The 144,179-nt window shown below is 46.3% G+C and overlaps 2 protein-coding genes across 4 annotated transcripts in view; both read left to right on the forward strand.

The window, feature by feature from the left end:
• Positions 1–29,157: 29,157 nt before the first annotated feature.
• LOC119182184 (uncharacterized) lies at positions 29,158–85,424 on the forward strand. Of its 3 annotated transcripts, none has more exons than XM_075866636.1 (5): positions 29,158–29,205; positions 61,667–61,757; positions 72,933–73,089; positions 74,629–74,678; positions 80,829–85,424. In XM_075866636.1, exons 1-5 carry the CDS (start codon positions 29,168–29,170, stop codon positions 80,925–80,927), a joined length of 435 nt encoding a protein of 144 aa, XP_075722751.1. In that variant the 5' UTR covers positions 29,158–29,167; the 3' UTR covers positions 80,928–85,424. The 3 variants fall into 3 exon arrangements, with proteins under 3 accessions (XP_075722751.1, XP_075722752.1, XP_075722750.1); XM_075866637.1 differs by lacking the exon at positions 29,158–29,205 and adding an exon at positions 38,031–38,072; XM_075866635.1 differs by lacking the exon at positions 29,158–29,205 and adding an exon at positions 50,503–50,720.
• Positions 85,425–104,285: 18,861 nt separating this feature from the next.
• The window catches only part of LOC119182179 (uncharacterized), a 52,690-nt gene continuing 12,796 nt past the window's right edge, over positions 104,286–144,179 (forward strand). The window contains exons 1-6 of the mRNA XM_037433265.2: positions 104,286–104,744; positions 106,219–106,604; positions 108,690–108,794; positions 129,091–129,263; positions 131,679–131,777; positions 133,953–134,048. Of these exons, the coding sequence (XP_037289162.2) occupies positions 104,542–104,744; positions 106,219–106,604; positions 108,690–108,794; positions 129,091–129,263; positions 131,679–131,777; positions 133,953–134,048 (1,062 nt within the window). The 5' untranslated portion in view covers positions 104,286–104,541. The remainder of the gene's footprint in view (positions 104,745–106,218; positions 106,605–108,689; positions 108,795–129,090; positions 129,264–131,678; positions 131,778–133,952; positions 134,049–144,179) is intronic.

Genomic DNA, 144,179 nt, shown 5'->3' on the forward strand with positions numbered 1-144,179 from the left:
ATCGGAAGTGCAGCCGCCTTAGCTGGGATTCGATCCCGCGACCTGCGGGTCAGCAGCTGAGTACCTTAGCCACTAAACCACCACGGCGGGGCTTCCCGTCATACAGCGGCACATACCACCGGATGGGTACAGGCCGCCGGTGTGCGGGTGTGTGTCACAGGTGATTGACATTTAATATATATATATATATATATATATATATATATATATATATATATATATATATATATATATATATATATATATATATATATATATATATATATATATTCAGGAACGATGACAACACACATGGTCAGTTCTGACGCGTGCGCGTGATGAAATACCCGACATCGGTAGTGCCAACCCGACGAATGCAAAGCACAAATGTCTGGGTCCCAGCTGGAATCGAATCCAAGCATTCTGCGTGGCAATGAAGCATACTACCATCAAGATCTCGGAGCTACTTTTCAAGTAGACGCTAATCTTCGTGAACCGTCAATAGCTGTTGCAGTGCTGCCTACCCAATTTTATAAACATTGCATATGTAACCCTTCGATACAGCCGCCACGTCGGACTAACGTCAATTGTGGTTAGCTGCCATGCGCTGAAGTTGATTTATGTAGTACCGTGTGTTCAGATTTGGGTGCACGTTAAAGAACACCAGGTGGTCGAAATTTCCGGAGCCCTCCACTACGGCGTCTCTCATAATCAAATGGTGGTTTTGGGACGTTAAACCCCACATATCAATCAATTGATTTATGTAGTAGTGTCTAGGGCCTGTATCTTTGCGAGCATCAGCGCTTCGTATCAGCTTCTGGTGTTGCTAATACTCATGTGTTAGTTGGCATGGTTACGCAAGTGAAAACAACTGGGTATATAAACATCTGCAACTCTTCAACATATGTCTGTGTGTACAAAGTTTGTACACATGTTTACCGTCATTTGATGACGTGTCGCTCAACGAAAAAATTGCAACATGGTCAGCTTCCCACCGCATGCTTGGCATAACATCGATTCCAGGTACCTGGAATCTGGCGAATTTTCATATTTACTTTCTTTTATTTTAGTCACTCTGGCACTTACATTAGAGTGATATATATATATATATATATATATATATATATATATGTGTGTGTGTGTGTGTGTGTGTGTGTGTGTGTGTGTGTGTGTGTGTGTGTGTGTGTGTGTGTGTGTGTGGTGTTGGTAAATTTCATTTTATGTTCTATATAGTATTAGTGCACCGACAGATAAGTGCATTTGCTCACGGGCAGAGAATTGGTGGGCGTAGTGGTGGTCAATAGATAGATAGATAGATAGATAGATAGATAGATAGATAGATAGATAGATAGATAGATAGATAGATAGATAGATAGATAGATAGATAGATAGATAGATAGATAGATAGACGGACGGACAGACGGACGGACGGACGGACGGACAGACAGACAGACAGACAGACAGACAGACAGACAGACAGACAGACAGACAGACAGACAGACAGACGGACGGACGGACGGACGGACGGACGGACGGACGGACGGACAGACAGACAGACAGACAGACAGACAGACAGACAGACAGACAGACAGACAGACAGACAGACAGACAGACAGACAGATAGATAGATAGATAGATAGATAGATAGATAGATAGATAGATAGATAGATAGATAGATAGATAGATATATAGATAGATAGATAGATAGATAGATAGATAGATAGATAGATAGATAGATAGATAGATAGATAGATAGATAGATAGATAGATAGATAGATAGATAGATAGATAAATAGATAGATAGATAGATAGATAGATAGATAGATAGATAGATAGATAGATAGATAGATAGATAGATAGATAGATAGATAGATAGATAGAACAGCAACTTCATACTACATAGTATCTTGAATAGATAATTGATGAAGGAAAGAGTAATACCAACTATAGAAAAGAAAGAATAATGCAGCGGAAGAGAAAAAAAAGCGGACAAATGTAGATTGTCTGTGAGAAACCCAGTAAGTTCCATATTCGTTTAGTTTCGTGCGCACCAAATCGAAACGTAGCTCTCGTCTTCCAATTTAGTGCTGACTCGGATGCAGTTACGCCCGTATACTCCGGAGACGACGCGCAATGCGAAAACTCGAACCACGTACCGCGTGCTCTGAATGCGAGCGCCTCAAACGAACGACAGGGAACTCGACGGAGACCGTAGAGGCCGGTGGGTTTGGTTCGAAAACCTCGTAAGAATGTTCTCCTTGGATTGCGGTGGCAGCGCTACTCACGTAATCCGAGCATGCGCATCGGAACGTGGAAAAATCTCCCGACGCTTGCAGGAAAAAAAGGGGAGGAGTTTGGTGCAACTGCTCGACGTATTTCTGTGCGGGGACAGAGGTTTTTCGGAGGAGCCGCAGTGCTGCTAGCGTCGCCTTTCCCAGTTTTTTGTTCTTTTTTTTTCCCCCCACTCCTGAGCGCACTCCCTCGGGAGCTCGCGTTTGCTGGTTGAGCGCGCGAGCGAGCGCGGCTGATGAGATTCCTCGTCTTAGGAGTGGGTCTTCGCCAAGGTGCGTGCATGCCCTCAAGGTGGGGCTCGGTAGTTTCGTATGCCGGTTCGTGTAATAGCATTATTTTTCGACGGGCCTAAGCGCACTGCGCAGCGGAACGCAAGTATTGCTACAGTGGGGGTGGCACATCGCCGCGTTGCACTGACATGGAGGATAGCTAGCTTGCATGCATAGAGTTCCCTAAGTGTACACTAGAGGGAACTCTGGCGCCATTGTCTATGCGAGCGTGGAAATTCTTGGTAGTATACACGGATTTGCCTAATCTTCGTACTTTAGGTTCCTTCTGGCTTCGCATGGTTTGGAGCTGCCTTGTCACGAAACAACAATCGGCAAATGCTCGCCAGTTACGCTTCACCAGATTCACCGTTTAGGGTGACCAATTCAAAGCAGCTCACCAAGTTCAAAGCGGTTAGTTCTTTTATTCGAAACTAAACCAGAACATATGAATAAACGAAGCCGCAGGTGCGATTCGCCGCCCGCAAGCACGAAGACTAGGCAAATCCATGTATTAGCCATTTGTTGCTGAACGATCCCAGCCCCAGAGTCCTTTCTAGTGAGTTTTAGAAAACTGTATGCTCGTATGTTCCCGTGGAAGAAGAGAAAAAGCTAAAAGAGAGTGTCGCGTTACATGGAAGACGCACTATTGGTCCACTCGCTTCGATTGAATCCCCGGACGGTGCTGGCACCTAGTCCTTCTCAGGAGGAGCCGCGCTCTTCCAAAGAGGATGTGTCGGAAGAGGTTGGCCCTCCAAAGCTACGAGAATGTTATGACCACTTAGTTTTCTTTTTTTTATATTGTTTCTCCACACACGTGATCAAGTGGTAGCAATAAATTACATCGGATACGTCACGCCTCCAGCAATTGCGAGCGCAATTCCAGGTATGGCTACCCTGTTCACCTTTTTTTGCCGACTCGCGATTTCTGACACGCTGCTTGTTGGCAGAAAGCATTGGTTCGTCCGCAACGTCCTCTCCTTGTCCGCACCAAACACACCGCTCTGAAGTACCGATCAGATGTTGGGACTAGATTCTTTCTTTGTGCTTGTCGCATGATGCTGCCTCCAATTTCTCCGTCCCTTGTGTTCTTTATGGCGGCCTGAAATGGCGTCACTGCGGCCGCCTTTTTGGAATGACCTACCGCGTCTTGATTATTCGTGAATGAGAAATGTGGCAGCGCAAATGGTGGTTATCTTTACACCAGACGACTATTATTTATGTGGTAGTAACCGGAAGATCAGTGGAAAAAGTAGGATTCGCAGAGGTACCTTTTCCACACTGGTGTTTCGGTGCCCGAATGAACGAACGACCCAAAAGTACCACCACGATCATCTCGAGCGAATACGAGGAGAAGATGCTGGCATCAAAGGAATGATTTGAATATCAGAAAGGGGCTACCCTGCTGGTGACGCAGGACCCCAAAAACCAGCTCAGGAGGTGGCAGCGAGGCATGGCTACCTGGACTGAGGAGGCCACGCACCTCAGGGCTTGAAGGAGCCCTGCAACACTTTTTTAAGTAGTCATAAAATGGATTCAGTAAATGAGCCTTTTGCCTCACGAATCGATCGCCGCAAATATTTTTACAAACCATCAAATACGAAAGGAGTTACAAGAGTTTGTCGCACGCTGCAATTGCTTCATCTCTTCTTTCGTCCCAACGAAATCGCTGGAAGCTAAGCAGAGATGGATGGCATGGGGGTAGAAGGTACGTGATGCGCGCCTCGTGACAATGAAGTCTTTTTCTTTTTAGCAGCTCGCTCGGCAAGCTTCTTATGCTCGTGCCTTGTCGGGTGGCGGCGGCCGGAGTCCGGCGTATTCACCAGTGTTGCCAGTTTACACTTTTCCCATCACCGCTCAAGGCGTCACTTTCGGTGAGTTCAACAATACTCCCTAGATGGCGTGCCGCCACCCAGGGCGTGGGTTTTCGTCGGCCCGCGCGCTCGCCTCGTCGCCACTACGTCCTCGTTCTCGTCGTTCTCGTCGCATCGTTGGCTTCGTAAGCATGATAGCAAGGGACAACATCTTACAATGAGCGTGACGCTTGGGCATACGCCGATATCCTCCCAAGCATCCTCCCAAGCACCCTCACCCCGTTGAAGGACGCCTGATAGCTCCACGTCTGCAATTTATAAGCGTTATGGCTAATTCCACTCGTCGAGCGGGAGCAAGTTTTCTTGCTCCAAAGCTGACAATCTGCGGTTCCCTGGTAGATTCGGTGTAAGTTCGCATTTTCCACTGGCTGCTTCGGAGCAGTCCGCTCCGCTAAGGAGCGTTCCACGTGCTCCGTCTTGCAGAGACTGATTTCGCCGGAACTCCGCGAATGTGTTGCCGCCATTTCCGGTGCAGTCGGGCAGCTGGGTTGCTCTCAACGTTTTTTGAGATGGTCTAGTAACCATGTACTCTTGTTTACATTCCTAAAATTGGAAAGCGGTAGCGCTGCTTTCCGCGAGACTCTGTGGTCGAAATGCGTGCTTAGCAGTGGCGACACAGTTGTCATTGAAACGTCGAGAGCAGAAAAGAAAATAGTTTCCGGTACCGGTTTAGTGACGTATGCGTAAAAAACTTCCAGAGAGACCTCACGCGGGGAATTCGCGTGTTTCACTCGCAAATCTCGTTTTGCACACTCCGAGCGCTCGCTCCAAGATTTCGGCGGCCGCTCCGGATCTACCAGTGGAATTCACCATTAGACATTTACTCTCGCCAGCGGCCAGTATGAAATGAAGGGGGAGGTGCAGCGTGCCAATCGATGTGGCCAACACGGTGCATTGCTGCGGCTGCAGAACGCTGCCTTCGACGTACGCATCATCATGCGTCAGCTCGTTAACAAGCCTTCCTACAGAAAGGGTCTCCCCAAGAAAGCCCCCATGCACCTCTGAGCAAGCTCCTCTAACATCATTTACATCGTGGCTATGGCGATGATCTTTTCTCTCCGAGACCGCGGCTTGTCAGTGCGATCATTCGTGCACGCGCGGACACGTCGTGGCCTCTTGTGGCGGCCCCAGAACTCCCGTGCGCGCCATACTCAAAGCAGCCAATGGCTTCATACTTTGGACTGCGACGCAATGATTTTTTAGTACATATCAACATTTACCGAAGAGAAAATGATTTTTAGGTTACTTTGATATTTTATAGTGAATTCCGGGCCGCATTCTGCCCTATATTATTTGGCTCGTAAGTTCTCGGAAGCCTGGACTACCTGTAGGCAGTGTTTTCTGACCGTGCTCAAAAAGTGTTGCTGGGCCTTTTCAGGCGCAAAGAACCTGCAGCCAAATAATCGAGTTCACTAAGTCTCTCCCTATCCTGTGAAAGGTTGTTGATCGAGTACGCAGGTAGTGCTATTTCAGAGTAATTAACAACGCTGATTGTTTCTATATTTGTCAGCACCGTGACGTACGGGAAGTAAGAGGAGCTTATTTTGTTACGAAAACGTCGTGACGACATGGGACAACGTCAAGAGAGATACACGAGAACTCATTCAAGAGGCTTTGGGACTTGCGAGTCCCCGCGATGACAGCGAGATGTGCACAATGCCACCAGTGCTTCACACGACGTCGTTACGGCAACCGCAGTTTGATGAACTATGAGAACGGTGACTGCCCTTTCACCTACGTCAGGATTGCAATGCCTGCTCCGCGGGAAAATTTAGGCAAACTGCGCATTCCACGTTGAGTGCACTGTAATCTAAATTACACCCATATAGGTGTAATATAGTGTCTATAACTCACACCCCATAACACAACGAAAAGGTGTGGATACAACGGGTGGATTTTCTCATTTCCACCCTATGGTACAAACATTTTTGGGGGGTGTAAAAGCAAATGTACACCTAAGTGGCCTTAAGGGAGTGAGGGTGTAAAAACGAATGTATGCCCAGCGTTATGGTCGCGTAGATATCGCTTGTGACACTAGACTTAGGGACGGTGTTATACCCGCATCACACATTTTCATTAGATACCTTGACGATTTAACATCCAGCCCTAGTGCTCTTCGAGTTTACGTAAACGTGACGTAGACGCTTTAGAATACGGTTTGTTCTCCGTAAACTCAAACACAAGTTATTGATATTGACGACAAGGAGGTTTTATGCTGATTTGAATATATCCGCTCTTTTCGAGGTATGGTGGCAGAAGCGCTGTGGACACAAACTAAGGTTACCACGACCGCGAACCTCCAGGTTTCCTAATCATAAAGAGTCTGTTAACGAGGCCATGAAACTAGCATCTTTTGGGTGGTCTCATGTAGAGAGTTTACTCGCGTAGCCAGTCCTAGATGCTAGTCTGTACGCTGTCAAATTACTTCTTGTTAGCGAATTCCGTCACCTCTGATTGGCCTAAATGCCTCCATTACGAAATTTGACTAGGTGGTGGAGCTCGACAACATTGACAATATATAGCACCTACGAGAGCGTACGCAGTACCCGGCGCTCACAATATACCAAGGGTGGCCTTGTTTTTAGGCCGCGTTCTCATTAGTGAATCCGGCGCCTGGAATCATTGGAGTCTTCGTGCCAGCAAACTTCTACGTCCTTTACACCAACGTTTGATTCTACCCACAACGTCAGTGATGAAGATGATGTGTATATATAGCAGCGCTATTTGTAGCAGGTGAATACATATGATGCTTTATATAGCCAAGTTGTATGAATTTAAAAAAGCTCTCTCTCTTTCTAAATATATATATATATATATATATATATATATATATATATATATATATATATATATATATATATATATATATATATATATATATATATATATATATATATATATATATATATATATATATATCTTATTCAGTCGGAAAGTTCAGGTGGTCTTGTACGTATAAGAAAAGAAGCTGGTACACGTATGAGAAAGCAAGCAGTTAGTTCCTTTATTGATTTACGTTTCGGCCGTGGCACGGCCTTCGTCAGAGAAATGGACACAAACTAAGGTGACCGACATTGAAAGTGAGTCGGAGAAACTGAAAGATAAGTTTCGTCGTCGGAACGGAATCAACAGGAAGTAGCGAACCGAGGAGACTATGGAAGAACGAGCCACACACGTCGAGAAGCAGAACCGTACAGAGTAGCCAGATAAACAATAAACTTAACCGCAACTGTCGCCACGCACAATTAGGCATAGCCGAGCTAAACGACAGCCAATTTTTATGCCGTTTTCCAGAAGCTCTAAAAATCTATCTGCAAGTAGCCTGGGCTGGAAAAGTTATTCCCCCGTATCTATAGGCACCACCGATTTAGATTCCGTACCTGCAAACACCTCCACAAGGAACGCGCGATCGGATCTATTCTAGAAAGCCAAAGGCGTAGTTGTACGCGTTCAGTAACACCATAAAAGATCAACATACTTGATGAACAATGCTTTTTTTTTCTCTGGGTGGATTCGAGTGGCTGCTAATAACATTTGAACTTGCTATATTCGTGCTGTTAACCCTGCACACTGAACTTGTGATCTATGGAGTGCCCGAGTTTGATATCCTATCGAATATAGTTTTATTCTCTGTTCTTTGCGAATATTCACCCTTAGCCTACATGAACTATTGATGCATTTGTTCTTATTCGGGAGGAATAACCATACATTTAGCCAAATATAACGATAAATGAAAATCTTAGTCAAATGGCACGTCATTACTATTTTTATATGTATAAAGGAGCTTTCTGACTCAGCCAGAAAGAAAGGTGAATAACGTGTTTGAACTATGAACATTCAATTTGTGCGTTTCTGGGACACATTTACTGTGTTCTGGAATACCATGGAGTCATCGCAACTGGTTAATACCATTTTGGAGTCGAAAACTTTGAATTTTATTATACTTCAATTAAGATCGCCTGGAGATTAATTCAGCCCGTAAAATTCGGTTAGTGACAACAGTTCATTGGTTAGCTATGTGAGCCTCCCTCGACAATAGGCACCCGGCAATGCATTCAAGAGGTCTGATGGTAGCGCCAGAACACACAGCCTAGCGAGTAGACACAGCGTAACCGAAATTGCACGTGCGTATCATTTTCTTTTTTAGTTGTGAGCAAAGCTGTCACGGCTGATTATGTAAGCGCCCAGGAAACGTTCTTTCAAATCGTGCCAAAAAGGACACTGACACTTCAGCGTGTCACTGTGTTCAGCGAGCGTTCCGTTTTCTTAGTATCCCTGGCGGTCGGTACCAAAAATTCTGAGGTGGCCTAAAGAGCTTCGTCGTGCCCTCTGGTCCACTGTCGGGTGCCTATCCTGGTCCTTGGACTCCCAAAGCAGTGCTGCGCCACCTGGAAGCACTGTCTCTTTTCTCGCGTGTTCCTTGTCGTTTCAGCAAGTTGACGTCACTAGACACACGTCTGAATGGGTTCGAGCGCACCCGCACCTGAAGCATGGCGGCAAATAGTGCAGACGATTCTAATTCCGCTGAGTGTCAAGAACCCGTGCAGCTGTTTGCTTAAAATAATGTAGCTCTATCTTCCCTAAGGCCTGAGCACTGAAGGCGACAGCTGAAGCAGTGTGATACTGCAAGCAAGTTTGCAGCTTTATCAGCTACGGGAACTTCGTTAGACGTTGGCTTATTCAATATTGCTAGCACTGGATAGCCAGAAAAGGCACATCGGGCCCATTTCCCCACCCCCCGCAGCTTTTTGCCATACCGTAGCCACTGGACCGCAACTCTGTGCATTTCCACCGCATCAGATCAAGGGTTGCCCCCCCCCCTCCCCCTAGAATATTTCAGCCTACGCCTCTGGATACTGGGATGTCACGCGTACTTCCTCGCCTTTAGTTCCAGCGCCTCACCAATCGTGTAGTTTAGCTTATTGCATGCAGTGTAAAACCACAAATAAATAAATGAAAGAAAAAAGTCATAGCCCTTCTACTACTCTGGAGCTATAGAAGCCAGCGGCTGCGGCTGCACGTCTGCACCAGTGGCTTCACGTCATATTCTCGCCAATTCGCACTCCCGTGCGCGTTGGCACTTCTCGAATCGCCGCTCTTCTTTCGACTCAGCAACACGCGTCCATCTCTCATGGCGTCATCGATTGGCAGACTTGGAGTGGCCGAAGAACTCTGCGCCAGAGCACTGCACTCTGGCGAAGAGACAAGAAGGAAATATACCAATGGAAGACACACGCTTCCCTTGGAGTAAATAGCAAGGTCAAAATACTACGCTCTGCGCGCGTCTCTTTTCTTGCATGAGAGGTCATGCTGGGCACAGCAAGTTTACTGGCGCAAGGACCATGTGATGGTGAAAGAGCATGAGACAAAAGATGTGAGCCATGGGTTCTATTGACAGTTGGCCTTTAAACTCACTGATGACGTCATTCATTGACATATCCGGAGCACTTCTGTTAATACTTTCTTTGCTCCAAGCGGAGCAAAGCAAAACGCAAGCTCCGACGTGAGGCGCAACTGACGCGATCGGTGTCCGTTGGCGTACCCAAAGTTGCCACCGTTTCAAGGCACGGAGCGCTTGCGACTTCCTGTCGAATCCACTGATTTTCGCGGAGTAGGAGAAGTTGCTTCATGGAGTGGATTTCATGACGAAGGTACTCCAGATCTGCCAATGGAACATACAGGGAGCCCTCTCAATCTGCGAATGGAATAGACTTGCTCCGCTTGGAGCAAAGAAAGTATTAACGGAAGTGCTCCGAATATGCCAATGAATGATGTCATCAGTGAGTTTAAAGGCCAACTGTCAATAGAATTCATGGCCCACATCTTTTGTCTCATGCTCTTTGGCCATCACATGGTCCTTGCGCCAGTAAACTCCATTTATCATATTCATCAACTGTCGAAGCAGAGCTGAGTATCGCGTAACCTGTGAAAAAACATCCATGGTGGCGAGGGGCCCTCATTCTCGAGAGGGTGAGAGGGACCCCAAATTGTTGTTCTACGCGTCGCCTTGTGCGCGGACGTGAGCAAGCAGAACCTAGCCAGGTGCAGCTTCGCTGTGAAATGAGATAACGTGGCTGCTTGGTGTTTCACGCGGTAAAGCAAACAAGAACGCAATCATCATCAGGACAACGCTTTTTTTAAGTGTGAATACACTTTATAAGCGACCCCAAACGATCCACTACCGTCGGCGGCGTCCGCAGTCTTCTCTCTATCAGAAAGAGGACTTGGCGGGCCGCAGCGCGACGCTCTACCGAATAAGCCACGGACGCGACGCTGATAGTCCCCCTCCCCCTTCGTTCGGTCCTCCGCTCTCCTCGCTCGCTGCAGCTGCGCGCGCACCCCTCTCTCTCGCGCGCTCGCCTTCTCTCTCAGTCTCCCGTCGAGAGTGGGTCGTGCGATGGATGTCCCGGAGGCAACGCTACCATCTGGATATAAGGCGCGTTACTGCCAGCGGATTTTAACTTTACTCCCCCTGATAGCATCACCCCGTGCATTCGCACTTAACCATGTTCACCCTCGGGGAAATGCTTGGGAGTTTTTTACTTCTTCCTATGCTAGGGCAGACGCCTGCTCTCTAACGGGACCCGTCAGTGCGCCTTAGTTTAGGGAGGGGTCATGACGCGACGCCACATTTAAGGTAGCGCTGGTTACGTCACACCTGCATCCTAGCGCTTTCCCATGGAGATGCGATAGACGGGTTGCCCTATCGTACGTCTAAGAGATTTGTTTCTTGGTGCTCCTTCTCTGGGGCTCGAGGCAATGCCACCGCTGCCTCACAGTGTCAGCGCATGCAGCAGCGTCGCAGCGACACTTCCCTATTGACTGCCCGCATATCTCCACGAAAGCGACACGCTTTTTCAAGACACCGCATCTTTTAAAGCGCCAGATTGACAACCAATATTGTTAACATGAGGAATGCAAAATGCCGCCCCATAGATCTGTGAACAACTCAACAGAAAATTGCTGTCTCCCGTTGTAAGGCACCACGTGATGGGTTCTCTCCATGACCACAAAACACACGTGATGGCTAGGCGACGAAGGAGAGCAAGAAAGGGCTGGAGAAGAGCGCTGTGGACGGTTGGAGGGAGTACATCTAGGTGGCATTAAAAAAATAGGAGCTTATCACAACTTTGTGTCACAACACCAGTGTAAGAAACCTCATAGGCAGACGCGGACAAGCGCTTACCACATCATTCGCATCATTGTGACTCTGATGATCGAGATGATGCAGTCGTCAGCGTTATATGCGCTTGAGGTTAGCGCACTGGAGACCCACCTACTGTTTCTGATTGTCCTGTGTCATGGCGGAGGGGGGAAGAAACCCCGAAGGGGTGTCTCGTCAGAATATTGAAAACTAGGCATAGAAATTTCAGGAACCAATATGTCATAGATATGTATAATCAACGCTTCCAAGAAAAAAATTACAGCATATTCATGGGGTAAATGATGGAGAGTGGAGCGAAGCCTAGTCCGCACACCGCTGCCACGCCGCCTGGGCCTCCCGTTCTCGTACAACGGGATCTTGTCGGCACCGCCGCGCAGTTTCACGGCACGTTTTCTGCCTCGCGCGCTCGCACATCGGGGTTCCATCGGGGTTCCGGATGGACGCGCTCGCCGCTCTGCAGCACTGTCCATCCGCAGGTGTAACGCGCGCGCACGCCCACACGGTTTTTATTTTACTACACCGTGCCTCCTAGCGCACAGCGCCGCCGAAGAACACGTGATCGCCAGCGTCTTCGCGTGACGTCATTACTATTTTCTCGCGCGCTCGCACATCGGGGTTTCGTCTTCGAGCGTGATCCGCCGCCGCCTTGCGCATATACTTTTTATCGGCATACCGTGAATCATCCGCAGGCCATGTCCGCTCGTCGTCTGCCTATCTTTTTGTTTGACGCACGGGTGGGCGGACGCATGGACGGACAGATGGATGCATGGATGAACGCAGTGATGGACGGACGGGATAAACGCACAGATGGACGCACGGATGGACGCACGAGAGGACGGAGAGGTGGACGCATGAACGCATGCACGAAAGGACGGATGCATGGGTGGACGAATGGACGCATGGGCGGACGGACGAATGTACGCATGGATGGACGCACGAATGGATAGACGCACGGATGGATGAAGGGATGGACGCATGGATGAACGGAAGCAAGAACGAACGGACGGCTGGAAGCACAGATGGTATGGCGCTCGCTTCGCCCCACTCATCATTGACTCCATGCATGCTTTAATTTTTATTATTTATCATACTACAAGTAGCGTCCTCTAGTATCGTACCATTTGCATTCTTCAGCGTACATTTATTTCGTTATATGTGCAAGTACCACCATCTACGGCCGGTTCAAGAACTAACGAAAAGTGGCTACATACGACTACGATGGAACGCTCATCCCATGCCTCAAGAAGCTTTGCTCCTCAAAGTATTTTTTTTATTATTTTTTATTTCATTTCAAATACCCTCAGGGTACAAACGTACATTGAAGAGGGGAGGGGCAAAGAAGGAAGTTAACACGTAATAATAACTTAAATAAAAACTTGGTTATAGTTTTAAAAATACAGAAATGAATTATCACGATGACGCTTTAAACAAATATCAGTTACAAGAACAAAGGCCAATGAACCAAAATGAATAACACAGCAATCAAAACACTGGACTGTCCTGGAAGAATTACAAGATTTTATCATTGGATGCACTGCCAAAAGAGATATAATGAAAAAAAAAAAAAAAATAAAAAAATAATAATAATGTACAAAAAGTAGCCACTCGCAAAACTAGAATACGAGAAAAAAAAAAAAGTATGAAAACAAACACTGAACGAAGTATGCCCGGAACGTCGCTCTCTTTTCAATTGGGAGCCTCCTGCCAGCACGCGGTGTCGGAGGCCATGCCTCCTGCTTTGTTTCGACCGCCCGCCGCGTGAGACCGCTCGCCTCCATGCCCCTTATTCTCGTGACAGTACCGTACCGCTCTGTCACGTGACATCACGGCTGCTCGGAGCATGGAGGTAGAAAAAGAAAGGAGGGAGCATTATGTCACACGAGTGAAGCCCACCTTGTCGGCCCAACACGTGATCAAAATTGGGGGACCCTTAAGCTTCGTCTTGAAGAGTTGAACGCGATAGCGATATCCGGCCTCTAGTGCACCCTTCAACCGCTAATTGCATACTTATTCGTATGTTTTGTTACATACGCACGCACGCACACAAACACGCACACAGTAGATTGTACCAGTGCGCGCCACTATCGCCGAATGGGTGCGTTTTCGTCGTGACACCTGTCGAACAAAATGCGTTAAAGGGGCCCCTAAATACTTTTTCAAGTAACCATGAAATTAATTCACTAGAAGAGCTTATTGCCTCACGAATTCAACGCCGCAAAAATTTAAGAATCTGTCCAGTGCGAGTGGAGTTTTAAAGGTTTGTCGCATGCTGCAATTGCATTATCTCTTCTCTCGTCCCTACGAAAGCGCTGGAAGCTAAGCAGGAAGGGTTGGCAGGGCAAAGAAACTACCGCGCCTCGTGACTTTGAGCACTATTTTTTTCCTTCGAATGCCCGGCTTTCTCAGTGTGATCGCGTGCGTGGGCGCGCACAAGTAGCGGCCTCCCGCGGCTGTCTTGGTAACTTGATTTTTTTCGGTCACAGACGCACTTCGCTCACAACCGATGGGGCCGACGCCGGCGGTGGGTTTTCGGCGACACGAGCTCTTTGACGCTATCGCCTTAAAATGTCAGAGCTTGCGGTAGCTTTTAGCACTCTCTGTCCTGTTCCGTCTTTGAAATACCTGCGTGAGCCGGCCAGTCTGCGCCGCACCAGCGCATTTCGATTAAAAGCTACCGGGCGCCGCAGTCCGAGATATCGGCAAGTCTTGTTTATTGCGGGGTCTCATGGGGAAAGGTAGCGTGTTGGGTCGACTTCGATGGCTTCAAAATGGGTCGGCTTGCCAAGGCTAGGTGCGTGACGTCATGCTCATTTCCGTGTTTTTTTTTTCCTTCCTCCATGGCTCGGAGGCAACTGTGAGAGGATTGCTGTGTTCGCAGGAGACGGCCGTCAGTGATGCTCGCCTTCGTACCAAAGGAGAAGGCTAAAGTCAGAGGGTAGGCCAGCGCATTCGCGGCTCACGTTCCAGGTGTAATTTTTTTAGGAGGCGTTGGTATAATACGATCGATTGCAACAATAACGAATGTAATCTGTATGGTAGAGCTTTACCCCGAAACGGTGACGTCACCAGTGTCGATGCTCACACTTGTGCCCCAATTATCCCCCTATTCGTCTTACGGTAATCGCTTATGCGTACCATCTAATAATAATAAAGAGCGTAAGCGTTTTTACGGACTTGCTATCGTAAGACGCCAAAAAGAGAACTTTCGGAAGTTCTAGATAGACTTGACAATCGTCAGTTACAGGTGGAAAACGTTTTGAGAGCATTATTGCGCTTCGTCTGGCCAACCGGCCTCATAGACAGAGTGTAAGCAGTATCGTCTATTGTACTGTTGTTCTTTTTTTTGGATGTCTCTTTTTTGTCACCTTTTATTCCCCTTACCCTTTCCCTCAGCACATGGTAGCCAGCCGGTCTGAGAACTGGCTAACATCCCTGTCCTCACTTGCCTCCTCCTTCCTGTCGTACGCGAATTACCTGATTACTGCCGCTACGGACAGCAGCGGCAGTACTGGCGGGGACTGTGAGTAACGCCTTTCTAGCTATTTAGGCGCTGTGCCGTGTTCCCAACTGGGCTGCAGATATCATGCGCATTTTTGTTCTTCTGACCACTACCACTACCACCACCACCACCATTTATAGCTACAGTTGGTTTCAAAACTCCCTTGCAAGTGTTATCGCCGCCTTTAACCTCCGTTGCAAAAAAAAAAAAAAAAAAAACTTTTCTGATATGTCGACGGTTCAGCCGAAACCGAATGACTTCTATCCTAAAGTAGCCCCGCCGTGGTGATCTAGTGGCTAAAGTACTCGTGTGCTGACCCGCAGGACGCGGGTTCGAATCCCGGCTGCGGCGGCTGCATTTCCGATGGAGGCGGAAATGTTGTAAGCCCATGCTCAGATTTCGGTGCACGTTAAAGAACCCCAGGTGGTCGAAATTTCCGGAGCCCTCCACTACGGCGTCTCTCATAATCATATGGCGGTTTTGGGACGTTAAACCCCACATATCAATCTATCCTAAAGTACAGATGCCTATAGCATATACACTCCCGCGCATCGTCCTCGAGCAGTGCTCTTGAGGGCTTTACACGCAACGGTCTTCGAGAAAGGAAGAAGCTGACATGGTTTGCAGGCTCGAAGCAGGTCGATACGCATATTTTCTGAAATCGCCGTGCATGCAGACGTGCGAGTGTTCGGTCGTATCTCTGACGTCATTCCGCACCTTATAGAGCATGCGCGAGAAAAAAAAAACCCTTAGAAGTGGCCAAACAAAGTGAAGCTCTTATCCTTACACATAGACTACCTTACGGGGGGGGGGGGGGGGGTTCAGTGCCGCCATATTGGGCTGTTAACCTTTGTGTTCCGCATCTTTGAGAACTAAACGGACAGCGTCGCAGTAAACTATAGTGAACTATAAATGCACGAACATGAAAATAGTTGAGTTCATGCATGCGGCGTTTCATGACCTCATTATTTCGCATCCCTGTATAAAAAAAACTTTGACTTAACATCCCTGGATGGCGGTGCCAATATGTCTTTAGAAAAAAAGTATATGCTGCGTTCAGCAAAACGCTGCAACTTGAGCCTGCCGCTTGCGCAACCTCGCTCAGGCGCGGCGGGAGACGCTGTGGGTCGCTCCTATCGCTAACGACATTTGGGCCACCTCGCCGGGTTCTTTATCAATGGCTCCCTCGTGGCGGTGCCACTGATTCTCTAAATCTCGAGGCTGTTCGCTCTCTATATCTCGGCCTTACGAAACTGCTCGGCCCGGCCTTTGTGTGCTTACCGTTTTCTTTTATCGCGGCCCAGCGTTATGCCGCCGAGTTCCGCTCCTCTTTGCAAACAAACGCTCCCCCTGTGCCCCGCGAACATCGATGCCATGGAAATTTCAAACGCGTTTTTGGGGGGCTCTGGAAAATACCGATAACGCGACCGCCGACGTACGTGACGGATCACGCGAACACTCCGTGCCACTAAAGACGAAGAGATACCGCTGGCAACGGGAGCGCCATCGTCGAGGGGCGGTGCCACGCAATGTTCCCGTATTTTGAACTCCGAACTCGGCGTATCTGTACGTCGTTTGTAAGAGAGTTCCATGAATGCCATCTTTGACTAGTCGTTTTGGCCCCGCCGCGGTAGTCTAGTGGCTAAGGTACTCGGCTACTGACCCGCAGGTCGCGGGTTCGAATCCCGGCTGTGGCGGCTGCATTTTCGATGGAGGCGGAAATGTTGTAGGCCCGTGTACTCAGATTCGGGTGCACGTTAAAGAACCCCAGGTGGTCGAAATTTCCGGAGCCCTCCACTACGGCGTCTCTCATAATCATCAGTGGTCTTGGGACGTTAAACCCCACATATCAATCAACTAGTCGTTTTGGAGTGCTGTAGAGCGCTCTACTGAAATAGAGAGAGAGAGGCTGATGAAAGTAAAAAGACACAACCGCGCTCTCTCACGAGAACGCTCGGAAAGGACCAGTCAAAGATGGCATAAGGCGATAACCGTAGGTGCCTGATCGTCCGTCGTAATAGAGCAGCACTTACGGTGCTCTGCTGTTGAATCGAAGGTCGCGGGCACGATCCCGGCAATTAAGGTCGCATATCGGTGGAAGATAAGCAGTAGAGGCCCGCGTATTGTGTGGTGTCAGTGCACGTGAAAGAATACCAGATGTTCGACATTTCCGGTAGCCTCCACTACGACGTCTATTCCTATCGTGGTTTTAGGACGTAAAAACCCAGATATCAATATGTAAAACAAGGTGACTTAAAGAGAGCTTGTAATGGCTCGTAGTCAGAAGGCACCGGTGAACCACGCTAGGAGCAGAAACATCAGAAAACTTGTTTTCAGCAACACTGCTATTCGGTTTAGCTGGAATTGGTTCTTTCCCGAGAAGCACGTGAGAATAAGGGGACGAAGCACGAAGTGCAGTTGCCCTATCAGACAAAGCAATATTGCTGCTTTTCGATTTTCTATTTGTGAATGTCTCTTCACGTCTTTACGCTGGGAGCGCAGACGTGCACCAGAAGGGCCTCGTATGTAAGAAGTCTGAATTTCCCGAGAACAAAATCAGTTGCTTGCGTTTTTCCTCTGTCCGTTTTCTCTGCTTCGTCGCCATGCTTCTGAGCCCTTCTTAGGATAAGTTTTTATATATATATATATATATTGAGGGAGGGGGGGCTAGCAGATTAATGCAAGGACGGAGAACAAATGAAATGGACACCATCTATTCATTGTCTAACGAGAGCAAGACGTATCGGCTCCCGCGTGGGAGCCTTGTTAACAATGCAAAATTAATGCGCGAACAATTCGGTTATGCATGTTTTAGGATATTACGTAGGCCATGCGCACGTACTCGTGTGGAAAATTACCATCAGTACGATAAGGCGTCTGTGGCGTTGTCTGGATTGCCAAAGCGTCGAGATAAAACTGATATGTCCCGGAAAACGAAAACATTTTTTTGTTTTCTTTTTTTGTGAACGAAAACTAAGTACGAAGGCCGTCGCCTTCGTCTTCTTTCTGTCTTGTTTTTGTATTTTTCACTGCGTGACATCTGCAACTATGGTATACCATGGTCGCAGTCATTTGCCAATCACCCGCTGCTTTGTTGAGAAGCACGCATCGATCTAGGTATACAATTATTCGCTCAATTTGGCAAACCATAAAACGGCGCTTTGGTGATAGCTATCCCTAAAGTGGTTAACGGCGAAGATGTAACAGGGAATTATGAGCGCTTAACAGCTGGCAAATACAGAAACTTGTTCAATGTGATAGGGGGTACAGATTTATAGGCTGTACAGTGGCGCCGCTTAATGGAAGAAAGTTAAGTGAGGGGGTCGAAAGTGTATCGTAATGTAAGATGGCATCAAGGCCATGCATAGTAATAGAAGACCGTAGTAGCAGCTATTTGGGAGAAGTTCTAACGCTTCAATGTTCGTGAGTTACTGTTGCATGCATGTACACTGGCGCTCAGTATGACCTGCTGCACAGTGGCCCTCGTCGAAGGGGATCCTATAGCACCAGCAATTGTGAAAATTCATTTGGATATGCAAATAGCCGAAACAGTGCTTACGCCTGTTACGGTTTCTATGTCGGTGTTACTGCGCACTTTTGACACCGCTTTGACAACGGTCAGCATGTTGCAAAACTCGTATTGGGTGCGACTGCACAGCCGACACAATGTTTAACGATTTCGAGTACTTCGTACTCAACTATGGAAGAGCACTCAGCCATCCCGCTAATCCTCCGCCGACCATTTAGTGTTTAAAAAGAAAATCTTTAACGATTTTGAGTACTTGGTGCGCAACTATGGGAGAGCAGTAAGCCGTCCCTGTTTAGAAAAAGTTTATTTACAGCATGTACAGAACACAAAGGCTTCATACCATTCCAGTAACAGGGCACATACACATCGGCACATCTATATTTCACGACTAACATCACTACGTTACAGTGAAGACTTGCTGGATATTCTAGAAAATATTTCGCGGTTCCGTTCGGCGTTAACGCTAACGTAAACGTCTTCCGATATACTTAAACTCTTTTTTTAGTTCTGGTTTTACAACGAATGAGTGGCCTGGATAACGTAACCGCCTGCGGCTTGCATCGCTTCAAAGTGAATGTTTGCGACAAACTTTGACGCCAGCTCTTTCTTTTAATTGGCTTTCAGGAACTAGATAGCCAACAGTGTTAATACGCACTGATAGGCCAGTTAATCAGTCATGATTTTCGAAGAAGCAACCCGCAAAAGGACACAAAGTACGCACACATAACAACACACCAACACAAGCAATACTCGTAAAAAAGCATTAAAAAAAGAAACAGTTCTTGTGCATGCTGTGTGTGGTTTCGGGCGCCGCTTATTTCAAAACCTACGGTGCTACCTCTAACCGGAGCAGTCGCATTGAGGTCACCCGCGCTCGTCGCCGGCAGCGATCGCTCATGTTCGTGAAGCTCTTACGCCTTCAGCACGTGTGACAAATACGGTCGCGCCTTTGCATTCGTCTCGTCACGCTGTGCGGCACGTCTGAAATTTGCATTGCACATGGTCGCTCGTATGAGAAAAAAGCATATGAATATATAAAAAGAAGTGAGTGAGTGAGTGAAACAACTTTATTTGGTCCACAATAGACGCGAGTAAACTCAGCGTCACCTGGCTAGGCCCACTCGGGGACCATCAGGTTAAACCTGACGGCCCTCGCGCGGGCCCTCTGGACGGCCAGGATTTGAGAGGTCTGGTCCTGGGCCTTGATGAGTCGCTTCATTTCCTCTTGGGTGAAAGGGGGAACGGCAGAGGCGCAGCCCCACAGTACATGTTCGAAGTCCGCATAACCACCACACAGGGGGCAGTCCGGGCTTGGAAACCGTTCAGGGTACATTGTGTGCAGTGCCGCAGGGCTCGGGTAAGTGTTAGTTTGTAGCAGTCGGAGAGTAACAGCTTGGGCCCTGCATAGCGAGGAGTGTGGTAGAGGCAGCAGTCTTCTTGACAGATAGTGGTGCTTGCATATCTCGTTGTACGAGCAGAGAGGCTCAGGTCGCCCAGGAGATGACGCGTTACCCGGCACACGGTCAGTCAAACCTCGTGCAGCCGAGTGCGCCTCCTCGTTGGGATTGAGCGAGGCACCCTCAATGGTTCCAAGATGCGCAGGAAACCAGACCAATGAGTGATTTTTGAGGTCTTTGACTTTTTGAATAATCTGTAGGACCTGGGGAGCCACCATGCCCATCTGGAAGGCCTTGATAGCGGCCTTGGAGTCTGAATAAATTGTGTCATGTACACCGTCCGTCAATGCAAGAGCAATGGCAACCTGCTCTGCAACGCTGGAACTAGAAGTGCGGATGGTAGCGCAGCTGATGACTCTGCAATCACAGTCGACGACCACTGAGGAGAAGGCTTCTTCTTGAATGTACGAAGCAGCATCGACGAAGCAGGCTCGATCTTTGTCCAAGCGGGCACTGGCGAGCAGAGATTTACCCCTGGCTCGTCTTCGTGCTTCGTTGTAGGTTGGATGCATATTGCGCGGCATCCGCGCAATCTGGATCTTGGATCTTACGTCGCTGGGCAGCTTCACAGCGTCAGGACCGACAACCGTGGGGTTTCGTCCCAGCATGCCGAGTATGGCTCTACCCGCTGGGGTGCCAGACAGTCTGACAAACTGTGCAAACTCTTGGGCTTCGACAATTTCTTCGAACGTTGTTCGCCATTTCGCTAGTTAAACATAGAACGCGTCTGGCGTACAACAGTTCATTACGCCTAACGTGCATCTTGCGCGCTTTCGTCCACTCTCTGCGCAATCTTTACATTTGCTGTAAAACGGGTATTTCATCTTGAGACATGTCGCACGACTTGACAGTATGCTCGTTTTGCGAATTAACTTCATATTATTATTATTATTATTATTATTATTATTATTATTATTATTATTATTATTACACTTGAAAACAAGAGAAAGAAAGGGGGCACACTGACAACAACCATCTCGAAGGGCACAACAACCTGTGTTCTCTTCCGGGGGGAAGGAAAACATATACTATGAATGAAAAAGAGCGAAGAAAGAGGAAGCTAGATATGAAATAACGAGAAAAACGTGACGATGATTTGTATTACCAATAAATAGTCAGGTCAGTTTTCCTTTTCTTTTTATTGTGGAATAATCTAACAAATGACTTTAAGACAATCTATTACTGGTCTTAAATTATGTTAATCTATTACTGGTCTTAAATTATTACTTAAATTATGAACAAATTCGTTTAATTCGTTTACGTAGCAAGGCACCGCCAACCCCCCTTGGTGGGTGGCGTCAGAATAAAGAGGCAGTCAGTCGATCAATCAATCAATCAATCAATCCGTCTCGCCTATAAATGTCAGCAGAGCTCTATAATTAAAGAGCAAACCTCGGGCGCTCCTCAGGTGAAACTATCTGGGTGCCACGGGGTATCGCCTGCGTGTTTTCTAGACCAGAATAAACCTAATTGAACAGCAACAGAAAACCGCGCAAACTTCGAGACAGACAGTGGCCAAAACATTAGGAACGTAAAGAAAAACAAAACTTTGAAAACGCTTACAAGCAACATGGAAACATTTGAAAAATAAATGCCGTGGTTGAATGCCGTAATACCGAGCTTGTCAAGCAATAGATAAGCAATATACTGAAATCCCTACATTGCCCCCTTCCCTCCCCTCCCCCCCCCCCCCCCAAAAAAAAATCTAGCGACTTTAGGCGTGACCCACGACACCGATGGTCCGATTTTCCCACTTCGTAAGGAATCTGAAGCTTTTGCTTTATTCAGTTTTTCTTATAGCAGCGAAAGTGCATTATGTTCCCGCTTTCGCACTGACTCAATCGAACATGGCGTTTTGAATAATTGCGCACTCAGCAAAGTCTTTTGCCGCAGGTATCCTAACACAATCGCATTCCGTTTAAAAATCATTACTCTTGGAAACAACTACATCCGTTTCGTTATGCACCGCGCTCATTAGAGTCAACACAGGAGAGGGGGGTCAGAAGGTTTCGCAAACACAAAAAGATGCTCATTACGACAAGCGTCAATCGTAAGCTGCTCGCACGTCAACAGGGCTAATTAACATCGACGTGCTCTAATTCAATGCGAAATCGGTTAGTTGCAGGTTGGCTATCCGGGGCCGCCGTCGTCGCGCCGCGTTACTCGGCCTATAACGACACTTATATATGTCTTGCGTGACTGTCATAGTTCGCAGCGGGACAAATTAAATGAAGTGAATTTAAGAAAAATTGCTCAGCTTGCGCCACGTCGATCAAAGCTGAGTCGCAGCAGAAGTACTATAGGCACCTAGCGAGTCCCGGCTTGACTGGCCTTTTATGCACTCACCTCTTTCTTCCCCACTTCTTCCTGCACTATGCTACGCTTAACCGCGATTGCTCTTTTAAAGACGATAGTCTTTCTAGGGGACCTTCGAAGCAAATATTTTGGTCTACCTGTTTGCACATTCGTCTGTTTGTCCGCGCTTAACGGTATTCTAAACGGCACCAAAGTGGCCAAACGATACTCCAAACGGCCGACCCCATTCGCAGCGCCCACTAATATTGCTCAAAATTCAGCGTTCATACTATGGCGATTGTCAATTAAAAAGCAATTATTGCGCGTATTTGAGGCACCATAACAACACATCAATATTCTGTATGTGCGTATCTTACTATAAAAGGCATGCATCAGTAATTACAGCGACCGTAATGTTTATCACGCTGCGCTGACCAGGCAACGCTTGCACGAAAAGGCAAGCGTTTCAAACGCTTCGCTAAGACGACGCGGTGGCGACACCTACTCGTCGCCTTGCGTTCTACACCTTATCACCTCTGAGACGGGTGCGCAAGGTGCGCGCCTTTCGTTTTTCTAGATAACTGCCAGATAACGCCCATGTCTCACGTGTGGCGTGACTTGATGAGCTCGAGGCACTCTAACGCAGCGCCTCCGGTATACCGCTCACCGATTTTCTCGCGTATAACATAAATAAACAATTTATTCATTCCCTCCAGACGCAATACTATCGTCTTTCGACGACATTTGCAGTGTAACACGCAAATTCATACTTCTTTCTTTTCGTACTTATTTCTTTAGCCTGTGTATTTTGATCTTTTTCTACATAAATTCAATTGGTTATCTCTCTCTATCACTTCCTGTCTTTTTTTTTTCTTGCTCTTTCTCTCCGTGAAGTCGTCGGCTCGCCTTCTATCTTTTTCACTCTTTCATCCCGTTCACTCTATTTCTCTCCCCTTTCCTTCTATCTTTATCTACGTTACATGCAAACCACGACCGCTGTAAAACTCCTTTAGCGTGTATGTGCCAAGCAACTTGAGGAAGCTCCTCAACTCACCATTTTATCTTTCATAAATTGCTGCGCAATATGCTAGGTGAAGTACTAGACGCCTTTGTACTGCGTGATTTCACTGCACGCTAAAGAACGTGCGAATGTGCGCAGCCCTCCACTATATACGGCGTCTGTCGTAATCATATAGCGTGGTTTCTGGACGTAAATTCCTAGTTATCATTATTATATAATTAGAAAGAGAGGAGATGCGAGTGATATAAGGTGCACTTGTGAAGCTTCACGCTTAAGCACCGCTCAGGGCAGTGAGTTGAAAGCGCCCGACATGTACTTTCGTGAACACGGAGGTCGTGGGTTTGACGTACAGGTCATCCAAATCAATTGAACTTTTTCTTGTGTTTTTTTTCTGCTCTGTTCGTGTGCGTTTTATGGACGTCACATCCGTAACGGAAATGATGTCGGTGTATCCTCTAGAGGGGACCCCGGCATAAAAGGCACTTTCTCGGTCGTGCGTCCATATTTCAAAGCTCCCGAAATGGGGAACGAAGTGGCTGTTAGGAATGATATAGTCACGGCTTGGCCGCCGGCAGAAGTGAAAAAAAAAAAAGAAGCTTTTCAGGTACATAAAAACAACGTTGCTCAAGGATATTAGTGACGACATAAATTAGAAACGAACGTATAATAAAAGCATACACAAAGAGAGAAAGGAAAATTTCAGCACTGAAACAGAGTGCGCTATTAGGTCGACACGGCAAACTTCAAAAAGTACAGTAAGAACAACACCGTCCCAAGCAATTGCCTGTTCGTTCTTGGGCCGAGCGATAACCGCACTCACTCGCTATCGTTGCGTTGTAAACACGTCTCTGCTCGCGTGAACTTAAACGGAGTGCGCGATAACGCCGACGCGGGAAACTTTAAAAAGTACAGTGAGAACAACATAGTGCCATGCAATTGCCTGCTCGTTTGTGGGCCGAGCGATAACCGCCGTGATTGTTTTGACTCGCTGCCGGACAGGAAAAAAAAAAGTCCTCGCGAAAAGACCTGATAAGTCGCGCAAGCGAAGTGCTTTTTGTTTCCGCAACGCCAAAGTTCTTGCAGGCGCGTGCGCGCTGTGTTCTGTTTGTACGATTATATACTGGCCCGACGCAATTAACCGTCCGTCCGTTTGTGTCTGCCTTAGTGTTTTGCGGAGAAGCGGTGCCCTCAGGGGAGCGACACGGCAATTCGTGCGTCGAACCCGATAAGGGCGCTCTTAGCCGAACGCTTTACTTTGCGACAACGTCGGCAACAAAAAAAAAAAAACAAACAAACCGGTGAGCGCTGCTGTATTTCGCAAAAAAAAAAAAAAACCTTGCCGAGCTGCGTTAACATCGGCGTAAGAGGGTAGCAGCCTCAAGGTCAACTACCTGCGAACTAACGTAGCATAGCTAACCATCATCTCGCGTGCTCCCCGCTGTCTGGGATCGTTGGCCCGTTACGTTCGTAGTACGGGCTAATGTATTTTTATTTACTTTTCTTTTACTTCGGAATAAGCAATGCCTGACATCCTCGTTGCGCGTTATGAAGTGGTGGCTTTTTAAATCTGTTGCGAATGCCGGCGAGGTTAGGGGCGGAACCGCGGAGGAAGTGAAAAAATGTGCGGATGGGAAACCGGGGCTCGCGGTAACCTAAGTGCACGAGTTGCCAATCGTGAATAGCTCATATTGTTTTGTCTCTTTCGTTAAGATAAAAGTGCTAGGAGCGGAAAGGAAAAGCGTTCTATGCAAAGACACTTCGTCGTCGTCAACCCACATGACGCAAGCACAGCGCGTAGGACGTGAGAAGCTTTTCATCTTTGTGATTCAGTGTCTGCCTTGCAGATTGTATCTCAGAGAGTTCGAGATACATGCCTGACTTTCACCGTCTTTCCTTGATATTCCTGTTTATCTGGTGAATGGTGCGATCAGTCGTAGATGCATGCAAGCCCAGTTCCTGGGACGCCACTTTTATCTTTACACAGCACCTTACAGGGTTGGCACCTTTGCAATAGAAATAAACCGGCTCTTGAATGAGGCAGGGGCCAGTGAGATATTTATACAAGCGGTTCAACTTATCACGCACGCACGCACGCACGCACGCACGCACGCACGCACGCACACACACACACACACACACACACACACACACACACACACACACACACACACACACACACACGCACACACACGCACACACACACACACACACACGCACACACACACTCGCACACACACACAAACACACACACACACAGATGCCATGTTGAGGTTTTAACACGCAATGTCATGTGTATTAACATGCTTTTCTTAGTCAGAAATCAGCATAATGTACATGCACAAAAAAAGCAAACAGAAGCACCTGCTGTTCAGCTTGCAATAATATAGAGTTTTATTACTGCGGAATGGTGCTACGTACGCATCACGCAAGCGCCTTGCGTTACGTGGCGTCGTTTGCCACTAATCGGCTTGTAGTACGCCGTAGTACCCGCGTACGTAACGAGCGTGAGGCGTGTTGCGTCATCTGGTAGATCAAAATAGAAGCACGTGTTGTTGACAGCCAGTGTGAGCCAATCCAAGTGTTATAGCCAGATTATGGCCATATTTTAAGCCACAGTACAGTGTCTAGAAATATACTGGCTAGTGTGCTGAGCGCGGGCTAGGAGATGGCCCCGCAGCTGATGACTGCCGGCAGCGCCCGCATGGTGCGCTGCTGTGCGAGTGGGTGCATTTGCGTTCAATTGCGCTCCGCAAGCGCCGCGAAGCGTGCAGGAGGCCGAGCCGCGCGAGGCCAACCATTATTTTGCTGCATTTTCGGAGTGTTTTTTTTTTACATAATGCTTTATTGTATAAGAACTACTCTATTGCTTTCACTGTACTGGCGTTTTGCAATACCAAAATGAAGATCATTTCGTGGCATACATTTCGCCATCTGCTACTTGCCCGCAAAAAAAAAAAAAAGATAGAGACGCAGATCCCACGTAACTTGGGAACCAATGCCACGCAAGGTGACTCTGTTGTAATTTTATATTAGGTGAAACATTATGAAGTGGCGCTAAATATATGCAAGAAATTGGATAGTGAATACTGGAACCAGCATTGGCGTTTCACGAACATTCGGCTCTTCTTGCAAAGTATTTCGAAGACCCTATGTTAAGGGGGTGATCGTGAGGGCACCCGGACGTAGGCGATTCGATAGATAGATAGATAGATAGATAGATAGATAGATAGATAGATAGATAGATAGATAGATAGATAGATAGATAGATAGATAGATAGATAGATAGATAGATAGATAGATAGATAGATAGATAGATAGATAGATAGATAGATAGATAGATAGATAGATAGATAGATAGATAGATAGATAGATAGATAGATAGATAGATAGATAGATAGATAGATAGATAGATAGATAGATAGATAGATAGATAGATAGATAGATAGATAGATAGATAGATAGATAGATAGATAGATAGATAGATAGATAGATAGATAGATAGATAGATAGATGCTCAAAGTGGTTGCAGTACGCAAAGAAATTTATTTTAAAACCCATTGACAGTATAACCACCAGAGTTATTTTTTAAAATGTGCTTTGTTCTTGAGAGCAAGAATTATCACAGAAGACTCTCAGAATGCTTTTCTCACACGACAGCCTTCGGATTCAGCCTTTTGTCTGCCCAGGAACTTCCAGGAACTTTTTATCTGGATTACCAGGCTTCAAAGCTGTTTTTTTTTTTCGTGCTGCTCCTCAGGTAAATAGCAGAACCTATAAAAACATATTTTGTGCATTAGTCAAGTATGAAATGATGCGAGAACAAGAATGTAGGCTTCACTTACAGAATTTCAATTGAGTGTAATAGAGCAGCACATTTTAGAAATATTAATCACGGTAGCAGGAGTGCAGGACCTCTAACTTTAAGCTTTTGAATATATTGGCGAGAAATCTGAATATACGCAATTCTCTGTTATGAATTTGTTTCCACCTATAATTTATACACATTTTAAGAGCTTCTAATTACAGCTTCTAATTACACAATAGATGAAGAGAGCTTCTTAGATGACTACATGAAAATTTCAAGTAGCTAAAACATTGCTTTCCAGATGTCCATTATGCCTACACACAGGCCGACAATGCTAAGTGAGTGAAATTAATAATTTGCTCACCATGTATGCCAAAGATCCGCCACATGCTGCGATTCCAGCTGGCCCCGTCACAGGTCACGGAGTCAACATACAAGCCCGCTCGTTCAGCCAGGACCGTGCACTCTACTGTGATTTTTGCAAGCGTAGCTGCTTGAACATTGCCTTTCGAGGCAAAAACGCCAAGTGTTTGTGTCCAACTCCCTAAAAAATGGGCAAGAACAATGATGGTGCAAGATTACCATGTTACTTATGTCATGTGTTTGACTGTAGTCTCTTTTTAAAACAACTTACCGGTGTAGGGTTGAAACAGCACAACCATCCCGTGGTCAAATGTTTCTCACCTTTCGTTTCACCGCCTTTTTAGGTTTAAGATGTGTCGGATAATCTTCGAAGACCGTAGGGACAGCATCGGGCTTCAGACGTGGCTTGTCTCGGGCGATTTCGTTGACGACACCGTTCACCGTAGTCTGAAAATATCTTTGACACTTGACACTACAACAGGTCGAACACTGACAGCTGTCAAACGCTGAGCAAAGCATGGGACGACAGGAGCTTGGCGGCTCTCATGCACCCACTCGTCCGGCAGCGCCACTTGCGGCCACTGCGCGCAGTCATCACGTGCGGGGCCACCCTCTCTCGTACGGAATGCGCGCGCTCCGCACACTAGCCAGTATATTTTAGGCACTATAGCCACAGAGCCGGTCAGTGCTTGCCTTCGATGCCGCCATTTTGCAAAACGAAGTCTCGCGCTGTCGCGAACTTGTTCGAGAGCGGCGCGATCAGCTCATACGTACGCACGCACGCATCTCATGCGTGCGTACGTAGCGGCTGCGTACGTAACGCGATACGTGCGCGTTGCGGTCTGCGCATGCGCACTACGCAGAACGTGGCGTCCTTACGTACGCAACGCCGCCACGTACGCAGCGTACGCAGTACTAAAGCTGTCGAATAAAATCTCGTCAACATATATGCCACCCATTTGTGAGGTAAAGAGCAAGTAATTATTATCAATACGCGTTGTCTACAGCCAGAATCTCCGATATTTCTCAACATGCATTGACGTAGTTTTCGCAGTTTTGAATAATTTACGTCCTTGATGCAAGCACTGAACCGCTAATGTTCGTTTTTTTCCTAGTTCAATGATCGGTTTAACTGCAGTGACGGATTGCTTTGAGCTTTTAAGTTTTTGGCAAAACGGTCTACTAACTGAGAAACCGGCTGGGAGCCGGTCCAAAACTGGGCACGTGATAATTTGCTTATGAAGTAGCTGTCCTGAACGTTGACGCCATTCAGCTCGTCTATTTGTTGCACTGCTTTGCGCTTTATTTTTGGTTTTAGGGTTAATTTGATCTCAATTCGTTAGTTTGCACTAATTAACAAAGTCCGCTTCATGGGCATTCAAAGCGCCAGTGGGCATTTTGTGGCAGGAACGTCAACTCTCCGCTTTGACCCGACCGCCTGTCTGCGCCAAATGAACAGCTAATTAGTTTGGTTTCATCAGGGGTTGGCCTGATTGATGTCGCCAGTGATCTTAAAATGTCTGCCGCTACGGAAGAAGTGATTACTATCGAAAGAGACAAAATGTTTGTTTTTCTACTTCTTGTTTTTTTCCAGCATTTCAGGGCCTACTTTTCGAAACACCATGAATACCCAAGCTTCGGTGCCGAAATTCCATCAAGGGTAAAGAACATCAAACGTCATTCACTTCGCGGAATGGTTTCAGTAATAATGGCGATTCTGTAGGAATGTCAGGTTACAAAGGCTTGATTTATCATCAGTGGAGGCCTCCGTAAGTTTCGACCAATCGGGACTTTCTAACGTGCCCCTGAACCTAATGACACGGGCCTCTGTTGCTGGGCTGACATCAAAAGGCGACCGCCGTGGCCAGGATTCTACCCGCAACCTTCGCGTTGTAGTCAATTCAATTCCATTTTATTTTCCAGCATGCACAGTTGGGTCCACCGTTAAAGGAAACACTTTCTTGAGCACCATGTTCCCATTCCGCTCTCTTATGAAAACAGATCTCCATAAGAGTGCTAGCTGTTGGCGTTCCTTATTTTTTTTCTTTTGATAAACTCATCATCATCAGCAGCAGCAGCGGCAGCCTGACTACGCCCACTTTGGGAGAAAGGTCTCTCCCGTGTTCAGTCAGTCAACTTGGTCCTGTTCTTGCTGCTGCTGCTTTATACCCGCAAACTTCCTAATCTCGTTTACCTTCCATTCTGGCTCTACTTAACCAGCTTGCGTTCTCTTGGAAGCCAGTCAGTTGCCCTTAATGGCCAGCGGTTATCGTGAATAATGTCCATTTCTTAATCTTGATTTCACCTTTGATATCCTTAACTCTGATTTGTTCCCTGACCTACTCTCCTCTCTTCTTGTCTCTTAAAGTTACACCTATCATTTTTTTTTTACATCGCTCGCTGCGTCGATCTTGAGTTGAACCCTGTTTTTAATAATCTTGGTTTATGCTCCGTAAGCAAGTAGTGGTAAGATGCTGTGGTATGTACTTTCCTCTTGAGGTTTAGGGGTCGATTATCATGCATGATTTGAGAATTTTTGCCGAATGTTCACCACCCCATTCTCATTCTTCGAGTTGCTTCAATCTCGTGGTTCGGCTCTACGGTTGCTACCTGTCCTAAGTAGATGTACTCTTTCACATCTTCAAATGCACTGCTACCGATCTCGAAGCGCTGTTCTATTCTGACGTTGTTGTACGTCCCGCCGCGGTGGTCTAGTGGCTAAGGTACTCGGCTGCTGACCCGCAGGTCGCGGGTTCAAATCCCGGCTGCGGCGGCTGCATTTCCGATGGAGGCGGAAATGTCGAGGCCCGTGTGCTCAGCTTTGGGTGCACGGTAAAGAACCCCAGGGGGTCAAAATTTCCGGAGCCCTCCACTACGGCGTCTCTCATAATCATATGGTGGTTTTGGGACGTTAAACCCCACAAATCAATCAATCAATCAACGTTGTTGTACATTACTTTTGTTTTGTGCAGTGTAAATTTAGGATCTACCTTTGGGCTCTCCTTGTCTAATTCACTGATTGTGATTTGCGATTCTTCCCCTGAGTTACTCATAAATAAAATGTCATCGGCGAAGCGCGACTTACTAAGGTACTCTCTATAATCCGTATCCCTAACTTTTCCCATTCTGGGCCTCTGAAAACCTCCTGCAAGCACGTGGCCAATAGAATCGGGGAAATGGTATCCCCTCGTCTTTCACCCTTCTTTATTGGTATTCTGTTGCTTTCTTTACGCAGCACTATATAATGGCAGTTGATCCGTTTTAGCTTTCTTCCAAGATGTTTATATAGGCCTCGTCGACGCCTTGATTCTCAGTGTCTGCATGACTGCTGATATCTCTACTCAATCAAATGCCTTCTCGTATTCTATCAATGCATTGTATAGTGGTTGGCGGTGTTCTGAGCATTTTCCATCACCTGATTCACGGTATGAATGTGGTAGACTGTTGAGTAGCCTGTACGGAATGCTGCTTGATTCTTTCGTTGTTTTCGTTGAACGTTGTCTCAATTTGATAGACTAGTACCGTGCAGAAGCGATGTTTCTACGTCCACTTGCAGGTATGGGGCCTGCAATATTACAGGTGCTCATTAGAGTGTTCCCTTTAGCAATGAACCGTACTGTAGATGCTGAATGGTTAAGTTGAGTTAGAAGCCACTTAGGTGGCTTGACGAGACCTTACGAACAAAAAGTATTATGGTACAATGATCACCGTAACCTACCGCGGCGGTCGTCATTGGCTTCAGGCATGCGCACGATCGGTAGGGGGGGCGAGGGGGCTTGTCACCTTAAGAGGGGAGGGGTGAAATATGCCCCGCACTTTGACTTAATAAGGGAGGAGGGGCGGTGCGATTGACGTTCGTCCCCTTCGGTGAGGAGCGCTGAGCCCGTCTATGCTGTCGACGTCAAGTAAAGCTTGAACAGTGGCAAGCAATAACAATGATATATATAGCAAGTGGTCCCGTCGTCATCACGGACATGCGCAAAGCAGCCAAACTGGAGTGCTGTGAGCTTGTCAATGGTGATGACTGGATGGCGCGCACTGAACCGTTTCTATTGCCTCCTGCCGTTCTCGTTTTGTTTGACACCGATAACACACGAACAACCAGATGTACAGTTACTCCACAGACCTGCAAGCGGCGACCGCTGTGTACAGTGATGACTCATAGTTCCTACAAAAAAAAAAAAGAAAAAGCATAAATCTGCGGGAGACGTCAAGAAGAACTTCTTCAGCCGAAAGAAGACATCGCGACCACGAATAGTTAACTCGAGTTCTGTATAGTTTTTTGTGCGGTTAAATGCCGGCGCATGACGTTCACACTTGTCGCGAGTGTTCGCAGCTATATAGCTCGCTCGAAAAGTTATCCGCAGAAACGTTGTTGCAGTCGATGCACCTATGGCCAAAGGTTCCCATATGGCACAGTACGGCGGGATGCGCGCGGAAAATTTCGCGGTAAGCCCAATTCACCCGTCGCGATGTGCGTTTGCGCACGAGTATGAATCATCGCCGCGGAGAATCGCGCGTCAAGGGTCGCGTGCGTCAGATCTGTAGCGTCTGATTGACTGAGTCATCGCGACATGCCGACGATGCGCTTTACTTTAAAGGCCAACTCCTGCGATTTTTTAACCATGTCAGGTTCATGGTGATTTTATGTTCCTTGGGCACTCTTCTCACGAGCCCGATAACTGAAATACTTAAAAATTTTCAAAATAGTTTTTAATTACCAGAAAACCGCAATACCGAAACCGAAACCCAACCAGGTGCGCTTCTACGTGTTACGTAAAGATTTGCCTGACGCTGCAGGAACCTGCCTGATTGCACATGATGCCCGCCAGATCGCACTACGTGTCCATGCCGTCCGCGGCTATTGGCTATAACGCTTACGCTGCTATGCTGAATATATGGCGAATCGTGTGTGGCTCACAAGGCAACACCACTTGGCACCTATCGAACGCCCACCAACACGAAAAAGGAAATCGCACGCTCAACCAAGGAAGCGCCGGCCAAACCCACACAATTCGTCGCAGACAAGTAGACGCTGCAGTTGCAAATCAGTTCGTCACTTCCGCCAGGCATAACTTGACGTCACACACACAGTGTTGCCATTGTTTCTGGCAAGTGAAGTGAGCGTTTCGAGGCAAGCTGTGAAATTCATTTTAAAAGAATCTGTGAAACTCTGAAGCCTGCAATTGGGCATGAATGTCGCCAACGTGCAAATGAACGTACCCAGTGAATTTCATTGAGATCTGTTGACCTCAAAAAATCGCCGGAGCTGGCCTTTAAACGCCGACCTCGGGCTTCGCCCAAGACTCACTAAGATACTGGCGCTACTGGTCAATCACTTAGTGACGCCCACTGTGCGAGTTGTTTTTTTTTTTCTTTATCGGTGTGGTCACGCTAAGCAACTTTTACTCCCATGTCCTGTAGGTAAGTGGCAACCTCTAATTAATAATGTGGTGTGAGGTCTGTGTCCGGGGCCTACTGTTCTCGTCGAACTCTTGTTTTTGTGTCTATTTTATTCGCTGTCCTTACGCGTGTCGACGAGGAAGTCGTTGTTTACATTCTTTTTTTCTTTTACTATGTCCCTCCTCATGAATCAAGCGCGGCTGAGCATTCAATCATCAAACCTTGACGTCGACGGGTCACAGTAATGGCAACCGTGCTTTAAAAAAAAAAGGTGGAACAAAAACAACATTACCAAAAAATTCTCGTCACAGGCAAGTGCTTTCTGGACATTCCCTTCCGCAATGGTCGATGTCTAGACGGAAAGAAGGGAGCAGACGACGTGTCCGTGGCGTTCTCTCATTGGTCCTATATCAGCCAGCTACTAACGCGTTTTCGGTTATTCCTAGTTATACGACTCTTAACTCAAGCGTTTACACCCACTCATGGGCCTTTCTCGTTTGTTGTTGGTGGTAGCTTTCATTCATTTTTTTATTTCTATTCACTTTTGTAGTTATAACATACGTCAGTTTTTTACTACCCCTTCCAGCTGGGAACCTAAAAAAAGGTCCGCTTCCTTGTACACGAATAAACGTGACTACTTTTTGTGTTCGAAAGACTTTATTATTATTATTATTATTATTATTATTATTATTATTATTATTATTATTATTATTATTATTATTATTATTATTATTATTATTATTATTATTATATTATTATTATTATTATTATTATTATTCCTTTATACTTGTCGAAGTCTACGTAATTTTTTTTCTCTCTTCCTCATCTTCTTTCCCCTTTCTCCCATCTAATCTTTGTTTCCTCTGTTTCTCTCCTCCTCCCGATAGAGTGAGCAGGCGTTGTGCCCCTCAAGGTGGCAGTTGCCAGCATGCTCTCTCCCTCTTTCCTCTGTGTCCTTGTGTATCTGTTTATGCAAATCAAATAAGACTATAGGGAAGATAAATATGGCTGACTAAACAAGACACAAAAATCGCGTCCTTCAGATCAATCGCTTATAGCTATTTCTTTCGTTATTTCAGTGAAACAATGCGGGGCAGTTTTAGAGTTTTCTGTTGCGGAATATTGAATATGATTGCACGGAGTAGAAGTGGGTACTCCAGATCGAAATTAAGCGCGTGGGGTACTTTCAGTTGTACTCACGAGCCGAACGTAATCGCAGACGAATCAATCACGGCATATGTGACGTTGTTTCCAATCGCCGCGCCACCAGCAATCATGACACGACAGGTAGGCTTCAAACTACCCCGTCACGAAATCCGCGCTTCTTCTCTCCTACAGTGGGGCGGGGAAGAATTTTGGCATTTTCGTCTCAGAATCTAGTGGGGATATTGGTCATCGTCATTACTCGAATCATTTGACGTGGTCCGAAGTGGCACCACGGAAACAAGTGACATATTAACACATAATACGCTATCCGCGAGTTCTCATCGTGATTTGGTCGAGATGGGAATGCGGTAATACCTAGGATCAAAGTATATCGGTGTTTCTTGCTACCTAGGTTTATGAATGGATGAGGGATTGAATAAATACTGGCGTTTCCCTGTTAACATTTTCTCCTTCGCTCGTCGGTAGCTATGTGGCAGGTCCGAATCTAGCGGAATGATGATGTCGCTGGATGACTTCCTATAGTATCTACACACATGAGCTGATCCATGTAAGCTTCTCGCTTCGTCGGCTGTGGTCGTGCGGCTCCAATGGGATATAGATTGAAACACTTCACCGCGCTGGAAACTCGGCCGCCGTTGCCGGAAAATCAAACGCCGGGGCCGCGCGATTCCAGCAACTCAGCCGCGAAGATAGCTTGCTGGTGTACATACTCGCTTGAAGAGGTGGCACTCCAGAGCACGATTTGCCTTTTCGCTTCCCGCGAAGAGGCCTGCCGCCCTCTTCGAGCGGCGAGTGCTCGAGGTTAGGCTTGACGTCATCGGTCGTCCGATGACGTCTTGGTAAGGGTCAATATTGCCACGCATTTATCACGCGTCTCATTGTTCTGCTATCTCTCAACTTCCAGTTCGCCCGCACTTGCCCCGTGTATACTCTCTCAGTGCGTGAACGTGGTGGTCACCCTGGCATTTGTATCACAGCCACAGAGTTTTCTAAAATTAACTATAGAAGCTCTGGCTGTGCGATTGTTGATGCACCGTGGCAGTTTTGTGTATTACTCCAATTTGCCCAGTGTTCGTGCTTGCGTATTTCTTTTTATTGATCTGTTTCGGTTTTGTTTTTTCTTTCCAATAAAAGAACGCACCATTGCGAACTTTGTGACCCGATTTGCATTCACAAGCCTAGAAGGTTCGGGTGGTGAAGTGCAACTGCTGAGCATTTGCTCGTTGTCATCTGCTGATAATTTGCTAATTGTAGTCTCGTCACAAAACGCCTCCAAACCACGCGAAGCCAAACGGAGCTGAAAGAACGAAGACCAGACAAGTAGGTCTACTACCCTATGGTGGCTAGAAGTGGAGGTGGGAGCAATGGAGACAGCAGGGCACGGCGGAGGGTGCAGCAGGTATTCACGTCAACGACAGGTGGCGCGCGCGTAAGCTTCTTAGATCGTTCTCTCCGGCCACAAGCGCCGTAGCGCGTAGATGGCACGCGTACCTTGAACGCCTCCGTTGCTACGTTTGCACTGTCGTTCGTGAAGTTTTAAAGCGTTGTCATGGCGTGTATAACGGTAAGCTAGCCTACGAAGCCTCTGCGAGGAACAATCCTGCAAAGATGGAAGACTCGTTCACGTGCACACTGCTTCGGCCTTAACAAAACGAGAGCAAATAGCGTAAGGGACTTTATTTCAGCGCTTAATAAAAAACAAACTTACTTGTGTTGGCTGCGAACAATATTCTGCAGATTTAACTAACGGGCTCATCAAGTTTTATGTAATGACAAGGCTGAATTTCATAGTTCATAGTGTATGGTTCATCGTTAGATAATTACCTGCTGAATTCTCGCGGATTGTACTTGCCATACATGAATTACTGCTCCTTCTTTACTATATTTAACAGTATTACCTGTACCTCAAGAAAGATTCGTGATTTTCGTTGGAGATGGATTCTGCAGTTTAACACAACACTATTCTCAAAGTAAAAGTCGTAGCTGAAGAAATAAACGTAATAATATTTGTTGGGCCCTCACGTACCAGAACCACAATATGATTGTGAGCCGCGTTATTGGGTAAGGTTCCGGAATAATTTCTACCACATGGGGTTATTTAAAGCGCTGCCTAATTAAAGCGTGCAGGCGTCACCTTCCTATTTGGCACCAGTCGAAACGCACCGACCATGGTCGAGAATCTAGCCCGCCTCTTCGAGCTTCTCGGCATGTGTAATGAATAGGAGAAATAAACGAAAAATGGCACAGACGTAATATTATAATTTCCAAGGTGGACGTGCACGAAATGTAGACGTTCTAAGCAAGTCGCCAATGTGTGCCCGATTGAGCAGCGAACGTACAGCAGAACAGTAATAACAAATTTAAATAAATACGTGCCGACAACAACAACGCAAAAAGAAGAGAACAGAATATCTCCATCTGTAAAAATGACGAGTGCCAAGAGCGTAAAGCGCACAAAACATGATCAATTTATTGCATAGCAGTATAACGCATTGTAAAATGAATTTTCAGAATTCTTTTAAATATTGCTGAAATCCGCTTGCAGTGCTTCGGGGTACTTTGCTTGGGACGACACAATGAGCGTGATGCGTTTACTTGTAAATGTAGTCGACGCTCCATTCCTGTAGGATCATCAGCTGGCACGTCTGCTGTGAGACTGCGAGCTATGCAGCAACATATTGCAATACACTAGCTTCACTAATGTAGGGTGGGCGCTCAGAGATAGATAGATAGATAGGTAGGTAGGTAGGTAGGTAGGTAGGTAGGTAGGTAGGTAGGTAGGTAGGTAGGTAGGTAGGTAGGTAGGTAGGTAGGTAGGTAGGTAGGTAGATAGATAGATAGATAGATAGATAGATAGATAGATAGATAGATAGATAGATAGATAGATAGATAGATAGATAGATAGATAGATAGATAGATAGATAGATAGATAGATAGATAGATAGATAGATAGATAGATAGATAGATAGATAGATAGATAGATAGATAGATAGATAGATAGATAGATAGATAGATAGATAGATAGATAGATAGATAGATAGATAGATAGATAGATAGATAGATAGATAGATAGATAGATAGATAGATAGATAGATAGATAGATAGATAGATAGATAGATAAAAAGCAGACAGAGAGGCAGACGGACGGACAGATGGATGGACGGATAGATGGATGGGTTGGTGGGTGGGTGAATGGATAGAAGGATGGATAAATTATTGGATGCGGATGGACGGACGAACGAATGGATAACTGCGAACCATGACTTAATGAGCGCGGTCGATGTGCACTGTGTTGACGAAAATCAGCAGAAGGCTCTAACCTTTCACGTGCGTGGGGCGATTTTCACTTCGTTCACTGGAGCGGTCGTTTTCTCTTATACGTCAGCTACTTGTAGAGTAGTTACGCATAGTGGATCCTAAACGACTGAACGGTCGTCAGTATAATGTTCCTGCCGTTTGCTATTGGATTCATTGCTTTCCCGTTGCATGCGATATTGTCACATCTTTTGTATATTCAACCTTCAGATGGCATAGCCTCTGCGTGCAACAGTGCGGATCTACGTCTAACCGGTGTCGTTATTGGTAAGTGCGGCACAGAAGGTGGATTGTTCAGCTATATTTAGTTATACAGTTCGGCAACGACGCCTGCTCCACTGAGAGGGGAGTTCTTGGTTATTATTAAACCTTTTTGTGTATCTCGCTGCCCTTTAAACACTCGATGCGAGAGGATTTATTCCATAGCCCATTATATGCGGTGCGCCTTATGATTATACGCTGCTCGTGACGTAGCTTACGTGTGACGCAAGCGGGCGCTCTCTATTTTGTTAAGCGGCGTTACCGAACCAGCTACAAAAGGCCGCATTTCGCAGAACGCCTCCGCTTCCAGTTCACGCTGATAGATGTCGTGTGGCCGTTCTACCAGTTTCATACGACATATATGAATCCACGTACGCACTTGTAAGTTCTTTTGCGTGGACATTAGGAACAGTGTGCCTTTCTTTTGTTTACTTTCCGAGAAATAGCGAAAGAAGTTTTAACTAGGTTATTCTGTTGTTGTTTCGAATGCATGATCTCATTTTCAAGAGAGGGCGAAAGAGATGAAAAGGAAAGAAGGTTTTTTTTCCGAACGTATCCTCAGATGGCTTTCTTGCCTGTGTGAAGGAAGTGTTGAAGAATAAAGGAGTAGCATACCTCATTACTACACTTGGAGGTAAATAAGACTAAGGCTATGTTCAGCTCGATACGGGGCCCCTAAACAAACGCACTATCGGTTTTTTAAGGTGACTCCCGCTGGCTTCTGCGTGGGTAAGTGCGGCAGAACATCGCTGGCTGTACATTGGTTGTTGCCTTTGCAGTCGATGCGTTCGCATTAAGAAATAGTTCGTCGCTGTTGCTTCCCAACATATTTCATTTTTAGGCTCAGTACTAAATTAGCATGTTTCGTATGCCTTACATGTAAAGTAACGTTGTAAACGCTCGGCTTGCGCGAGCGTTTACAACGACGAAAAGCTGACCGCGAGACGCGCGGAGTGATACGCTTTGCGGGCCGAGCTACTTCTATAGCTTACACAACGTCGCACATGATGTTTCAAACTTAGTATAGTGCCTCTGGGAGAGCTGCGCTTTGGTGGTTCAACCGAGGCTCTTCGCAGAGTGGGTGCGCCCACAGAGGTTCTCTAAATCAACTAGAGGGTACCCAGGCGCTACGATCGTTCAGTTGCCACGGCAATGAAGGATAATACACAAATTTGCCTACTCTTCGTGCTTGTGGGTCTCCAGCATACTCGTGGCTTTCTTTATTGTTGTGTCTTGAATATAAAAAAACAGACCGTTGGGAACTCCGCGACCAGACTCTAATTGGGAAGCCTAAACGTTAAGGCGGTGAAGTGCAGCTACTGATTATTTGCTGATTGTCATCTCGGGACGAAGCGGATTTAGGGAACGCGAAACCAAACAGAGCTGAAAGAATGAAGATTAGACAAATTCGTGCACTTCCCATCATTTCCATGCTGATCGAAGCGCCGTGTGGTGCAGCTCCCATAGACACTAGCGCGAGAGTCCCCTCTGGTTCATTTGTAGTCAACTCTATGGATGTGCCATTGTTTGGCCGTCAAAGTATGCCCAGCGAAAGACATCTCTATAGATGAAGTGTCTTGCATATCAAACCGTTTTGTTCAAGTAAATCACATCATTCAAGAAATGGTTAAACTGAACTTCAACAAAATAAAACTCACAATTTTTTCTTGGTCTTGTATAGACGTAGATGCGTTTTTATTTTGTTGCTACATAGAGTTGGCGTTAAAGCATCAATGATTATTTAACGCGAAAAAAAAAAACTTCCTAAGGCTGAAACATGGTAGTCATGCTTTACTTCGCCTTTCCTCTTTAAAAAGTAAATAAACAAATAAATTACTTAGGTATACGCTCTCAATCCGACACCGCAACGTTGCCCGCCAAAGGTTTTTGTGATGCATGTTTCCTCTCGGGATTGTCCATAATCCCTGCTTTCCGTGACATTTGCAAGGGTAGTAGCAAAAACGTTTCGTTTCAGTTTAGACGATCAGTTCTTCACGCATTATCAAACCTTTACAGTGAATATGAGTGACGTTATTAAGTATCAGAAGTTTTAGTATGTCGCTGTGTCTGCAAGAACTATAACCACGGCGACGCTATCCATTATGTGTAAAAGTATATGAGAGGCTGCAGTTGAAGAGAATTTCATTTATCACGTCAACGTTTTGGTCAGAGCCTGACCTTTATCAAGATAAAAGGTCAGGTTCTGGCCGAGACGTCGACGTAATAAACGAAGTTCTCTTGAAGTGCCACCTCTCATAATTTCATTACAGATTGGTGTGAGCAGACAAACGTACAAAAGCTTTTATCAGTACCTAATAAAAAAACTAACGAAAAGCTAAGAACAGGTCTCTTACGTTCGTCCGCTCAAGGCATCTTTTTGTTAGCTCTACAGCCACGGCAGACATCCGCCTAATATATATATATATATATATATATATATATATATATATATATATATATATATATATATATATATATATATATATATATAGATAGATAGATAGATAGATAGATAGATAGATAGATAGATAGATAGATAGATAGATAGATAGATAGATAGATAGATAGATAGATAGATAGAGAGAGAGAGAGAGAGAGAGAGAGAGAGAGATTTGACTAGGTAACAATATTTTCCTCTAAAAAGGCCTAAATGGAGAAATTAAGGCAAAGTTTGGACATTCGCTGAAGTTAGTCATCACATTCAATGCCAATACTGCATTTTTCAGAGGATTATCAGGACCGCTTTTTTCAGTTCATTTTCTACGCCAGAAAGAGGCCAGCCTCATGTGGTGCTGCCGGCAGCAAGCAGGCTTCCGGAAGTGCATTTCCGCAACGGCACAGAAAACCTGAGGTGTGCCGTAAAAGGCACTGACACTATAAACGTAACCCGTCTGCAATCACGGTCTTCGGTTACTATTGTAAGAAGGTAAATCATACGGCTTCCTCTCTCGCTCTTGCACTTTTTTTATTCTTTTTTATCACGAAGCGTCCGTGTCAGGTTAATAGAGGTGATAACGTTATCGTAGCGCCGCATTGTGCGATCGACGAAACGCGACGATGAATAGCGCAGGAATACAATCGCTGCACGCGCAAATATCAAATGCTTTCATGGGTTGTACGCCGAGAGAACTGATTGTGGATTCGGAATAGCATCATCGGCGCCATTACAATGACCCCGTGTTATCCGTCGTCTTTGACCGGGATAATTATCCTAGTTTTGCGTCTCAAAGCACGATATCATTGAGGGATCGAACATTTCAACGACCTGAGCTGAGCACGTGAGTATCCGACCACTCCCAGACTTTGCTGGGCTGAGCGAACTCCCTAACGGCGTTCCATGACACAATGGAGTGCGTCGCGAAGTTGTCGCCGCCCCTCCTTGGCATCCTGTGCCTTTTTTCGCACTACACTGTCGGACGATGCCCTCTGCGACGGACTTTCCGAAGTCCGCGAGGCCTTGGTTCAACGGGTCCGTCTGGTCGGCGAGATTATATTATGAACGACTTGCTAAGATTCTTGCCCACAGGCTTAATATTGTGATTTCACCCTATGGAATGTTTTCGCCCTCTCTATTTTGCGTTTTGTATGTGTGGAAATGCGGCCGCCGCGCCGAAAATTTTATCTCGCGACTTTCAAGTCCGCAGTCGAGCACTGTCGCCACTAAACGACCGCGGCAGGTTATCCTTAGCAGTCAACAGCATCGTTCATGCATCAGCTTTACCACTAAATATGACCTCGAGTATTTCAGAGTGTCTCTGAACACACAATGATTTCCCGGTATCTCTTGTAGTGATAGTACAACTGTGCTTGGTCTAAATATAGTTAGACAGACACTGGTTGTCTTTTTTTTTTTTGCAGCTACAGACCATCTATACATTGTGCTTGGTCTAAATATAGTTAGACAGACACAATGTATGGATGGTCTGGAGCTGCAAAAAAAGAGACAACCAGTAATTTGTCGCCACTGCTACTCATACTTATATGACTTATAACTGCCAGTAAAAAAAAAAGTCCGTGCAGTCTTAAAAAAAGAAAATGCAGTGATAAAAATATAGCAGTGGCTGAAACGAGAGAGTCAATCTTTTTCGCTCTTTCTCTGGTGACGCTAGTTGCTCAATCAAGGCTGCTCGACGCACTTCACCCCGCGCGTTATTGTGTATACGAGCATGGTATTCGTGCGATGGACGGCGGCGCCTTCTGCTCTCCTCTTCGGCCCTCCGAGCTTTCTTTGCCATGTTGCTTATGATCGACGGCCTCCACGTCACTTGCAATCAGGTCGTGACGTCATTCGACCGCACCGGTGCTGAAGCCTTACCCCACACGCTCGAGACCCGCTCCCTTCTCTCCGAGTCGAAAGAATGACGTCATTTCGGGCTTTCGTTTGCCACGCCGGGGCCTTTCTCGCCGTCTCTATGAACGAAAGACTGATCCAGCCTACCGTGTATTTGGCGCGCTTGAGTCAGCGGCGTGTCTGTATTTTGCATGTGTTTGTGAGCAAATGCCAAGCAGCGGCTGGGACCACTAACTGACGCGTCATTGTGTGAGGCCTTTGTGCGAAATGTCGAAATGCGACGCCACGACGCGCACGCTTGCTCGAGCAAAGAGTACGCGCGCAAACATGTTTGAACGCCCGAAAAAAACAAGAAAAAGTTCATCGGGGGAGACTATTATTGTGATAATAAGCTGGTTCCTTAACGCGACGCAGGTTCATTGACTTCGACTGTGGAGTGGGCTGTACTGGGCTGAAGGTGGTAGTGGGAAAAAGAGAGGAGAAGGCTAGACTATACGAGCGGAGCAGTTGGAGATTGCGGCACGAAAGCATTTTTCGTTCTAGTGCAATCCGATTTGGTTTTCCTGCCGACTCAAGCGAAGCAGGGTGAGAGAGTGGGAGCACGTCCAGTAAGCTTGTCTGAACTGAGCTTTGCTGCCGAGCTAATACGAGTTTGTCGATGACATTTCAGTTGTATCAGAATTCCAAGTATAGATTTTGTCTTCTTGCAGTGAAATGAATTTGCATCATGAGAAGATTATCCATTAATAACTTGGAGGGTTATTATTGCGTATTTTAACAATAAAGGGCCACTAAAAGACCTCCCGTGCCGCAAAGATCGGGCTTGTTATTCTCTACCGTAGTTTCCCGCCTGTTCGGTGCAGTTTGTGACGTCAACAATTTCTTCGCGAAACGTTGTGGAAAAATATTCTCAATATTGTTCCGTATTCACCGAATATCGGTTGAAGACAGTCTTTCGCCCTGCTTCTCGGTTCAATCACATGCTCGTTCTGCCCTGTCCCACCTGTCTATAGTGTGCCATCAACTGTCTACCTTGTTTTTTTATGTGTTTTACTACTACACAAGTGATGCTACAAGAGTGTAGGGGAAAAGCGGGAAGTCCTGATAGGCTTCAACGCTCAGTGCTAATATTACCAACGTTTTTTCACGAAGCAAAAACTTATATGGTTCCTTAGGGGCGTAGCCAAAAATTTTGTCGGGGGTAGGTGTTCAGTTATTCTCGATGTATGTCCATCTCCATGCGTGCGTTTTTCTGTGCACGTGTACGTACAAGCAAGCAAGGCTGAAAATTTTGGTTGGGTTTGAATCCCCCAAAGGCCTCCTAGGCTACGCCAATGGGGTCCCCTATGCATTGACTACTCGAAGGCCAAAGCCATCTTCTCTTTCTCAATCATTGCATCGATGCTGCCTCGCCACCCTCCGAAGTCTTTCAGCTCCTAATGTTGCATCGCTTGGCCTCCGGGATCTGAGACACGTCACCTGGTTTTGCAATGCCTCTATAATCGGCACAGCATTGGCGAAGTTACGATCTCATGTGATGACGTCACAGTGAAACGTTACGCAACGTGGCAGCTACTGTTACGTCACGAATTTTGGTGATCTGTAACGTCACAATGAATTCACGTCGTGACGCCATGAGCTGTGCATTTTTTGCCTCCCTCTATTTGACGCTGCCCACGCAGGACACCGGTCGATTTTCGCTTTTGATCAGCCGCTTAAGTATTTTGCCTTAAAGGAGCCCTGCAATACTTTTTTAATAGCCAATGGATTCACTAAAAGACCTTATTGCCTCGTGAAGTGTCTGCCGCAAATGTTTTTGAAATCCGTCTAGTGCGAGCGGAATTACAGAGATTCGTCGCATGCTATGATCGCTTTTTTCTCTTCCCTGTTCTAGACGAGAAAGTGCAGGAAGCTAAGCAGGGAGTGATGGCACGGGAAAGAAACTACGTCACGCGCCCCTCGTGACCTTGACCTTTAGCACTTTACTTTTTTTTCAATTGCACGGCTTTTACGTGCGATTGAGTGCGCGCGCGGGGACAAGTCGCGGCCTCTCGCGGCGGCCCCAGTAACGGCCGGGCGCGCTGCGCTGAAATCAGCCAATGACTGATACGTGGCCTGTGACGCAATGATTTTTCAGTATACAGCATCATTTGTCGAGAGGAGAGAAAAAAATTTTTAGCTGCCTTTGGGAATTTATGTTACGTTCCAGGCCACGTGCTGCGCTATAATATTTGGCTCGCGGGTTCTAGGGAGCCTCGACTACCGATCGGCAGCGTTTTCTAGAAAGACCATGATCAAACAGCGTTGCGGGACGAATAAGTGACGAGGAAGTGATAGCGCGTGAGGGAACGGCAGTAAAGGTGAAGAAGAAACCACTACCTGATTTCTCAACTTTATGTCATTTGGGAGCCCCCAAAGAGGTGAACTGCCGGCATGTTGCGCAAGCATGTAAAAAAGAAAGGGAACACGGGACAGAGCTCAGGCTACCGAACGATTAGCTAGTGCTGAATGTTCAGAGCTTAGGAGTGAGGGCGAAAAAGACGAATTTAGAAAGGGTGATATCTGTACTTGCCTATTTCCTGCAATAATTTTTATACTTAGTGTCCTCGGCACTAAAATTTTAGGCCGGGAAAAACGCCTGGACCAGATATGTAATCTGTGGCAACAAAAGATCAACTTGGAGCAATACACCAGATATAATAAAAAAAGAAAATTTTGACCTTACTAACAATGTGCGTCATTAAATTTTCTAGCGGCAAAGTGGCAAGGTGGTGGGCTGCAAGCTCGAATATATAGAATCGTCATATTCACTTCTGCGTTTATTGCCAAGTGATCGTAGGCATCATTTTTATTGCAAACAAAGCGAACACAAATAAACTAAAACAGCTGGTAATTCATAAGTAGTTTGCACTTGAATGGAAGCTTCGATCTGTCGAAATAAAAAAAAACGCGCGCCGGAGTGCTTTCTTCTGGTTGTTTTTCTTTCTTGTGTTTTCATATATATAGATAGATACGTATACATATGCGGTGCATGACATTGACGCCACTGTTGACGCCGATGCCGGCGGCGAAATCCAGCGGAGAGTGTCCATATGATTGCTATCGCAATAATAAAAAAAGCAAAGCTTATCGCGAGAAACCAAGGGATTATGAAACTAAATTAGGTTTCCCGCGTTTTGTTTGAGTACAATAGGGAAGCCTAAGCTACAAGAAAAGAAAGAAAGAAGGAAGGGGGCAGTTCTTAGTTACATTTTGCGTTAATTTAGTCGTGACTTGACAAGTGTATGACTCTCTTTAAGGAAACAAGTGAACACGTTTTGTAGATATACTCCCGTAGCAGAGTTGTAGAACCCGAAATAAAGTTAATGCGTCTCCACAAAGATAGTCATGTTCGTGGAGAGTGAGCAATCTTCTTCTTCTTCTCCTCTTCTCATGCCCTTGAATAGTAACGCATACTCTTCCTTTTTCCTTCTTAGAGTATATTACAATCTTTGCATTATTCTCTCCTCTTCTCCTTTTTTTTTCTAGTTTTGCTAACACAGCCGAATATCAAGCCGGAAATCATTCAGACACTTCTGAAACTAAACAAACACGCTTACGTCAGTGAGGGCTCGACCTCCATGCATGGCATTAGAACTGTTGCAAAGATCTGTCTAGACGCACGACTGCCCAAAAATATCCCCTGCGAAGGCGCGGACATTTTTGCGGTGCATGGTTCGTGCTGGCGCACAGTGTGACTTAGTGTTTACTCGTCTGCGTTCTTTAAATATAGGTCGCCCATGTGGTTGACGATTCAATGTCAACGAGTGATCTTTACCTCGTGCCGTACATCTCGCCCGTTTCTGATCCTTCTCTTCGTGTACGTGTTTGATTCATCTTCTTGTTGTGATCATGTCTGTTGTCGTTTCTCTTTCGTGTCGTTCGAAGGCGTAAACAAAGAGTAATTACAGGGCCAAAAAGCTAAGAAAATCATATATTATTGCAATGTGCAGAACCGTGTACAATTGCTTGAACAGGTAAAGGCTAACATGCCTGTGACATCTCTGCCTGTTTGTTACGTTAAATCGGAAATTTTATTGGCTCTTGTAAAGCAGCCATCTTGGACGCCAGTTCAAGGTGGCTGTAGGCTGCAGCACAGATAAAAATTGGGGGGCCCTAAGCTGCAACTTTAAGAGTTGAACGCGACAGTGATATTCGGTTCTTGGTGCATACTTTAAGCTCTAGCTATGCACCTACTACGTCGCCAGGGTGCAATAGCGTGTGTGCCTTTTGTAGTGAGCCACTGTTTTTAAACTATATTCATCATGATCATCCGACGTTCTGACACCCGGTGGCAATGTACGCTTGTACCACGCATTATTACGACAATACGACAATATTTCATACTGTATTGTGAAGCATGCCATCCAGGACGCGCGTATTTGTAAAACGTGAAGTTGATTTGGCTGCATTTTCAAGCATAGAAAATTATTTTGACTGTATTCACAAGCAGAGGCGTAGCTGTGCGGTATAGAACAATCGCTTTTCACCTAAACTACTCGGGTTAGATCCGCGCTGAAACCCAGAGGTTTTATTGTTTATCTTATTTGTTTCTTTCTCGATTATTAGGTTGCGCAAAGATCATTATTTTTCACTCACAACTAACGACGCCGACGCTGGAATTTCGGCGAAACGAGCCTCTTTAACGATATCGCGTTAAAAGGAACTTCAGCGATTACGTCCGGCCCGTAGTTATCACACGCTCGCCGCCACTGATAGCTCGCCATCAGCTAAAACGTCACCGAACACCTAGTTTCTGTGCTTACTGTTATGACAGCTGTAAAGTAAGCTCAAGATTATCTACAAATGCTTTATATGAGATTGCCGCGGTGGGTGAATCTCCTAGCTCTTTACCACGCTTCGAATTGATTGGAATCAGTCATGTAAACAGATTTTCTCAGCACAGCGCGCATTGATAGAAAACGATGCCTTATTTTCAATGAAATAATTTCTAAAAAAAGGTTTTGTGAAAGTATCGAGATCCGTAGCTGATATGTCTAGTTAAGGATCCGTTAGAGACAAGGCATCTTGTGGTTTATAAGCGAGTACAATCTCTACACAGAGAAATCTATCACAAATCAGATATCTATCTATCTATCTATCTATCTATCTATCTATCCATCTACCTATCTATCTATCTATCTATCTATCTATCTATCTATCTATCTATCTGTGTCTGTCTGTCTGTCCGTCTACCTATTTATCTATCTATCTATCTATCTATCTATCTATCCATCTATCTGTCTATGTGTCTATCTATCCATCTATCTATCTATCTATCTATCTATGTATCTATCTATATGTCTATCTAGATATCTATCTATCTATCTGTCTGTCTGTATGTATGTCTGTCTCTCTATCTATGTAGTCTGTCTGTGTATGTCTGTCTATCTATCTGTGTATCTATCCATCTATCTATCTATCTATCTGTCTATCTATGAAAACAGACTAGATAGATAGATAGATAGATAGATAGATAGATAGATAGATAGATAGATAGATAGATAGATAGATAGATAGATAGATAGATAGATAGATAGATAGATAGATAGATAGATAGATAGATAGATAGATAGGTAGGTAGGTAGGTAGGTAGGTAGGTAGGTAGGTAGGTAGGTAGGTAGGTAGGTAGGTAGGTAGGTAGGTAGGTAGGTAGGTAGGTAGGTAGGTAGGTAGGTAGGTAGGTAGGTAGGTAGGTAGGTAGGTAGGTAGGTAGGCAGGTAGGTAGGTGTTGGTATGTACAGACTTCCCGACTCTTTCCCCCTGCATGAGGAACACTCCTCTCTCCTGTACGTGATCTGCCTTGTTTCTTGCAAGCGCCGCCCCCTCGGGACCTCAAGTGCCCGTCAAAGAAAAGGAAGGCCGAACAAAGTTCACCCACTAAAAATGCTTCCGAATGCGCGCACCGCGGGCGTACTGGGGAGCGTGCCATAAAAAACATGGGTTGGTCGACTAAAAGGTGTGCGCGTGCGTCTTTTGCGTTTATCATCTCTTGACTTCGCGTACTTGAAAGGAAAATTTTCACCTGCGCGTTTGTGGCAGACGCTCGCGATTGACTCATACGCGCCCCTTGACATTATGCAGAGCTACGTGAAGTAACAGCTCGTCTTCTTTATTGTATGTGTGTGTCAAATGTTCACGAGTGCGATCATCGCACGTCAATCGTGGTATTATCTCGTGTTTCTCAAAGTGCGCATCAATTTGCAAAAACGTGCTCTTGACAGCGAGGAAACCAATGGTAAAAATTAGCCGCTGCGTAGCCACATCAAGCGGCGAGGTCAGAACAAAAGCGTCGACGCGTTGACGTATAACTAGTGATGTATAGCTTATTTTGACGCTTGCGCTGTTAAGGGCATGTCGACACGCAGATAGCAGACGGGACCCGTTGAGTTTAGCTTCTATCAATACACAATGCCATTTCGTTATGTGCTTTATTTAGTTCGTGGCTACTTCGACAAATTTTACAGGCGTGCACCAGGAGAGCGCCGTTCCATTCAATCACAGCAGCGGTGGGGCGCTCCGGTACATATCAAGGCAATTTTTCAAATGCGGGACATGTTTCGACAGATTATTTGGCCGCCCTGTCGTCTAGTTTGCCTTACCGGCGTGGAAGTGAATACATTGTAATAATTACACCAAAGTAATCGCTTAAACTTCGTCCTCTTATCGATTACTTATTTTTCCATTCATTACAGGCTTATTCGATGGAGATCAATTAAAACCAATTAAAGTCGCACAGAACTCGTGAAATCTGGAAGGGTCTCGCGCAGATGAACGTCGTGCTGCAAACGATCACCTCTGCGACTAAAGAAATAGTCCCGCCCGTGCAGTCGTCGGCGTTCTCCGATGACGGAGACGTCGGCAGTCCGGCTCGTTACGTCATTACGGAGTGCACGCCCATTGGTGCGAGCTTGTGTGTCTCCGCCTTTGAGAAGGAGATGCCGCGGCCGTCTGAAGTTTTATCCGATTAGAGTATCTAAGAGGGCAGCCAGTGCACTTGCAAGTTGCGACGAAGTCACTCGCGCCAACCGACGGCGACCTTTTCGAGAGTCGATCCGTCGCCAGCCGGTCAACTGTGCGCATGCGTCGTCGTTCTGGCAGTTCACAACGATAACACTGTGACGCTGTATCTGAAGCACTCTTACACTGCTACAACACGCACAAAGAGGTACGTGGTGCTATGCTCTTGTAGTTGCTTCACGTAGCTTCATTTCTGTACTGAGGCTCTGGATAGACTAGATGATCGGCCTTTGTCGGAACAAAGGAGTCTGGGTCATTGGCCCAGTCCATCCTCAACCCAGAATGCTTTGAAAGCTTTGTTACGCTTTTTGCAGACAACTGGCCTCAGAGACAGACTTTAATGTTATATTCTTATTTGTTTTTCCTCTATCGCTACTTTTGTATTTTCTCTCTCTCACTTTTTGCAACATTTCTCTTCTATCATCTTTTATTCCCCTTACTCCTTTTCTCAGCACAGGATAGCCAGCCAGTCTAAGAACTGGCTAACTATCCTGTCATTCCGCTTAATCTTTAAACATTTCTGTAAATGACACGCCCACTGCAGCATTTTTGCTTATCTGCCGAGCGTGTCCAGTCGAGCAGTTACTTCCGGTTTCAAAGGTATTCAGAAAAAGCCTTTCGTGGAACACGGTTCGACGGCTCTGGTTCGCGTTAAGTGTTAATGTAGTAATATCTGTTGTTTCACGGCTGAAAACCACTGTACGATTACACGAGAGGCGCCTCAGCGGAGGGCTCCGGGAATTTCCACCACCTGGGGTTCTTTGACGTGCAGCTAAATTTGAGTTCACGGGCGCCAAGCATGTTCGTCTCCACCGAAAAATGCGGCCGGAATCCCATCGCGTGACTTTCGGGCCAACAGTAAATAGACCACCATAGTTAGTTATATATATATATATATATATATATATATATATATATATATATATATATATATATATATATATATATATATATAGTGCTATATTGTAATGAATCTGAATGACGGACGCTCCGCTGTTACTGAAGAAGACGATGATGATCGGTGGGTGTGGCAGTAGCTCGCGCACTTTCTCGCCGCTAGCCAGATCTGCCTCATAAAGCACCTTTCGCCAAGATGCGTATATTCGCCGACACCACTATGGTAGCTTTCGCTTTTGTTTCTCTAATCAGCGAGGCGCGTTTTCCTCTTATCGCAGACACACCTCCGCTATAGTGATAAGCTATCTATCGCACCAAGCTCGGCGATTCTGCGTGTATGTGTGTTCGGAGTATGAGGGGGGTTAGACTATGCACGGGATTACACACAGCCGTCACCCGCCTCCATGTGTGCGGCACGTGCAATACGCAGTGTTCGCTTGCTGCGGTGGGCGTGCCAACGCGTCATCATGCGACCACGTTCAAAGGGTGGTATTCGCTTCAGCACGTTACGTCACGTGACGCAAGGTTTTGCATGGACCCGATTGGTTCCTCGAAAGCTTGCCAGCTGTTCGTGTACTTGCATTCCGCACTGGTTCTTCTACACGCATACGGCACCAGGTCTCGTCTGCCCGTATCTCGTTGCAACAGTCGCGTTAGGTTGCTTTGCACACTAGCGTGGACTGATCCCGAGTCTTTCTCGTGTACACGAGAAGTGCCAGCGCCACCATGTCAACAAGCGGCTGCCTAGCATTCCCCGTCGAGGCTACTATGACAACCAACGCGTGAGTTGAACTGGAATGCACACCACGCCTCTAGTAAGGGCGTTGTTTATGGGGAAGTCTCAAAGTCACCTCAGCTAGCTTGCGTCACGGAAGGAGATTGGTTTTCCGATGCTCCAGGATGTTGTAAAATGATGGGAGCAAGTGTGTGTGTGTGCGTGTGTTTTGGGGGCAGCCTGTCTAAAATGTCTGCAACAGCTGTAATTTTCAAAGGTCTTTTTTATTTGTGCCTCGGTAATGCAGTGGGTCGAGCGACATGTTTCGAAAAACGCGCAGATATTTATTTCCGGATTGTCTCAAACCTAGACGCCGATTCCGAAAGTTTCTATTATCCTCGGTCGTTCAGTTGCTATGGTCTGCTGACTCGAAGGTCGTGGGTTCGACCTCGGCTGCCTTTCGGTGGAGGCGGAGGGGTAGAGGCCTGTGTACGTAATTTGCGATGAGAGTGCACGTTAAAGAACGCCAGATGCTTGAAATTCACTGAACTATAACGGCGTTCATCACAAGCTATAAATTATGCCCCGCCGGGGTGGTCTAGTGGCTAAGGTACTCGGCTGCTGACCCGCAGGTCGCGGGCTCGAATCCCGGCTGCGGCGGCTGTATTTCCGATGGAGGCGGAAATGTTGTAGGCCCGTGTGCTCAGATTTGGGTGCACGTGAAAGAACCCCAGGTGGTCGAAATTTCCGGAGCCCTCCACTACGGCGTCTCTCTAATCATATGATGGTTTTGGGACGTTAAACCCCACATAACAATCAATCAATCAATCAACAAGCTACAAATTGTGAAGTGGTTTCTGTTCCAAAACAATTCAACACTCCTTCACCAGATCGGATGTCTTACGAAAAGGTCGTCTGAGACCAGGCACGCCTGCGTTCATGAGCATATATTACGGAGAATAAACAAATATATATTACATTAAGACTATCAAATGTGGGCCTCGCGTTTCAGACCCCTGATACGTGTAATTCGCGTGCCTATACTTTTTTTGAAGTAGGCGAAAATGGCTTGGTGGGGCATTCCTGAAACATTAACGTGAACTATAGACGGTTAAGAAGGAAGAAAACAGTGTTATCTCCTCTGTTTTCTTCCGTCGTGTCAGTCTTTGTGTACGCAGCAACGCTTACAGACTCTTGGTACACTACGGTGACGCCCCCCTCCAGGCCTAACCACTCTCAGTTCACGTATGCGGGTGTAGCTATATGCGCTCTTTCAATGTGGGACACAAGCAAACTGGCCCAACTCGCCCTTTTGCCGTAGCATGTACTCTTGCAGTTAACTGTACGGTAAGTGGTCATCCCGCTTTGCCGGATTTTTGCTCAATCAGGCGCGTGAAGTACGATTTGAGAAGGTATTCACACTGTGAATTTTGCTTGCTGCTCATTACACTTCATCGCTGTGCTGTTTTGATTTACATCTAGATGACCGCGTAGTTGTCACGGTTTCGATAAGTGACACCGGCTGAAGCCCTTTTTCGATGCTCGTATGTTAATGTGAAAGCGCCCACTTACTGGGCTGGGTTCGTCATGGTATCTCGTGTTAACAGTAATCTATGGGCAGGTCTTAAATGAGCCGTCTAGCACTTTATCTGCAGCTGATAAAACCTCGGCAATCGAGCGTGTTTGATAATGTCCACCGGGCGTGTTCTGACAGCTAACACTGTTCTGATAATTGTTTATCTCCTCAACAAAAAGAGAACTTGCTGCTTGGGACCTATAGCGTGCAATAGTTGCCCCATTTCGTGTGTTTTTAACTTGACTATAAATTGCGACGTATTGTACGGCTTTCGATCACCACCAAACGTCCCGCTTCAAGAAGGCGTGCACAGCATTTTTTTAGGCAGGTAGAGGTTTTATCACAGCCCACACCCCCTCCCATCAATGGCAGATGATATACTAAATGAATCAGGAGTTCACAAATGACGCGGAAAAAAAAATCACCGACTGTTACACACTGCCTGGTGCGAAATAAGTACTGGCGGAGACTGTATTGTGTGTGTGTGCGTGTACTCACACAAGCCTTCGTCGCCTTCATTCCAAGATAATTTCTCAGTTCGTAATATATATATATATATATATACGTCACCTTCATATACACACGTCACCTTCATTTTAAAAATTACCATGTAAGAGAGAAAGCGAAGCACAGGCATGACTCTGTATATTGGGCTGGCATTGCAGGGAGCGGATTCCGGATCGAACACCGTTCCATCTTGGTCATTTACTATTCTTTTTGTTGTTTGTTTTCTTTCGTGCGTTAGTTGTAACAAACACTGGAGGTGGTAGAGGCGCGGACAATATCTTTCGCTGTGAAACCACTATTGGGCGGCAACATTAGGAACCCTCCGTCGCCATTATTTTTGAAAAATCCCAGCGCTGCACTTCGGGGAATCACGGGCGAGCTCCGAATGCGCAAAAATATTTGGCTGACCAGGCGCCCTATTTAGATTAGAGGCTTGGCTGTGCGGCCTTGACGTTATAGCGTCGTCATCGACGAGGCACGGATGCATCGTTTATAAATTTATAATGCTGTATAGTTCTGCTCCTTCAAGAATCTATCAACCAAACACAAAAAGGTGCTATACGCAGAGCACTGGCGCAGTTTCTACGATTTCGCCTATGGCGTAACGGAGGCGCCAGACGCCGAAATGGTTGCGCCGCCCGCGTCTCAAAGCAGGCGGCTTGAATTTTTGCGGGACTACCGCATTCACGCGTATACAACGTGGGCTCTTGGTGTTTCCCCGTGTCTGAACAAACATGCGGCTTCCGCTTGCTACCAGTTGATATACTGTGGCTAAGCCGCTAGAGTGGTCTGGTAGTCATGGTGCTCGTTTGTTGACCAGGAGGTGGTGGTATCAAAAACCGGCCGCGGTGGCGCTGCATTTCGACAGGGGCGAATTGCTAGGTTAGATTTATGTGCATGTTGAAATCACCTCGTGTCGCTAAATTTTCCGGAGCCCTCCGCTATGGCATCTCTAACCATATCGTAATTTTGGGGCGTGAAATCCTAACAATTGATATACCATGTCGATCCCATCAACTTAAACGCATTACGTGATGTCTTGCATTATCCACGCTGCTAGACTGTTGGGCCTAGTTATCTAGGAAAGCTGAGCTCAGAGCTTAGGGGGGGGGGGGGGGGGTACAGTGAAGCGAGCTGAGAGTCTCCGCGTATTATTTAATCGTTCCATAGGCATTCGGGGCGAACCCCAGTACTAGATAACAATAAGCAATACTCAAAGTGCATTATCGGACTTTTGCGAAAGCTGATTTCGTGGAACTGGGTACACAATGCAGACACTAAGGATGCGCACAATGCAAACAGGTCGCCAAATCGGATTAACCAAGGAAATCTTTAGAAGTTTTGGGAATAAGAAACTTTAACGAATCTTGGGTCGGTATGTCTTCGTTCGATTTATTTCAAAAATATGTCAGAATCCTGCCGTGTTTCGCCATACGTGCCCAATGCAAATGTTGTTACGTTTTTTTGTTTCTTTTGTTTTGTTTTACTGGAAACAGACGATTCTATGCGAGTTTCTTTTTATCAGGCGTTATTTGCACTACGTGGCCCAAGTCGTTCTTGCCGATGGTAGCTGCCTGTGCGTCTGGCTGTATTATTTTTTTCTCTTCTGTTGTCTGTGTCACTAATGTACAGCCAGAAATTGAGACATTGAAAGCGTCACTAATACATTATTGCGTCAGAATCGCCAGAGATTACTGATCGAACATCTGCGCACGCAAGCTCCTTCTGTGTCAGACTTTTTAATTTGTTTTTACTGCTGCATTCATTGTACGTGGAGCACCCTGGCATAGAACAATTGCCATGGCATATACCTCTGGAAGTCAAAGCGCTGTAGTAAAGACCGCTTGTGGCGAAATTAATTCGAGAACGCAAGTAACGAAGCGCCAATATAACTCCCGACAAATTTGTCTTCAGTCTTGCGTGCTGCATATATAGCTTGTTAGTACTCCTCGTCTGATACTTTATCAAACGTCGGTAATGCATCACAGAGTGTGTTTTGCGTCGGCAGATTGTACTACATGTGAATAATGCGATCAGTCTTGAGGCGCTACGAATACGTATTTTGTTTTCTGCGCCGTGGCGGGCGCTGTGTGTCTGATATTTTATAATCGGTACTGTTAATAAGCCCTATAGTTAGTTCTGCAAATAAGTACGCGAATAGCTACGTGGAGCGACTTACCGTTTCACTATTTACTTTTTCTGCCGTGTAGTGTCAGCGTTCCTTTTATAAAAGAGCTTCGTTGCCTTTGCTTCCGAGGCTGTCCTCTCCGCTGTGGCTGATTCTCACCAACATTAAAACAAGCACCACTTCAAGGGGGTGTCTATTCACTTCACATTTGTTTAATACGTACTTATAATGGCTTAAGAAAGCAAGGCATGGTAAATTGCATATGTCAGTTTTTACGCAATGTTTTAGGAAGTGCTGCAAGTATTGAAATAAAATTTCACGTGCTCACAAACAATGCCACATGGTTATCACGTGACATCGTTTTTTTATTCCTAGATATGCTATCCTTCTTGGGTGCCTTTTCCGTCCCACCCCCGTAATTTGAGTTGAGATGTATGCCTTTCCGAGGACAATAATAAAAAAAAAGTTTTTGCAGGCCTTCAACATGTGCCCGCCCCCCCTCCCCGAAAAAATCTTTCTGTGAGCCTTGTTGCACGAGGTGTTGCGTGAGACCACGGGTTAGACCATACCAGCCTCTGCAGCCGCACTTCGGTGGCGGTTAAATAGCCCCGGGCGGTTGAATCGATCGAGTGTCTCCCATCATGCATAGCGCGCCTCGTGTCTTGGTTTTGGGTGTAACACATGACGAGTGATTGATTATAACTAAAGCGCATTATTGTCACTGTAAACGCCATATTCTGGCTCTCTAATGACCACGCAAGCACAGTGCGTGACGTCACGCGAAAACTACTCGGAACTGATTTTCGCGGTTGTAGATAGCGGAGCTATATTTCACACGTACGGGAAATGCGGTGTCTTGTTTAACCGTCATCTTGGCCTTCGACACTTCAACATAGTTTCAACATTGGTTGGTGTGTGTGCGTGCGTGTGTGCGTGTGTGCGCGTGCGTGTGTGTGTGCGTGCGTGTGTGCGTGTGTGCGCGCGCGCGTGCGCGCGCGCGTGTGTGCGTGTGTGCGTGCGTGCGTGCGTGCGTGTGTGTGTGTGTGTGCGCGTGTGTGCGTGTGTGTGTGCGTGTGTGCGCGTGTGCGTGTGTGTGTGTGTGTGACGTAAAAGCCAGCAAAAGCTCGGCAACTGAACGCATAAGGAAATTCTTATAGTTATCGACTATAGCACTCCGCGAGATTAAATGGCGGCTGGAGCAGCGACTTATCGGAGACTAATGCCGTGAAGATTGCGAACCGCCGATCGCACGCAAATTCATTGCAGGATGTTTTTTTTAGTTTCTCTGTGCAGCTAGCGCGTATTGCGGTGCGGCACCGAATGAGGGTGAACTTGATGCGCTTAATCCAGAAAAAAAAAATGTCAGCTGTGTTTGGCTCATTTGTTACCGCAACTATAATCATCATAAATCCCGTTGGCACCTCGTTCGTATTTCTCGTTTTGTTGTCAGGGACGCCGTTCATTACCACGATAGGTCCAAAGAGCGAAATTCAGAGTGTTGAGAAAAATGAACTTCGCGCACGCGAGGTTGATGGCGCTTTTCGCTGTGTGACCAGATAACCGGGAAAACGGTCAACCACTTATTTTTTTAAGTATGAAGAGCGGATGGGTACAACTCTGCTTAACGGTTTTTTTTTTTTAGAAAGCGCAAATCTAATTCAAACCAGCCCTCATATTCTTAGAGGTACTATAGTGTTGTTCACTATCAGCAGCTTGTTGTTTTTTTTTTCGTGATGTCAGGAGTCGGTAATTACAGACACTCAGTCGATGTTAATAGAATGAGGCTGTATGTACCCACCTATTACAGGTGTATTAGTCAACATAACTTTGCTATCGTTCAGTATGTACTCCGAATTTCTCTATATAAGCTTTCTCGCAGCCCAGCTCAACTGGCGTTTGTCTAACTGTATTTCTAATTCTCGCCTTATTTTCAGTTAACTTTGGTCTTTTGATTCTCGTTTGCGCCTCTATATAAGCTTTGTTATTCGAGTATCCGACCTCGCATCTTTTATCATAAGAATATCCACTGTAAATTCACGTTTTATTTTGCGAGTGCAGTGTTCGGGTCCCACTAAGCTTTGACGGTGCCTCTGAAAAACCTGATCGGTCCTCCACAGTGCTCTCAAAAATTACCTGATCTCCGAAAGTGCTTTCGGAAATTCTCTTCTTGAACATCCACAGTACTTCCAGAATTTACGAAATTGTTATCCAGTGCTTGCGGTGTTGATAATGTACTGAGGGTCATCAGTGCAATGTCAATGGGGGATGCACAGTTTTGGAGGAGTCAGTTAAGGGTGGGGGGAGGGGGGGGTTGTGTTACTCGAGCAGCAGCTGCAACTTTGACCGTAAAGCGCTAAACAAACGTGCGTGTTGCTACGCGTCAGCGAACGGCGTGCCCTCTCCGTGCACGCACTTTCGCTATGGAGGGAAAGCGCGCACTACTGCGTGAAGTTGGGCGTCCTCTCTTTCGTGTACGTAGAGGCTTCATAAGGACAAGGCACGCTGCGCGTTGACGCGTCGTACGCGTACGCGTGGGTAGGCCTTAGGGGCGCCCACCCGTAGATGTAGACAGTACACGGCCCACAGAATCTTGTACTTTACCTGCTCTGCTCTCACCGTTTCCTTCGCTTTGAGATGACACAGCCCGGGCACCGCCAGTGTTCTTGGAGCAGCCGTATCCCTTACGCCAACGTTTTGTAAAGTTGCGTGAGATCGTATCAAGGAATATTATCTGCGAGCGTTACTTCGTGTAACATTCCGATTCGTGGCTCTCCTCTCTCTCATCTGTATACTCTTCTTTCCCATTTCTTCAGTGTAGGGTAGCCAACATGCACCTGGTTTGCCTCCCTGTCTTCGCTCTTGTTTTTCTTCCTTATCAAATTTTAGGGGCGAAGCTCCTAATGGCGTGGCTTGTGCGTCCCTCGTAGTACGTAACCACCAGTGGCACATACCCGAAATAGGTATAACATTTGACCTCCAAGGTGGTGCCGGTGAGAGATTTCTTCTGTGCGTTGTTTAACAATAAAAATTAGTGCTCAATGTACATGCCAATGGCTGCTAATGGGGAATGAGACACGGGAGCATTCGGCTTTTAGTCAACGCGCACGTTGCGATCCCCATTAGCAGCCATTGGCATGTACATTGAGCACTATCTGACAGGAAAAGGTGGCTATGTTATACTGGCTGGGCGTAACCTCCTTGGTTTTAGAAAGGTTTAGCGAGCATTGGGCCGCAGTGCCATGAATACAGAGAACTAGTATATACCATGAACTCAAGGTGGTTAAAGGTGGGAAGTAGACCCGAAGCGCAAGCCGTAAGAAAGTGTGCGTGTGCCACCTCTCGTTTAGTCCTTGGAATGTCCACTGAATGGCGGTGCTTCTATATGGGGAATATATGATGAAAAGATGCGAGGTGGTGGGACTTGGAGTGTTGAATAGATGGACGAACGGACACACACAGATGCATGGGTGGACGCATGAACGGACGCAGGGGCGGATGCATGAACGAACGCAGGGACGGGTGCACGAACAGACGCATGGACGGACGAATGCTTCGCCCCACTCTCCATCATTCACTCCGTGGATATGCTGCCATTTTTTTGGCTGTCGCATTTGTTCTTTCGGCCTAGCGCTGGAACTGTCTCTTTTTTTCTTCTTTCTTGCTGTTGACATTTCGCAAAATCGGCGCCGCGACATCGCTTTCCGCGGTCGCGCTCCGTGTAAGTGTGGCAATGCGGTACTTTAGGGAGAATATTTAGCGCATTTCGTGAAGGGCCTCTCCTTTGTTAGTCCACTCCTCGCCCACTAAGGGGCGCGGCGCATCTGCATTCTCGGGAAACGGAGTACCGCCGCATATGGCGCCACGCAGGTGTGCCGAAACGCGCATTTATAGAGCTGCGCCACAGAAACGCACTCGCTCGACTCCACTGCTCTCAGAAACCCCCCTCTTTCTCTCTACTCTCTCAACTAGCCCTCTCTATAGGTTCCCTATAATACGTTTCGGTAGCCTCGAGCTGTGATTTAACGGGTTCTTTGTTTGTTTGTTTGTTTCCGGTTCCTTAATGGTGACGATTGTTCGGCGCTAGCGCACCTGAGACAGGTGCTGATTATGAATGCCTGCATGAAGGTGCTCTGTCGGTGACGTAATAACTTGTGGAGACTGCGCGAATGGTTATATTTTCTTGTACACAAGGGCACGCGTTATAGCCCACATATACTGTGCGTGGAAAAAGGAGTTTGGAGGACAGTCAGTAACAAGGTAACGTATACATGCATTCTTTTTTTGCAAGAGTGCAGCTCAGCGTGCGCGCTTAGATAGATAAGAGAGATAGATGGATAGATAGATAGATACGCTCAGTCGCTGAAGTTCACTAAGAAATGCTTCGCATTTAAAAGAAAGGCCAATAGCCAGCCGTCTCGGGCCACGATGTATTGTACGCGCACAGAGAGAGAAAGCGGAAGAAATGCGAAGAAATATGGATATGAAAAACACAAGTAAAAGGAGCAAATGAACTAGAAAAAAAGCTAAACGAAGAGAAAACCAAACAGAAACAAAGCAGGCTGCCCAGCTGCGTGTGGATTTCGCCCCCTTCGAAATTTCGCCGTCCTGACTGGGAGTCAACGCAATGCCTTCGTGCTGCTTCGAGAAATTGCTGACGTCACACGATTGTGTGGTAGCTCCAGAACTCACACTGATGAAATATCAAGTCATCCTTTCCTATAGTACGAACTTCAGGCCGTCTTACGCTTTCAGGTATCTCCCTTGCTTCTAGAAAAATAGCTTGAAGTTCCAAAGGAATTATCTAGTGCTAGGTTATTTCGTATTTTTCGTTAACGTCACTTCAAAATATATTACATATGCACGGAAAAATAATAAAATAGAACTTATGCTCGGATGACGCAATGAACAACTTCTGCGCAACCTCCGAAGTTCACCCAAAGTCTCTCTAAGAGAAAACACAAGCATCGCCAATTTCTTGTATTCTAATAATGAATTTTTCATGTTCTGTTCAATTTTTATTGCTTGTGACTGTCGCAGAATCTTCACATAATGTTCCAGGCGTTGAAAGTCGCAAGAAACTTCTACAAATAAAAATTTAAAAATTATTTTTTTCTTCTAACCTACAAGCACCGCACAGCAGTGACCCTGACGCAGATAAAGCAGCTTTTTCTACACAAAATGCATTATAATGCGATGCAATAATACACACAATACTCCGGGATGATGCAGTGTTTTTTTGGCGTCGCTTAATTCAGATTCCCCGCAATACCGTTTCGGTTTTCTCGTTTTATTGTGACGTTTATTGACGCCACTGATTCATCGCTTGCAGAATCGGCGTTACCTTGTTCCTAAACACATGAAAAACGGGTACGCATACAGGTGGAAGTGACGTCATTGGTGAGTTAGCGTTGTTTGCCTCATTGCATAAACGTTCTGATTGGCCTTTGATATTGGTTACAAAGGGTGAGCTGGAGAACGAAAATAACAAGGAATTTGCAGATTACTTCGTTCCTCGTGCGTGTCAGCCGTGTAGCTCATCACAAAAAAATATCGCAGCATCTCCACGGAGTGAATGATGAAGAGTGGGGCGAAGCGTTCGTGCGTTCGTCCCTGCGTCCAGCCGCCCGTCCATCCGTCCGTCCGTTCGTGCGTTCGTCAGGGTGTGCGTCCGTCCGTGCTTCCTCTCGTGCATCTATCCAATCACCCGTCCGTTCCTGCATCCGTCCTTTCCTCCATGCTTCCGTGCGTCCGTTTGTCCAATTACACACACTTCTATTGGACCAACGCCATCCTGGAAATGAGACGACATTTGTTGATGAGACAGTGCCATCGGTTTTACTGTTCGGGAGGTACGGTCAGTTACGCCTGACGCAGGTCAAGGTTAGAGTAAGAGGAGCTTCTCCCCTTAAAAAAAAAGTGGGGTTATGGTGTGTGGTTAACAATGGTTATGAAATCAGTGCCATGGTGCGCCACGACAAAGCATGGGACGATAAGGAACAAGACCGTTCGCGCTGCTCAGTATGGTGCTGTGTTATCGCTCCGATAATAAAGCTCCGGGTATATTCGGGGAGTTGTAATGATGGCTCTTCACTGTTTTGTCCATGTTAATGCGTTGAGGCAGCAAGCTTGCGCTTTGTACCCCATACGGCGCATTGATCGCGGTAGAATACCGCTGGTATCAATGCTAGATAAGGATTTCCCGAGGGCAACGTGGCTATAATGGTATACGCGCTCGCTTACCTCCTGCTTAAGGTCCCCGCCTTTCCAGACTACATCTTTCTCTCTTTCACTCGCTCTCTTGAACGTGTGACATTGGTTGAGTTTTCATAATAGAGTAATTGACCTATTTTGTATCTCCTTATTCTTTGACGGGGCAGGGGTAAGGGGGACGCGGGTAACGAGAGCGTCTCAATGTAAAGAGATGCGAATTTATTTATCTGCCTTACGCATTCTATCGGTCAACTCTCTAGCGGAGCATAGCTTCACAAATTTGACTCAGAAGGGCGTAATCAGATATACAAGCGTTGACGACGTCATCATACAACCCATTATCTCTGTCTCTTTGTTGTCTCTAACAAGCTTCGCGTGGTTCGATAACCATGTTGTCAACTTAGTGTTGATGTTGAAAATGCCGGGTTTTTGTTTGTTACTCTCTGCATGGGGACATTGTTGACAGTCGTAAACCCTTTATGAGGTTTACGCTCTAATGCATATTGTTTTCTCTGTCTCTCCGCTTGTGCGGGTGGGAATTGACGTATACAATAGCCTGCGTTCTTTATCACTTCTCTCTTTCTCTTTGCAGTGAATCGAGTGGCTTTGCCCAAAGCTCCGTCACCACGGATCCCGTCCAGGTTCACCACCCCGAACCGTTCCCCCGGCCACAAGTGAACATGGTGAGTATACGGCTGTCTTCAACGCATAGTTGCAAACTATCATCAGCCTAACTAAGTCAGCTGCACGGCAAGGGCATCTCCCATGCTCCACCAGCCAATACAGTCCAGTGCTTGCTGCTGCCACTTTATGCCCGCAAACTTTTTTTAATAACCTCGCCTGTCCACCAAACTTGTTGCTTACACTCGCGCGTTGGCCTTCACTTGAAATACAGTTGGTTACTCTCATTTACCAGTGGTTATCTTGTCTATAGTTTTACACTGTTCTGGGGTAATGACGTTCACGAAGGGCGCAGTCAGTGTTTTCAAGAGTGGACTTTTTTATTCGGGTGAATATCTGCCCTCAAAATGAAATGTCACTCTACAATCCATACACGCTGCAGATTGACCGCGATGAACTTAGCGTCGGCCGTCGATAACCTGATTCGTGGCGAGGCTTGTCGGCATTTATACACGTGGCATCGAACGTTTCAGCGTAATCACTGTTTGACGTGCCTGTTGATTGATTGATATCTGGGGTCAACGTGCCAAAACCATCATATGATTATTAGAGATGTTGTAGTGGAGGGCTCCGGTAATTTCTACCACCTGGGGTTCTTTAACGTGCACCAAAATCTGAGCACACGTGCCTACAACATTTCCGCCTCCATCGGAAATTGGCAGCTGGCATTCGATCTCGCGACCTGTGGGTTAGCAGCCAAGTACTTTAGCCACTTCACCACGGCGGGGTTTGACGTGTCTGTTCGAAAATCAACTCAGGTGTCCGCGTCTCCAAGCCTAACCGGTGGTCCTAAAACAATCTGGAATGCTCCCAGACACACGCGGCGCAGTTCGCGCAGGGCACTATCTACACGCGCATAGGGCTATAGAACGTGTAAGAAAAGGAGCGTGGGGGGCGCTGTAGTCTTATACAACTTAAGAATACCGTAGAAACAACTAGCCCCGCGCATGCACTCGGCAACTTCTACTTCTCCAAAGGCGGGTCACCTACACTGCGGTTCATGACGTCGGTCTGGAGAGCGCGCCGATTGGTGCATGCTTGTGCGCATGCGCCGTTGAGCAAGAATTGCTGTGTCCTACTAGCCCTACAGGTTGCTATTTGGCGCGGTTTGCTATGGTTTGCTGGTGTTTCTCAACTTTTGCTGTAAACGTTAGTGGTGCGAGCGTCTGCACACTATGTATCCATACACGCCTGATCGCGCCCGTCGCGGTGGTCTAGTGGCTAAGGTGCTCGGCTGCTGACCCGCAGGTCGCGGGTTCGAATCCACGCTGCGGCGGCTGCATTTCCGGTGGAGGCGGAAATGCTGTACGCCCGTGTGCTCAGATTTGGGTGCACGTTAAAGAACCCCAAGTGGTCGAAATTTCCGTAGCCCTCCGCTGCGGCGTCTCTCATAATCATATGGTGGTTTTGGGACGTTTAACCCCACGTATCAATCAATGAATACACACCAGATATATTTCAGCCTTTACATTCATGCCCGTTTGACGGCTGAAAGCCAGTTTGTTCAGAAGCGAGTCAGAAATGACGCTGAACAGTACTGATAGCATAGAAAATGGGAATGCTGCGTTTGTTCCGGAGGCGTTTTTGGAATTTGTAACTCTGTCTGTGGAAATTAGGCTAGAAGTTGCAGCTAGCTGCGCTTAAGTGAAGTGAAGAGCTTTACTTCAAAAGCCACGAATACGACTGTCTGTCAGTGTGTTTAATTTCGATACAACAGAAAGTAATGACTGAATGCCAAAAGTTGGGTTAGTTGGAACTTCTAGCTGGACATTTTCCAGCGCAATGAGAAAAACCTGAATATGCATCAGAGAAGAAGAAATAACAGAAACGCTGATTTTCTCACTGCCAGCGTTACTATTCTGTCATTTCTTTTTCTTTGCCCTATCATTACGTTTTTGGTATCGTGCTACAAAATGTCACGTTCGAAGGTAACGATAGTTGATACTGGTCAGCGAGCTGGCCTCCTCAATTCAATCAGTACACGTAGAATTCAGCAGTCCTTCAATAAAAAAAACTACTAACAAGCAGAACGCCCTTTCTCAATTTTTTCCCCCATTAAGGCCCTTACGGGTATAAACTAGCAGTCTTGATTGCTGGGTGTCCACGTTACGACACCGTCTCACTGCAAGATTGCACGACTAGATTCCGCGCTGTTAGCGTGCGTCGAAGCTGACTTTATCAAAACCAAACCAGGAGTCCTCCACCGTGAAACGCCTGACGACACACTCCAGTTTCCGGAGGTAGTGTGCGCATGCGCGCAGGTGTCGACGAGGCACGCACCGTGATCTTTGAGTGGCCGAGACGAGAAAACAAGTGCGGACAAAGTTAGATATCGTGTTTCGAGCTTGTAAATGTTTCCTCAAATAAAGAGGCCTAAATGCAGGACTTCAAAATGGCCTACCGGTGCGTGGCGGTCGATCTCGGAGTCCAAGGGCCTCTAGATTTGATTTCGGTATTCTCCTCTGCTGTTTGGATTGGCAAGAAGCTCATTTAGATTTCCGAAAAATGAGCTAGCTTTTTGTATAGACCTTCTTGAAGGAGAGGAGAATCTCCTCCTTTCTGGGCTGCTGCACGAGAGCACAGAAGCAGACGTCACAGCTTTAGCCTTTCGTAATTGGGGAGCTACGCATGTTAAGCGCAGCCCAGAACGGCTTATGGCGGCTCCCAGGGACCCTTCGTTGACAGTGTTACGGACTAAAGTTTCTTTTACATTCGCACCCGAGTTCAAGCGTCGCACAATCTTCACCCCCTGGTCAAAATTTCCGGAGCCCTCCACTACGGCGTCTCTCATAATCATGTGGTGGTTTTGGGACGTTAATCCCCACAAATCAATCAATCAAATCAATCTTCACCCCCGCTGTCGCCTGTTGGGGTGGTCAGACGAGGTACTATCACTTTGGTTACGTCATACCCGATGATCGGATAACAGTGGCGGAACGCAGGCGTTAAACGTAAGCGGATCGCTATTGTTCAAGCTCGCTCGTTTCTTGCACGTAACCCGCATACTAAAACTAAATTTTATTGCCCCCCCCCTCCCCGACAAGTGACGGAAATTATGATTTCTACACAAGACCCCGTTTGGAATTATTGCGCACATCTGTTGTACATTTGGTTTTACTTTTTCGCACCCTTTCATTTCTGAATACGCATTGTCTGCATGCTTACTCGACGCAACGCTGTAGGCGTTATGACGCACTAGTTATACTCAAAAGGTCTGGTGGCTCTGTGTCCTTGTACAGGGCTTCTGAAAGTATATTTGACATTGGTTAGACATAAAGTATTTCGTGTTCGGTTATGATTTCGGGAACACGGCGCCTGTCTTTGCAAAATCCTGCTTGCGCAGTCCAAAAGCGGTACACGTTTTGATCGGAACGTGAAGCATGCCTATGTTTCTCGAGACCTCTGTTCTGAAGATTGTTGTTGTAGGAAAAGGCCAGCTGCTTTTTGAAAAACTTTTTTTTTTCATTGTACGCAGAGCTCTATGTATAGATACTTTTCGCAGCACTTGCGCTGTCATTTCCTTTCGAAAGCTTAAGTGGGAAGGTGGTAATAGATGATTTCTATTACCATCTGCCGGGAATAGATGATTTATTTCTGTAGCCTACGTGACGGCCCACGTAGTTGCAGCCAGGGAAGCACAGAGGAAAAGTGAACGCAAGGAGGTTACCGAAAAAGACTTCTGGTTGTCTACCGTACAGGGGGGGGGGGGGGTTAGGGAAGATAATGGAAAGATGAAGAAAGGAGGGAAGAGAAGGAAAAGATAAAGAGGTAGTGAATTTAAGGCAGCGTGTGGAACTGCAGCGCAAGTCAGAGGCGTTCGCACAGGCTCGTCGTCCTCAAAAAGCACATGAGGGCTCTCGCTGTCTTGTGTGCTGTCGAAATGTCTTGGCGGTGATGTAGTATAGCGCCTGCACAAATTGTGGCCGATCACCCAGTCGCCGCAATGCGTTGGCAAGTGCTTGTCTCGTTCGAAGCGAGTTGAAGTGAAAGTGTCGAAAAAAAATGTTTTGCAGTTATGTTTTGAGGCATGTGAAATGAAGGGGGTATGAAGACTAAAATGAAAGCTAACACCTGGCTTCCCCTCTTAGACTGATACGCTGGCAAGTGAAATGGTGGCACACGGTAGAAAAATATACAGGTACAAATATGATAAATAAAAATCACAGCATATTCATGGAGTGACTGATGGCGAGTGGGGCAAAGCATATGTCACTCCGTCCATCTTGCGGCCGTTCGTTTGTTCGTTTGTTCGTTCGTTTGTTCGTTTGTTCGTTCGTTTGTTCGTTTGTTCGTTCGTTCGTTTGTTCGTTCGTTCGTTTGTTCGTTTGTTTGTTCGTTCGTTTGTTTGCTCGTTCGTTTGTTTGCTCGTTCGTTTGTTTGCTCGTTCGTTTGTTTGCTCGTTCGTTCGTTTGTTTGCTCGTTGGTTTGTTCGTTCGTTCGTTTGTTCGTTCGTTCGTTTGTTCGTTCGTTCGTTTGTTCGTTCGTTCGTTTGTTCGTTCGTTCGTTCGTTCGTTTGTTCGTTCGTTCGTTCGTTTGTTCGTTCGTTCGTTTGTTCGTTCGTTCGTTCGTTTGTTCGTTCGTTCGTTTGTTCGTTCGTTCGTTTGTTTGTTCGTTCGTTCGTTTGTTCGTTCGTTCGTTTGTTCGTTCGTTCGTTCGTTTGTTCGTTCGTTCGTTCGTTCGTTCGTTCGTTCGTTCGTTTGTTCGTTCGTTCGTTTGTTTGATCGTTCGTTTGTTTGTTTGTTCGCTCGCTCGTTAGTTCGCTCGCTCGTTAGTTCGCTCGCTCGTTAGTTCGCTCGCTCGTTAGTTCGCTCGCTCGTTAGTTCGCTCGCTCGTTAGTTCGTTCGTTCGTTCGTTCGCTTGTTTGTTCGTTCGCTTGTTTGTTCGTTCGCTCGTTAGTTCGTTCGCTCGTTTGTTCGTTCGCTTGTTCGTTCTTGCTTCTGTGCGTCCGTGCATCCCTCCGTGCGTCTGTCCATTCGCGCATTCGTCCATTCGCGCATTCGTCCATTCGCGCATTCGTCCATTCGCGCATTCGTCCATTCGCGCATTCGTCCATTCGCGCATTCGTCCATTCGCGCATTCGTCCATTCGCGCATTCGTCCATTCGCGCATTCGTCCATTCGCGCATTCGTCCATTCGCGCATTCGTCCATTCGCGCATTCGTCCATTCGCGCATTCGTCCATTCGCGCATTCGTCCATTCGCGCATTCGTCCATGCGTCTGTCCATTCGCGCATTCGTCCATGCGTCTGTCCATTCGCGCATTCGTCCATGCGTCTGTCCATTCGCGCATTCGTCCATGCGTCCACCCTTCCCTCATCGTTCATCGGTGAGGGTGTGGCTTAGTAAAATAACAGCTGTTCTGGCGCGTGTGTTCAGAAGGTCGGCGGATGGACAACGCTGCACAGCGGCGGGCGCGCAAGGCGGCGGCTGGCGCTCGAAGACGGAACCCCGATGCGCGAGCGCGCGAGGCAGAAGCGTGCCGTGAAGCTGCGCAGCGGCGCCGACAAGATCCCGGTGTACGAAAACGGGAAGCCCAAGCGGTGCGGTAACGACGTGCGTACCCAGCTTCGCTCCACTCTGTATCATTCACCCCGTGGATATGCTAGCATTTTTAAAGATGATAGTCTTTCTTGGGGACCTTCGTCGCAAAAGTTTTGATCTCTCTGTCTGTACATTTGTCTGTTTGTCTGCCCTTAACAGTACCCTAAACGGCACCAAAGTGGTCAAACGATACTCCAACCGGCCGACCCCACCCGCAGCGCCCACTAATATAGCTCAAGATTGAGCGTTCGTACTTTAGCAATTATTGCGCATATCTGAGGCACCATAACAACACGTCGAGGACCGTAGCTTTTATCGCGTTGCGCTGACCAGGCAACGCATGCACGAAAAGGCGAGTGTTTCCAACGCTTTAGGACGAAACGGTGCTGGCACTTACCCGTCGCCTTGCGTTCAACACCTTATCACCTGCGACACGGGCGTGTGCGCTTCGTTTTCCAAGATAACTGCCAGATAGCGCTCATGTCTCACGTGTGACGTGACTTGATGCGCTCGTTCGCCTCCGCTGCACGCTCGAGGCACTCTAACGCAGCGCCTCCAGAATACTATCACCGATTTGCTTGTGCAGAACATCAAATAAACGTTTTGTTCACTCTCTCCAGACGCAAGACTATCGTCTTTCGACGAAGTTTGTTATTGAAAAAAAATAACAGCGTATCCACGGAGTGCATGATGATGAGTGGGGCGAAGCGTCCGTCCGACCTCTTGTTCTTGCTGCCATCCGTCTGTGTGACCGTCCGCACTTACATCCGTCTGTCTGTCTGTGCGTCCATTCATGCGTTTGTTCGTGCGTCCGTTCGTCCATCGTTTGTCTCTGTATCTGTGTCTCTCTGTGTCTGTCTGTCTGTCTGTCTGTCTGTTCATCTAGTAAACACTCCCAAGTACCATCATCTCGCATATTTTCATCATATATTCAGCATATAGAAGTACCGCCATCCAGTGGGCATTCCAAGGACTAAGCGAAAGATGGCAATCGCGCACTTTCTTACGGCTTGCGCTTCGTGTCTACTTCCCACCTTTCACCGCTTTCAGTTCATGGACATATACTAGCTCACTATATTCATGGCGCTGTGGCCCGACCGTCTGAAACCTTGCTAAAACCAAGGAGGTTGCACCAAGGAGTTTAACGTAGCAACCCTTTCTGATCAGATAGTGCTCTAAGTGCGTCCTTCTAATACCAGTTTTTTTAATAAGCATCAAATTAATGCAAATTTTGTTAGTTTGAGTCGCCAATCTTTGCCGCTGCAAGTTATTTTATCAGAAACAATTATATTTTTATTTGTGTGTAACGTGCGCGGGTTTCCTCTTCAATTGAAAAGGGATCGCGTGTGCCGCTTCTCTATTCCGACCGTGGAGGTGGCTACCTACTACTACTACTACTTCTACTACTACTACTACTACTACTACTACTACTACTACTACTACTACTACTACTACTACTACTACTACTACTACTACTGCAACTACTACTACATACATCGCGGACGCGCGACCCATGGCTTAGGGAACTTTGCCCCCAAAATTCGCAGCGTGCGTGCTAAAGCAGACTGTGGGTCTGTGTGTCCAATCATTCTCCTCATCCAGATGCCACTGCGTTTTAGCAGCGATTTGCATGTTCTGGTAGGAAGCACCGGTCCATCACTGCGTGCTTTGCAGCGTCTCAGGTTTCTCTCCTGCGCAAGGCCGTGGTCAGTGCCAGCGTCAACGTCGCCGCCATGTTAGGGCACGCTGCTTCGCATCTACACATGCTTCCTTTTTGTGGCAGCGGCGTAATTTTATTGCGATCTCACTTTTATGGGCACTCTTGGCTGGATTTTTTTGAAAACGCAAAAAAAGAAAAATAATCGAGAAGGAGAGTCCGGTGTGCTGAAATGGACGAACGATCTCTTGCTTGTGAGCAAGGTTTAAACATAATTGCTGGAGTGGTAGCTGCCGCAATACTTTGCCAGCAGTAGTGAAGCGAGCTTTTGCCCTCCAAAGATCTCAGAAACATGCTATTTTCTGGTGGTGCCCACTTAGACATGAAGTGGCTTTGATTTGTTAGTCTAAAAGCTACGATAATTATATATTACAAGATAGTTCTTTGCGAAGAAATAATACGCAAAGCCTAGTATCGGTGACTTAATCTCCAATAAAATTTGCCTTTAATTTGAGGCTTACTAAAGAAAACTAGTAACATAAGAACGCACTATAGGCACTATCTGGCCCTAAAAGGTTGCAGCGTTAAACTCGGTTGGCGTGTGAGGAAAACGCTCCATCTCAACACCGAACGCAAATAGCTTATTATGCCCTAGTAAGATGGCTGCCGCAGCTGCCATCTTACCACATGACGGTAGTTATAGCGCGAGAGCAGAATGACGACAGAGAGACACGAAGGAGACGAGCGCTCATTCTTCTCTCGCGCTATAACTACCATGTCATACCAACTAGCCCAAATCGCCACACTTCTGAGTGCCATCTTACGGCTGGTACGGCTTCACTCGTGGGCAAAATCTTCTACTCCAGCAATTTGTTTTTTCAACCTCCTTGCTTGTGAGTGCCAGGCATTAGCCACTGAGCCACCAAGAAGCACCTCCTTCAGCATTGAAACGGCAAGTTATTCATATATACCACTTACCACTGGCAACGGGCATCTCGGGGGAACTATCGTGTTTTCAGCATTACCAGCGAAAAGGCGCAATGATCGCGCGTCGCCAGGCCATCATGGCTCAGTGGCACGCGCTCTCATCTCCCATGCGCATACCTCGCCCCACGGAGAAAAGGGGTGGATGCTCTCGCGTGCGCGCGCTTATCCTGCGGTGGGGAAAATCGTATGCATTGGGCTTTCAGCGGAACAGTTCTGTTGCACTTACCAGGCGCACAAAGGTCACTGCACTCGTTGCACTGTATCCGTTTGAGAAAAGGGCGCGCTTTTTAGACAGTGAAGTGACAACTTCGCTGTGTCTATTAAGTTCATCTGTACCTGTGAGTACGTTTTGTGCGTCATTTGTGCGTGAGAAACGCGGGGCACGTTTTGTTCTGCTTGCCATTATTCGCGTGACCTTCCGATTTGTTGCTATTCGCAACTTCCAGAGATGGTGGCGTCACCATGCGGCGTCCATCGTAACTGTCGTTTGGGGGAAGCCCATGCAGCCAGCCCATGCCATCCATCATTCACTCGGCCTCACTTTGGCGGCTCGCTGGTGCTTTATATTTTGTCGCTGGTAATTTCTACTGCGGTTATTGGGAAGTCGGACAGGTACTGCCAGTAGTAGTAGCAATCATTTACTCTTTATTGTTTGCTCGCTGAGATAGAATAATCACAAAATATGTTGGCTGCCGCTGTGCAGACGCCGTGCAGCCAATGGGGAGGTTTCCTGCTTTGCACGACCACGGCCGCTTGGTCTTCCCCGGTCGTGTCACGAGCAGCGTTCACAAAGCTGTACACCACAGCAGACAATGTGCCCGGCGTTCGAAACTTCTTTTCCGTAAATATACGCCGCACACGCGTTTCTCAACGCGCAGTGTGGGATATAATACATGCCAGAGTCAATAACCTTCTCAGCAAAGCCTTGACAACACGGTGGCTGCAGCCGAAAATACTATACAGGTGAAGTGACGGGCACACCGGTGGCAGCTGCGACCGCGCCGGCTGCACGATCCCCCAAACGACAGCCATGTTGGGCTTACACCAGTACCCTCTCTAGGTGGTGAAAGCTGCGAAATACGTTCATTGCTTCGCTTTTGCGGCAAAGCTGTGACATTTAAATGTGGGCTATGTCAGGCATCCGGCGTTGTCCGCGGCGGTGTCCGCGTGCCTACAGGTGTTTTCTCCGCTCTTACTCCTTCTCCCATATCAACAGCTGCGGGCGCGTGCACTTATGCTCGCCCCTTGCAACCGGAGCTTCTGGTGCGAGATAGTGTAAGAGATGGTAGGTGCAGTGCTTCGCCGCTCCTTCTTTCGCCGTGTGCTCTCTCTCTCTTCTCTGCGCCCCACTTTGCCGTCTGCTCGCGCCTCACTCTCGATCATTCGCTGGCTGGACGCCTGTCAAAAACATCCTGGAATGTGTGCTCGAGGCGCCGCTATGAAACGCCAACGCCGAGCCGAGGACGCTCTTTGTTTTGTTCACTTCATAGTATTTTTTAACCGTGCACGCTAGCTATTAGTGCTGCACACGCATACCGTGTTTTTACGACAGAAAAACGCCACGTGCAACAAACGGCGCTATTGCCTGCACGGTGCAAAAAAAAGAAAAAAATGGCAGCATATCCACGGAGTGAATGATGGAGAGTGGGGCGAAGCATTCGTCCGTCCATGCGTCCGTCTGTGTGACCGTCCATGCGTCTGTTCGTGCGCCCGTCCCTGCGTCCGTTCATGCATCCGCCCCTGCGTCCGTTCATGCGTCCATCCATGCATCTGTCTGTGTGTCCGTTCGTCCATCTATTCAACACTCCAAGTCCCACCATCTCGCATTTTTTATCATATATTCCACATATAGAAGCACCGCCATTCAGTGGACATTCCAAGGACTAAACGAGAGGTGGCACACGCACACTTTCTTACGGCTTGCGCTTCGGGTCTACTTCCCACCTTCAACCACCTTGAGTTCATGGTATATACACTGTATTCATGGCACTGCGGCCCAATGCTCGCTCAACCTTTCTAAAACTAAGGAGGTTACACCCAGCGAGTATAATGTAGCAACCCTTTCTTGTCCGATAGTGCTCAATATACATGCCAATGGCTGCTAATGGGGATCGCAGCGTGCACGTTGACTAAAAGCCGAATGCTCCTGTCTCTCATTCCCCATTAGCAGCCATTGGCATGTATATTGAGCACTATTTTTTATTGTTAAACAACGCACAGAAGAAATCTCTCACCGGCACCACCTTGGAGATCAAATGCTATACCTATTTCGCGTATGTGCCACTGGTGGTTACGTACTACGAGAGACGCCCAAGCCACGCCATAAGGAGCTTCGCCCCTAAAAATATTCCTCTAACACTGGCTTCTCACGTGCGAAGCGCCATAATGGAGGCTACGCGATGCATTCGGATTTTCCTCGTGGTTTCCTTCGGGGAGTTGGGGGCATCTTTTCTTACACCTTGCAGCCAATAGTGCCGTTCTGTCGCGAGAAACGCGGTATGCGTTTCCAGCTCTAGTAGCTAGCGTGCACGGTTAAACACTAACGCTGGTAGCACAAACGCATTTCAAACACACTGGAATGAGGCACAAACACGTTTCAAACGCACTGAAATGAGGTGTTGGCAAGTCACGCTAAAGTCTAGGAAGTGGGGGCTCCGGTTGCTAGGGACGCGCGCGCCCACGGCTGTTGCTATGCGAGAGGGCAGTGGACTGATCCCGATAGATGCCTGACATAGCCCGACTACGAAATGCATTTCCATTTAATAATATACACGACGGGCGCTTCTGTGTCTTGTCGTCGACGACAAGACAGAGAAATACTTTACAGGACGGGCGCTTCTGTCTGGTCGTCGTCAAACGTACCGCTGCAACGTGTTTTGTTCAGTGGACCTATATTGTCTCTTCATTACAGTGCATTGAAAAGGCGTCTCTGCGACACATATGTAAAAGCTCTCTTCTTTTATCTGACCCTGCTCTCTTGCTTTCTCACGCAGCAGAGTGAAGGACGTCTAGTGACGACACCCAGCGGCGAGAAGAACGTGCTCACACTGGGCGCCGAGAAAGGTCTGGGCAAGACTGGTCTCACCGTCAGCATAGTCGTCGAGCCAGTGGACCCATCCGCAGCGGCTTGCGTCGACGACGACCCCTACAGTAAGAAATCAGACTACCTAACACGCTCTCATTAGGTAGTCATGTTTCGTACATGTGGCACCGGGCAGCACGATAACGATGGCTCAAGAAGACGCACGAAGAAGTGTCCTCGTTTTTACGCTAATCAGTTATGAAATGCATAACCGATTCCCGCTTTCCCAAATGTCAATTCTTTTGTAGCAAATCATTCATCATTGTTGGGGTTGATTGTGATTATGATGACCGGGTCTTTCATTAACTGAGGCAACATGAAAGTTTGGCTATGGGGCTTCGTTTTCTCGTCTGATACGTTTAATCTAGCAAAAAAATAAAATCAATTTTTAATGATTAACCATAACAATAACCAACCATTAAACACCGTGATTAAGCTTTCTTCCAGAGTATATCTTATGCACAAAACTCAATTCGGTGAGGAAGAAAGTTTTATAGAAGTATGCTAATTCGTACGAGAAAATGCTGTCGCACTAAAAAAGAGTTGACACCTTTGCATTACGAAGTAAGGTCTACTGGTCATTTTCGGTGCAAAACCGCGAAGTAGCGCTTGTTTCTCCGCTGGAGTAGTGGGATAATGTAGGTAGTGCACAGCCGTTTTATTCTCGAAGTTGCTCGCGTGTATTTTCTAAAACTCATCCGCTGAAACACCAGTGATACATATTATTACCGGGCTTCTAGGAACCTTCTTGTGACTTCATCAATAGGGCACTCTGTACTGCCTGGGGACAGATTTTCATCTCTAGGTGCTTTAGTATGAGCGTTACTCATACGGCATATCACTTCACTGTGTAGGGAAAAAAAAACGTGTTTTTTTACTCTTTTTTTAAACGTGTGAGAGCCACATATGTAGCACTCTTTTTAGTCTAAATGAATCTCTTTCCTCACATTGACTCTTCTAATGAGTCAGTGGGACTCTCTAAGGAGAGTCGACATGCCTAAAAAGAGTTCTACACAAGTGACTGTCACATGCACAAAAAAAAAGTCAGTTCTTACCCAATGCGTCTTAGAACTCTTAGAGCGTACACACTAGATCTGTAGCTTCTTTAATACGCGTGGAAGTTGCATTTGTGCCACTCTTTTTTGAGAGTCGCATTGACTCTCTTATTTAATAAGAGTTAAACTCGTGCGACTCCTACATGTACAAAATAAGAGTTAATTTTTTATAGTGTACACTCGGGAACTGTATCTCTTTTTTTTGTAATACGGAGCACTTTATTTAGGGAGTGCTATAGAGTGCTAGCTTGAAGAAGCCGTAACGAACCAGCCTTACCACTTGCATATCAAGAAACATCAATATATAAAACTATCCTAAAGCCAGTGTTGTAAGCTAAGGTACTACAAGTAACGCTTAGAAACTTTCTCTCAGCTGCACTTGCTCACATTTGGGTATGGTTTTTGTTACTTTCTGTGGTATTTGGATCTGGGAACGCGCAACGCTAATCTTAGAATATTTCTTGCTTGTCGGGATTGAACGTGAAAACTTGTAGACAGTCTGATCATTTTCTCTCGACATAACTTTTACACAATTTTTTTTTTCATTTACAGCCTGCAAAACACCTACACCTGCCGAGGAAGACATGGTTCGAAGCCTAATTGTAAGTTTTTTTCTTTCTCTCTCTCTCTCTCTCTCTCTCTCCTACAATGTTTCGTTCGAATTATTTCACCACAAAAACCACCACAATCATCCTCATTAGTCTGTGCTGCGCTAACCACGACCTAAGACCTTCCTCAGAGATCCTATAGCTGCCGAGTCAGTTGAATTGGTCCCGCGCTTTAAAATTTTCAATTCTAGTCCGTGGTTGAGTCGATTTTGTAGGCATGACATCAACACCTGTCAATAACATTAGAATGTTTCAGCTACTTGATTGTGCTACTCATATTTACTCTGTAGATGAATAATATACATATTTGGCTAGATCGCTAGCGTACCTTTCTACACTTCCGGAAAAGTAAAGTGCATGCCGCCATTGATTCCATTTTCCTTGCTTACTGATTCACTGGGAACTGTAGAGACACTCTATGCTAGGCATTCCAAGAACCTCGTCAACAAGTCTCCACTTCCGATGTTCCGCGTATACCCACTTCCGTTTTCCCTTGCAAATTTTCCTTGCGTCACTACTTCCATGGGCTCTTGTGCGTTCTGCTGAACATACTTGCTCGCGTTATCCAAGACAAACAACCCAAGAACGCTTCCCTATAACTCATCTACGCACAAAAAAAAAGCTTGTTTCTCCCTGAACTATATACCTCTCTGTGATATCGGTTTACCCGGATACCGAAAAACGCTTCCGGCACTAAAGCGGCGGGCAAAGCTTTGCTTCCGGTACAAAGAACGGAAAAGAGAAAAAAAACTGCATTACATAGCGAAGCGCAGTTCATGAAAGTGGGTGCTTTTCTGCGCATTTTGGGTTTTCGCTGAAAGCCTGATTGATCGCGTCTTTTCGGTGAAGAGAAATAAGGTCATCTTTCCTTCCTTTTTTTTATTTTTCTTCTGCTGCTTTACCATCATGCGGGTGACAGTGTAGTCCTAATGGATGACCGAATGAGTGGCTGCAAAAAACAAAAAAAAAACAAAGCATGCGATCTCAACCACTGCCGCTATTTATATTTTTCTTTTATTATTTTTCGCTCTTTCTTTTTTTTCGTACACCGAACACGGACTGGAAGACGGGATGAGAAAGTAAATTCTTGCTCCAAGAACGAGTGCCCTTTTTTGTTCGTCTGTTACGTACACAGGTTTTCGAATGTCGGGAATGGTGTACCCGCGCAAACATACCTCAGCTTACCATGCTGTGCGTGAGGCGCGCGCTTTATAAAGTACCGTTAGAATGATTGATGGAAGCAACGTCCCGAGGCGACGCTTTCACGTGGGAGTGCGTTACGCCATGGCTGGAATAAATTTTCACCAGTCGCAGATGTTTGAGGCGTGCGTAAATAGGCGTGACCCCGTCAGTGGACAGCAACGTAGTTAGAGTATCAACGTAGCCAGGATATTAGGGGAAGGGGTTCTTAGGGTTCTTTACACTTATGTTAGACAAGGAGAGCAGAATTAGACAAGGGAAGCAAAAAGGCAAGTCTTAAAGTTACTCTGCAGAAAACGAAAGTAAGGCGCAACAACCTCGGAACAGAACAGTTCTTCGAGATAGGTAGCGGTGCACTTGAAGTATTAAGAGTTTACGTCTACCTTAGACAGGTAGCAACCATGGAGGCGAACAAGGAGGTGGAGCTGAGTAGAAGAATACGAATGGGGTGAATGAGTGAAAGAACTTTATGAGGTCCACAATAGACGAGATTTAACTCTGCGTCACCTGGCTAGGCCCACTCGGGAATGGTCAGGTTTAACCGGACCAGAGGGCCCTCGCGCGGGCACTCTGGACGGCCAGGATTTGAGAGGTGGAGTCCTGGGTCATAATTAGCTTGTTAATTTTCTCTAGTTGGTACATTGCCACTATCCCTCAAGAGGAAGGTATATAACAGCTGCATCTTACCGGTAACTACCTACGGAGCAGAAACCTGGAGGATAACAGAGGGTTGAACTTAAGTTGAAGACGACGCAGCGAGCAATGGAAAAGAAAATGATGGGTGTAACCCTAAAGGACAAGAAGAGAGCTGAGTGCATCAGAGCAAACAAGTGTTAACGACATCGTAATCGAAGTCAAGAAGAAATGGTCATGGACAGGGCACGTATACAACGAAGGCAGGATAAGCGCTGGTCATTAAGGATCACACACTGTATTCCAAAAGAAGGCAAAGGTATGAAGGTGAGACAGAATGTTAGGTGGGCAGGTAAGATTAAGAAGTTTGTGGGTTTAAATTGACAGCACCGAGCACAGGAACGAGTTAACTGGCGAACTCATGGGAGGGGCTTTTGTCCTGCAGTGGGTGTAGTCAGGCTGATGATAATCATGATGTATTTCTTTGTCCATGTTCCATATATATTTCTAAACTTTTCACTACGGAGTGGAGGGTGGGAAAGTGTAACTACCCAAACGCTGCTCACAACCCCTAGCTTCTAACACCTTCCCTCCCCCCTCCCACCGCCCACAGCCCAGTCGCGCCTTTTTCTTGCTGCTTACGCTTGTGCGAGTGTCAATTTCTATTTGCTGTCCACGTGAAGGCGATCACCACGACGGGGATTCGAACATGTGACCTTCGTCAGATGGTGTAATAACAGAGCAGCAATAGTGATCAGCGACGTTTTTAAAATCCGTAGGGCGCATAAACTGCTATCTGCTGTTTAGTGTTGGTTCTTGCCGAAGCTGCATTTTTTTTTCTTTTTCGTAATGATGAGTATAAGTGGTTCCTGTCCTTATATGGAAAATATTCTACTGCCGAACGTAAGATGTGCAATCACACTACTATCTAACATCAGATGAAAGAAAGCAGAGACCTGTGTACTGTGCTATGTCAGTGCATGTGAAAGGCCAACTCCAGTGATTTTTTGACCATGTCAAGGTAATGGTGTGTCTGTGTTTCTGACACACTCTTGACACGAGTTCAATACCTGGGAGGCTCAGGAAATTTGAAAATAACTTTTAATGAGCAAAAACGCATAATACCAAAACCGAAACCCAACCGAGCGCATGGTCCACGTATGACGTACTGTTTGGTAAGAACCGACATTCGTATACTGGTCCCGCCGGCGCGGAGTGTGAACTGTGAAAGCCAGACCAGCGAAGCAAAGTAAAAAACACCACAAAGGAAGAAAGGAAGCTTTTCCGCGCCAAACACTGCTGCTGTCGCAGCAGCGGCCAAAATAGCGATGCCACAGGCTGCGTCGCTTCCGTTGACATGCCAAACATGACGTCACACACAGTGTTCTAGAAATGCAAATATGCACTCTTAATATGCAAAGGAGTACTCTGGATTAGCTGGAAAGAATTAGTTTTGAGCGTGTGGATTTTGAGAGCAAACTCTTCGATGTATTCCAGGCAATGACACTTGCGCTGGTGTCTGCCCGATCCCACTGACTGAAGGATAAGTGTTAACATAAGGAATCCGCCTCGGTGGTAGAGTAGTTTGGCGGTGTACGGCTACAGACCTGAAAGTCGTGCGTTCGATTTCGACCACTAGAAGATCGTATGCTGTGTTATGTCAGTGCACGTGAAAAAAACACCGCATAGTGGTATGTCCTGAGCCCTTCAGTGCAAGACCCTTTGTATTCACGGAGCGGTCCTTGCAGAGAAACCCAACATGGTTAGCGAACAGGTGTCCTGCAGAATGTTCCAGCGTCATCACACTCGGGTTGCTAATTGTCTCCAGCTCCTAGCAAACGAACTTGCGTCTCGTGATGATTGAAGCACTCACAATTAACAGCTATTGCAGTCACATACTGCGATGCAATCACACGTGCCTTTTTTTTAAGGGCAGGCCATGGAATAATCGCTAGCAAGTCGCTGCCTGTAAATGAAAACGACTTTCCAGAGCTCATTTTTGCTCCTCCTTAATGTGAAGGGAGACTTTCAACTTCGGAAGACAGCTGACCTTGGCACGATCGCAGTCTTGCTGTGTCATTGGAACGAACCCGCAAACAATTGTCGTCTGCAGTTTCAAAAGTGAACTCGTGTGACGTGAACAGTTTGTACAACGCGACAGGTTTGGTGACATATTAAAGGTAAAGACAGAGGCAGGTTGTTAAGCGAGTGCTTTTCAGCTCTTAAAAGCTAGAGCCTAAAAATGTAGCTGATCCCCCTATATATGGATTGAAACGAAATAGAAATGTCTTTACAGAGATAGTTGAGCATTTATTGTGCTTTGTTTCAGCAGCAGCAACTCATTGCAAAATCGCGTTAGGAATGGAAATCGGCTTAAAACGTGCAGTGTACACCTCAAGTAGAAAGAACGCACGAAATTAGTATTCGCCGGACGAGAGCGGACAAACAACTGTCACAGCTCGACACCTAAAGTGCGCTGCTCAAACTGAAAGACGCACTAAACAAGCGCTCAAGTATACACAAGACAAGCGTGAACAACTGTCACAATTCTTCGAGCGTTTTGTGTCAGCAGCGCGCTCCTTCTGTAAACGCGGCCGTGGCAGCGTGCGAAGTGGCCTTCGTCCTCCCCGAATAAAGTCTCATAAGCGCGCGCGCTGGGGAGACCAGGGTCCGTAGAAGCGGCACTTCGGGGAGGTGAAGACTGCGACCTTTAGAGCACGCCCGACACTAGAGTAACCGTATATCCCACTTTTAGGCAGAAAAGTTGCGCATTTATTTTTTTAGCACCTCTAGCAACCACGCACTGTGGAGAAGGTGGTGCACAGGCCGCACCATCCAAAGCGGTCGCCGTCCACCTGGAATCTACTAAGAAAAAAAACTGAAAAAATCGACGCTGTAGGTTTAGTGGGTCGCTCCTTAAATCTCGTAGGACCTTTATTTCGTGTTTGTGAGTTGTTGCTTATCTTTTATAGCTGGCGTCAGTAGACCATGCTGCAGCGGTGGTGCATGTTATTAGGCACTACGCTACGCTTTTGCATTTTGCGGTATACCGAACAGACTACTAAAAATTATGCACAATCTCCTTGAAGGCATCCTCGATGGGATGCGAGGCAGCAGAGGTGCGCACAGCATTCACCTCGTTGAAACGGGCGAAGACGCGGGTGCTGGGAGAACGATTTGAAGTGAAACTCGGTGTAGTGATTTACTTGAGTAAACGTTATTTTCTTTGAAACGCTAAGACACGTGAGGTGGATTGGTTTTCGTGCAAGTTTCATCGCATATAAACGAGCCGAAAGAGTTGACAGATTTATTTGCGCTTCCTCAGCAGCCGTATATGGACGCAGCCTGCTAGCCATTTGCAATGGCAGGCCGCGTCCATACGTCTGCTGCAGACCCGCAACTAAATTTCTCTAGTGTTTCCACTTGACGAGCAGTCGAGCGTTGCAGGTGGTGGAGAGAGTGAAGCGAGAGAGAAGTGTGTTGCGAGCTGGTGGAGGAGCGATCAGCTGCTGCGGGTGAGGAAGAGAGTGACGTCAACGCGCAGGTGTGATTTGACTTACGCGAAGTAGTTTCAGCTACCGCGGCGAGGGGAGCGTGGTGGGGTGCGTTGGCACGGAGACAGGGACGGACAGCGTTACAGAGGCTAGTCAAACAGTTGCTTCACATCTAAAAATGCTGCTTTTGGATTCGCGTGGGACGGTGCCGAAAGCAGATGCTTCTTCTTCCTTCGGAGGTCATTCACACGCCAGGCACGTCGACTGGCGATCAGTGACACGCTTTATCGATCGGCGACAGGCTTAAGCAAGTCACCTGCAAAAACAGAGCGTGACTGTGTAACTATGGTCGCTAACAAGGAAAGATGGCAGACATATGCGCTACGCTGCTCCCGTAGGGAGCATACACAATTGCTCTACGCAATGCGACCCCGTCGCGCCATCTTGCCACTGGTAATGACAATGTGCTGAAGATCGAAGCTGTAACTGAGCATGACTGTCACTTGTTAAGTTTCGCCTAGCAATTGATACTACGTGATATACAATCGATAGCCATCCAATAGCGAATTGGCAATCGATCACCAGCCAATGAACTCCAGATACTGATTGCTTAAGCTTAGCCTAGACGTAAATTTCCATGACAAGTGCCTTACAAGTTGGTCAATAACTAATCATCAGCTAATAAATAAATAATTACCTATGAACAATTTAATTACAAATTAACCGCTGTCTTTTTAGACTTGCGTCACTCTATGCTAAAAGCTACGCTATTTTTTATTCAAGTTATGCTTCCCTTCTGCTGTTTGTTCACGCGCAGATGAACGCCGAACTGCGTAAGGAGGAGTTCGCCAAGCTGCTCGAAGAGCACGCCCAGATCGTCATGGAGATTAACAAGGCCGAGAACAGCCTCGCATAGCCGCTCGTGGGGAAAACAGAATCGCCATCAATGTTACCGCCACCATTGCCACCTCCAGCGCCACTCCACGGCTGGGGGCAGAGCCGCCACCTAGGCCAACGTAGTACCACCACCAACACCGGAAGACAGCGTCGGGAGTCTCCCGCAACACTTCGTGCCATTAGGCATCCTGCTAGAAGGTCGGCGTCTCATCACAAAACCGTTTCATTTTGTTTCTTCCCTTTGTGGCTGACGTGTTCTAGAATGAAGGTAGACACTACTCTGGGCTCCTAGGCGTGGCACACTTGTACTATAGAGCGCCTTCCAGTGCCGATATTTGACGTCCTCACGCATTTTCAAACGCGTTGTTGGATGTCTCGTCTTTGTTTGTGCAAATGACCTTACACTATGGGCGTTTGGCGTTCTAGTGATCGCACTTTATTTACACTATCCCTCTGACTTCATCAACTCTGAAAGTTTGCAGAGGTCCGCTATTTTTCGTTACAACCGAGTTCCCTAATATTAGTTTCCCTGAGAAGCACCAACTAACACTGTATAACCTCTCATGCACAAATTGCAGTTCTTACGTATATAGTTTGCCACGTTGGCTGCTTTTGCCACGAGCATGACAAAAACCACTCGATGTGGTGAGAATAGGAAGAGCATTTCATGAAGTAAAGGCCCAAGTCTTGCTACTGGAGCTTTTAAAACGTACTACCTTAAGCCTCGATCACCCAACTGTTACTCGATCGCCCAACTACTGCGGCCAACGAAAATGAGCTTTGTATAGCAACGACACCTATAGATGTTCAGCCTCAGAGCCGCTGGAAAGTCTGTCTGGAGTTACCACGCAGGAAGGGAGGTATGCACATGTGTGTTAATAGGGCGCCTGCCTTCTTATGCACTTTGCATTTCATCTACTGCCGGTAAGTGGTTTAGACCAGAAGCAACCCACTTGAAATCCAATTAGAGCACAATAGTTCGCGGTAAGAAGTCAACGGGTGTAATAGGTGGAGAATTTACGGCAAGGTTGTTTGCGTTCCTTTGAGATTAACCTTCGCTCGAGATTAAGCCTGAAAGTAGCGTGAGCTTGTATTGCTTGGCATCAGTAACGAATGACATTTTGCATCGACGTAGGGAAACACCCAGATAGTTTTGCGACGTGTTTCACCACGTCATTAGCTTTCGTCCGCGTTTTTACCTTGCGTAATCGCAAGTAGTTAGCGTGACGCATTGGTACTTCACTGGCGCTGTGTGACTCGCGGCTTATCGAACGTTTCGAGAACCTGATTTGCAATTTAGGTTGTTCTATAGAGATAAACATTAGGTGATTGTACTTACGTTCCCTGTGGTGGCGCGGTTTTCTTAACAGGTGGGAGAAAAACAATGTTTACAGAAGTAGCAGGTAGACCGTAGCAAAACCGATCACCGGCTATACTGCGTATGCGAAGGAAAATAAACATTAGGTGCGTGAAACTTTTGGGCTCTCCGTTGATACTATTAGCGATTTTTTTCGCCTTCGCTTCGCAATTTAATAGCTGCGAGAAGCAAAAACATGAGCGTAACTCTGCCACAGGACTACTCTTATTCCATCTGCGATGACATACCGAGTTGCGAAGGTGCAAGCGATTCTTTAAATTTGTAGTGATTTTTGATGCAGCCTAGTCATAACCGCTCGAAACTGAGTATTTGGAATTCTCGCTTGCGAAACGCCAAATACCAGTGCTTATTACTTTGGCCTAGACTGTAGTCTCCCATCAGTTGTCCTGTGCTAGTGCAAATATTCTGGGTTCCTCGTACATTTATGGCCAGGTGGGGAATGTTAATCTACTGACTCATCGGCTGCAAACATTCTCTGTTGAAGGGTATTATTGGATATATTTACCAAATATTGAGCACACGTCCTTAGTACACTACGTATGCAAAACTACTGTTCTTCTGATCGGAAGACCACGGTGACTGTCAATTTGTTAACTTTAGCAGAGGTCGCTGGCTGATGCAATTCTTCTTGGCCGTTTTTAGAGCTACTGATTCTTTAGTTATCGAACATCTTGAACGCATCGCAGATACCAGGAGGACTCCAGAAGTGCAAAGGGCACGCCACAGCGCTGCGATTCTTCTGGCGCCCTTGTATATGCGATGAGTTCAGGATATTCAAGAACCATTACCAAATCGATTCCTCCAGAAATTTCTTTGTGGGGCCTTGGTTTATCGTGTTTAGATGGCTCCAGGTTGTAAGAGCTCTTCTGCCACCAAGGCGACACACAACGTTCGTCCCATAAAGCCACACTAAAGGCGTAGCGTGGGGTTGTGCAAACCAAAAATCTAATAAACAAAATAGGAGACCTACGTCCCTGGGTGTCAACCCGCTGTGGAACATAGATTTAGACATGTAGGGCCTGCACCTAAGTAATGCTCAGGCGTCGTATTTAAACGAAGCAGCACAAATGTGATGTCCTCTGATATAAAAGAACTGTCCGTATCACGAAGAGTGCCAGATCTATATTTTTTTTCCTCCACAATGATCTTGTCGCCCTTCGTGTCGGACACGTCTGCCGTTTCGTGCGTGATTATTTTGGCTGCCAATGTCTGTATTTGTGTTATTCAAATTTATATATTTTGGCTGCTTTTGACGTTTATGGTTGTGTGCTCTCGCTAGATTTACGGAGTGATAGTCATTCTTGCAGCGATGTACATAGCGTCTATTGTACATTTTTCTTCAGTTGTTTTTTTTTTCTTTTCGTCCAACTTAGCTGAAACGGCGTCCAGTAGTTTTCAAACCGTGCGCACGTAATAGAGGTATATATTCATGTGTTAGAGGCGTGATTTCTATTTTTTGAACACATGTGCTTTTATTTTCTTTGCGGTAACCGGCGTGCATACACTATGTGAACAGTTGTGATGTCGAGCGGATAAATGAATAACTTGTGCAAAGTGACGTTCGTGATGTCTCCTGATGTACACAATCGATAGAACCGTAATACCCTGCAGCAGATGGCTTTCTTTGAGGGGGGGAGGGGGGTGACTTTTTCGTTTATTACAACTTTTTTGTGTGATATTGCTTGCAAAATAATATATGTTGGGATGAAAAAAGGTTGTCACTGTTTCATTGGGTCTGTTAAGCGCAGCGGATAAGTCATCTGGTCGCTTAACTAACGCGCTCATTTTAACTAGACCAGACGCCCTCGTAAGCTGCATCTCGGTACGCTGTAATCGACCATTACACGTGAAAATATAATTCGTGATGTACAAATACAGCATCCGAGAAAGTGGTAGTTCTCTACCGTACACGTTTCACGCCATCAAAAGACTGAAGTAACGTCAGTCATTGCAGTCTGCGCCTCGGTTCAACGCCGCGTCACTAGATGCCGCCACCAATGCTACTGTTACTGATGTACGTCATCCGATTCCGATGACGTTTGAGTCCATCTATGGCCTATCCGCTGCGCTTGAGTGTTGCCACGCTTCTGGTACGTTGCGTCCCCAACACACTTGTATTGAAATGGTTTACGCCCACGTTGTGTCCAATCGAAATTTGTTTGTATGACCGTCTCGACGGTGCCGTGAAAATTACAAGTGGCGGCGTCTGTTGGTGGTTGAAAAAAAAAATGCCGGCGCAGTGGTGAACAGTTCCTTTTATGTTTAAGTGCTGCTCTCCTTCCTAAGTATTTCAACTGTGTGCATGCGTGAACTTTCCAAGCCACTTGTTCTTGTTGAGTTTGTTCTGTTGTTCGTGCTAATATTTTGCGACGTGTGACGAAGCTGTCATTTGCTAGGAAACTTCTGTTCATAGAAGTGTTTGCCACGTGTGATGGTTATTTATTTTATTTATTTTTTTGCGAAATTTCCCCGTAATGACTCTCTGAGCACTGAAGTCCTGTAGCAAAAAATGTCCTGTAAAGATGAGTACGACAAAAAAACTATCTTGAGCAAATTTCTACGCTTTGTGCGTTTCTCGCGAATTAGGGAATGTAAGGCCAGCTTAGTCACTTGTTTGCCAGGACGCAGAACGTGGACTACTTCAGCTCGTAATGAAATTCTATTCTGAGAGTGGTTAACGTGCCTCGAGTACTACGTCTGGCAACGAATGACTTGCAGAGAAGTTAACTTTAAGCTGGGTCACAGGTGAAGACGTTCGTGAAACCGAGAATGGTATGTTACGATAATTTTTTGTCTAGAATAAAAATGCAGCAAATGTTTGGCTCTGTAAAACGGAAGTGCTTGGGGAGAATGTGCGGGGCATTTATCTTTTTCACATTGATGTGGCGATTTTGTAAGAAGGTCATTGAAATTTCCCTGCCTTAGTCGTTCGTGCTCTGCCCTCTACGTTATTTAAGTGAGAAACAAAAAAGAAAGAAAACCAAAGCGAAGCGTGTGTTTCACCCGCAGTTTGGTAGGAGTGATTGTGATCATGTAGCCGTACAGGAAAAACCTGTTTTGTATAGACTTTGTAAGCGTTTGTTCATATAGGTGTATCTTTGTGATTCTTGTTTATACATAAAGTGTCTTCACACCACACCAATGTTCCGCTGTGTTCTTTGTCCGTTCCTTTTTACTCTTCCCTTTCTATTCTTGAAGGTGAAGCTCAATCGTCCTCCAATTTTATGGTCTATTGGCTCCATAATTATACGTCATATATCTCTTATATATGTGGCGAAGCGTAATAAATTACATTTTCGGGGCTTGAAAAATGAAAAGGTGTTCACTTTTACGCTTTCGGCCCTGTGCAAAACGACCAAGCAAAGAGAAAATTTTGGAAATAGTGAACGAAAAATTAATTTCAAAAGTACAAGTTATGACTTCTAAGCACCCTTAGTGGAACGCTTCATATGCCATTCCAAGTATTCTGTATGTTTCTGTAAGATATATTACGGCAAACATATGGATTTCTTAAGCTAACATATGGAAATCTGGGAACGGCATGCGGAGCCTTTCAATAGGAATGCATTGCTTCAAGCTGGACCAGGAGGAGCAGTCTATTGAAGAAAATAGGTAACTAGATCTGGTTTGTTGTGATTAGCTCCCTAAATCTGGTTGGGAAGAGCAGAGATAAGGCAGTACTATAGGACATGTTGACGTATACGTCCCAGAAATTGAAAGGCCGCTAAGGCAAGACCTCTGAAAAAAAAAAAAAAAAAAAAGCCAGGCCCGCGCTGAACGCGCAGCACGGTTACAGTAAAAGCTCGAAGAGCAGCCTCTTGGAGCCTTTTTGAGCTCTTTGGGTCTGCTACAAGAACATTTGCAAGGTACCCACTATGCCATAACTCATAATTTTTGTGTAGTAGAAAAACATTCACTATGCCATCCTTCGTCATTCTTCTGAGAAGCGTGGTACCTGCTACACACTTTTCAAAAATTTAGTGCAATTTTTTCACGCTGTGGCTGACGACGATAAAACATTATACCTGATGTTTTTTGTAGGGGGATTGGAGCATTCGACGACCCACTAGTTACGCAATTCGCAATGTGTTACGCCTGGTTGTTCCTTTCTTGTTCTAAAACGCATTATTACGCATATTAACGCGGTTCTTTCCCTAACTGGCCTTCCCTAGGTCAGTTTGCAATCGAATTTCAAGCACCGGCGTGACTTTGCACTATTTTTTATTTTTATTTACTACATACTGCAGTCCTATAAGGACCAAACAGGGACTAGAATACTGGGCGGTTACGCAGGGGACCCGGGCGGGAGTTCCATTGTGTCCTTGGTGTTATTTGTTTTTATGTCGTCTGATAGCGCTTACGGACGCCGGCGGCGGACAACGACGCACGCGACCCTTGCTTTGATTCCATAACAGCTTTTGCTGTGAAAGTTCCAAAAGCTATTCCTTAATAGTATTACCTGCTTGGAACAGTCGGACTGCAAATCCCCGAATAGAAAAGTGTCGCTCAAAGGTAATCAATAGAGCGATGCGCATACTGGTGAAATTAACCTAAGGGCGATGCCGTTGAAGACGAAGCGACAGCGAGGTGACGAGTGCCGCAACATCAATGACGATGGTGCATTCGCGTCCGCGCGACAGCACCTGGTCCATTATCCGATGACGCTGTTTCGGCCGTTGGAACCAACGCGAGAGACACGCTAGAACAGGGCTAGGAGCTGAGATAGTTCGTTCATTTGAAAAATGTGAGAAGGCTCAATCGCATGCGCGCCATTTTCGAGTGATAGCGACGGACGACGGCGACAAACTTGCTCCGTCGAGTCGTGCCGGCTGCAACCACATGTCGGTGAGAAAGCGTCATTCTTGCCGGATTGAAAAATATCGCGTTCACGACCATAGATGCTGAAAATAAGCTTAAAAGTAGGCGAATGACAACATGTCAAATTTATTACTATCTTGTGTGGCATAAAGAAGCCAAAAGCGTTTCACTACCTTCCTTTTTCGCTATCTTTGGTTTAACCGTGACAGGGTGCCCCATAGATTTTCCTAATATACACTAGAGGGAACTCTGGTGCTAGTGTCTATGGGAGCTGCAATGCACGGCGCTTCAGCGAGCATGGGAATGATGTGTAGTACACACATTTGTCTAAACTTCGTACTTCTGGCCTGCTTTTGGCTCCGTGTGTGTTCGTGTGGCTTGAAGCTGTTTTCTCACGAAACGAAAATCAGCAAATGTTCAGCGATTGCGCTTCACCACCCTATTTTTGTTAATTACCTTTCCAAATGGGGTGACGAACTTCAAAAGGGTTGAATCTTTCTTTTAAAACAAAATCGAAACACAACAATAAACAAAGCCGCAAGTACGATTCGCCACCCGCAAGTACGAAGACTAGGCAAATGTGTGTACTACCCATTATTCCCGTGGTCGCTGAACGATCGCAGCGCCAGAGTGCCCTCTAGTTAGGTTTGAGAAACTCTATGGGGTGCCCGAAGCGTATACGCTACGACGGTTACGACGCACTTCGCATGACGATTTCACGTTGCAGCAAGCGAACATTGAGCTACCACCATCGAAACATCAAAACAAAGCTTCGTTAACAAGATTTACGACACAAATCCGGTTGCTGTTCCACTCTACGCGGGAGATGCGAATGTAAAAAAAAAGCTAGTCGATACCTTGCATTCCTTGAAGTATACGCACGGATAACAAGCATTGAGAGCGAATAGCAATCGAAGCGAGGACCGCGAATGAAGCCATGTTGCCGGAAGTCGTCACGCTGGCCTCCGGGTGACCCAAGCGATCTTTCCTAGTTTTTTTTTTTTTCAGAACCGCGTGAACCGACGGTGACGGATGGGTCTCCACGACAGCAAATCCTGTCGCTGTAGTCGTTGCTCGAAAAATAGCGTGCATGCTGTCGGGCATTATAAGGCGCAAGAAGGACGGGTATACGAAGAAAAGACGCGAAGTTACAAACGTGGGCGTCCGTGTTTTTCAGTCCGTGCCGTACCAGTTTTTCTCCAGCAATGTGGGAGGCATGTGGCTGACTACTGAGACAGCTGACGATTATGGGATCGCAATTTGTGCATCGTGTCCGTCTCTGAGCTCGCAAACTTACGACAACCACATGGCCGCTCACCATGTGGTGGTAGTGTTTATTGATTGGTGGCGGCATTTTTTCTGCCATAACAGAGACAGTTACGGTAATGACAATTACGATAGAAAAGTAGGAAAATGCAGGTCAGCCCACTGTTAGAGGAAACAAGAGAGTGCGTGGTTTGCACTCAGCGGCTGCTGCATACAGCACTATCAATCGACAATTGGTAAAAACACGTTCGCTTTTGGCGTCATCTATTGCCAAACACGATAACGAGTCATGGCCGGTAGACAAGCGCTGCTAGATTACGCTCCCACAAAGAGCGATACCTACAGTGCGCAGTCTGCTGCCAACGAATCTATACACAGTGCGCGAGCCCGGCGCAAGCTGCAGGCAACGCCCAGCATTCCTAGTTGCGAGCGCGGTGAGGGAGTGTAATATAGCAGCGCTTGTCCACCGGCCATGAATAGTTATCTTGGCTGGCAATAGATGACGCCGAAAGTGAACGTGTTTTCCTTGGCTGTCGGCTGATGGTGCTGTAGGCAGCCGCCGCAGAATGCAGGCCACGTGCTCACGTGTTCCCTTTAACAGTGGACCGACCTGTACATTCTGCAGTGGAAGGGATCTAAGTTCATGCTGGGGACTTCTTGGCGTGGTTCATGGAGTCGCACATGTAGAAAGCACGCCAAAGAAGTTCAAGCAAGGAGACCTGGCGTCGCGAGCATGGATTGTCTGAAGCCACAAGCTACAACATTTTTGGCAGGTAGGTGTTTTGGTAGTTTGAAAGCAAGCGCCTACGATGAGGTGGAATGGCTAAAGTGAGTTCCGCCAATATCGTGACGGTCATAAACTAAAGCAGGTGAACATTCGTACACTGTTTCGTGAACTCACACCCATAAAAAAAGCCACACACTCAGTGCAACCATAGCATCGATCACAATCATCAGGCGGGTGAAACATAATCTTTGAGGCAGCTCTCGTTGGCTCTTATAGACCATTTTACGGATGGGTTTCGTTGCCGCCATGTAGGATTGTTAAGCTTGGCGTTTGGCATCATTAACAGTAAACAATGCCACGGTATACGCATACACATAAAAACGCTTGGGTTGGGGCATTGGACGTTCTACGAATTTATCAATTCATTCATGTCACCGTACGCGAAAACAAAAAAACCCTTTAAAAGCCCAAAGTTCCTATGCGCATTACGTAAAGTCATTTTACACATCCGGAATTGAAGCTTCCGGCGTTATCGTAGGCGGCTGCGTTAGTTCACAAATAAATTAGGCTGCTTGCGTCGCGCGCAATCTTATCAGAAGAGTTAAGACAGTATCGCGCTTCTCTAAAGCAGCGGAGCGTGTGGCTGTGGATGACTTCGTTGTCCACAGCTCCTTGCTTCCGTCAGCTATACATGCTTCCGTTCAAGCATGAATTAAAACGCAAGAACCAGACATGCAGCAAGGTTATGTTTGGCATCATCGTGGCGTCGAGTGTTGCAGATTTCTGTACAAAACGGCTGCTGAAGCGTCCGGCTGGGCACTCCAGGCACGTGTGAATCCGTCTGTACAACACAATCGGGAAAGTTTCCAGACATTCCGGCGCTGCCTATAGCAATGGCACGGGTGTCCGATGCACTTCACATGAATAGACAAGAAGTGAACGAGGCAATATGTATGGGGTCCCTATGGCCTCACCTTTGACCAGCTGTTAGTTATATATGCAGTAAGGTGTTATAATATGTGCCACGCGAGCATGTGTGAAATTCGGCAGATCCCACGTACCTTTGGAATCGATGTTATGTGAAGCATGCGTATGGAAGGTGAGTGTGTCGCAATTTTATTATTGAGCGAAACTCTATGGAACGCATCTTGTCCAACGAAATGATGCTAATATTGTACGCAGACATACGGTATAAAGTCACATGTTTACTGTTGCGTAACGATGCCAACGAACACATGGGTATTAGCAACACCAGAGTGGTAAGCTAATATGTAGCGCTTGTTCCAGAGTGGAAGGTAGCCCTACACACTGCTAGATAGATGAGCTTCAGTGGATGGCGCTTCGCTACAATTGTCTTTAGCCAGACTTGACGGCTGTGTGATAGGAGTACGTATGAACTGTTTATAAGACTGGATAGCAAGCATTGCTACCACAATTGATGTTTCACAAACAATACGGTCTACTTAAAAGGCAGTTCTGAGACCTGGTGTTGCTCTGTGGTGGAATACTTTATTGCCACGCAAGATGTCGGGGTTTCATTTCTGCTGGAACCATGATGATTCTTCTAGACGTTCGTTTGGTCCACGCCGCCTATGTCAGATTTTAGGGGCGAAGCTTTTTAGGGCTGACCTACTTGGTGTCTATCACGCCCCACAATGACCAAACCGGAACTATACGTAGAGACCTGCACAAGAAAAAAAATGAAAGTATACGTGTAAACAGCGGACTTTATGGGTAATCAAGAATACGACAGCACAATACCCGATCACCCATGCCGTCCGTCTATCCGTAGTGCATGCATCTGTCCATCCATCTCTCCGTGCATTCGTCCACCTGTCCATCCATCCGTGCATACCTCCACTTGTGCGCCCATCTGTGTGTCCGTCCGTCAATCTGTTGGTCTTTTATACTAGCTGGCGACTTCCACGTAGACATTATGGGTCTTAGGACTCATAGCTTCACTTACTCGTCGTCATTCACTTCGTGGAGATGCGCTGATTTTTCTTAACGGTCTCGAATTGAAATTACATATGTTTGTTCGTGCCGTTCCTTGGTTGGCATAAACGTTCAATCACCTTCAGAGTATTGCGTTTCAGTTGAACTTAACACAACTGGATGGCTGTATCATAAATATATGCAATGTTTATAAAACCCATAAGCCATCACTGCATCAACGATTGACGCTTCAAGAACGTTACAGTCCATTTGAAAAGCAGCTGCGAGACTTGGCGTGGCTCTCTGGTAGAATACTTTGTTGCCTCGGGGAATTCTGAGGTTCGATTCCTGCTGCGACTCTGACATTTTTTTCCTTCACACTCGTTGATTCAATGCAATCGATGTCAGCTTTTTCTTATCGCTCACACGAAAAATGTACCATGTCCTTTTACATAAAAAGTGCAAATTAGGGTCATGTGCATATGAAGGTACCAATGAAGTGTCAGTCACCTGTGGCACATACCCGGCCGCGGATATGTGCCACTGTCTGGCGGAAATTGTTTGACGACGTGCACGCCGGGATTGTGACATAATGTCATGACCAGTGAGTCGTGTTCCTCAAGTCATCTTACCATCCCCTACTAATTTTGGTTCACGCCAAGGTAGTGATACTGAGAGCACGCAGGCGTAGGCAGATAGATAGATAGATAGATAGATAGATAGATAGATAGATAGATAGATAGATAGATAGATAGATAGATAGATAGATAGATAGATAGATAGATAGATAGATAGATAGATAGATAGATAGATAGATAGATAGATAGATAGATAGATAGATAGATAGATAGATAGATAGATAGATAGATAGATAGATAGATAGATAGATAGATAGATAGATAGATAGATAGATAGATAGATAGATAGATAGATAGATAGATAGATAGATAGATAGATAGATAGATAGATAGATAGATAGATAGATAGATAGATAGATAGATAGATAGATAGATAGATAGATAGATAGATAGATAGATAGATAGATAGATAGATAGATAGGATGTGGTATGGACGGATGGATGGACTGCCGAGTGTGCTTGCAGTACGCAAAGAAATGCTTCGCATTTAAAATTGCTGTCTACGCCGTCTTTCCGTGAGCTCTCTGCTGCAAAAGACAATGCTTTTGCCGCTCATATGTGCGTTAAAAGATACATCTGATACACGCAACGAGAGAAGGATACAGAGACTTGCGTGCCATCGTGTGGGATAGGACCCAGAAGATTTCGGAGTGTACCCCTCCCCCCAAACCTTTCGTTCTCTAGTAATACCATGTTCTAGGAACAATGAAGAACCTTACAGGACAAAAATCTGTGAGTTAATATTGTGAGTAATCAAGGCACGAAGCTTGCAGTGAACTGTGTGTGACCTGGACGTTGTGAGGGCTGCGTAGCTAGCACAATGCGCCGGTTCGCAGGTTCTTGCGGTGTCGGTTCGTTATTGTGGCGAAAGCTTTAGATGCTTGCTCAAATGCGGAAATTGACCTTCGGCGTCACCGTCAACAGCAATGATGCCAAAAATCATCACTAGCTGATGAAGCCAACGTGGCGTAAACATGTCATAACAGATCAACTAAATGTCTCAGCTCTTCGTCACGTTACTGTAACAGCTGTTGTTCACGTCACCACATACCATCGTCACTTGGCCAAGACCAGGCCTGTGATGAATATATCTTCAGTTGTCTTCTATCTTGGAGGCAGCATAATATCACATTAGGCCCTAGGTAGCGTTTTAATGTGGTGGAGGATCGACATACAGAATGAGAAGAAAAAGCGTAGGAAGAATTTCACCTTCACGACAGCTTAGGCAAATGCCTAGCTGACCATGTGAATATTCTTTACCTGTCCCATGCCCAACACCTGGTATCGGCTAAGAAATGATTACACTGAGATAACAATTGTTCTTCGTTGGTACACAGGTGCTTTCGAGTGCAGTCAGGGTTAAATTTATCCATGTCGACTGGCTTCATCATTGAATGAGCTGTCGATTAATGCCGTGACGCATTCGACAAGTTCTGCCTTGATCAGGCTTGGTTGGTGTTTCTTCAGAGACCGTCGCATAGCTAAATATCAAAGTACTAATGAAAACGTTTACAAAGACGAAGAAAGTATTAAATTAATGATGTGTTTAGTGAATTGAGCAAGACTAATTCACTTGCAATCGGGTTGAAATCTCCCAGCCGCTACTTGAACGCCTCTCCGACAACGTCTGAACTGACGCCTTAGGAGGAATCAAAGTCGATCAATTTTCGCTGAACGACGTTACCAACCGCGCTCTGTACTCTATGAAGTGAGCAAGCTTGGCACAGCGACGGCAACATATACGGGAACATTTATATATACGTATACGCTAATCAAGCACACAAACGTGCACGAACCACGCGCGCAAAAATACCTATTCAACGCATTTGACATTTTTACGAACGTGATCACCGAATGGTTGCTTGCCAAAAACTGAAGGCTTAAGACCAATAAGGAATTTTCACAGTTTGAGCAACATGACAGAACGCGCAGCGTCCAGACGGTGCCTATATATGCCCCAGTAACTTTGACTCTTGCGAACTGAAGCGCGGTATAGTAGTTAGCGTACGCGACTGCTGATGCAATGGTCATGAGTTCGAATCCTGTGAATTTGTCGTGAATTTTTTTTAGTTCAGTTCTGAATTTTTGTATATGTCGTCAAATGCATTAATAAACCTCCAAGTTCTTGGTAATTCAGGCAGAAGTTGTACTAAATTGATTTTTTTTTTCGAGAAGGAGCAACTTATGGGACTAGCAGTTTGTCCGTACGCAGTCAGTTCCTCCCATACAGTGGTACCATTTACTCTTTGACATTTCGTCCCTCGAAACTACTGAAGACTTAACAGTTCGTCCCCTGACAGTTACTCCCGAAAGGACAAATCGTTCATCCTTTGGGGAGTAATGGTGGTGGCAATGCAGTTACCCCCCAAAAGGGCGAACCACAGACCCTTTTTCATCCTTTGCGGCTTAGAGTGTGCATTGACTGCAGCGACCGGGAGACTCTGGAGCACCAGTTGCTTGATTGCCCGGCTGGTGACGTGAACAGACAACTTATGCTCGCAGTGTACGGAGCACTCGGCATGCCCCGGACATCTGAGCACCTCCTGTTCCCGAACAACCGCCTTGGGCACATCAAACGTGCTATTCTGTGCTGCTGGACTTTGTTGACGGCAGCGGACTGCGTAAGCGAATTTAAAATCGTGCCTTGTGATTTTGGTAGGTGATCTGCGAGTCCTATTCTCCCGGGCCTCCCCCCCCCCATTTTTTCGGTCTTTTCTCTCGCCTCTCCTTCCCATTTTCTCCCTCCATTACAGTCTATTACCCTCCCCCTTGCCCTGTGAACCACTGCTGAGGTGTCGCACAGACAGTTGCGGAGTTCCTCTTTCCATTTGCAACTCTACGAAACCTCTTTTCTACCCTTTCCGGAACTTTACAGTATAGTACACGGCTTGTGTAAATACTAAAGATGGCGAGTCCACCTGGTGGCGAGCGCGGGTAACATTCGCAGGCCACAGTGGCAAAGTGAAACTGGGCCCCCGGTACATGAACAGCAAAAGACGAAAACAAAGCTTAAAAAACGCGAAAGAACGAACGAAAGAAGTGGATTCAGCTTTCTCTAACGGTCCTTCTAGGCCACTCCACGCCGAGAGTGGGCGCCCCCTTCCCACCACAGTCACCCATAACATGGGTCATAAAAAGGGAATGGCTGTAGTTCCGGGGACGTCCAGGAGAGAGCAGAGCTTTCGGACACGCACTCAAGTCGGCGCTCTCCGGTGCTTCGCTGTAGCGCACTTTACGGTCTCCAACGATGAGTCTCTATAGCCCCGTGATAAAAAATATAGGCAAGGATCACACGAGGCTGCACCACTGGAAGCGCAGAGCCCCGAGAGAAGAGGTGAAGGAGGACAGGGGACACTTGAAATCCCGACGGCTCAGTCGCGGTGGCGACACGCTCTGGGAAGGCGTCTCCCGGACAAGTATAAATGAGCCACCCGGGCACATCGATTTCGGGGAGGCGTGGGAGCTGCAGACGCGGATGGAGAGAAGGAGGGCTATATATACAGAGAGTAGTGGATGGATATAGATATGAACGGCGCAGTGGTATCGGGTGAGATGTGTGCGCTGTGTGCGCGCGAACTCAAGGCCGCGGATAAAACAAAGCAACGTGAACAGAGTAATGGTGGTCGACAGAGGGAGAGTAAGGAGATGGAGGTCCTGTAGTGCTTGGTCAACACATCCTACTGTGACGCGGACTTCTATAGTGCGTTTGCACCTCTATTGGTAGATTCTATTTAGGCGGGGCAGGAAGTAAGCGTCGTTGACACTAAGATGTACGACACTTCCGGTTATGCAGGAGTACATGAAGAGTTGTGGGAATCTCGTTTATTACTGAGCTACGGAACGTGCTTAAGAAAGATGAGTAACGGAGCGGCTTTAGTGCGCCAGCTTGAAGCGTACGGGGAGTTCTGTTTAGAGGAATTCATATCAAACTCAAAGCAATAGGAAGAGTCCTTTAACCTTTTGGCAGAGCGTAGCCAGAAACTTTTTTCGGGGGGGGGGGGATTCACATTGACCTGACGGGAGGACGTAGGCATCAGCTTTTCTCTGTGACGTCGCTATGGACGGTAGTTTAAACGGATGGTGTCCATGTATATAAAGCCATGAGATTTCCCTTCTCTGTATGTGTATGGTTGTGAAGAGAGTAATTAAAACTATTGCAAGAATGATTAATTGATATGTGTACTTTGGCGTCCCACAACCACCATATTATTATGGAAGACACTGTAGTGGAGGGCTCCGGAAATCTAGACCTCTGGGGTTCTTTAACGTGCACTGTTATGATCGGCCTGCCTGGCTTGACACCGATTTGTCGCATGAGTCATTGTGGTAGAGCCTACCCTGATTTCTTCCGAGTCAGCGCTCCCAGAGGTGCACCAAAAGCGGCGACAACAGGGAAATCGTTCTTCTAGTTATCCCAGATCGTCGGCACCCCTCGTAAAACCCTTTGGACACACCTGACCGACTGACGGATTAGCAAGAGTTGTTGGCGGTCTAGGCTGCTTGCTTTGTCGTCAAGGTGCCCTGGGCAAAGAGCCCAGCGTCTGAGAACCGTCTGCGGATGCATTTCTCAAGTTCTCCGTGGCGCCTTGATGCCGCTGTTTCCACAATTTGTGGTCTGCCTGGCACCGCAGACCGATCACTGCAACAGAATACGAAATCGACTTCCACGAAAGACTTAACGTCTTCGCGCTGTGCTGTGTCGTGCGCGGTGTGCAGTGTTTGCTCCCTCGCCATGGGCTGAACTGGGTGTGCCTTTTCCCACTTTCTTGAGTTGAGAAGGAGGCAGCGTTTCACGTTCCCTTTTCGGGGGCGGAGGTGAAGATGACAAAATTTATTGAACTGTTCTGGCTTCCATTGTTTTTTTCTTGCAGGGAATCCTGGGAAGGCCAGGGCATTAAATGCGAGCGCCGAGGCACTCCCAACAGGCCCTCACAAACTCGCAGAAGCTCCCATCATGCTTCCGTCGAGAGATTCCATGATGCTACCACCATCATGTAACACGCTACCTGTATATATTGTATTTAAAGGTTACTAGCTGTTAACAGCTCCGGGATCCTCTCCTCGACATCTCCCCGAGACTCTGGCTGGCTTCGGTCCTATGGACAGAACCTCGGTTACATCAGCACCCAAATTTAGCACACGGACGTAAACAGTGTTTTCCCCTCCATCAAAAATGTAGAGATTCGCAGCAGGGATCCGATCCCGCGACCAGCGGGTCAGCAGCCGAGTACCTTCGCCATTAGACCACCGTGGCGGGACAGCACTTCGAGAAGTACTGTAAAATACAGTGAACGACAAGTACAGTGACCGTTTGGAGCAATGACCTCTCGTCGCACCATTGAATGGACTGGTCTTTGAAAGCGCATCATCGCGATTACCCACCCGATCGGAGAAGACATAGTTAGTCGTTTATCTCTGTTAAGTGTAGATGGCGTAGTCGTCGACGGGGCGAAGTGCGTTTCACAAGTGGGTGGTTTCGCTTACAACGAGGAATGAGAGGTATACGCAGCATGTTTTTGTACATTCATAATTACATTTCGGTTTTGCTTACATTGCTGAGCGGCGGCGGGACTGCGGCGGCGTGACAAACATCGGGTACATTTACCTGGTGACTTGATATTATTCCGGATTGAAGAAAGTGATGTTTTAAGTGTGCCATTGCTGCACGACAACGCCCGTTTTGAAACCGTTAGCGAGACCGGAGCTTGTGAGCAGCGATGCAAAGTCATTTCGCAGGCAAACACGGCTACCAGCGTTTCTGCCCCGGCCTGCTTCGCTTCCACCTTTGCTCTTCACATCGATGGCATCGAGAAAGTAATAGCGTATGAAAACGCATTACAAACAAGTGCAAAGCTTAATAGTGTTGTCAAAAACAAGCGCTGGATGACGAGCTCACGTGTGAACGGCGAAGGCTACTACCGGTGCCCGCCATGCTAGGCCTACCTGTCGGAGTCATGAATAATCAGCTGTTACAGCTGTTGCGACGTTCTTGTCATTCACGAGGACATTTTTATTCATTATTTATTATGGAAAGAAGCGTGGCTGTGAAATGTTGTTTGTTTTGAGCTTCATTGCGAGGATACAAAGTCGCCCGACCGCGCATGCCGAGGCGCCGCATGGGGGTGGAGCCAGTCGCTGATAGCTTCTTCGCCCCCGTGTGTCCCAAAACGTCGCATGCGGCACGCCGCTCCATGGGACACCGCCCGCCGCATCGCATGGAAAATCGCACGCATGTCTCGTGCTTTAGTCTACATCATCCGAGACACCGCTGGACTGACTGCACGTGTGCCCCTAGCAGACGAAATGCCAGTGTGCGTGACGTCACCATTTTTGTGAAAGCAGCATCAGCTGTGCAGCAGCCTTGATGTGGCCGCGAGGTAGCGCTGACAGCACTACATTTTACACTACAATCCACACAAGAGGTTGGAAGACAATCTCTTCTCACTGACGCAGTGCATCAAAATTGCAGAAAAGGAACACAGGCCCCTGTGGCTAGCATTTTCGGATATCAAGGGAGCGTACGGTAGCGTGGTTCAAGACAGCTGGTGGGGAATACTGGACACACTAGGTGTGAAAGATGGAGTCACTAATATTTTGAATGATATCTATAAAGGTAACGAGGTAGTTATAAAGTTGGAAAAAAGTGTATCCAAGCCCACAGAGGTAAAACGGGGGGGGGGGCATAGGCAGGGGAGGGGTGTCCTCTGTCACCTTGGTTATTCATGAAGCACCTACAAGGATTACAGGCCAAATTAGAGGGAAGTGGACTTGGCTTCAACCTGTCTTTCGTCAAACAAGGAAAACTCATTGAACAGACACTACCAGCATTGATGTACGCAGATGATATAGTGCTAATGGCCGGCAACAAGAAACATTTGCAGAGATTGTAGACATCTGCGGTAATGAGGGAGATAGGTTAGATTACAGATTCAGTGAGGAAAAATCAGCAGTCATGATTTTTAATGATGATGAAGGTAGTGAGCTTAGAATACAGGAGGTACCGCTGGAGATAACAGATAAATACAAATATTTGGTCGTATGGATCAGCAATGGTACTGAGTACCTAAGGGAACAGAAATATACGTGACGGCTAACGTAACAGGAATGCAGCAGTGATGAAAAATAGCGCACAGTGGAATTACAATAGGTATGATGTTGTGAGAGGAATATGGAAAAGGCTCATGGCTCCTAGTCTGACGTTCAGCAATGCGGTCTTGTGCATGAGATCAGAAGTTCAAGCAAGATTAGAAATTAAGCAACGTGGAATAGGTAGGCTTGCCTTAGGAGCTCACTGGAATACGCCAAATCAGGGAGTACAAGGTGATATAAGATAGACATCATTTGGGGGCAGGGAAGCTAGCATCAAGATCAAATTTGAGAAGCGATTGAGAGAAATGGGGGAGGAGCGTTGGGCTAGGAAGGTTTTTAGCTACTTGTACATGAAGACTGTCGACACAAAATGAAGGAAGAAAACCAGAAAATTTACGGGTAAATATTTGGAAAACAGCAGGGGGCCAAACCAAAAAGAATTATCGGTTAAGAAGAAGGTGAAGGAAGCTGAGACCGATATGTGGAGAATTGGCATGATTAAGAAGTCCGCACTAGAGATCTATCAAACTTTTAAGCAGGAAATTGCCTGGAAAACGATCTATGATAATACTCGGGGTAGTCTCTACTGTTTGAGGCGAGGATGGAGTATTGCGAACCAAGACATATCGGGCCAAATACGGAGGGTTAGACACGGTATGCAGTGCGTGTGGAGGGAAGGAGGAAACTGCCGAACACTTGATAATGTTCTGTATAGAGCTTCACCGTATAGTTCCGGATGATGGCGCCGAGTTTTTCAAAGCACTGGTGTTTAGCGACAGGGAGGGCGAAATGGACTCTAAGCGGGTAGAATTAACTAGAAGGAGGTTATCTGATTGGTGGCTAAAGTCAAGGCACGAGGGAAAATCAAACCCTTCACTGCAAAGTACCAGTCCTCAGTCTCACCATTTAAAGCGAAAAAAAAATAAATCTAGTTTTTGGTTCACTAAGTATAATGGCTTGGTGGCTTTAGCCACCGCCTGATCTAAAGGATACAGCCACATCCATCCATCCATCCATCCATCCATCCATCCATCCATCCGTCCGTCCGTCCATCCGTCCGTCCATCCGTCCATCCTTCCATCCGTCCATCCATCCATCCATCCATCCATCCATCCATCCATCCATCCATCCATCCATCCATCCATCCATCCATCCATACATGTGTGTGCTGCTACACGGAAATATATAATGTCATTTGTAAACATAGCAATCGCGATGTAGCTAACACTATACTGAACAAAAAACAGTCGCAGCGTGTGTACAAAGTTTATTATGTATACTGAGGGTTATAATAAATGTTCATTGATTGATATGTGAGGTTTAACGCCCCAAAACCACCATATGATTATGAGAGACGCCGTAGTGGAAGGCGCCGGAAATTTCGACCACCTGGGGTACTTTAACGTGTGCCCAAATCTGAGCACACGGGCCTACAGCATTTCCGCCTTTTTCGGAAATTCAGCCGCCGCAGCTGGGATTTGATCCCGCGACCTGCGGGTCAGCAGCCGAGTACCTTAGCCACTAAACAACCGTGGCAGGGCTATAATAAATGTTTCCACGTGGATTAAATTGAGCATTAACGGTTATTATGCAGTTTTTTTTAAATATCCGAAGAAAAGCTTGTAGCTCACACAAAGTCGCGGCGAGACTGGAGCCACTATCGCTCTTGGGGTCACATAGTAAACTTTCAATATGGCTGACATGGCGGAGTGCGAGGAAGCTGCTGCATCTTCTCGCGCCGATCGGATAAGAAGCGTTGTCGCGGCGAATTTCTCCCTTCGTGCCAGGCAGGTTAACCAAGAATGACAGCTACGAGGATAGCCTAAACACTGAGCACGTGGCTGACATGGCCAACATGACCGGCGACGCTTTTGAGAGTGTCGCTGTGAACGAGAATATTCAATTTTTTGCTAACGGCTCAGTTGAATTGTATGCAAATTCATTAAATAATACTTAAATATAAAAGCATATTAATATTTGTTATGATTTATTAGCCCTTTCATCTATAATTTGTTCACGGCTCTCTTCCGGCGAGATTGCATCTTCGCGACGAAAACTCATTTGAATGACTTCGGCTAGCTCATTTTCTGAAGTCATTTTCTTTTAATGACATTAGACGTCCCCATGTGACAGCCAATTAATGTCAATAAATGTAAATGTAATTGGGTGCACATGGCATTAAACCTTCTCGTGTGAAAGAAGTGCTACTTTGAATGACCTGTGGGCATAGGTTGGTGAACTCGCTCAAGGGCTGAATCATTCGCACTCACATCAGACTCAGATTGAGGCGTTATTCTGAGTCGGAGTCCAGTTGAGTAACATATTGGCGAGTTCGAGTCCACGCGAGCGAAATTTTCGTGTGTGTGGATCCAGGTGAGTGCGGCACGGAAAAAATTGGGTGAGTCTTAGTCTAAGTGATCGAATCTAAAGTGCAAGACGTATTTGTTGAGTGAGCGTGAGCGAGTTCCTGATTTTTGTTTTGTTTTTTTCCTGAACTATGGTCCCCCCTACTCATCTTCAGCCTTATATATACCATCAGCACCTTGCAAGAAAAATGTCCTTACCTCTTTGCAACCACTGATAAACCGTACGTATTCCTACATTAAAAGGCGCCAAGAAGACCACTGATTACGTGAGATATTGGTGTTAAAAAGCATTGACACCATCCATGGTCAAACAAGATGATTCTATGGGCTAACAACCTCTTAAGTGAACTTGCCCTTACTCACTCAGACTTAGATCGAGCCATGAGTGTGAGTTAGAGCGTGTCCGAGTGAGTAATATTTTGGTGAGCTTGCGTCGGAGTGAATCTGGCAGAAGAATATTTCCCTGAATGTGAGTCCGACTAAGTCCGTCCCAGGAATATTTGGTTAGCCTGAATACGATTAAACCCTGTGCGAAATACACTTCATGAGTAAGTCTGAGTGAGCTCCACAATTTTGCCAACCTGTGCAAGCGAGTCTCTAGACAGTCTCAGTGTCTTCTCAAGGCGTACCGCTACATGATGCCTCTTTATTGCGGCCAATAATAAAGAATAGATGCATCTGCGTAATATTACGAGCAAAGCCATCTCAGAATGTGCGAACGGACGAACATTCGCCCGCGCTTGTCTCAATCATACGAATGATTGGATTTCATGCATCGTTTCCTTTCTTACTACTCTTAGGGACGCTAGACCTTGCACCACTGGCACGCGTCGAACAGAGCGACGCGTTAAGAAACTATGGGTTGTTGGCCAAGACAGATAGATAACTCTTCGACGTCTATTTTCGCCTACTACACTGCAGGCTACACCAACACCGAGAACAGCCACAATGGCCATTCGACCAAACGACCACCACGCTACTCAGCGAAATTGCGTTGGTGCGTCGGGTTTCAGAAGACAGTGTACACGTGTCACGGGTATTGATTTTCATCTTTTGCTTTGCAGGAAAAGCTGTTGCTCGCACTGCTGTATATCGCAGATATAACGGCGAAGTCTAAGCGGTGGAAAAGAGCAGAGCTTGGTTCGTAAACGCGATCCCAGCACCATCTACAGACATTAAATCAAAACAGCCCATACGTTTCAGTTTTCAGGTTCATCCCCGTAACTATCGCACGTGCCTGCACATAACAAAACAACTCTGTCTTTCGGAAAAGTGTTTCGAAGAAGAATCGCTACAATGAAGCATAGCTGACTTTTTTGTCTGTATTGGTTTGCGATGTATTTACTGATGCTCCCCTTGATCGATGCCCTTTGATTGGTCTGTAAGGCATTTTGAATAAATAAATATATAAGAAAATAAGAGTGTGAGGCGCGAGACACTCAAAACATTTGCGCCATGCGTTGTATAGACCCCCCAAAAAGCGAAGAAGACCAACAGGCGTAGGAATCGCACGTCAACACTGCCAGGATGACCCCACCTGCAGTTAATATATTAACCAACAGACTATGACCACTCGAGTTGACCCAGATGGGAAGGCCTATCAGTCCGGAAGACCGATTCCAGCGAATGCGTTTCTCTTATGGGTATGAGAAATCGCCGAAGAGAGTATAGTACAAAGTACCGACAAGTTGACTTGTCATCATCCAGTCGTTCACACTTTTGACTTCAGCGGAATTTGCTCTTCCGCAGTACGTCATCGCTTCAAGCCTCCACACCTTCACCTTTATATATAGTTTTCTTGTCCTTATAAGTTCTTCGCGAATACGAAACTCCGGTTTAATATAAGCAATTTTAATATATGTGCATGCGTAATACGCGCACTCACCTTCCGCACCCGCTACAGCCACAGATGAATGGATGGATTAATGGACAGACGGACGGATGGATGTTCCAGCAGATACTGCTTGCGTCGGCCTTGCAAGGCGAGAGAGGGAAGTGAAAATTTGTTTGGTGGGTGTCTTCGTGCATGGGCTGGCACGAGACGCGAACATGTGGCATGAAGCACAATACGCTAGCATGCGCAGTGGAGTTGTGGACGGCACCATCACCTACTAAGAAATGCTCCGCATTCAAAATGGGGGGTTGGGGGTGATCCCCAGACTTCCGATTCATGACCTGTGTTGCACGCAGTTTGTGCTACAGAAACATCGGGAGTGGGCCGGGCTGTGAAATGGCGGCCCGTGCACATTTCCAGCACGAACCTGTAGTTTCATGGTGGTCTAACTTTTATTGAGAAGCGCAGCAATGAATGCAGAAGTGGCGCATCACATTATCGCTTTTGCAACCACAACGTACTTGCACGTGTTCATGAACGAATTCATAGTGCTCAAGATTTAAAATTAGAAAAAAAAACTTTATTGTGTACGTACGCTATTTACAGGTGCTATTCAAATGGTAATTCTAAAGTTGAATTCATGCTTAAAAGCAGTTATAATTGTTAGTTAGAACTAATGCTCAATTAAACTTGCAAAGGTACATTTTCAACAATCACTAAAGCATCGGGAACAAATCTAGAACAGTTTAATACACAGTTCGTTTACAAGAAGTCAATGTGGCTCCCTTACAAATGTATGGCTGAGTATGGATTCCACACAACCAATGCTGATTTCCCGCTACTGTAAAAAGACATATTTTCTCATTACACTGCCGGTAGTGCATGCAGCTTTGAGGAAAGGAGACTACCACAAATCACCCCCAGACTCACAAAAATGAGTGCTTTATTCAACAGAAACTAGCATGGCGCATATGAATATTTTTCACGTCGTCCACATCGCACAGCAAGCTAATTTATCTATTCTTTTCATACATGCACAAATTGTCGAATGTTTTTCATGCATTCATGGTAATGATAATAATATTGTTTCTGATCACCAACTTCAATTTCTTTTTTGCTTACACCGCAAAAACACACCACCTTTCAGGCATGATCAATTTTCCTTGTGTGTGCCCTCTTGCACCAGTGTGTTGCCGTGTGACGGCCGCTGCATGCAAACGCACCGTACTGTTATGGTGCCTTCTAACCACCACAGTACTGTTCCCGCAAGTGAAACCGAAAGCAGAAATCACAGCTGCTAATCGCCATCGGCAGCGACGACGCAAAATAAAATGGCGCGCTACTGCATTTTTGCTTGTGCGTTGACACCTGTTTCGATCATGCGCGTCATGTCACGCAACTCGTATCGTCTGTCTGTCAGAAAATAGACGAGCGAATCCGCGCAGGCTTTGGACTGTCGTATTGGCCATCACTATGACGAGTTTTCTTCGTCTCGCCGCAACGAAAGCGCTGCGACCGAAACTCACGACTGACGTAGCCGGCAAGCTCACGTAGCTTAGTTCGCAAGACTGATGAAAAAGCCATGGCTGAGGCTAACACATGGCGTGTTTTGTTAAGCTCTTCCACGTTAGTCGCTGCGCTGGTCGTCTTGTACAGGACGTCTTGGTGTTTCGCACTGGAGAAGAGCCGACCTGACTACACGGTCTATCACAACCTATCCGCTGTGTATGCCGAAGTCGCCGCCTTGGCTGAAACTTACCCGACCTACGTTCAAGTTGATCACAGGTAATGCTTGTCAGATTTCCCGAAGAAGCGTTCTCTCGTGTCGTTACATATGCTTAGGAAAAGTAGGTGCAATCGTTAGTTTTATTCCAAATGAAAGCTTATCGCTTGGTGACTGCTAATCGCAAATTCGTTTTCACGCAGAACCCATTTGCTACATCCGTAACAACGCTTTGCCCTGCCCGAGATTGTAATGGTTGCCCTATGTATGGCTCGTTACCCTTCAGCGTCAGCTAACATGTACCCTTCCAAGTACTTCATAGCGCCTGCGTATTGCGGCTTAATGCGGAATTCGCCGGATCGCACAGTAAGATTTCTCCGTACTGCTTTGGTGGCATCATAAGGGGGCACCTGTGGATTGTCTTTGTCCGTGTAATGCTTGAAAGAGTTCATCCTAAAGGCCAACTCCACATCTGTTTACCTATAAGGTCTGACACATCGCAGCATTTACACATCGATTCCGTGTAACTGGTTGTCGTTTGTTGTTGCCTCGGGTAGTTCTACCAGTGCGTGTAACTTGAACACGTAATCGCAGAGAGAATGATCTCATATCGAACATTTTAAATCAACCTCGAATGTTGAAAACAAAGACGCTTGAAACTGAAATAAGTCTTCTGGGGGAGTGTACTATCGTCGTCGACTGGAACCCGAACAGCGGCAAATAATGTAGTGCGTGCCCTCCAGTTATCACCATTGACAGGCGCGCGCATCCTGTTCAGCAGCTTTACGCATATATGCGTGCCTGTTCGTAGTGATAACTGGATGGCTCGCACTATACCATCGCGAAGGCTTGCCGCTGTTGGTATTTCATTTGACGCTGATATTGCATAGCTTCTAATTATACAAAAGCTGCAGCTTATATCGGACTGTCAGCCAGGGCGCGAATTTACAGAGTTGCTCCACCCTTACTTCGCAGCTATCTTAAAATGTTGTTTGCAAGTGCATGATAGCATTAGTGCGCCTCTGTTATTTCCGCTGTCCCATTGTCAAGGCATCTGATGGCATGTTTATGCTTCTTTTTCATAGGTGTTCATATTGGGACAATTGTCCTACATTATAGAGTTAGGTTAGCTTCTTGTGTCTTATCGTCATACCTTGTGTTATGCCGTACTTGATAATTGCACTGTTTGTTGATTTGAAAGAATGAAGTTTTTTTTTTTTCATGATACATGCCAGTGTCTTGTAAGAGGCTTGATTTTTAAAATAGCATGCTCTTTGTTGCTACCTCTGCCTTTTTTTCTCATACATTCTCCTTGCAATGTTAGCAAGCTCGTAAGATGCGACAGGCTAACTAACCTAATGACTACAAATATTTCGTTGAAGTTGTCTGCATTCATTCATGAAGTGACCATTCGGTATCTGCAACAACGGTCCATCTCTAACGGTGCACTCATTGTGATGTCTGTTCATATTCATTCATTTTTCATCTCGTAGAACGACTTTCCTGCATGGTGTTTTTCAACTGTCTTTGCCCCAGGTTCAAATCCGGCAACGGCCTCTCCCAGCTGGTCGTGAGGCTGGCAAACTTCTCCGACAGCACGTGGCACTCAGTGCCGCAGTTGCGAAGCTACAAGGTTCGCGCGCTACTTCTGTTCGGGCAGCGTGGGGGTGAGCTCGTGACCGTCGAGAGTGCCTTGCATTTCCTGCGGCAGCTCTTCAATGGACTCTCGGCGCCCAGTCACACCGTCGAAGGGGCCGTCAGTCGAAATCTCCTGTCAAAAGTCGACCTACACCTCATAGTCCTGGTGAATCCCGATGGGTTCAACCATGCCGAGCGAACGGGCGACTACTGCTTCGACGGGACGGCGTCGGGGGCAAAGATGAGCTCTCTTTTTGCCTGGGACCTGGATAAGCACATAACCGGTAGGCGTAGTGTCCTCGCTTCCTCTACAGAGTATATTTGGCAATGGCACTGTTAGCTACAACAAAAAAAGAGAAATGTAAAAATATAGCATCGTTAAGACAATCTTCACGTGCATAATACACCGACCATGTGAGCGTTCATTCAACTTTATTGTTTCTCACAGTAATAACAAAAAAAAGTATAGAGGAAGAGGTCCTACGGTTGAAAAACTGCAGCGGGACCTTTTATTATTTACACAACGTAACTAAACATACGTCACTTGAAAACAAACTTATCACGTATCAGATAGCGTACTGTCTTGAAACATTGCAACACAATAATTTTTTGTGGGTTTCGCTGGGTTGGACACAAATTTTCATCTTTTACTTTGTGCCAATACTGAAGATGACATTAAGATAATTGTTAAAACTTGCATGTTTTCAATAATTATTCTTACTACTATGTCCTAAATGTTCAAAATTCAGGGTGGTTACTACGCAGAGTACCTGTGGTAGTAGTGCTTAACATCTTTTCAGCAGATGAAAGGCAGCCTACTGATTGTCATTGATAGTAGCCTTGGCCGAAGTCCCTAGTACTAAACTGCAGGACTTTGGGTACCTGGATGGTGGGCGCTGCAATTCTGTGTCTTTGGTATTGAGCCCTCTCCTTTTTTGTTTGTTCTAGTCGGCATTTGCCTCTCAAGTACCCTGTCAATGGTATCCTTCACTTTTTTCCTATTTCTGATTCCATAGTGATGCAACCCTTTCTTGGACCAGCATGTGTCACTCTCCCTCACTAATTGCGTTCCTTCCCCACAACCTCACAACATGGTTCAAAGCCACGAGGGTGATTGAATAGCCACGCTGGATGTTAATGAAAACCTGCAAATAATGAAGTCGAGGGATGTACTGGGGATGTGAAGTTTACGGTACCAACTCGGATGCCTATGTGGAGGAATTAATGTGGATGAAAAGGCAATGTGATCCCAGCTGGGACGGAACCTGCAATCTTCCGAATATGTGACTGATGCGCTTACATTTGAGCTATCACGTTAGTCGTCCCTTTGTGTATCTTTTTGGGTAAAAATGTGCATGTGCGCATAACTGCCCGATAAAACAAATGAGAAGATGGTCACCGCCGTGGCTCAAATGGTAAAAACATTGAGTGTGTAATTCGAGGGTTGCATGTTCAGTGCCTGCCAGCGGCAAGTTGACTTTTCATTCTTTAACATGTTAATGAAACTGTTTGGTTTGTTTAAGAAAGCAATTGTGGGCGTTGTTTCAGCATGCTTTTTACCATGGCCTGGCTATGCATGGGTGAGAATCGCATCGTGAGGCTTCTTGAAAAGAATAGGAAGCAGCGGACACTTTTTGAATTTCGAGAATAAACGTTCCTTTGTTTTCCTAGCTTAGCTCAGCTATATTTTTTGGATATCACTACAACGAAATTTTCGCTCCAACGAAACTTTTCCATCTTGCTAGGAAGCGCAGCCACTATAACAAAGAACACACAACACAAGCGCTTATAAGCGCTTGTGTTGTGTGTTCTTTGTTATAGTGGCTGCGCTTCCTAGCAAGATGGATCCTTACCAACTGGCCCGATACAATTGTTTATAAACTTTTCCAGCGCCCCGTCAGTTTCTTTGTAGCAGGGTTCGACTCTACTAACAATATTGAGAACAATATTGCATACTCCGCAGCTCCACTACGTGTGAATCTTCGTTTGGAAGATGTTAATTTGGACTGACAGCCTGTCAGTTGACTACTACGGTGAACCCACAACAATGATGATGATACACAACAACGATGAGGTTGCATAAACGAATGTATTATGATGATTATAATGCACAGATAAAGATGATGGGTGTAATGAATGCTCACAATATTTTCTAGTGCTTTGTATAGGTGTGTGCTGTTTAAGCCATCTAAACTGCACTTTTGCGTTTGATAAGTCAAAAGTTGTACTACCTCTTTCTTTTCAGCTTTCATTTACAATGTTGCCTTGTTTCTTGGAAATGCTAATATGTGGCGTTGGCATTCTTTTTCATTACTGCATCATTTTTTTTATTGTTAACAATGCCGCTGTTTTATTAATCATGGTTGCAGCCGAGCCCGAAACCCACGTCTTGCTGAACTTGAGCCGGGCACAGCCGTACGACGCATTTGTTGCCTTCCATTCGGGCAGCCGGGAAATCCATCTACCTTATGCAGGTATTTTCTACAGCAGCAAGGATGCATATTCACACATAAATTAGTAGTTTTGGTTTACATATGCTTCCATCTACAAACACTTTCACATTACAAAGAGTGGACTGATTATCATGCAAGTTCACTTACACTGTATTGGATGACAATTTTTTAAATTTAGTTTGTTTTAAGAGTCTTTTACATTAGGGCAGAAACTTATAACAAGCAAGAATATAACAAAAGGCTTTCTGTTTTTAATAACACTAATGGGCCCAGACAACGAAGAGCAGATCCAGTGGAAACAGGGGAAGATGAAGGAGAAGAATTAACAGATCGTGCTTTGGGTTCTCTGCATGGTTGCCGTGGAATGTTACATTAAGTAGGTGTGGAGACTGAGAAACTAATGATTCAGACTTCGTTGTGAGTGCTGAATTGCCACTATGTTACGGTAAGCATTGCAAAAGCATAAAGGCCCGACAGTGGCCACCAGTGAATGTTCCAGTACGACTTATCACTCGCAACTCAATCATGATTTTGTTTATTTATTTTTTTACAAAACACTGTGGACAAAAAGTCCAAGCAGGGTGAGCAAAAGTACATACCAATAACAGAAAGCAAGGTTGCAAAGTGGCCTTTACAACATGATTTTGGTTATAAGACGGAAAAATAAAAACTTGGTTGTAATACAATCATAAGCAAGCTATAAAAGAAAACAGCTGCCGCACAAATGGTCACGGGTGCTCGAGGAATGCTTCCGTTAGTTTATTCCAATCTGCTATCGTTTGTGGCAAAAATGAACAGCAAAAAGTGTCAGTCCTTGCGAAGATTGGCGTTAGGGAATGAGGATAGTGGTACTGAGTGGGTATGCTTAACAAAGGGAAAATGTATGCTGCGGTTTACTATGTTGGAAAGAAACGAAAATGATGAGTATCTCAGCTCTCTGGTTGATGAAGCATATGACATAGCACTATTGTAAGTGCAAGGCACACTTTGGAGATGGCAAAATTGCTCCTAAAAGGTACATAAATGACATTGCTCATTACTTTTCTCAGTTTTTAATACTTATAGAAAAAATATGGCAAAATACAGCTGGCCAAAAGTAATGACATTGTATTACTATTGCTTTTCAAAGTAATCGTATAACTTTGTTATTGTGCAAACGAAATTGCATCATTCACGCACTACTCAGGTGCACTTTATCTACAGCACATATACAATAAAATTCAGTTGCTTTAAAATCACAGTTGCAGTAGAGAAGCCACTGTGACCTGAAGTGCACATTAGAAAGAAGTCCTTGTGTAAAGGACATTGTGTCCATAGCCATACCAAAAGCTTGCTTTGCTGGTGAATTAACATCTTAATATGCTGAAAACAGAGATGGAGCCTCCTTGTCCTGTGAAGTCATGGTCACTCGTGAGACATTGGGTCACGTTTCCAATCTCCACAATCACCAGCAGCTTGTCTTCAGGACGAACATGAAGGAGTAGTCGTGCCATACCTCTTTGTTTCTCAGTTCTCTCCGCATACTCACTTGCCATCGTATGGTTATATTGGCAGAAGCTTGATGCCATCCTTCTTTCTGGGGATCGGAATCCAAACTTTCATGGGGAGAACTTTTTTTTTTCTTCGATGGTGAAGCTTTGGAAGAACCTGTGTCAAAGCATTCGCTGTGGAAGTGCATGCTGTTTTTTTTTACCGCCAGTTAGCCTAGCGGCAGTTGCTCCGAATCGTTGCTCAAGTACCGAATCAGAATCTGATTCAGTAAATCTCAGGCCGTCGTATGTGGAGTCAAGATCCAAAAGAAAAGCAAGGAGCAGAAGATAGAAACCTGCGTCCAGTAATCGAAAGAAGCGAGGGGTGCTGGAGCCTACGTTTTGACGAGCGGACTTGTGTTTTTGTTGCAGCCCTGAAAAAGGCAAGCCCATTTTGTGCCGGAATGTGTCTCCCGTGTGCTGAAAGCGCGCTCCTACATGACGCGCGGATTTACCGTGCCGGGCCCATGTATGGAAACACATGGTACTGACGTCAGAGTTGCTATTTAAACCGCTGCAAAATAAACGGAGGGGCTTTTCTTGTTTGCCTATCGCCTGGACTGCCGTCTCCTCCTTTTTTTCACCGATCACTGACTGATAGCGGCGGGCGCCACTACGACATGGTGTCAGAAGTTATGTGGTCCGCCCACCCTTAACGCCACCGAAAAAAAAAAAAAAGAGCCATCGAGACGTCGGCACAAACAGAGGCTGCAATGGCCACTGCACCACCGCCACCTCCGCCGGGCCTTCAGCAACCATCGCCGCTGGACTTTGACACTGCCTCGAAGTGGCCGGCATGAATACAACACTTCGACGACTATCAATATGTGTCAGGCCTGAGTAAGCGCTCTGAGGAGGTGCAAGTGCGCACTCTGCTGTACACCATGGGGCGGCAAGCAAGAGGCATCTTCGTTACCTTCAATCTCTCTCCAGAAGAATCGAAGAAGTTTGAGCTGGTCAAAAATAATTTCTGGTGCGCTTGCTTTCACAAGCAGCACCAGATGCCGGGTGAGTCTATTGACCAGTTCATGACGGCTCAACACATCTTGGCAGAAAAATGCGACTTCGGAGAGTTCAAGCAGCGCCTCATTTGAGACCGGTTCGCCGTTGGCCTGCAGGACGAAAAACTTTCCAAGTCGCTCCAAATGGACCCGAAGCTATCTCTCGCGACCGCTTTAGCGAAGGCCCGCCTGAAAGAGACAGTTCAGCAGCAACAAGCAGAGCTTCGCAACTCCAACGAAGTTCGCGACAGCACTCAGTCCAATTCATGGGAAAAAGTCAATGTCGACGCAGTGGGTCACCGCACGAAACCGTGCCGCAGTGAGGACACTTGGCCGCCAGCAGTTCGTTACGAAAGACGGTGCATCTTCTGCGGCAACCACTCCCACCCTAGAACAGACTGTCCAGCTACAGCGCAGAAGTGCTTTAACTGCGGCGTAAAGGGACATTTTGGAAAGGTGTGTCTCAAAGGGACTTCTCCCAGCAACAAGCGAAAGGTACGAGTGTCGTCCGTACAAAAAGACACTGGGGAAATTTTTCTAGGCGCAGTAGAGGCGCCCGGCGCCAAGGTGCAATATGTTCAGGTATTGGTTAATGCAGTGCCTGTTTTCGCAAAGGTTGACTCGGGGGCAGAAGTGTTCGTAATTCCAGCATCGTTTCCTGGACTTCCCACAAGCTGAGAAAAGGCCGACGACATCTTGACAGGTGCTAGCTGTGCCCGACTAAATGTTCTGGGCAAGTTTCAGGCAGATGTAGTTTGGAAGGGACAAACTTCCTGCCAAACATGTTATGTCGCCAGTCCTTTGCGCGGTGTAGGCCCGTGTGCTCAGATTTGGGTGCTGTTGTGACTCCGGGTCCTGCCGGTCTCGTTTTCGGTAGCTGGCCCCGTCGCAGGATCCATCGTCCAACAATTCAGCGAGAAGCGCCCGAACGAACAACAGAGATTTATTTACATGTGGAGAAGTGGTCAACTGACCCAAAGAGAGAAGAATGCGTGTGATACAAAACGTCTTCGGCATTTTATAGCGCCGCGCCGTTGACACTGGGCGCCCCGTCGCATCGTCAGCCAATACGGTGTCTCCGGCCCCTCGGCCACGAGAGAGGGGGAAACACACCTCACAACACATGGAGTGGCACATCCCAACACGAGGTCCATATATGGTCACGGCGCCCTAAAATGTTACCAAACATGGTCACGAACGCACAGCGGACCCCAGAGCTCTCCCGGCGAGGAGGAACCCGAATGGGGAGGTGGGGGTGGACGACACCGTCAGGTCAAGAACCGGTTCTCCCCCAACCTTTTCCTGCTTGGCTCCCCAGGGCCGGTCGTAACAGTCTCTCGCGCGGGGGGGTGAAGATCTCGATGGGCTGAGGTTTGCAGCCACTGTCCGGAGAGATCATCGCCGGCAGTCGGTTTGGTGACGACCGTCTTTGATGAAGTAGAGGGCAACACCTGCTTCATTGAGGGCGCAACAGACATCACATACGCGCATGAAAACACAACTACTCAGCCGGTGAGCGCCGGACAATTCCGCCAAACTCCACCAGGCAATTTTCCCCTTTAACTGATATTAAAGGAAATACACAATTTATTCAAAATGTTACTCACACTTTAAGGTGACACAAAACAACAACACTGGAAGCACACCGAACCCGAAACCCTGGATAGCCGTGTCTTCAACGTTTTCAAACAAGTACACCTAAAAGAGTAAAAAAACAATCACTAGCTCTTGTCTAGGTCAGGAAAAAAAATGCCAGAGTTCTCGAGACATCCTCTCGCGTCAGGGGCATCGACTTAAGCCATCAGCGTTGCCATGGAGTACACCCTTTTTGTAGCGTATTTCAAACGTATATTGTTGCAAAACGAGGCTCCAACGCAGCAGGCGGCCGTTCTTAGAGGACATGGTCTGTAGCCAGGTGAGAGGACAGTGGTCCACTTCCACAATGAACTTGCTTCCGGCAATATAACAAGCCAGTTTCTGGACTGCCCAAACCAAGCACGCACATCCCTTTTCGCTAGCGCTGTAAACCTGCTCGCGAAGGGTGAGTTTCCGGCTAACATATAGGACGGGATGCTCTTGATCCCCCTCATCCCTTTGACTAAGAACTGCCCCCATGCCTCTATCACTAGCGTCGCATTGGACTATGAAAGGCCTCGAGTAGTCCGGTGAACTAAGCAAAGGTTGGCTCGACAAGGCCGCTTTCAAAACGCGGAAAGCCTTTTCTTTCTCCTCATCCCAGTCGACCATTTGGGGCTCGGTCTTGCGCAACGCGTCAGTAAGAGTGCTGGCAATGTCGGAATATCTAGGGATGTACTTACGATAGTAACCAGCTATTCCAAGAAAAGCCCGAATATCGGTTTTCGTTCGGGGCTGGGGAAAGTCTCGGATAGCTGCCACTTTCATTTCAGAGGGACGGCGATGCCCTCGACCGATAACATGCCCGAGATAGAGTACCTCTGCTTGTGCTAGCTGACACTTGGGCGCCTTTACCGTTAAACCTGCTTCGCGTAGGCGTGTCAGTACTGCTCTCAAATGCGTCAAGTGTTCTGGCCAGGACGAGGAAAACACGGCGACGTCGTCCAAGTAAGGCAATGCGAAGTCCTCTTGACCACACAAAACCTTATCCATTAAGTTGGAAAAACAGTAAGGCGCGTTCTTTAGGCCGAAACTCAACACTTTAGGGCGGAATGTCCCCAATGGTGAAATAAATGCAGCATACCGGCTCGCCCTCTCGGTAAGCGGCACCTGCCAGTAACCTCTCACTAGGTCTAGCGTTGAGATAAATTGCGCGCTGCTTACCCTCTCGACGCGTTCCTCAATGTGGGGAATTGGGTATGTCTGATCCTTGGTGATGAGGTTTAACTTACGATAGTCTACGCAAGGACGCGGATCTTTGCCGGGTACCTCCACGAGAATTAACGGGGAAGTGTAATCACTTTCACACGGCTAAATCACACCCAATTCCAGCATCCTGTTAACCTCTGCTTTTATTAGCTCAAGCCGGCGAGGAGACACCCGATACGTCTTAGATCTTACCGGTTCCGACGAGGTAAGCTCTATGTCATGAGTGAGGACGGATGTCCGGCCTGGCTCGCTTACAAATCTGTCCCGAAACTCGGTCAGAAGACCACGCAATTCCTGCTTCTGCTTCGTTGTTAGTTGTGACTTTGATACTAAATCCTCAACTCTTTTCTCGATCGGGACTTCGTCCGATTCGGGAGCTAATTCAGGGATTTCTGCCGGAACCTCTTCCGGAACATTTAAAGTCATGTTCACGATGGCTTCCCTCTCTTTGTAGGGTTTGAGTAAGTTGCTATGATACACCTGGTGTGCCTTACGACTTCTTGGTAATTTTACCACATAGTTGGTGTCAGACAATTTTCGAGTAATTTCGGCCGGGCCGACCCATTGCACTTCAAGCTTATTCTTTTGGGAGGGCCTCAACAACATGACCCTGTCTCCTACAGCAAAGTGTCGTGCTTTAGCGGTCCGATCGTAGTAAAGCTTAGCCTTCTGCTGTGCTTTGGTCATCGCACTCTCGGTCAGTTCTTGGGCTGTTGTTAGACGATCCAATAAGGTGAGGACATATTCCACTACTACAGGATCATCACCCTGACCTTCCCACGACTCTCTCAGCATACGAAGAGGAGACCGCAGTCTGCGGCCGTAAACAAGTTCCGCTGGCGTAAACCCTGTTGTCTCATGTGGTGCAGTTCTTAGTGCAAACATCGTTGCAGGTAAGCACATTTCCCAGTCAGTTTTCCGTTTAAAACATAAGGCTCTTAACACTCGCTTCATCACGGAGTGAAGCTTTTCTATCGACTTCGACTGTGGATGGTAGACTGAACTATGCAATAATTTCACGCCACACCGCTCTAGAAAGGTTGTCGTTAAGGCACTCGTGAAAATGGTGCCCTGGTCTGATTGTATCTCGGCAGGAAAGCCTACCCGGGCAAACACGGACAGAAGTGCATTCACTACTTCGACGGAACTTAGCTCTTTTAGCGGGACCGCCTCTGGAAATTTAGTAGCTGGGCAGATTAAGGTCAGGATGTGACGGTAGCCTGAAGTTGTCTTGGGCAAAGGACCTACTGTGTCAATTACCAACCGACGAAAGGGTTCCGTGATTACGGGTACCAGCTTCATTGGAAATTTCGCCTTATCTCCCGGCTTACCCACTCGCTGACACACATCGCAAGATTTTACAAACCTCTCTACATCTTTAAAGCATCCAGGCCAGTAGTATTCCTGTAAGAGACGATTTTTCGTCTTCTTTACGCCTAAGTGGCCTGACCATGATTCTCCATGCACCAAACTAAGCAAATCCTGACGATACGCCTGAGGTACGACTGCCTGGTCAAATTCTACTCCTCGCCTATCTAGATATTTTCGATAGAGTATGCCGCTCCTCTCTTGGAATCTCACATTTCGTTTGGCGATTCCCTCTTTCGAACTGTCCTGGAATTGCTTAAGCGTTGGGTCACCCTTTTGTTCGGTTATTAATGAAGCGGGGCTCACCTGCAGCAGCCGACTGAAATTATCCGAAGTTGGCATGACACACAACTCTTTTGTAGTTCCTAGTACCTGGAATGTGTCACCCTCTGTGCTATCCTCTGTACTACCAGGAATCGGCTTGGGAGCAATGGCATTCTCTATTTGCTCGGTCAACGAGGCGTAATTGACCCCTTCCAATTCGGGAGGAGGTTCAACGTCGCCTTTAGGAATGGTTGCCTCCGCGACTACGGCTTCTGCAGCCTGTTCTCGCACAAGTCGATTTGTTTCCGTGGTGTCCAACTCGCAACCAGGCCCGTTGTCGATTTGAGGCTTGTTTGCCTCAGTGAATGTTGCTCTCGCAGCCAGCGCACGTGCCTTTGATCTAGTCAGTGCCTGCACTATGCCTTCTCCCAACGTTAGACCTTTCTCCTTCAGCATTTGATCTGACTTATTTGAAAATAAGTAAGGATACTGAGGGGGTAGATATGGCGATACCGCGGCTTCTGTTTCCAATGTTCCAAATGCGCCTTTAAGGACAACTTTAGCTACGGGAAGGCACTGACTGTTTGCTTCTACGGCTTGTCTAATCCAGGCACAGTCTCCTGAATACTGTGCGGACTGAACAAAAGACGGATGAACTACGTCCATAGTGGCTGCGGAGTCTCTAAGAACCCGACACTGCTTGCCGTTCACGGTAAGGTCGTACATATAGGGCTCTAACAACTTCATGTTCTCGTCGGCTTCATTTATAGATAAAAAGGCCACCTTTTCTTTCGGGCAGTCTTTCGCGAAGTGCCCTGTTTCGTGGCAATTGAAACAAGCAGCCGGTTTTCTCGCCTCAAATTTCCTTTTGCTTGCCTCTGCCGACGCCCCATGGTTAGATGAATTGTTTTCCTCACCCTTTTGTGCGAGATTTGTCGGTTGTTTTCTAAACGGCGCCTTATTCGGCCGTAGGAATTTTTCCCTTTTAGGCTCGCTGTTTGCCCCGAGGGCGCGGCGCGTAACGAATTCTTCAGCGAGCTCTGCGGCTTTTGTTACAGTGTTCACGTCTGGTCTATCCTGCACCCAGAACCTCACCTTTTCTGGTAACCTTTGATAGAATTGTTCCAGACCGATACACTCGAGCACCTTGTCATGATTCCCATACGCCTTTGCCTCTTTCAGCCACTCCCCCATGTTGGCCATTAACTTGTAAGCAAACTCCGGGTATGAATCATTGCTCTCTTTTACGGCGTTGCGAAATTTTTGTCTGAAACCTTCCGCTGACAACCTGTATTTCTTGAGAAGGCTCGACTTTACCTCACTGTACTCGTCAGCCTCCTCTTTCGTGAGGCGCGCGATTACTTCTGAGGCCTCCCCCGGAAGTAGGGACAACAAGCGTTGAGACCATGTATCCTGGCTGAAACCTTGCCTTTCACAAGTTCTCTCAAAGTTGACGAGGAACAGCCCAATGTCCTCCCCTAGCTTGTACGATCTCATTAGGTCCGTCATTTTGAACCTGACCCGCTCTGCTGTACCGGATGCCTCGCTGCCTCCTGCTCTACTATTATGGCTAATCTCTAAATCGAGGCGTTTCATTTCAAGCTCGTGCTTTCGCATCTTATCTGCTTCGGCTTCTGCCGCTTTCCTTTCGGCCTCCGCCGCCTTTTCTTCGGCCTCGGCCGCCTTTCTTTCGGCCTCTGCCGCTTGCCTCTCCTGAATCTCCTCGACACATTCTGACAGCTCGTCATCCTCCGCCCCCAATGCGAGAATCGCCTCTATCAGCTCTGGCTTTCTTTGAGAGTCCGACACCTCCAGATTCAACTCCCTTGCAAGTAGCAACAACATGGACTTTCGCAGGGATTTCAGATTCATGGCTGCCTCCAGTACCGCTGTCTCTGTTCCACAAAGATTCCTGTCCTGCAACTAATTAACCTTGACGGCAACGACAGCTCTAGGTTCCTGCCTTGCCTCATGTTTTCCGTTAACTTAGTCTACAAATAAAGCTTCAAAAAGCTCTTATACGGAATCCTGCCCTGCCACTGTTAACCTTGACGCCACTGACAGAAAGAGCTTAACCAAGCTATCACACAATTTCCGCCTGACGCAAGTTATCTGTTAACACAATGACCAAGACAGCCCCTCTCTACCAGCTTTTACTTAACACATAGAGTAAATGCCTGGTAAAATTTAACAGAGAAAGCCGGCACTCACCCAGTTCGCAGTCATGTCTCCGGCGTCGTGCCTCTCAGAAGTGCCGTTCGATTCCCTTTGGAAGTCGATGAGCTCGTGTAATCCTTCTCCTTTCGTCCCGTTGTTGAACTTCGGGCTCACTCCGTCCAGTGGTCGCTTTCGGGGTTATCAGCATCCCGCCGCTGCCATCCAGTTGTTGTGACTCCGGGTCCTGCCGGTCTCGTTTTCGGTAGCTGGCCCCGTCGCAGGATCCATCGTCCAACAATTCAGCGAGAAGCGCCCGAACGAACAACAGAGATTTATTTACATGTGGAGAAGTGGTCAACTGACCCAAAGAGAGAAGAATGCGTGTGATACAAAACGTCTTCGGCATTTTATAGCGCCGCGCCGTTGACACTGGGCGCCCCGTCGCATCGTCAGCCAATACGGTGTCTCCGGCCCCTCGGCCACGAGAGAGGGGGAAACACACCTCACAACACATGGAGTGGCACATCGCAACACGAGGTCCATATATGGTCACGGCGCCCTAAAATGTTACCAAACATGGTCACGAACGCACAGCGGACCCCGGAGCTCTCCCGGCGAGGAGGAACCCGAATAGGGAGGTGGGGGTGGACGACACCGTCAGGTCAAGAACCGGTTCTCCCCCAACCTTTTCCTGCTTGGCTCCCCAGGGCCGGTCGTAACAGTGCACATTAAAGAACCCCAGGCGTTCAAAATTTCCGGAGCCCTCCACTACGGCATCTATATGGTGGTTTTGGGACGTTAAACCCCATATATCAATCAATCAGTCCTTTGCACCATTTAATGCTAGGTTTGCCAGCTCTGGAAGCATTAGAAGTAATTAAGTTCGCTGACTCTGTCGCTGAGAAAAACTCTGACTACGAAGTTTCGTGCCCTCAGGTTTTTGACGACTTAGGCTGTATGCCCGGGGAGTATACAATCAGGCTAAAACCAGACGCAGTTCCATTTGCAGTAAGTGCACCACCCAGGATTCCTCTAATGCTTCAGGAACCTGTGAAGCGGGAACTGGATAAGATGGAAAAAAGGGGCGTAATTCGGGCAGTCGAAGAGCCAACCGAATGGTGCGCCGGCGTTGTTCCCGTACAAAAGCCTTTGGGAAACGTAAGGATTTGTGTCGACCTTTCGCAGTTGAACAAGTTTGTCCTAAGAGAAAGGTATACATTGTCTACTGTAAACCAAGCACTAGGCTCACTTGCCGGCGTGAAATAATTTTCCAAACTAGACGCGAATTCTGGATTCCACCAGGTGCGACTCAGCAAAGCCTCAGAACTACTGACCACGTTCATTACGCCGTTTGGGAGGTACTGTTTCACTCGGTTGCCGTTTGGTATTATTTCAGCCTCAGAGTACTTGCAAAGGAGAATGTCTGAAATCCTGGCAGGCCTTCCTGGTGTCGTTAACCTGATGGACGATATTCTCATATTTGGCGACAGCAAAGAGCAACATGATTCTAGGCTATTGAATGTCTTAGCTAGGTTGGCCCAGTCTAACGTTACGCTTAACAAAGCGAAGTGTGTATTTGGAGCATGAAGCATGAGCTTTTTGGGTCACTTTCTAAGTGAAGAAGGCATACAGCCTGATCTGGCTAAACTCAGAGCCATTGAAGAGCTGAATCCGTCCTCGAATATTTCACGATTGCACAGTGTTCTCGGCATGGCCAATCACCTAGGCCGCTTTTCGCCGAACTTAGCGCAAACCACTGCCCTACTACGCGCGCTTTTGCAGAAAGAGACTGAATTGGTTTGGGGTCCATCTTAGAATGCAGCTTTCGATAGCTTAAAGCTCTTATCTGCTCGGCAAAGTGTATGGCCATGTACGATCCACAACTTCCCACCATACTTTCGGCGCATGCCTCCTCGTTTGGTCTCGGGGCCTTCCTTTTCCAAAAACGTAATGGTGAGCACCGCTCGATAGCGTTCCCTTCAAGGTCATTGACCAAAGCCGAGCAGCGCTATGCGCAAGTCGAAAAGGAGGCACTAGCATTAACATGGGCTGCTGAAAGATTTGACGAGTATATGCGAGGTATCGATGTGACGTTCGAAACAGACCACAAACCTCTTGTCTCGTTGCTCAGTAAAATGCCTATCGATTTGTTGAGGCCAAGAGTGCAGCGCTTCAGAATGCGGTTGATGCGGTATCAATTTGAAATTGTGTACTTTCCCTGCAAAAGCTTGATTACGGCGGACACTCTTTCACGAGCGCCGATGAAAGCAGATAAACTCGCCAGTGAACTGACCGTCTCGGAAGACTTGTCATTTGTTAAATCTTGTGTTCAAGGGCTTCGAACGGGCGACAATTTTGTTAACAGAGTGCGTGATGCTCAAAAGACGGACGTTGTTTGTCAAGCCTTGCTGAAGTTGTGTCGCGAAGACTGGCCAGAAAAACCAAAACTTCCTTGCTACATAGCTCCGTAATGGCTGGAACAGGCCGTAATTGTCGAATGCAATGGCATGTTGCTAAAGGGGACTAGATTGGTTGTACCTCAATGCCTAAGAAAAGAAGTACTAACCAAGCTCCATGATGGGCATCAGGGCATCTTAAAGACGAGAGCTTTGGCGAAAAAACTAGTCTGGTCGCCAGGCCTCGGCGAACAACTCGCATGGCAAGTAAAAGAACCTGTTACTTGTGTGCGATTCGTCACCCAGAGAGAAACAGAAGTAAACGTTTATTTTGAAATAGTGCCCCGAGCAATGCCCGGTGTCACCCTGAGGTGGGAGGGCTCCTTAGTCCAGGAACCCTCTGGCTTCTACTGCCCTCTTGGCCCTGGCGACGAGTTGTTGTTGGTCTTCCAGGTCCTCAAGGGCGAGCTTCGCCTCCCATGTTTCGGTTAGGTCTTCGTTCGTCCGTCCTGCTTCGTTATCAGTCGTGTGTTGTTGCAGATTACATCTGGCAATACACTGACATGCAAGAAGCAAGTGCGCCAGGGTGTCCCGTACGTTGCAAAGCGGGCACATAGAGCTATATCTCGTTGGGTAGAGATGGTGCATTAGGGCCCCATGTGTGTATGTGTTGCTTTGCAGGGGTCTCAGTGTTACGCTTTCCTTTTTTGTCAGTTTTGGGTGTGGTAGAGGGTATACTCATCGCTCCAGCCTGTAATGCTGGAGTAACAACAAGTAGGTGTTTTGAACAACTTCCGTCTCTTCAACGACGGGTCGAATGTCCTGTGGGCAGGAGGCAGCCTGGCTGACGTGCTCGCGGTCAGCCGCGTGGGCCGCTTCATTTCCCTGCAGACCCTTGTGTCCTGGCACCCATAATACACAAGTGTATGGGAGTGGAGTGCTTCGCCGTTTCAAAATATTGATCGCATTGGCTGAGATACGGCCCTTAGCAACACTCCTGCAGGTGGCTTGTGAGTCGGTGAAAATCACCGCGGCATCTGTACATGTTGTGATTGCTAGAACAATTGCCGATTCTTCTGCGGCGTCGGAATTGAGTGCGTTGACCGTGGCCGACGCTAATTCTCGGCCTTGAGAATCGACGACGCTGACAGCGTACACGTTTTTATGCGGATACTTGGCCGTGTCAGTGGAGCGGGCGTCCGGGTCTTGCTTGAACTTTCGTCGAATAGCGTTAGCTCTAGCCTTGCGTCTACTTTTGTGGAAAGTAGAATGCATGTTGCGTGGAATAGGTGGGATGGACAGCGACTCTCTAATGTACAGCGGGATGCGCTTTTTCCGGTCTGCATCGGCGATGGACGTGTCGCTGTAGTTGAGATACCGGAGCACCGAGCTCCCCGTGGGTGTCAGCTTGAGCCTCTCCAGCTGACTGTTCTAATGCGCTTCGATGAGATCTTGTTATGTGTTGTGGACACCCATCTTTAGGATACGTGTGGTAGAGGCCATTGGCGGAAGTCCCAGGGCTACTTTAGTGGCCTTTCTTATCATGACATTAAGTTTTTAAATTTCAGCGGTTTTCAAATTTAGGTACGGCTGTAATGCGGCTGGTGAACAGAGCTTGCATTATACGTAGCGTGTCGTGTTCTTTGAGTTCGTTTCGTTGATTCGCGATCTTGTTAGTGCCTGATACTGAAATCCGAGGACCCATACTTGGCTCTGCTTGCCTACAGGGCGACTCCAGGCCTCCTCGGCTCTAGCCCGGCGGAAATCCTTATGGGTCGGCGTATTCGGACAATAGTTTCAATGGCGCAGCAGCCCTGCGTTCTAGTGCAGCCACCGCTGCTTACTCTTGCGATCAAAGACAGAGCCAACAAAAAGTTGCAAGCACAGTACTACAACAAACGCCACTGAGCCAAGAAGTTAAATAAACTATCACCGGGTGATTCTGTTGGGGTTACGGATATGAAACCCAGAGGAACTGTGCTAGCGAGAGCCGCTGCTCTCCGTTCTTACATAATACGAACCGAGCATGGGGTTACGCTGCGGCGTAACAGACGAATGTTGAACCGCATGCCACTACAGGGGAAGCGTGAAGGCAGCTATGAGTTCCCAAACGAAAGCGAGTCAGCCGACTTGGTATCGACGGAAAGGGCGCCACCCACCGCCTCAACGTCAGCTTCAGTGCCTACAGATTCTGAGGCTGTGATTTCCACTTCAGTACCTTCTGATTCCGTGACTGTGACCAGGTCTGGCAGAGTGGTTAAGCGACGGGTTCGCTACGGTATTGATGAATAAGCTTTTGTTCGTGGTTCGTTACCACTAAGGGTTCTGGGTTTTGTTCATGTGTGAATGTTCTGAATTCCACACGCAAAACCACTGTTATTTTGCAAAAAGGGGGATATGCCGGAATGTGTTTCCCGTGTGCTGAAAGCGCGCTCCTACATGACGCGCCGATTCACCGTGCCTGGCCCATGTATGGAAACACGTGGTACTGACGTCACAGTTGCTACTTATACCGCTGCAAAATAAACGGCGGGGCTTTTCTTGCTTGCCTATCGCCTGGACTGCCGTCACCTCCTTTCTTTCACCGATCGCCGACTGATAGCGGCGGGCGCCGCTACGACACATTTGTTAAAACCTCGTCTCCAGCACCCACACCCTGTTTTCAATATTCTTGTATGAGTTAAGACTGAGATGTCGATGCGTGAGCAAGATCTCGAAAGTGTGTGCGACGCAACGATGCTGATTGGATCCAAACTGGCTTTTCTCCCTCCATGTTTTCACTAGACCCCACTTCGTGCACTTATTTTTATAAGTCTGTGAATCACAAGGATGTTTATTTAAACGCATAACTTTTTAACAGTTGTATAGGTGATTATTAGAATTGATCTTGCTGTTCCTCACAAATAAACCATGTAAGCAAAATCAAAAAGAATTTTTTTGTCTCTTTGCAATTGGCAGAAAAAACTTTACGCAATTTTCTTTTATAAGTTGACTCGTTTAAAGTATTTGATTCAACGACTAAAAAAACCCATTTTTAACGCATTTCAGGCAAGATATTGACCCTCGAACTGTCATTTTAATGACACACTCAATAATTCGGTCTCAATTGGTCCCAACTCTGTTAATTCAGACGATGCCTAGCGCGAAGCGTTGCGAATTTGCGGGGCAGAAGCTCGAAAACTATGTTCACGAACAACGCAAACATGGCGGTGCGGTGCACACCTCCATAGTCATCATTTTGAACTGCATGGTAACATTTGGAAAGCCAGGATGCTTCATGCCTGTCTGCTTGTCTCTCTGCATGTGAGACCTAGTTAACCGTTGGTGTTCGAAAAGGCGTCGTCACTGTCTGTAATCACATTGTTGGCGACTATGGCTTGAGTGGCTGTAACAAATTTCTTTCGATTACCTGCACAAAAAAAAAAAACTGTCACATGCGTGTGGTGTTGGTGATGGTGGCAGCAATTAGAGGATAGTGCAGAGCCTGTTTCATGCTAGTTACAACATGGGGGTCTGGCACTGCAGTTAAATTGTGAAAAGAGGCCTAGGATGGTTAAAACTGTGGCTTTTACGCTGCTCGTATGCAAATTAAGTACAAGATTTACCTATTCATTAAGTCAATGAAAACGCATTAGTGTTAGACATATGTTGGTTGCTTTCTTAATACTCTCGCTGTTTCGGAATTCAGTTCAAACATTTTTCTTGTCTGATGAAGTTCGAATTAACGAGCTTTTACTGCACTTATTGAACACGGGAAAATAATATAGTTATGCTGAGTAGCTAGTTGAAACTCGGTCACCTCAAACTGTTTAAGTGGAGAGCAATTACTGATGCACGATTTGGTCCGCCATGGCGGTATAGTAGTTACAGTGCATAGCTTCTGACCGGAAGGTAGGACGTTCAATACCAACTGTGACAGTCATATTTCGATGGCAGTGAAAGGCTCAAGGCCTATGTACTGTGCTATGTTGGCAAACATTAAGGGGGGACATAGGTCTTTAAAATTGTTTTTCTGTTTTTGGCTCAATCTTGACCAAACCTCACCATCTTGGACAGTTTTTCATGCTGATTTCAAATATGTAATTGTTTCTGAAATAGCTTCAGTGGATAAAAAGATATTAACATCTGTAACTTAATTAATTATGCACTTAATTGGGGGCTTTTTGTCAACTTAATCAAGCCAGATCCAAAAAATAAATGCATAGCCCCTATGCTGAGGGCTTTCTGTATGGGGTGATGCTATTTTTATTAATTTTTAGGCATTATATAGATAAGAAAACAGACCAGCACTTACAATGGATATTCTGTTCAATTTTCGCTCATTACTATCCATAATTGTAATTAACAGTATGCTTCTAGAGTAATCAAAATAGCATCACCCCATAGGTAATGTTATTACAAATAAAATGATACCAAGTTTGTCATTCTCAATCAACAGTAACATATAAAAAAACCCCTAAGGTTTAGTGTGGTGCACAAAAACATCGAACTGAGAAAAACGCATTTAAAGTTTCTAATAACTGTAACTTTTGCTAAAGTGAAGCTAGAGGAATAAAATTGGCACCGTTGTATAGCTCTACATTATGTGAGTATGGCTGTACCAAATGTGTCAATGCACCTTCCCAAAATATTTGCCACGGCTCATTTAAAAACTGTGTACTGGCCGTTGAATCAGTATAAGGAACCCAGTCTTCAACTTTGTGGCTGTTCTAGTGCACTGAAAACCAAAGGAACACATATGTTATATATAAAAACATCGCCCTTTTATACATAAAACACTATTTCAAGTAAAACACACATTTTTGTCCCAGATATCCTTACAATTCTACAGCATGCCAGGGCTGTATGCAGTGTCTCTTGCAGGCTTATGTCGCTTTGCAAGTGTTGCCTTTGTTGAACTGCTCTGCAGGTGCTCCCTCCGCGATTTGTGAAGCCGAGTAAAGTGAAGATTTGTGAAGCAGAGTAAAACGTCGTGTCGACACGACCTTGAATGGTTCCAGTAGTGCCGGATGACGATCCGATGACGTGATAATCCGACGAAGTGCTGCAGCTGGGCCGAATAGAGTGCACCGCTTCGGCAGGCATTCGCGCCAGCGAATCGTCGTCTGAATGTGCTGCCTCGGCAATAACAGGCACTTGCGCCAGCGAGTCGTTGTTTGAATGTGCTGCCTCTGCAATAACAGGCATTTCCGACAGCCCGTTGTCGTCAGAATGCGCTGCCTCAGCCATCTCCGGCGTTCTCGGCGGCGCGCAGGCCGCTCCCTTCTGCCGCGCATTCCACGCTCGCTTTCGTTTCCTGCCGAAAGCTTGACGAGTGTTCTTCTTCAGGCGAGCTTCCCAAGCCATGCCGGCGAAATGCAGAAAGGCGTATACGTCGGCGACGTCGGTACCCGAGCGGGTAGCAGACTAGATAACACGCACGAGAGCAGGCGCCGACGGAGCAAAACCAAACAAACAAAAAAAAAGAGCGAGCATTCGTGGCCGCGCCGCCGCGCCAGCCAATGGTAAGCGCGAGACGGGGGGGCTCGCCGGCGCGCGCGCGCTCTAGCCAATCAGCGGTCCGGCAGACGGCTTCGCAAAACGGGGGAGGGAAGTCGTTGTGTTGGAGCTACACCATTTTGAGAGCCCGCAAAACGCGCACAAAGGAACCAGCTTCAAAACAAGCCCAAGATGGCGCCAATCCGCCGGCTGCTTCGCTGGCGGCGCGCGCGGGAAGTTCGAACAAATTTTCTGTTTTGCGGGTTGTTTTGCGACTCCCGTGATGGTTTGAAAATAGATTTTAACCTATTTTTTTTTATCGAATTCAGCGTTAATAATTTGAGGAGAGGTGCTTATAGGTTCAAAGATTCGAAAAATGCGTTTTTCTCAAAATTGATTTTTTGGCCATTTTTTACTTTTCTAAGACCCGCGTCTCCCCTTAAAGAACACCCAATGGCCGACACTTCCGGAGCTCTCCTCTATGGTAATCCTCATAATCGTATTGTATGGTTTCGGCAGTTGAAGTTCTAGATGTTATTACTGCAGTGATGTCTCATTCATGTGCTATTTAAGGAAACCAGCCAATAAATGCAACATCTGAAAGTTCTACTGTCTATTGCAAGATCCAAAAGGCATCAAAGCAAGCTTGTGTGGGGACGAATTTGATACCAAAGCCTCGTGTGGTTTTTAGTTCTCTGGTTACTGATTTTTAATGCCGCTGCTGCTGCTGCTGCAGAGTCTTCATGGCTTTGGTCCTGTAACATGTTGCTTATGGCTTTTTCGAGTGTTATTTAAGCCTTTAACTGTTTCATTTTATTTAGTTTTTTATTTGAAAAGGTTATTCTTCTAAAAACTCATATTAAATATATTGCTTCTAAAAAGCAGATTTTGAATCATGAAGAGATATTAAAGCGTATTGAGTCAAATCAGCAAAGCAAAGTTTATTGTTCTTATCTTGTTAGAATGTTTTTCGATTCATTAAATGTTGTCATCGTCGAGAAACTGGCGAATATAACATGTCAACTCATCAAAGTAAACTGTGGTATTTGAATAATTAGCATCTGAAGAGTTTTCCAATGATGAAATGTGTCTTTTTAACAACGATGCACAAGTAATCCACTTGTCGCCTTCACTAGACAACATTTTTAAACAAAATTTGCGAATAGAACTTGCTAATGGTGGTTAGAATAAGAGAAATTTCAAAGCAACGGCTGTGTGTGAACAAGCAAACTAGCTTGGAAATGAACGAGTCTTGTTCAAGAGACCCACAGGCAGGTATCTCGAGCAGACAAGCCATACTTGTCAAGAATGGTCAAGCGGTTAATCTGGTATGCTGAAATATGAATGCTACGATTTTTGTAAATGCCAGTGAAAGCCCACTTCTGAGATTGCATTTTACAGTGTCATGTAGGAAATGTGATCATATCAGTCATTTGTAAAGGCATTGTAGCAACGGAAAAACCAGACACAAGTTTACATTTACAATGAAAATGGCAAAGCTGTATAGATTCACTAGAGCAGATGCGCCAATGTCGTCTTCCTCAGAAGTCCAGAAGCTGCTCGTGTTGCTCGCTTCGTTTTCCTTCTGTGGCCTTGCGGGCTATGAATAGTGACAGTGTATTATCCAATAGGATATGAGTGAGGAAAATAAAAGAATTAAAGTTAACAATATTGGATCAAGTAGGATAACGTTTATGTGTACTGTTCGATTCGCAAAAAGAAAAGCGTATTGTCCAGAAAATATATCATGCACAATTGTGCAAACGAAACTACAATGTAGTGGCCACATTTCACGATGAACGTTGTTTCTTTTAATTGATTATAGCCTCAATTACACATAGCTTTACCGAGAAAAGTGGGTAGTACATAAAATAAACTCTAAACAAGAACAAATAAAGCAACATCAGGGTAATAAAGATCACTGGACATATGAAGATTCAATGCTAGGCAACGCAACTGAATACAAGTGTGAGTATGATCAGAAACATGGGGCAAGCAAATATAAAAGACAGACATATGCATATATATATATATATATATATATATACACACTCAAAACTTTTTTTAACATTACTGGATATAACGAAACAATGAATATAACAAAGTAAATGAAATTTCTCTTGAAAATTCTCATCCTCTGAGAACCATGCATTTTAAACCTCGTAACAAAGTAAAATTGACCGGTAAATGAATATAACGAACTAAATTAGTTTATCAAATAGTTTATAGAAAAACCAGGCCGAAGTGTTTTAAGTATATTGTTTTCTGCGGAGTTTGACGCTCGTTCGGCCCTGCTTTTTCGAAACTCCCGTGCTGATCTTACAGCCACGACCCGCGCCGCCGAGAGATACGTCCTCCTCACACAGCCAGCGGAGAAGATTCTAGCCACTGTAGATTGAGGAAGCGCTCAGTGGGTCACATGACCGGGAAGCGGCACCGCGGTTACAGTGGCTAGTACAGTGGCTAGGCATTCTTGCCACTATACTGCGGTGAAAAGCGATTTCCCACTCACGACGGCAACGACTGCTTCTCTGCTGCTACCATGGCTGCTACCCTCTGCACCAAGAAAGGAGGACCCTTCACGACAGCTTTTTTTTTTTTAACCTCTTTCTGCGTGCTGCCTTGAAAGAAGGGTCTCTACGGGCAGAGATAGAAAAGGGAGATGCGTGGAACAGGCACGTTCGTCGCAGATCGGCATTTGAGAGAGAGCAAACAATCCGCCACAGTCATTTCTTCTTTTCCTTCTTTGCGCGCAGCGTTGAGAGGTGCCACCGCGGGGTTGGGCATGGTGCTGGGAGCGTTTTTGGAGCGCGGTATGTTTGAATTAATCGTCGCAAGTGCTTGCACGTTCGAATTACAGGGTGTTTTCCCCCATTGAAATACACATAGCTTTGACGGGACCTCAGCGTGAGTTTGAATTACCCGAAAGTTCGAATTATTAAGATTTGACTTAGTTTATTTCCGTGGCAGGCGTGGTCGCACAGCGGTACATCAGGCCACGAGGCAGTTTCCTTGTTTCCTTCTTTGCATGACTGTTATAATCGATGTAACGAAATAATTGTGGCTCCCCTTCAACGTCGTTATTGCAAAGTTTGAGTATGTGTGTGTGTGTGTGTGTGTATATATATATATATATATATATAGACTGTACGCTTCACATGTCGCATAAGTATTTCAATAGGAAATATAATTACGCATTGTAGTCATTGCTATTTGCGAACCCGTAACTGACAAAACAGGACGCTCAAGGTTGTGTACAGAAATTGCGTACACCTTGCAGGGGTGCAGCCGGGGATGTTTGACCACAAGCCAGCCAACTTAGAAGCGATGACAGCATTTGCCAAAGAAGTTGCATTGGCCATCAAGCCGAAATTCGTCTACGGACAGGCACAGCACTTGTTGAACAGGCAGCTCAACGGAACGGCGTTGGACTTCATGGCTGGAGTGCGCAAGGTGACGACATTCCAAGAAACATTTGAAAGAAAGCAGTACTTTTATTATTCAGTGAAACATGGTAACTTATACGGAGTCCTCTATTCGCAAAGTTGACGTTAGACCTTTTTTGTGAATGACATCCAGAGCACCGAGTGCTTTCAAGTTTTAAAATAAGTTTTGTTGAATTTTCATGCAAACTTGCTGTGTTTGTGACCTCAAGCTGGCTAATTTTAAATATGTGCTCAGCATTTCTACAGAGTAAACATTGACATATCGAAATGATGGTGAACTCTAGAGTGAGTGCATATTAGTAAAAATAGTGCTTTTATGAATTTTTTACCAGATAATAAAATTGCAAACACAAGAGAAAGCATTTGTAACTTCTAAAAAAGAAACATTAAAAGAGATTTTGTAAGACATTTGGGGACATTGAAATAATCATTTCGTGGATTTAAACACTCAAGGCTTAACCAGTATAGTAAGACAAGATCTGTGATGATGGCCATAGTGCTGCCAGAGATAGCTTGTTGTCGTCGAGTTCTGTGGTTATAAGAAAACAGCAAACAAAAGTATTCACATTGGAAGAACGCCTGAAAAAATCTACCCAAAGTCTCCATTAGAGTTGTCCATGTCAAGCGTACGTGGCGAGCTTCGTTGGGGGTGGTGGCCGCCCCTAGAACGTTGTTTTGAGGTTACGTTGGCACGGCATCTTTCACTTTCTACCTAGCACTCGTGTGCGTGCGTAGAATGCTCTCCAACAGGGCACACGTCCCGTAATCACCCAAATGCATGTATGGCACAAAAATTTCGCCGAGTTCGGTTTTTCTTAAGCATGCCCAAATAGTAAAATTTAGGTTGGAAGAAATACTGATCTCGTTAAATACTTTCTGTTTGAATTTGAATAGTATATAACATGTATTGCAGAGAAGAATGAGTATTTGTCGTGAACCAACTGACTTGCACAATGTTTTTTTTTTAGGGGCGAAGCTCCTTAAGACCTCACGATGTCCGCCGTCTCCCGTCTGTCCGTAACACGTCTTCATCTGTCTTACATTTCTGAACCATTTTCCATGCAACCTTCAACTTATAAGCTACAGAGGGCGTTCGTGGTAACCGTTTTGCATGTAACCTTCAACTCATAAGCAACAGAGGGCGCTGTGGTTAATTGTAGATGTGATGGCGCTGCTGTCAACGCTATATATATATAACCACGTTCCATACCACACAATCTCTTCTCTCATATGGACGAAGACGAACGCAGGAAAGCGCGCCGTGCTAAGTATCAGCGTCGCCGTCGACGGGAAGCTACCACGAAGACAAAAGAGAAGGAAGCGATTGCAGAGGCGACGGCGACAACAAAGTTCTACACCACAGACCTGGGCTAAAGAAGCAAAGGCTAAGCGGGAAAAACGCCAAGCTGATGCGCAGTTGAGACAACTTGAAGCGGATGCAAGGCGGCAATACCGACAAGAACATTCCACACCAAAGACGATAGCTAATGAAGCTGTGATTATGAAGTAAAAACGTAACCCGGAACTCGGAACCTCATATCAGCTATAAAGAAGAATCACCGCTCTATCACTATCGGTCTCGGCACTATCTCTTTGAATAAAAAAATATATAAGTGTCACAACCACAATCAGTCTCAGTACTATCTCAACTTTAATCACAATAATCACCTCCGAAAGCTTCGCCCCATAATTATCTTCAAGCAGCTTGAAATGCAGTGATTTTTAATTGGGGCCCCGCCGTGGTGGTCTAGTGGCTAAGGTACTCGGCTGCTGACCCGCAGGTCGCGGGTTCGAATCCCGGCTGCGGCGGCTGCATTTCCGATGGAGGCGGAAATGTTGTAGGCCCGTGTGCTCAGATTTGGGTGCACGTTAAAGAACCCCAGGTGGTCAAAATTTCCGGAGTCCTCCACTACGGCGTCTCTCATAATCATATGATGGTTTTGGGACGTTAAACCCCACATATCAATCAATCAATTTTTAATTGGGACAGTGCATGTGCGTCTTTCTATTTCTGGTTGAAAGTGAAGTGGGAGAAACTTCACCTGTTAGTGGGATTTGAATTTCAGTAAAGTTATGTGGTAACCAGTAAAATGTGTTACATTTCAAAAATTTCCCTACTCGGAGCAAAAAAACTCGTAGCCTTCAAATAGTTTCATGGCAGTGTGGTTTTTCTGGTTAAAGATGTTTTCACAACGTAGAACTCCTACACAGCAGTGAAACCACCTTTGCAAGAGAGTTAATGCGGTAAACATACGCCTATTTGTTCGTTCCAAATACTTGAAATTTCGAGTAATTTAAGATTGTGTTGAAGTGAATTGGAGTACTGTAATATTTGTTCAAACAGTCGAAGTGCTCGAATATTCGCACGTGCTCACTATCTGTGCATTGTCTGGGTGTCTAAACTTTCTACTGCTACCTACAGGTCCCATTCTCTGTGTCTATTGGCCTCTGGGAAGGCCTCGTCAGTTCCACGGGGTCCGACTGCTTCCGGCAGCTGAATCCTGATGGCGCTTTGCTCAAGGTAAGCTATATGCTACTCACATAATTAGTTTTCAGCTATAGTCGTATAGTAAGTCTGTGATGTAGTGAGTAGTACAGATATAAAACCATTATCTTGCTACTACAGTAGACTCTCACTAAACGGAAGTCTCTTAACTAAACGAAATTGCTGGTTACATGGAACAAATGTCCGCAGTATGACTGGTTTTTTGCTTGAATTTTACACTCTTACGTGGCTGGCGTTAGTTGTCCACCACTTTTTCTCAATGAAAAATCATAAGTTTTTCAAGATCCTCGTATCTAAACCGAGCCCGTAATTCGATGCAGAAAAGTTTAAAAAAAAGCAGTCGGCCAGGATTCGAATAAACACGGAAAGTGGTCGTGGCAATGCTGTGGTTTGAAACTGTTGTTTTTCTATCTGTTGTAAAGTGAGGCGTATGTAAACACTAGGTGAAGCGAACGGTATGCTATGGTTAGTCACGATATACATTTTGGCCAAATCTTCGCTTAAGCTCTCTCGACTGCATTCGTTACCGGTAAAAAAAAAAAAAAAACGCCAGACCTGCGTGGAAGGCACACCACAATCACAGTGAAAGGTAGTAGAGCGGCCTTTTAGAGTCTTTTCTACACACTCATTAGATAACTGCTGCTAGCACGCTTGCTTGATAACCACTACGGCATAAATAATAAGATTTTTGTGTAGGAGTCTGGAATTCGCTATGCTATTTTTCGTCATTCTTCTGAAAAGTGTGGTATGCATTAAACGCTTGCAAGGAATTTTGCGCCTAGTGTTCAAGCAGTGGCTGACGAGGAGGAGGAATCATGGCTGAAATGGGTATGTGTCAGTTAATTGCTTTCTCGACATCAAGCCTGGCTAAGGCAAGTTTGCTAACATGTCCCAAGCACCGGTGTGGCTCACTGGTAGAATACTGGGCTGGCACCCAGTGGACCCATTTCCGAGCCCCATTATGTCATCAGAGCTAGTTCTTTATTCTAATTTCGCGCAACGTGGTTACGGACAATGGCAGTGGCGGACAACTGCGCATGACCTGAGTTGTGATCTCGTAACAGCTTTCACTGTGAGCTAGCATGCGAGATGCTTAACCATGGCACTGCCTCCAAGGAGTTTCAATAAATGTTCATTCGGAGTGTCAAATCACATACGCGTAGCACATTTATAGGACACTTTTTGACGTCAGACCGATGACTAAAATTGGTTTTTTCAAGTAGCAGCGCCACATGGGCGATGCACTTGTATTGTTTCAACCACTGCAAGTCATTTAGTTCTAGCAGCAAGTTGAACAACACAGAAAAAGCTCAGCTGCAAGGACAGCCGACCATGGAACGGGATCCTGCTTCAAAATGCAGACCGCGCAGCAGCTCACCCAGGAAGCGGCTCTTTATGTCACGGCTAGCGAGCATGCCACTGTTGCTCCACTCTAAGGCCACTCGCTCGTTTATAAAAATATTCTGTTGTAAACTTAAATTTTGCCAGCTCTTTTGTGAACATACACGGATCAACCCACACAACACAGATAATGCTGAGAAATTGGGTGTTATGGCCCCGTTAAGATACATTTGTTACGCAGGAGGTTCAGTTCACCTAAACTGCAATGTATCTCGCTCGTTCTTAGCCACTAGTTGACTCAACTGTAAAATAACGCAGGAACTTCGGACTAAATTATGCAAAGCTTGGCGCGTCAAAGCTGGTCGGTTCTTGGCTCATCGTGCTGCAGCAAAGGAACTGCAATGTCGACAGTGATTAGACCTGGTATGCTTGGCTGAATAAGCGGCAGCGAAGACACAATGGTGGGTGGATACGGAAAATGCTCGAAGCTCACCACTCCGAATGTGTTGAATCACGGTCGCTGAGCCACCGTGTCAGAAACTGCAGCACTTGCTTTGGCAGTGGCGCAGAGGGATATTTTGTTAACAGACCTCTTACTGGCCAGCTTTAGCAGCTTCACTATTAAAAACAAGTCTGCAAAATTATGTACAAAGTGCCTCAAAGGGCTAACACTATGACTAAAAAAAAATGCTTGAGTGGGACTTGTTTTCTTTTTCCACCCCACATGTAAGGCTAGGTGAGGTTAGGTTATGTGAAAGAAACATGCGGGCTGCATTGCTGTTCGGGTGCAAAAAAAGAAAGAAAGAAATCTGTTTTTTTTTTCTGAAAAAGCTTGCTTTGTTTTTTTAGAAAACTCTGAAAGAGCTGCACCCATTGTATGCGGCCATGTTCTTGCACTTGATACAATGGAAGGAGCAGCAATCACGCCATGCCTTCAGCATAGAGGTATGTGTGCATTTCCTTTATGCCCTGCACTATGACAGTAGTGAGAACGATTCCGGTCGACCACTGTGGCTCTTATGTGGATATACAGTTAAACCTGGATATAACGAAACTCATAAATTCCCAGAAAAATTCTTTATAAAGAGGATTTCGCTATAAGCAGTTCAGCACGAAAATTTGGAAAATAAACGCGCAAATTAAGGAAAAGGCGATCTGAAAGCAGAGCTAACCCAAGACACTCATTTTACAATAAAAGACTGCGTTATTATTGCAATACCAATTATATGGACGCTTTCGGCGAGTTTTTGCTGTCGTAGCCATGTTTCGTAACAAGTCCCAATTGATAACATTTTCTCGTGCATCGTAACTTTCACGAGCGAGTAAAAGCGCGCGAGCGCTGCGGAGGCAGAGATCAAATGAATCTGCCCATTCCTATCGCCTGGAAAGTGCATAAGATAACATCTCGCGCGTGTTAGGACTGCCACTGAATGCTCAAACAGAAAGTAAACCACCCTTCTTGAATGAGAGTGAAACAAGGTGGGGAGGGGGAGGATAATCGCTCGAGTAGTAATAATGAACTTGGATTTTAGGGTGGTCGCGATCGCTGGCGTTCTTGTTATCACGGCGAGTATCAGTACGGTTTCAACACGAAAGGACTGTGTCAAAAGAGCACTTCTCCTTGGAGCGGCCGTATTTGCTCACACCAGCGTTTTGTAGGAGTTCTGCGATATTGGATCCAAAAGAGTTGGGTGCCAGCCTTACTTCTTATAACATTCTAATTTTTTGCTATCGTGCTCATTGCATTCCATTCAACACGCCGTCATGTTGTTGCCAGATCTAATCGGCTAATCGCGAAAGCTACCAGCCTGCGAACTCCCGACGCGGCGCAAGGCGGAAGCGCGTGACGAGTCAACTTCTGAATATCCATTCTCACCGTAGTCTCGGAGAGTTTCCATCAATGCCTAATCTGACATCCCCTCGGTGAAGACACGGTTGTCCGAAATAAAGAAAAGTCAGTTTCATCACAAGGGTGAAGCAATGCGAGAGTAACAACTTGAAATTAACGCTGAGAACAGCAAGCAAATCGAAACGGGCGATATGCTGCTCATGCACAAATGATGCTTGAAAACAACATATACAGGACGAGAGCAAATTAACAACATTTACCGCACAACACTTAACGCGCTGTTTAAACAAAAACGAGGCACGAAACGTAGTCACAGGTACAGATTGAGTGCGAACCAACAATGTGCCCCACTTGTTACTTTGCAATGTTTCAAAAGTGCACTCTTTTTGCAAACGGTGCCTGTCCTGCAAGTGAAGTGATCTTTGTGTGCCCGGCAACTAAGCGCAATTGTCTCGGTCGTAGGCACGCGATTGTCTTCATTGAAGGATAAGCACGCTCGCACAAGTGCCTAACCCCCCCTTCCTTCCACGGGGAGATAAGCGCGCGTTAGCGCATCGAGGCAAACTGGGCGCCATGTGCGGGTGGACTTCTGTTTTCTTTCTTGAGTTTTCATATATATGTGAATGGTGGCGGCGACGGCAAAAAACTAGCCGAGACTGTCCATATAATTGCAATAATAAAAAAAAAAAGCAAAGCTTAACGTCATCAGAGGCTGCACCATGCGCGTGCAGTGAAACAGTGCATGCATGCACGGCATTTAAAATGAAGAGTGAAGACACGGACACCGCGGAAAACTATTCGGTAAAGCGCCCTCCATGTGCAGCGCGGCCCTGCATATGTGACGTTAACTATACTCGGCGACTACTTTTCTTGGCACTGAAGGGAAAGCTATGGTGGCGGAGCTTTTGCACATGTAACACTATGCGAAGTCGTCCGTTTTGGCACGCGTCTCGTTACACTATGGAAAATGATGGAGCACAATCAGCGTTTCATGTAGTCGCAGATGCTGCTTAGCGTTAGAGATGCACGTAAAAAAGCGGGACTTTCTCGTGCGTTCAAAAACGCGAAGTCACAATGAATAAATAAAGTAAATACGACTATCTTAATGGTGGGAGCTGCGTCCTGTCTGAAATTCCTTCACGTAGAAAATAAAGAGGGAACTGCTATATTTCACGGTGAAAATACGGGCGCTGTTGTGGAACTACATTCACTGGCGATAGGATGTTTGCGATTTGGCTCTATAGTCTTCGCTCCAATGCCAAGAAAAGTTGTCATCGAGTATAAAAGCGTGGCACTGCCAACATGCAAGAGTAGTTTTCTTTTTTTTTTTTAGGAGTGATGGGGGGGGGGACACACAACCGTGCACGCCGGCTCGTGGGGTGCAGGCCCGCCTCGAGCTCACCCACCCGTGCCCCATAACGAGCGATTGCTCTCACCTGGTGCGCCGTGCGCGCCGCCACCGCCGCTTCGCGCTTTGTCGGCGGCGGGGCAGTCGCCGAAAATGCATGCTCGTACCAAAATGCGGAGTAAAATCCCTAGCTTGTTCGTGGGGAAAATTCGTTATATTAAGGTCGCAAATACATGTGCTTCTACGGAGCAACAGTGGGTAGTAGAAAAACTTCGTTATATCGAGGAATTTGTTATGTGAAGGTTTGTTATAAGCAGGTTTAACTATATTGGAAATGGCTGAAGTGTGATTACTTGGAACACGGTTCAATTTGAACCACATCTTCTTGGAACCCTTTCAACTTACAATATATTATGGGTCTAGAATGCATTCTATTTATAATAATGAATGAAAATGAAGTGAAATATTTATTTTCATGCATTGTTCATGAAAGATAGTGGGAGTAGAACATTTCAACCAGCCTGACAGTCTTCTACTACCTACGATACGGTTTCAAACGCTGTGATATCTAAATAATAAAATGAAAAGATGAAATATGAAGTGTTAAAAAAGGGTAGACATTACAATATCAGTGACTCAGAATCATTACAGAATGTAAAAGTTAACAGGATGCAGTAGTTATTCAACAAACATGACAGTACCAAGCAGAATAGATAAAGTATTTACATGATTGCGGGTCAACTCATTTTATTTTAGGTTGAATTTAAAAGTCAAGAGGTCAACACGCAGTTGAAATTGAAAGCAGTACCTCTATTTTCTCCAGGGTGAGTTATGAATCTGGAAAGTTTGTGGCATGTTAGGAAAATCGACCTTCCTGTTGAGTAGAAAAAGGGGTTTATTTAGAATAAACTGCAGCCCAACTTTGTGGGTTGCTGCTGCAGCACGGGATTTCAAGGCCAGCACAGATTGTCGTCTTCTTCGTCTATTTTCTTCCAACGAACTGCCCTGCATGCAGAATTTTGCAAAAAGTTCGATTCCAGTAGGTACAGATGCTGAAAGGCCAGTTTCACAGTAGCTCCACCCGATAGTCTGCGGAGCTCCATTATCAAAAAAATCGGTAGTTTCTGTGGCGCTCTTAACCAGTGTAAACGGTGCATTGGTCTTTGGCTTTGTGTTGTTCTCATTTCCGAAAGGCATCTGTTGAATTATGAATCAATGTTCTCAGGAAGGCATGCTGCGCCAGTTATCATTTCTTTTGCATTGAAGGTGCCCTTAAACGCATTCTTTTGCTTGCGCTTGGAGGCATGTTGTAGTAGCCAAGCTGTGATGCGGTTGGTAGAGTATTGTGGCCATTCTAGGTCTTCAGGAGCAAGCCATTTGTGTTCTGCCCACTGGTCAAGGAAGGATCCATGACCCCATGCTTTTCTTAGACTCGTACCTCCTGATCTTCATGGTTCTTCATCTTCACTGTGAAAAAGTTAAACACGCCGAGAGTGTCGTCTAGGCGAGATGTTGCTTGTGGTGTGAAGGTTTGTTGCCGTTTCTTTCTGGTTCTTCGCTGCGAAAATTTGGCAGCGTTCCTCCGATTTGATGACAATACGCTGGGGTCAGGATGCCGTACCATTGCCAAGGCTGTCAATACTTTTAGTTTTCCGACATGCAACTCTGGAGGCCGCATAGACTGTGTGTCAAAAAAGCGTAGATGATTCGAAGCCAACTTCTCTACCTTCATGTAGGCACACGGTATCTCGTTCACTTCTAATCAAAACTTGGACGCATCTTTGACTGAAACTGCTTCTGCGTCTGATTCTCATGACTTCTAAGTCCCCATAGTTCTCTTTTGTGATCTTATGGTTGGTCACTAACGCTTTGAGTATGATGACCTTGTTGCAATACGTGGCATCAGCGCAAAAGGTTGCAGGTTCATGTAGCATCCATCAAAGGTTGATCTCAGTGCCTTTGAGTCCGTTGTCCGAATTCTGCATATTTCCAGGGACAAATGACTAGTAATAGTCACTGCCGATTAAGACATAGATCACATTTGGGCTTTCAGCTTGATTAATATCAAAGAAGTAATAGCCTTGCTGTTCAAGCTTTTCGATGAAGTCTTTATGCGGTCATGGATTAGACCGGTCACAGATGTTTGTCTTGATGAGTACTTCAATCAATTGTGGCGTTCCACTACTCTGTGAACTTAGAGTGACGAGCATGCGCTGGAAAGTTCTCTCATCATGTTGCCCTCGGAAGTATCCTACGGCAAAGCTCTTGTGATAAAGTACTCGATAACGCAATTCCTCTGCCAATCGCTTCGTCACCAATCTGCGCTGACTGCCTCCGTCGAAAACTCGAACTAGGCGTTTGTTTCCTTGTCCGGCTGCCCAAGCATTAGCTGTTTGAAGGAAGACATGCCATCTAAAGCTGCCAGTTCCAATCATTTCTCGCTGCCTCGGCACTGTTGACGCTTGGGGACTTTTAATCGAATTCAGCAACCGAGGGTCGCACATTGTTTTGGCATGGCATCGATGGCACTTTGTACATGTAATGTTCGTTCTGCAATTCTTTGCCAAATGATGCTGCAAAGTACAGAGGAAACATTGACCTGCATTTAGTATCTCTTTTTTTTTTACTTCAGAGAAATCGGACAGTTGCACTGCTCTGTGTTATGGGTGTTTGCCTCACAAAAAAAGCATCTGTTCTTTCGTGGAGTTGGTTTTACAGATGAGGTCAAACACTCCGTGGTTGATCGATGTCGCTAAGAGGATGTTGCTAGTGCGAGAATCTTTAACCAGGCTTTTCGATGCATCCTCTCTTACAGAAATGTGCAGGGCTGTTTGTTCTTGAGCCTCTATTTCTGTTGAAGTAAAAAGCAGTAAAGACTGAATCCTCGCCTCCTGTTCCTGGGCGTGCCGCACCTGGCCGGTGTCCTCTGTTCGCAAGTTCTGCAGTGGTCTTGTTGAAATCGAGGGCGATATCGTAAAGAAGCGACTTCAGCAAGATGGGTTAGAACATCGTGGATTGTCCTCTGATACTACGAGAGTCTTGTGGGCATGCATTCGAAATTGGGCCGTGTCGTAAAGGTCTTGAAGTCCTCGATCATTGGATGACTGCATGAGCCACATGTCGATGAGTCGCTGCATGCAAGGCTGAATGATGACGACGGTCTTGGCGAAGCGTTGTTTTAAAATGTCCAGGGCTTCAGAATAGCTGCTTGCCGTTGCTGGAAGTCCGGCGACAGCCGATGCCGCATCACCGGTCAGAACTGAACGTAGGTAGGCGAACCGGTCTACGTTGGTGAGCCCACTGTTATTCTGAATCAATTGATTAAACAGCTCCAAAAAAGGTGTTCATGGTGACAGTAGACCACCGAACTTCATGAGGTCGATTTTCAGAAGTTGAGTGGCGAGCTGGGGCATGCGTCGAATGCGTTCACTAGGTGTCGCCGGTAGTCTCGGTTCTGAGACTCTTGCAACTGCCGTATACATTACTTGAGTTTCACTGACGTAGTTGTGGCTCAATCATTATAATCGGCAACCCGGTCAAACTCTACCTCCGCTTTTGTGGTTGACAGCAGAAGGACGATGTCGCAGTCGGTTGCCTTCAAGTCGATGTGAAGCTGGTTGAGGCTTTCGTTGAGAATACAAGGCTCCTCTTCCGTAATGCTTACTTATTTACTTGAGCGTTGGTTCTGCCTCCTTTATAACGTGTGTTGATTGAGCTCTCTCAGATTTACGCTTCAGTTTGAGAGCATCCATGTTGCGTTTACCCGTTGAGCAGTTGTAAGTTGGTACATTGAATCCGTAAGCCGAAAGACAGTTATCCTACGGTCATTGATGTTGTTCACTGTTCGTAAGTTTCCGCAACACTTGAAGAAAATCAAGCCTTCTGTTGAGTAGAGAAATGGGTTGCTTTACAATAAACTGCAGCCCGACTCCATGAATTGCTGCAGCAGCGCGTGATTTGAACGCCAGCACAGATTGTTGTCTCCTTCGTCAATCTTCTTCCTACAGCATGTTTACAACAATACATTTGCTTTCCAACTTTACCTCTAGCAAATAATTATTTCACATGCTCATTCTTAGGAATCTTTTTCTTTTTTTTAAAGTTCATGAAGCTGCTGTTTGCTGTCAGTACTTCTGCTGGTAACTGGAAAGTTGGCTCTTCCTTCAACAATCAACGTTTCCTATTCAGTGGTCTATCATCGTTTTCAATGTGTCGCTTGTAGATGGAAGAACATTTTTTCTAATCGGCCATGGCAGAGCTGACGATGAACAGCAGTAAAATGTCAATTTGTTTGGGGGGGTGCCGGTAACTGATAAGAGAGTTTCAAATTTCAATGCATTTTTATTAGGCTCGTGCAAATAGTGAATTTTAGGTTCGAAGCAAATAGTGATATTGATCAAATAATTTCGAATCGAATTCGAATGGTATGTATTTCGCATGTTACCGTATTTTTGCTGGTATAACCCGCCCCTACATATAATCTGCACCCCCACTTTCAGAAAGATTAAAAAAAAATCCTCGCGTATTGCCCGCACATTTGATATACAGGAAAGGCTGTACAATGCTCAGGGTAGGCACCGGTCTTGGGGCCACGAAATGACCTACGGTCGCGGGGTGCGGCTTGTAGGCTCTCTTTCTTCTTTCTCCACAGTCGCACGCAGGACTGTCCACATCTTGCCGTCTTCCCACTTCGCGATTTCCGAATTCCTCGGCGACGGCTTTTGCTGTGCCGTGTGAAGGACTGCCGCCGTGCGCTACTCATGGTGACAGAACAGATCGACTTAGGCTTCCACGACTTAGCACTACTCCTACTAAACAACAGAGCGTCAAAAAGTAGTACATAAATTTACTGATAATATCTCTATAGGCACTATATTATCTCATTTGCCTTGCTGAAATAAATACTGCTTTATTTATTATGGAACTCAAACTTTTGCGGGAAGTCGTAGGTAAGATACAGGTATTGTTCACTTTGCAAAAATGCCTTCCTTTTCTTTCTATTTCTTAGACAGCACCACCTTTTGCGGAAACCGCCTCCGTAGCCTTCGTTACACTGTTAAGGGGCTTCACAGCACAACACGCATTGCTGTGAAGCAGCACTATAGGAAACATCCCGCGTATTATTCGCAGCTCCACTTTGCACTAAAATTTTTGGGTTTTTGGTGCGGATTATACGCGCAAAAATACGGTATGTTCATCTGTCTGTGTTCGTACATGTGTTCGTCTGCTGTCTTTGTGTCCGTCTGTCTGTCACTACCGCTACCTGCTGAGTGTGTCATACCGTATTTTTGCGCGTATAACCCGCCCCTGCATATAATCCGCACCCCCACTTCCAGCTCACCGAGAAAAAAAACAAAACAAAAATCCTCGCTTATTGCCCGCACATTTGATATACAGGAAAGGCTGTATAAAAGCTACTACTCAAGCAACATAGCACATATGTAGACAGAAAAAGCTTTATTTAGCAAGCAGAATACGCTGTCTGCAAGGCCAGTCACAATTCGCTCACTGTCGCTGCTCTCGCTAGAGCTATCACTTGAGCCGCAGTCCTCAGTATTATGCACAAGGTCATCTTCGGTTCCATCCATGTTGTTTGTGATGCAGCATATCTTGAAACTTTTTCGCACCATCTCACCTGGAATGGCCTTCCATGCCTCGACAATCCACTTGCAGAATAGGGCAATATCAGGCCTTCGGACTCGTCCTGTCGGCGTCAAGTCGTAGCAGCCTTTGGCCATCCACTCGGCGTAATAGCGCTTGACATGCGCTTTGAAGGACTTGTTAAGCGACACATCTAGAGGCTGCAACATTGACGTCATTCCACCGGGTATAACAACTAAGTCGGTGCCCTTGCGTGAAAGGCGGTCCTTCACTTCCTCAGTTGTGTGGCCGCGGAATGAGTCAAGAACGAGCATGGACCTCTTTGCGAGAATCGCACCGGGCCTCTTCTCCCATACCGTCTTGATCCAGTCTACGAACGAGTCACTGTTCATCCACGCGTTCTCGTGTGCGCGCACCACCACACCGGCAGGCAAATGAACCTTTGGTAGAGTTTTCCTTTTCAAGATGACTTACGGTTGCAGTTGCGTGCTGTCGGCGAGGGCACAAAGCAAGACTGTGATGCGCAGTTTCGTGTTCCCGCCAGTCAGTACGCTCACCGAACTGCTGCCCGTCTTCTCAATCGTTGTCCAACAGCATTTCAAAATAAACAGGAGTTTCATCCGCATTGCCGATTTCCCAGAAAATGTAATTGTGCTGCTTTCGCAGGCCAATTACATATCTCTGGTACTTGAGCAGCTTCTCCTCATAAGAAGCCGGCAAGCGTTGACATATTGTAGTCCGCCGTCTGATTGAGAGCCCTTGCCGCTTCATAAAGCGGTGCAGCCATCCGCGGCTTGCACGGAACTCGTGAGGTAGGCCTAGCTCCATCGAAAGTCGCCGCGCTTCCACTGGGGCCATCTCGGTCGATACGCCGTGACCCCTGCTTCTCACATCTTCAATGAACTTTACTAGCTCCGCCTCCAGCTCAGGGTAGGCACCGGTCTTGGGGCCACGAAATGACCTACGGTCACTGTGCGCGGCTTGTAGGCTCTCTTTCTTCTTTCTCCACAGTCGCACGCAGGACTCGTCCACATCGTGCCGTCTTCCCGCTTCGCGATTTCCGAATTCCTCGGTGACGGCGATGATTTTAAGTTTTTGCTGTGCCGTGAAGGCCTGCCATCGTACGCTACTCATGGTGACAGAACAGATCGACTTAGGCTTGGCGAACGGGTCGAGATGTGGAGAACTAGCGGCATCAGCGAGCTAAAGAGCGCTCACACTCGTCAACTTGTTAGCACTACCCCTTCTAGTACACTGTAACAGCACCCTGGAAACAACAGAACCGAAATGAATGCCTGCTACCGTGTCAAAAAGTAGTACATTAATTTACTGATAATATCTCTATAGGCACTATAATAGCTCATTTGCCTTGCTGAAATAAATACTGCTTTATTTATTATGGAACTTACTTTATTTAGTATGGAACTTTCTTAGACAGCACCACCTTTTCGGCAAGCCCTTTCCAATAGTAAACATCGCGTCCGTGACATAGGGACATGTGGAGGGTCACTGAGCGGCCGTGAACGTCCAAAAAATATACTTGTGGTGTGACAGGGAGATTTTACACTGAACAATCGAATTGTCTCTCCCCAAATGTTTTTCTAAATGCTTCAACGATGCAAGCAAGCGAAACCAAAATCGGCCGCAAGCTGCCGTGCTACTTGCGGAGCAACACGAATTTGCGGAAACCGCCTCCGTAGCCTTCGCTACACTGTTAAAGGGCTTCACAGCACAACACGCATTGCTGTGAACCAGCACTATAGGAAAAACCCCACGTATTATCTGCATCTCCACTTTGCCACTGAAATTTTTGGATTTTTGGTGCGGGTTATACGCGCGAAAATACGGTACAACTTAGTCTTTGTGCTATAATTCAAGTTTGAATGGAAGCTTGTAGCTAGCATAAAGTATTAGCTGCGGAAGACAACAGCACCCACAGACACTCACTCAACTGCTCTAGACAAGTGTCATTCTGTCGATACAATTGTTACAACTTTTTTTTTCCCGTTCGTGCCGTATGAATGTGATTTCTACTCAAAAACCTGCATCATCGGTGCCAACATTACCTTTACTAGCCGAATGCACAGACATGTGATGCAGTTGTTTTGAGAAGTTGTGACGCCGCATTTAAATTTGTGAGCTGCATACACTCGAACCTCGATATAACGAATCAGGATATAATGAAGTAAATGAAGACTAGTATTACAATATACATAGTGTTAGGAATATACCTTTTTAGCAATTTTTGAATGTAACCAACTTATTTCCATGCGAGATG

The sequence above is a fragment of the Rhipicephalus microplus genome, chromosome 6, assembly GCF_043290135.1.
Source record: "Rhipicephalus microplus isolate Deutch F79 chromosome 6, USDA_Rmic, whole genome shotgun sequence".
Classification (NCBI taxonomy): Eukaryota; Metazoa; Arthropoda; class Arachnida; order Ixodida; family Ixodidae; genus Rhipicephalus; species Rhipicephalus microplus.

What these genes read in the sequence shown, in the direction of transcription:
- LOC119182184 (XM_075866635.1), top strand. Translation starts at nt 50,665, where the DNA reads ATGTCAACAAGCGGCTGCCTAGCATTCCCCGTCGAGGCTACTATGACA. An exon ending in GCTACTATGACAACCAACGC is followed by an intron (nt 50,721 to 61,666) that starts GTGAGTTGAACT and finishes TTCTCTTTGCAG; the next exon opens with TGAATCGAGTGGCTTTGCCC. An exon ending in ACATGGTTCGAAGCCTAATT is followed by an intron (nt 74,679 to 80,828) that starts GTAAGTTTTTTT and finishes GTTCACGCGCAG; the next exon opens with ATGAACGCCGAACTGCGTAA.